The sequence below is a fragment of the Papio anubis genome, chromosome 6 (genome assembly GCF_008728515.1).
Source record: "Papio anubis isolate 15944 chromosome 6, Panubis1.0, whole genome shotgun sequence".
NCBI lineage: Eukaryota > Metazoa > Chordata > Mammalia > Primates > Cercopithecidae > Papio > Papio anubis.
The window spans coordinates 66,441,031-66,585,209 of NC_044981.1; the positions used below are offsets into that span (position 1 = coordinate 66,441,031).

The window sequence follows — 144,179 nt, forward strand, 5'->3', positions numbered from 1 at the left end:
TTTGTTGTTTCAAATCAAGGTTTCCCTATGGCCCCCAGCTGGAGTGCAGTGGCACGATCTCTGCTTACTGCAACCTCCGCTTCCCTGGCTCATGTGATTCTCTCACTTCAGCCTCCTGAGTAGCTGGGACTACAGGTGTGAGTCACCATGCTGGGCTATTTTTTGCATTTTTTTTGTAGAGCCAGGGTTTCTCTGTATGTTGCCCAGGCCGGTCTTGGACTCCTGGGCTCAAACGATTTGCCCTCCTCGGCCTCCCAAAGTGCTTATAGGAATTATAGGTGTGAGCGACCACACCCAGCCAAATGGGGGGAATTTGGACCCAGGGAGAAGATACACACATGTAGGGAGGACATCATGTGACAATGAAGGCAGAGACACAGGTGATGATTCTACAAGTCAAGAATGCCAAAGACTGCCAGCAAACCAGAAGCTAGGAGAGAGGCCTGGATCAGACATTTTCTTACAACTCTCAGAATGAACCAACCCTGCTGACCTTGATTTTGGACTTCTAACTTTCAGAACTGTGAGTCAACCTATTTCTATTGTTTAGGCCACCTGCTTATATTACTTTGTTATGGCGGCCTTAGCAAGCTAATAGAGGATTGTTCACAGCTAAACTTTTAATATCTTTCTATTATTAACAAAGATAAGACTATATGTTTTGGGTAAGCCAAATATGTTAAAATTTTCTGGGAAGTCCATTAAAAAATGGAAATATAACATATATATTCCACCAAAGTAGAGAATAAATGAAATAAAAAGATGAACCCCCATCAGAAATATGGCAGATTACACTGCTGGGGCAGGAAAAGTACGGGATAATCCAGGAACATCTTCAAACCAGAAAGCAAGGAAGCTCTTAGAAATTCTACTTGGGCTCATAAAGTAATTTGATTAAGCTGCTGTGGCCAAAGATGGGAAACTTCATGCATCAATAAGGATAACAACAGCAGTGGATTAAAATATATCAAATAAATATAAATCTAGAAGTTTGATTTGATACTAATTATTTATGATTTATAGAAATAAACTCATTGATACAGCCTTTGCAGGGTCTAGAAATTATCTCATTATTCTGAAAATAAATTTAAAAAGAAAGAAAAATAAGTTCTTTATTTCCTGAAAGTGTTCCTGAGGCTTCAGACTATACAAATAATTATTGTGGGAGTTTCTCTTTGTAGACCTATTCCAGGAAATAAATGTACAAGAAGTTGTCCAAATTGACCTATCATCACTTTTAAAAACTCCTGCTGAATGCTGGGTCTAGGTAATGATCACCAATGGCCCAGCTTCAGCAATTACCAATATACAGCCAATTATTCTTTATCTAGATCTTTACTTATTTCCTCCTAAACAATCCCATCCCTACCACCACCAGGTCACAGATTATTTTGAAATGCCCTTCTTTTAAGACAACCTCAACACCATCATTACATTTTTAAAAATTAAAAGTGAATCTTCAATAAAAAATATTCAATAAATGTTCCCATTTCCCCGACAACTTAATTCCTTTAACTTAAAAAAATTTCAAATAAGGCTTCTATTTCACAGTTACATTTCAAAATGGCTAAAGGAGAAGAATTTGAATGCTGCTAGCATAAAGAAAGGATAAATATTTAAGGTGACAGATATCCCGATTGCTCTGATTTGATTATATGAATATGTCAAATTATGACATGTAAGCAGAAAATTGTACAACTATTATGTATAAATAAAAAAATAGATAAAAGAATAGTCAAAGGGGCCCCATGTAATTCAAGTCCAATTATTTTATTTTTTAAAAGACTCAATCAATAATAAATAGGCTGAAAAGATGAAAGAAGGTAAAAATTCAGGGAAATGAAAAATAAGATAGAAATATTCAGATTTAATAATAGTAAAAACCCAGTTTTAAAATTTATGTGGAAGAAAAATAAGCCCACGATTATTAAGGCAATTCAAAAACAAAGGGAGGAGAAAGAAAAAGGAAGTAATCTACCAATACAGAAACTATGAAAAAGAGAGAAATCAGATGTTATATATGTCCTGGTAGAAGTGCAAAATACCACATATAAGACAACCTTGCCAAAAAAAAAAAAGTTGAGCCTTAATTTGATCAAGGTTATTTTAGTTTATAAAACAAAAATAAGGAAGTATGGAATTGGTATAGGGACAGACAAAACAGTGGAACAGGATAAATGAAGAAAGGTACTCATATATGTTAATATATGATGAAGATGCCATTGTAGATAAAGTAATGATGAATTATTCCATAAAAGATGAGCTATTTAGGAAATTATCAACTTTTGAAAAATAAAATCAGATTTCAGATCCCTATTCCATATCATATACAAAAATAAACTTCAAATAGATTAAAAATGTATAATCTAACATATGTGATATTATGTTATAATGTAGTTAACATAATGTAACATAACACCTATATATCTATATATCTATGTATTTAATGAATTCTGGGTAGAAAAGGATTTCTTTCTTTTTCTTTTTTTTTGAAATGGAGTTTCACTCTTGCTGCCCAGGCTGGAGTGCAATGGCACGATCTTGGTTCACTGCAACCTCCGCCTCCTGGGTTCAAGTGATTCTCCCCCTCAGCCTCCTGAGTAGCTAGGATTACAGGCGCCCACCACCACATCCAGCTAATTTTTTGTATTTTTAGTAGAGACAGGGTTTCACTATGTTGGCCAGGCTGTGAACTACTAACCTCAGGTGATCTGCCCACCTGAGCCTCCCAAAGTCCTGGGATTACAGGCGTGAGGCACCGCGCCTGGCCCAGAAAAGGATTTCTTAGATAAGACTTAAAAGACACAAATCCAAAAGGAGAAAGATTAATTAGATTTGACATTAGTATCTTTTATCAAAGGGAAAAGAGATTATATTTACAACACATATTAATGATAACTGAATCAATAAAGTTGATCTCAATCTATATAAAAAGGTGAATTGCATATAAGTAAAATTGTCAAAGGAGATGAACGAGAAACTCACAGAAGGCAAATCTAAATGGCCAGTAAACATAAAATGAAAACTTCAAAAATAATTAGGGAAATTCAAAATAAAAAAATAAGATATCATTCACACATATCTTATCAGGGAAAAGAGAAGAGGGCTGCAATTCCAAGTGCTGGTGAGAAAGCTGAGCAATACTGATCAACAAATCTGCTTCCAAGTGTATACCTAGAACGGAAACTCTATCACATATACAAGAGGCATGTACAGAACATGTATAGCATCATTGTTTGTAAGAACAAAGTATTGGAAATATATGTCCATGTTAGGCAAAACTGATAAAGAGAAATTGTGTATAATCACAACAGACTACTATGTAGCAATGAAAATTAATACAAGGGTCAACATGGATGAATCTCATAAACATAATGTTAAGGAAAGAAACAAAATCATGGAAAAAATATACATCATTGATAACAGTTATATCAAGTTTAAATATTTCCACAAATATATTAACTAAATTGCTAAATAAAAAATTTAGCCAAAAATTATTAAACATAAAATTCAGAGTAGTAGTTATTGGTTGGGGAGAAGTGGGCATGTTCATAACAGACCATAAGTAGTTTGGTAATATTTTGTTTCTTATTCTGGGTGGTGGGTATATGGGTATCTATTATACTCTAAACTTTTATATGTATTAAGTATTCTATGATTAATAAAAATATTAAGAAGCATGGGTAGAAAAACACGAATATAGTCACTGAGTTTCTTAAAAGTGCTGGGCACTATGCTAGACACTGGAAAAGAATATAATGCTGAAGGAGAAAGACATAGTTCTTAGCTTTACAGACCTTGAAATCTATTCTCCTTTTGGAGTTTTCTTTGTCAAAATATTGACTTTCCCTTGTGTATGGAACTCCATTTATATGCCATCAAAATAAGTAGGTTAACGGGGAATTCAGGAAATTTTGATTAAAACATTATCGTTCAAGGACTTTTTTTCTACTTTTGATTTATGCAGAATTTTGTTTATTATTGGCCACATTGCTTTGAAAAAATACTTTTTTTAATAAAAGTGTGTCCATAAGAAAAACACTAACTTTTTTTAGTTAGCATTTTTCTCCTCACATTGATACATTGTGAGGCTTCTCTGACTTGTTTTATATGTATAAGAATTGATATCTTCTTATAGCAATAATTTTTTTTACTGTAAATTTGGTTACTACTTCAGATAATGTGCTACTTTAGTGTAGCATAACTTTTTTCCCAAACTACTTTCAAGGATTAAGTCTTACTAAATATAACTTTCCAAAAAATCTTTTAATAATTATCCTGGGGCATCTGTGATTTAAAAAGACCCCCATATGTTATTATTAAATTCACTCCTATGCAGAAGCAACTTGAAATTGAGATGACAGTTTTGCTATTATATGCATTTGGCCAGAACATACTATAATAACTATATTCTCTGCTGCCCTGTCACTAAAAAAATTTTCAAGATTTTCTACACCAAATAATCTCTAATTACATACACATTTAAGAAGGTACTAAATCAAATGCCTTACAATCATAAAAAAAAGATGAATTTAGTTTTCCATTATCCTGCCAGTGACTGGAATCTGACTTTTGCCCTAAGACTTGATCTCACAAAGACATATTCCCTTCCTACTTCCAGGACTTCCGTGGCTTTTATTAGACCGCCCCATCAACACAGAGAGAAGACAGCAATTTGATACATGTAATTCAAAAGAATTTCTTCAAGACTTTTTTGAAGTAATATCAGAAAGTTTCCTTGATTTCTGCCTTAAAAGAAAATTGGATCTTAAAGTTAACTCTACAGAAACACATCCTTTGGAGTATCACAAATAAAACAGGTTTTCTGCCTGGGGACAGTTGTCTATTGCTCTAGCAGATTGCACTTACTATACTATGGAAAATGAAACACTGCTATATTTATCTGTCTGAAAAAATTGCCTCAAGAAGGATGTCTACTATCTCCACTATTATTTCATGTTGAATTGGGAGTGTTGGACATTGTATTCAGATTAGACAAAAGAAATAGGGGCACAAGAATGGGGAAAAATAAAGGAATAAAACTATGTCTATTTGCTACTGATGAGATAATATTCTTGGGAAATCTGAGATAATCTATAAAAAAATGAACATATACATAAATTTGGTGAGGATACAATTTTATCATATGAAAATCAATAATCTCATATATACAAACAATAACCAGTTAGAAGATGTAATTGAAGAAAAACCCCATTTACAACAACAAAAATATGAAATAGGAATAAACTTAAAAAGAAATGTGAAAAATCTATAAGGGAAACTTTAAATACACCTGAAAAGAGATAAAAGCAGATTTTAATTAAAAGAAATTCTTTTGTGTGTGTGTGTGTGTGTGTGTGTGTGTGTGTGTTTCAGATGATGTCTCACTCTGTCACCCAGGATGGAAGGCAGTGGCAAGATCATGGCTCACTGCAGCCTCAACCTTCTGGGCTCAAACAGTCCTCTTGCCTGAGCCTCCAGTGTAGTTGGGACTACAGGCACGTGTGACCACAGGCACGTGCAAACCCACCTGGCTAATTTTTAAATTTTTTTTTTTTTGGAGAGAAGGGGTCTCACTTTGTTGCCCAGGCTGGTCTCGAACTCCTGGGCTCAGGCAATCCTCCTACCTTCTCCAAAACTCCTGAGATTACAGGCGCCAGCCAATGTTTCTGGCTGAAATTCTTTATTCTTACATAGAATGACTCAATATAAAAAAGTTAATTCTCCCCAAGTGAATATATAAACTAAATGTGATCTAACAAAAATCCAACAAGTTTTATTTCTAGAGCTATATAAGTTGATTCTAAGGTTCGTATTACAAAATGAACAAAAAAGTAGCTAGGAAAATTTATTCTGAAACAGAATAATAATTAGTTTTACCAATTACCAAAGTTATACAAACTTCTGTACTTAAAATAGAGGGTACGGGTGCATACAGAGACACATTAGTTAAAAAAAAAAGTATTATAACAATTTCAGAAAGAGAAACAAGCACATATAAAATTTAATATATGATAAAGATGGTGTCTCAAATCACTGAGCAAACACAGGCTTTTTTTTTTTTTGAGATGGAGTCTCGCTCTGTCGCCCAGACTGGAGTGCAGTGGCACAGTCTCCTCTCACTGCAAGCTCTGCAGTGGCACAGTCTCCTCTCACTGCAAGCTCTGCCTCCGGATTCACCCCATTCTCCTGCCTCAGCCTCCCAAGTAGCTGGGACTACAGGCGCCTGCCACCACTCCCGGATAATTTTTTGTATTTTTAGTAGAGACGGGGTTTCACCGTGTTAGCCAGGGTGGTCTTGATCTCCTGACCTCGTGATCCGCCCGCCTCGGCCTCCCAAAGTGCTGGGATTACAGGCGTAAGCCACCGTGCCCGGCCCTTTTTTTGGTTTTTATTTTACTTTAAGTTCTGGGATACATGTGCAGAACATGCAGGTTTGTTACATAGGTATACATGGGTCATAGCTGTTTGCTGCACCTATCAACCCATCATCTAGGTTTTAAGCCCTGTATGCATTAGGTGTTTGTCTTAATACACTCCTTCCCCTTGCCCCCGACCCTCCGACAGGCCCTGGCGTGTGATGTTTCCCTCCCTGTGTCCATGTGTTCTCATTGATCAAAAACACAGGCTTTTTAATAAATTATGTTAGAACAACTGGAAAATCACCCTTACTTCACATCATACACCAGAATAAACTCTAAATGGGGCAGACATCTAATGTCAAATATGAAACTATATGCTATGGTTTGAATATGTCACTTCCAAAACTCAGGTGTTACCAGTGTGATAGTATTAAGTGAGGCCTTTAAGAGAATATTAGGCCCTGAGGGCGTTTCTTTTCACAATGGAATTAAGGCTTTATAAAAGAGGCTTCGCACAGCATTTGGCTTACTTGCCCTTTCATATCTTCCACCATGTGAGGACACAGTGCATCTCCCCTTTGGAGGATGCACCAACACGGTGCCATCATGAAAGGAGAGACAGGGCCTCTTATCAGACACCAAGCCTGCTGGGACCTTGATCTTGGACTCTCAGCCTCCAGAACTGTAAGAAATAAATTTGTTCTTTATAAATTACCCAGTCTCAGGTATTTTGTTCTAGCAGCACACACTGACCAAGATACCACACAAGGACAGGAAGAGAACTGAAGTTTTTTAGTAAGCTGTGGATGACTCAAGTTCCAGATATAATAAAAGACTGATATGGTCAAGTACATTAAAAAAAAAAAAAAACTTCTGAATAACTTAAAACACTATAAACAATGTCAAATGACAAATGGTAGATGGGGAGAACATACTGGCTATGTTTGTCTGTCTCAAAATTTTCCCTAAGAAGGATGTGCACCATCTCCACTATCATTCCATGTTGCATTTATCATAGATAAACACAGAACTTGTAGCTCTAATATATAACAATTTCTTAAATAGATTTTTCAAAACGGCCAACAACCTAACACAAAATGAGCAAAGGACACAATCAGTTCACAGAAAAAAGGCCCTCAAATATATAAAAAGTTTTACAACTTCTCTCATAATAAGAGAAATACAAATTGAAAATTCAATAAGATACCATTTCTTGCCTATTAGAATTAAAAAATTCAAAAGCTCGTAACATATTTTGTATACAGGGCTATGAAAAACAAGTTCCCAAATATTGTGGCTGGGAATGCGAAATGCTACAATCTCTATGGAGGGAAGGTGGCTTTATCTAACGAAATTACACATGCATTTATCCTTGGCACAGCAGCAATTCCCACTTGTGGGAATTAACCTGAAGATACACTTGCTCAAATGTGAGAGAAAAAACTGACAACATATGCACAAGGTTATTCACTGAAACATTATTTGTAACAACAAAGTATTGGCAACAATCCAAATGTTCAACCACAGGGAACTGGTAGAATAAATTATGGTGAATTCACACATGGAATACTAGTCACTATACAAATAAAAAATATTGAGAAAGAGCTCAATTGATATGAAGTGATTTCCAGGATACACAATAATTTGGAAAAAAATCACCTCAGTATATATAGTATACTACCTTTTGTGTAAGAAAGGGAAATGATATATATGAATTAGATAGGTAGAAAGCTATATAAATAACAGACAGGCACATGTGTATGTGTACACGTGTGTGTGTGTGTGTGCATTATAAAATAGCAATAAGGGAAGGATAAACCAAAAATGAATATAAGTTTTTACCATAGAAAGAAAGTGGGTGGGAACAGGGTGGAAGTGATAGCATTGGCAGTGAGACTCCTTGGTATGTCCTTTTTAAATGGTTTTTACTTTTGAAAGCTGTAAATGCTTTGCACTTCAGAAACAAAATTAAATTAAAATAATGCAACAAGATAATCCTGTAATTGGATATAAATGCAAACAAATGAGCCTACTTGCATAGAAAATTAATAACAAGCACACAGAAAAATAAGTTTATTTAAGTATAATTTGAACATCGTACCCTGACTGTGTATCATTAATGTTTTTTTCTAAGTGTGAGAAAAACTGCAAAGAAATCTTGAATTTTATTAAGAGTTTTTTTTTTTTTCCCCCCCCCGAGACAGAGTCTTGCTCTGTCATCCAGGCTGCAGTGCTGTGGTGCGATCTCAGCTCACTCCAATCTCTACCTCCCCAGTTTGAGCAATTCTCCTGCCTCAGCCTCCAGAGTAGCTGGGATTACAGATGCCCGCTACCATGTCCAGCTAACTTTTGTATTTTTAGTAGAAACGGGATTTCACCATGTTAGCCAGGCTGGTCTCGAACTCCTGACCTCATGATCTGCCCACCTTGGCCTCCCAAAGTGCTGGGATTACAGGAATGAGCCACCACACCCGACCAGGTTTTGTTGTTGATAAGGCTATTGATGTAGTCATACTGGACCTATTTTGTATGTACAGTAGAAAAGAGAAATTAGGAAATATATTTGCGTTGTTAGGAACCAATGTTTTCACTGCAAGAGATAAGAATTCCTAATTTGAAATGGAAGAAGCTATTGGATTTGAATTATAGCTATCAGTGTGAACTTCAGACATATATGTATTTCCAAATATGTTCCCCACTAAAAAAGAAAAAAAAAAAAAATCAGAGCTTTTTCAGAAATGGCTGGTTCCAGGAAGGGATCAGGAAAGTACAATGTAAGGCTTGGACATCTTTTTCCAGAAGCATGGGGACATATCAAAAAGACTCAAGAGCTGTCTGAATGGAATCCCATTTGCCATGTTTGGGATAATTTGGCATCAAAAAGAATAATATATGTAATGGTTTACAACCTGGTAAATAAAAGAACCGACAAGTCCAAAAATGATACTCACTGCAAAAGCAGATGGATATGAAAAGTACTTCTTCACAAAAGAATGCCAGTTAGTGAATATAGAAATAATAGAATTAGAAATTCCCCTGTTCCAAACACCACCATAATCATTTATTCAAACAAAAATTCTCAACGGACAGTAAAACCATTGAGTGAGAAATTGTTGGGGCAGAAGATATTCACATGGTCCCCTCAAAGTATTATCCCACAGATGACATTAACTTCAAAGTGTAAAAGATTCCTTTACAATGTTGAGATCTTGGAGACACCACCATAAATGAGTGATCAGTGTTAGCATTATCAATAATGGGACAAACGGACATCCTATACCTCTGAATGAGAAGCAGTGGGAAGTATACTTACGTAGTATTGCCAAAAATGGTGAACGTGAATGTAATCGTGATGAAACAATCCAACTGAAATTTGGGGCACTAAATATGACAACTGGCCTGAATTGGTTAAAAAGGAAAGTCAATGTCAAGAAAGGCAAACAAATACCTAGAGCGATATCTTTTAAGAGATGAAGGAAACGTGAACATTACTGCAAGGAGTGACTCTTTATTACATGCTGGAAAAATAAAACAGGAATAAGAGACTTTAGAATAACTGAAGACATTTGAATATAGATTTTAATTTGACGGCATTAGGGCATCAATGTGAACTTCCTTGTGTGTAATAATCTCATGGTATTGTGGTTAGAGAGAGATTGTGGGTAGGAAGAAAAATGTATTTGTTTTTAGGTGACACACACTAAAGTACCCAGTGCAGAAGTATTATGATGTCTGCAACTTATTTTCAAATAGTTCTGTAGGAAAAAACAAAACAAAACATAGAAAGTAAAAGGGAAATGACGAACAGGCAAAATGCTAACAACTGGTGAATCTAGGTGGAGAGTATATAGATATTAACTGTATTATGCTTTAAACATTTTTTTGTTCGTTCGACTTCTTAAAAATAAAAAGTTGAGGTAAAACAAACCATACTGCAAAAAATATTTTTTGTTCTTGAGGCAGTTTCTACTCTATTGAGCATCTTAAGACAATTGCACATCTTTTACATTCAAGTACTTTATAGCAATTTTCCCTTACAGATTGCAATCAGATTGATCAAACAACAGGAGTAGAAATGTTTATAAACTCAGTAATACCCTCTTCACGTTTAACATGTGATTCTAACTAAGGAGGGAAAACGGTGTGGTAGAATTTCCCTAAAATCACAGAGGCTTAGTGTCATGCTTCCTAAATACAAAGATTAACATTGTCAAGAAGACTGTGGAAAAGATAATTTTAAAAAAGAGATGACTCTTAGTTTGGAAAAATACTTTGAATGGATCAAACTCTTTTCAGTGTGCCTTAAAACAAAATACCTGTATTTCAAGACTGTTTTCTTGTAGAGCAGCCATTGATTTAAGTATCCTTGTCTCGTTGACTCACATTATTTCTTATCCATTAGGTGAATTAAAGATGACCAGGTCAGTAGTTTGCACTTCAGAAAATCATGAGCTGCTCCATGGCAGTTTATGGTCTCTGGATAGCTTGTGTGTCTTGTCTCCCCTCCCCTCCCCTGCCCTCCCCTCCCCTCCCCTTTCCTTCTTTCTTTTTGATGGAGTCGCCCTGGCTGGAGCGCAGTAGTGCGAACACGGCTCACTGAAACCTTCGCTTCCCGGGTTCAAGTGATTCTCCTGCCTCAGCTACCGAGGAGCTGGGACTGCAGGCGTGCGCCACCACGCCTGGCTAATTTTTGTATTTTTGGTAGAGACAGGGTTTCACCGTGTTGGCCAGGCTGTTCTCAAACTCCTGACCTCAAGTGATCTGCCTGCCTGAGCCTCCCAAAGTGTTGAGATTACAGTTGTGAGCCACCGCGCCCAGTCACCTAGCCTTATTTCTTTAGACGTTTTCCTTAAATGTGCTCATTACTTCTCCAAATGGCAAACATGTGACTTGGAGTATCAAAACCTATCTAAGTCTATGTAATTTGTGACCAGAGACACATTTCTATGTGGGGAAGAGAAACGAGCCATCCTTTTGTCATTAGTGACCTCCAGCCTGGCCAGTAAAACTACCAGAACACAGACTCACCCTTCAAAACTTTTTCCTATGCTTATCTTCTGAGAATCAATTTGGTTACCTTCCTTGTGAGAAATGAGACAAAATGCAAAGCATCATTATCTTAGAGCAATTATTTTTACTCTGTTAAACTCAGAGCTTCCATTTTTGTGAATAACATACAGTCTCAAAGCATGGTAGGTGATGAGAAGAAAGTCTTCAGTTCTCCCATTTAATTTTGTTCAGCATGTTGCCTAACTCCAAATTAGAATGTCTGTCCAGGCTAGCAGAGCTGTATGGTCACCAAGGGGACTCAGGTTTTTGGGAGTCTGACGTTTATTTATTTATTTGTTTGTTTTCATAACCAGTTTCAAGAAAAATAATACAAAAGTTATAAAAAGAAAGTCAGATACAAATATGTTTATTTAGAATGAGAAAGAAATAACATCTAACTTTTAAAAGCTAACAAATACCACAAATAGAAGAATCCTGAAAAATTATATATACTTATATATAATGTTTATATGTGTATATATACATATATGTATGTATATATACATATGTACTATATATACACATATATAATATGTAATACACATGTATATATATAATTACTCAACTCCCTAATACATCTTTTCATTTGTAAATGAAATTCTCATGCTGTAATCTATCAATCAACTTTTCATGATATTTTTTTGTAATATTTTTTATAAAAACAGTAGCGAGGTAATTTAGTCTTTCCTCAGCATGTCTGATTGAAATTTATAGAATGCAATTACTTAGAAATTTTCTGCCTTTATAACTTGTTTTGGGTAATGTCCCAATATTTTAGGAATTGTTGCCAAATTTGGAAAAATCTCTAACAAGTTTCTTTCATATACAAATTATAAGATTTTAGGCCATTATTGAATACATTTTTTGGTGAGAGAGAACTTTTGTTTTGATTGAGCATCAATAAAAGCCTAACTCTCACAATTTTAGACATCTGATTATTGGAAGATTAAATTATGCTTCCAGATATTTCAAGCCTCATTCCTCATTTCTCTTTCACTGCTCACATGTTCTGAAAATAGGAATTGTAGACACCTTTGTGTAATATGTGAGATGAACAGTCATAGGAGATGGTGGGAGTTTTTCTGGAAGCAAACTATGCAGTCTAACTATACATATAGTTATAGCAATCTAACTATACATGGAGTTGGCTGTGAACCATGTATGTATGTTACACTGGACCCAGCACTTCTCCATGGCTGCTCTGGGACCTTCTGCCAAGAGGAGGAATATGATGCAGGAGAAGTCGTGGTAGATGATGACAATATTCTTACCCAATTGCAGTAAGAATATCTTACTTTACCAAATTTTACAAAAGCATATGAACATGTGAACACTTTACTAGGAATTAATTTTCTTCATTCATTTCAGAGTAAACCCATTTCTGGCCATGATTGCAACAGGAGAGTTGTCCTCGTCCAAGTCTTTATTATTTGCAGAGGAGCCAAAAAATACAGGGCCCATGCTTTGTGGCCCTCTCCGTTCATCCACACCATGAACATCTGTGTAGGAGTAAGAGGAAGCTATATATTTTACTCCTCTGTTGGTGCATGTTCCTTTGAGTTTGCCCACATGGATATGTAGGAATGAATGAAATTAGCAAGCTTTTTTTGGGGTGCAGTGATAGTCAGTATATAGCCCAATGGAACACTGTGAAATTTTTAATTATATGATCACTGGGATGCCTCACAACTGTACAGAAAAATATTTCAAATAACATTTTCAAATGTAATAAGTTTAAAATTCAACCAAATACTGAATGTTAGGTGAAAGGGATGAATTATGACCTGAAAGGAAAGTGGGAAGGATATATACATATCCATAAAGGCAAAAAGATATTAGCGTAACATTACAAAATCCAACCGGAATATTTGAAAAAAAAAATTAAGGGTAAATACCACTCTGCATTTTCCCTTCTCCTGGGGAAGAAGTTATTTATGTAGAGTAGAAAATATGATGGGATATTTCCTTTTCAAAGGTGGTGGCAGGTGGCTGCCTGTTGGAGTGTGAAAAACAAGTAGAATCATTTGGATGCAATTCTGAAAATATTAATCAAGTGACAAAAATACAAGCAGGGAATAATTTTCCCTACCTCTTGGGATTTTTTTGTGGAGAAACTTAGGAAGCTATTGGAATAATGGAAGGTGATAAACTATGTCTCTAAGAAATAATAACTACCAACATACAACGAGATGAATTATTTGATAATATAGACTGTGAAAAGTTGCGTATCTTTCAAAACATATTCAATATACATGTCTTCTTTAGCAGTTAGTTACTGTGTATTTAAAATGTACATATGTCTTCAGAAGCTCACTGTATGCCATATTCCAATATATATTTATATTATTGCCCAAAGAAACTGACAAGGACTAATTTTTTAGTTGACATTAGTTGAGTCTAACAACCCTTTTTGATTTTGTGTGCAGAGGGGTGTGTGTGTGTGTCTGTACGTGTGTGTAAATGTGTATGTGTCTGAGCTTTCATACCAATAGATTGAGAATCGAAAAGCTTACATTTTATTTCTACTTCTGTCACCAACTAGTTCTTTAATTTTAGAAAAATTCCTTAAATTAAGCCTTAGTTTTGTCATCTATATAGTGAAGACTGGGGCATACAATATCTAAGATTTCTTTACACTCGAACGTTCTATGAGTCTATGTATGTCTGATCGAATACTAGTATTCCTTTATTCAGGAAATTGATGAAACAAAAACTAGGCTATTGAAAATGAAAATATGATTAAGTTTACTGATTCCATAACTAAAGTAACAAGGTGATGAGTATTAATGGCCCTAAGATTACTTGAGGCTTCCATCTAATGCTGTCATCTCTCCATCAGCCATAATTTTCTGCCTTTTTTCTCTCCTCAGTCTCAGCAGATGATCTTACCTCCTACTACATCTAGAAAATAGAAGCCATCAGACTCCATCTTCTCACCACTGAGGCTACAAAAGATATCTGCACATGCAACCCTTTCCCTTTTTTTCTTCTTCCCTTTTGTTATGATGTATAAAGTGTCCCTTATCCAATAAAGAGCTAATCATTCTGCTTGGGGTTGTAGCCCCTTCCCTCTTATTTCAAGGACTTCAGTGCTCCCTCCTCCTAGAAATAGCCTCCTCCCTCAGCTTCCCTGAAGCCACACCCTGCTGAATTTTTACCTACCAAATTATCCCTGCTCTCTCTTCTTAATTTGTTTCCAGGATACCCTCTCTGTCTCAGCTCTATCATTGTTGGAGGCCATCTGTGCTTGGCCCAAGGTCCTCTTCTGCCTTTTCTCAGTCCTCACTTCTAGGTGCTCTCATACATTCTCACAGCTTTATATCCTTTTTATTTGCTGACAAATGCCAAATATATATGTTCAGCGTGACTGCGTATGGAAATAACTGCATATATGCGAATGACTACATGACTATTACTTGTATGTTTCTCAAATATTCAAATTTAGGCTATTTAAAGCCAAATTCTCAATCCCGTCTTTAACTACTTTCAACTTGGAAATAAAACACTCAATTCTCTCTCTGTCTATGGCCTCTGTGCTCATGATAGCTCAGGTGAGCAACTACGATCTTGATTCCTCTTGTGCCTACCATCAACATTCAAGCCTGGAGTACTGTTGTTTCTCCCTCCAAATTATATCATGAACCTGGCCACTTATCTTCATTTCAAATGCAAGCTTCCTAGTCCACACCACTGTATTTTCTCACATGGGCTTTTGTAATAGTTTCATGGCCTCCTCACTGCTTCCACTTTTGTTTATTTATATCCCCTGCCCTCCCAGCATTGAGAGTATACAATAATGATGCTATTATTAGAAAAGTGATATAAAGACAATAATTATTCAGGGAATACAGAAAAGTAAGAATAACAATGTCAAAGTTCTGCTGAAACCCCACCACTTGGAAATGTGAGCTAAATATTGTTGTAAAAATCTGTTTATACGTTTCTTAGATAGGTGGATAGATGGCAGACATTGTTTTATAAAAAGAGATACTATTTAATATTATTATATTTTACTAATAGCCACTCCTTTAAAATGTGTGCATATATATATGTGTGTGTGTGTATACATGCATGTATAGTTATGACATTTGCAATTTTGTCAAAATAAGGGAAATTTTATAAAGAACAAACAGCATTAAAGGGCTTGCTATAAAAAGCAACAATCCCTCCCCGCTTTCTCTTCCTTATCTTTGCAAGATTTGTTTTCACTTTTGTATTGGCAAGCCTGAAAAAAATTACGTTTTATCATATAGCCACAGTTAGATTGTCTATGTTTTGACTTTGTTTAGACATTAGAAGTTGACAAATCAGCAGGCATTGCTTACATTATCACAACTATGTGAATGTGGTTCATTGCTGAGTCAAGCAGTGATGACATAACATATAGTTTTTGTGTACAGTGCTCCTTTCCCTCAAATTTCTACTTGCCTTTTTTTTCTTTAGCCCATCTTTAGGTTTATTGTAACTGTTTAAAGGATACTATCAAGTCTATGAAATACCACTCTGCCCCGGCATGCACCTTTTTTTAAATGTACACTTATTTTCAGACCCTACTTTACGACTGATTCTGCTGCACAGCAGTCAGCTTGGATCTTCCCTTTCTTCTTGTCCCAGGTTAGACTTGCTGTTTCCTACATCCCATGCCTTTTCCATTTTTAATTACTTTTTTCAGTGTTTCTTTCTGACCCATAAGTAACCTCATAATAAAGGATGCAGGGGAGATACATTCTCCGAGTCTTTAGATATTGGAAAATACTTTTATTCTATCATCATACTTGAATGATTTGGCTGGGTAAAGATATTTAAGTTCAAAGTCAATTTTCACCAGACTTTTGAAGTTGATGCTCCTTGCATGCCTTCAGTGTTGCTGTCTTTTCTCTCTGAAACTTTTAGAATATTCTCTCTAACCTTGCTATTTGCAAATCTCTCAATATTATGTTTAGGAATTTTTTTAAAATTTCACTTACTGTGCTGGACAGTTCCTGGAGCCTCAAGAAAGCTAATGCGTGCTATCATCTTTGCACAGCCATGTGCCACGCAACAGTCAGTCAACAGTGGAGAGTATATATGACAGTGGTGCTTTAAGATTAGAATGAAGCTGAAAATTCCTATGGCCTAGTGACATCATGGCCATCATAATGTAGTGCAACACATTATTCACGTTTGTGATGATGCAGGTATAAACAGATCCCAACACCGAAAGATTTTCATTAATGGAGAAGTTGCTCATGACGCATTATCTACTTACAGGCAAATCTATGATGAAAAAGGAAACAAACCAAACAAACAACTATGGACATATTTCTGAAAAGAGTGACACCTGCTCAAGAAGAACCTCAGGTAAGTTTTCAGGAGTTGTTCCAGAAGAAGACACTGTTATCACAGGAAATAACATCTCCATGTGTTTTTGTTTTGGTTTGAGACAAGGTTTTGCTCTGTCACCCAGGTGTGCAGAGGCAGGATGAGGTCTCACTGTAGCCTTGACTTCCCAGGCTCAAGCGATCCTCCCACTTCAGCCCCTTAAGTAGCTGGGACTACAGGTGGATGCCACCATGCCCAGCTAATTCTTTTGATGTTTTTTAAAATTTTTAGCAGAGATGAGGTCTCACTATGTTGCCTGGGCTGGTCTCCAGCCCCTGATATCAAGTGATCCTTCCCCCTCAGCTTCCCAAAGTGCTGAGATTACAGCCATGTGTATATACCACTGCACCTGGTATAGCTCCATGCATTTTGTTGCCCCTGAAGACCTTCCAGTGGGACAAAATGTGAAGATAGAAGTCAGTGAAACTGATGATCTTGACCCTGTGTAGGCCTAGGCCTAATGGGTATGTGCATGCCTTCGTTTTTAACAAAAACACTTAAAAAAATTAAAAAGCTTATAGCATGAAGATATAAAGAAAGAAAATATTTTTGTACTACTATACTATATTATACTAACTATACTATTTGTTCTACTTTGTGCTAGTATTTTTGTACAATGCATTTGTGTTTTAAGCTGGATGCTATTTCAAAAGACTCAACAGGCTGGGCATGGTGGCTCACGTCTGTAACCCCAACACTTTGGGAGGCCGAGTTGGGCAGATCACGAGGTCAGGAGATCGAGACCATCCTGGATAACAAGGTGAAACTCCGTCTCTACAAAAAAAAAAATTAGCCGGGCGTGGTGGCAGGAGCCTGTAGTCCCAGCTACTCAGGGGGCTGAGGCAGGAAAATAGCGTGAACCTGGGAGGTGGAGCTTGCAGTGAGCTGAGATGGCGCCACTGCACTCCAGCTTGGGCAATAGAGCAAGACTCCTCTCAAAAAAAAAAAAAAAAAAAGGACTCAACAATTTAAAAGTTTATAAATTAAAAATTGTATTAGCTTGTAAAGTAAAAAAGTTACGGTAAACTAAGTTTAATTTATTACTGAAGAAAACAATTAAAATAAATTTACTGGAGCCTAATTCTACAGTGTTTATAAAGTCTATGACAGTGTGCAGTAATATCCTAGGACTTCTCATTGACTCACCACTCACTCATTGGCTCACCTGGAGCAACTTTCAGTCCTGCAAGCTCCATTCATACTAAGTGTCCTATACAGGAGTACCATTACAAAAAAACAAAAAAACTTTTATACTGTATTTTTACTGTCCCTTTTCTATGTTTAGATAGGTTTAGATATGCAAATATTTGCCATTATGTTACAATTGCCTATAGTATTTGGTACATTAACATGCTGTACAGGTTTGTAGCTTAGAAGCTAGGCTGTATGATATTGCCTAGGTGTGTATTAGGTTATACCATCAGGTTTGTATGTAAGTACACTAAGTACACTGTTTTATTCCCACAGTAATGAGATCAATCTAAGGATGCATTTCTCAGAATGTATCCCTGTCAATAAGCAATGCATGACTATATTCTCTCACATTTAAGAATATCTATTTGTGGTATTTATACTTGAGTGGAATCTTAGTGGAATACAATACTTTTGGATCACATTTCTTTTCCTTAGAATTTGATAGACATTGCTTTATCATCCTGTAACCTAGAATGTTACTCCAGAGAGGACTGAATCCAGTCTGCTTTACTCCCAAATATAAGAGACATACTATTTGTCTCTGGCTGGCTAAAGAATTTTTTCTTATTCTTCAATTCAGTAACAACAGAATATGACTTAGGAAAAATAGTGTTGAATATGTTTGTCTTGGAATATGATATGTACTTTTGAGTTGCAGAGTGTCTTAGTCTTGCATTTCAGGATTATTTTTCTAAATTTTCTATTGGAATACTTTTTCTGACTCATTTACTGGTTTTTCAATTCAGAGATACCTATTATCTTTATATAATGGTATATTTGTCTCTACTCCTTAGCTATTATCTTCTCTCTATTTCTACCAATCTGTTAATCTTTTTCTGTTGATTTTACTTTGCTTATCTCAAGCCTTTTCTTTGTAGAGCAATTTATTTTTAAGGAATTTATTTTTCAGCCATGTCCATTCAATTTCTTTCTGCATGTAATTTGTTTATAAGTTCTGTAATGGTGTTATTTTAGTTTCGATTTGTTTCCTTATATTTTCAATTTCCATTTTTACATCATTCTGTATTGTTATCATCTTACATTTGAGCTTGTATTTTATTCATTTCATGTACTTAATAAGATTTTCTATAGCATGAATATTTCTCTGTGTTCTTTAGGCCTTTGTTGCTATAGAGTTTCTTTCATTCTTAGTTTTTGTTCTGCTTACCTAGTTCTCATGTCATTCTTTTTTCATCTTGTTCATATTTTCAGTGAGCTCTGCATCTAAATTGTTTTTTGTTCTGATATAGATTGAGTGAATTCCCCTTAGGTCCCTTCCCATATTAACTGAATGTGAGGGTATTTCTCTACAAGATGTAGCCTGAGAGCTTGTAATTGATTTCTACTCACTTCTAAGTAGCCTGAGGATTTAGGTGTGTATGTTTTGAAAGCTAGGCAGGAGTAGGGAGAGAGCTAAGCTGGGGTTAGGTACAACCAAGTATTTCAAATACTGTATATTCTTCTAGCTTTTTCTATTTGACCTGCTTTTTCTTTTTTATTTTTGACCTTTTTTTTTTCTTACTGAAGTGTTTAACATATCCTACTATAGTTCCAGATTTGTCAGTTTTTGTAATTCTGTCAGTTTTCTCTGTCTAGTGCAATGTTATGTTTAAGTGCATACAAGTTAAAGACTATTTTTTTGGCTTAGGGATTGTTTTCTATTATTTTATAATGCATCTGATATGGTTTGACTGTGTCCTCATCCAAATCTCACCTTGAATTGTAGTTCCCATAATCCCCACATGTCGTGAGAGGGACCTGGTGGGAGGTAATTGAATCATGGGGCAGTTTCCCCCATGCTGCTGTTCTCATGATAGTGAGTGAGTTCTCAAGAGAGCTGATGGTTTTATAAGGGGCTTTTCCTTGTTTGCTGGGCACTTTCTTCTGCTGCCGCCATGTGAAGAAGGATGTTTTTGCTTCCCCTTCCACCATAATTGTAAGTTTCCTGAGACTCCCCCAGCCATGCAAAACTATGAGTCACTTAGATTTCTTTTCTTTATAAATTACCCAATCTTGGGTATGTCTTTATTAGTAGCACAAGAATGGACTAACACATCATCTTACTATAAAAATCTCTTAGTTTTTCAAAACTTTATGCTCAAAATTTTCTTTTGGTTTGGTGTTAGGTGTGTCTTTTATAACCAGGATGCAGCAGAATTTATGTTATTATTATCCTATCTCTGCCTTTTAATAGGTGAATTTTATCCACATTGATGCTGATATGTTACACTTTTGGGCTTATTTGTACCATTTCCTTTTGTGCTATGTACTTACCTTCCATTTTCTTTGCTTTTCTTGCTGTGCTCTGTTGGATTGACAAAGGATTCTGCATTTTTTTCCTTCCCTTTTTTCAACTCCTCTACTTTCTCCTTCTCTTCCTCCAAATCATTCTGTTCTTCCTCCTTTGATTCCTCTGGTGGTTTGAAAATTATCAAGACTTCCATTTCTATATTGGTAACCCTAAGATTATGCCTTATTTTTCTATTTCATGTATAGCAAACATATACAGATGAGCATACTTATATGCAAAAATGTTGATTTTAATAAATTTTCACAAAGTAAATACATCTGTGTGACTATAACCCATATTAAGACGGAGAACATTGCTAATACTGTGAATCGCCCTCAGTCTCTCCCTTCTCTTCTCAAGGTTAACCACATCTGTCTTCTTTACCATAGATTAGCTTTGCCTGTTTTGAACTTTTTATAAATGGGATAATATGATATGAACTTTGCATCTGGCCACTATTGCTCATTCTTATGTTATTAGACTTGTCTATGTTATTGATTATATTGATGATTAATTTACTTTTATTATTATGAAGTATCTCATTGAATGAATACACCACAATTTATTTATTCATTCTATTCTTGCTGGACATTTGGATTGTTTCTAGTGTTTGGGGATTACAAATAATGCCGTTTTAAACATTCTGTAATTTCATTTCATTCTTTGTACCTGCCTTTCACTGACATTTCATTTACAACTCTGTTGGGTATATACCTAGGAGTGAAATACTGGCATTACTGGGTTGTAGGCTATGCATATGTTTAGCTTTAGTAGTTATTGCCAAATAGTTTTCTGAAGCGGTTGTACCAATTTATATTCCCATGTGTAGCGCATAAAAGCTCCAATTGCTGCATATCCTTAATATATGGTTCTACCTCTTTCTCTACATTTTACCTATTCTGATGAGTGTGTAGTTGCATGCACACAACTTTTAATTTATTGATTACTAATGATTTTGAGCACTTTATATGCCTATCACCCATTTATGTATTCTCTTTCATGTATTACCTGTTCAATATCCAAGTTTATTCCAATTTTTTAATGGATTGTCTGTCTTTTATATTGCTTCACAGAAATATTTAATATGTTTTGGATAATAATCTTTTGTCGGTAAAAATATTGAAAGTATCTTCTCCAGTTGGTAGTCTTCTCTTCCACTATTTGTGTTAGTCCGTTCTCATGCTGCTATGAAGAAATACATGAGACTGGGCAATTTATAAAGAAAAGAGGTTTAATTGACTCACAGTTCTGCATGGCTGGGGAGGATTCAGGAAACTTACAATCATGGCAGAAGGCACCTCTTCACAGGGTGGCAGGAGAGAGAATGAGTGCGAGCAGGGGAAATGCCAGACACCTATAAAAACATCGGATCTCATGAGAACTTTCACTATCACAAGAACAGCATGGAGGAAACCACCCCCATGATCCAGTGACTTCCCACCGTGTCCCTCCCATGATACATGGGGATTATGGGAACTACAATTCAAGATGAGATTTGGGTGGGGACATAGCCAAACCATATGACTATTTTACTGGAGCTTTTGATGAACAGATGTTCTTAATTTTAATTATGTCCCATTAATCAATATTTTTCTTTAAAAAAATTTGCCCCTCTTAAGGTCATGAAGATATTCTCTCTTATCTTCTTGATGTTTAATTGTTACTTTTCAGGTAGGCATATACTCCCAACCCTGAATTGATTTTTGTGTGTCATGTGAGGTAGGATATCAAAATGTGTTTTTTCCCCATATACATAACCAATTGACCCAAAATAATTATTAAAAATGCCATTCTTTTTTCATTTGCATTATGCTTTATCATGAAACAAATGGTCACAAATGTTTCTGTTCTTTTCCATATTTCTATTTGTCTATTTTTATGCTAATGCAAAACCGTCTTAAATATCATCACTTTGCAATACATCTTGATAACTCTTAGAGGGATTTTGTCCTTCTTCAAAATTGTCTTCTCTGGTCTTGGTCTTTTACATTTCCATATATAGATATATTCAATTTGTTAATTTCCAATAAAAATATTTTTAAGCTTTTAACATACAAAGCTGTGAATTATAAATTAATTATAACTATAATTTAGAAAATATCTGAAATTATATAGTATTTTTATCCTACTCAGAAACCCAAGAACCTAAATAAGAATAAATTATAGATTGAGAATCTATTTTCCAGCACCTTGTTTGCATTGCTAAGTTATTTGAATATAATATTCTAAATTTCCAGTTCCCTCTCATTACATTGAATTTATTTCTCTATTGTTTCATGGCATCTATTGCTGCTAATGAGAAACCCACTTGATTTATTGTTTAATTACTGTTCTTGTTGGTAACCTGTTTTTCTCCTTGTAGCTGATAAAAACATCTCCTAATTCTTGATGTATTCCAGTTTTACTTTGGTAAGTCTGGGTATGAATATATTTTTGTAAATCTTTCTTGGTTTTTATAGTTCATTTTCAATTTGAGGACATATTTTTATTCAATTTTGGAAAACTCACAGCTCTTTTCTCTCCAAATATTACTTTCTTGTGATTCTCTCTACTTTTTCCTTCCTTAAAGAAAAACAGGCAGTCCTACTTGTCTTCAGACTATCCTATATAGTTTTAGGCGACCATATAACTTATTGCCTAATAAATTATATTTATATAATTATATTTATATAACCAGAGCCCCACCTAGCCTCTGTTTTCAAACCTGGCTCCGGTCTGCTAATTTCCATGGAGCACCTTCACTTCTCCTTCCCTGATTCTCAGGGAAGATGCATTTGGAAGTTAAAAGAAGTGCCACTAATAATTATATCAGGACAACAGATGTAAATTAGAACTCTCCCAGGCATATTACAGTGTATGATCTCTCTGCTTAGCATTCTTTCATATTTTATTCTCTACGCTGTCTTCTGGGTAAATCCCTCAGTAATATTTTTCAATTTATTATTTTTCTTTTGTTGCCTCTGTTCCAAAGTTTATCCTATCTTTGAATTTTTTATTGCAGTGAATAGATTTTTAACTTCCAACATGTCTAATCATTTTGCTTTTTAATTTACTTGGCTTGTTTCATATCTGTCTGCTTTTCACATGTTTTGTTTTTTTAAAAAAATTGCATAGTTTTTTCCATTTTTCCCCTTAAGCATTCAAAGCATATTTATTCTTAAGTTTTGGCTACATCAGTTCAATAAAATTTCACCTTCAATGAAATTATGTTCCAATTGTTGATTTTGGGCAGGATTACTTTCACAGCATTAGAATTCTCCAGCTTTGAAATTCTGTTTTGCAGCATCATGTTGAATGAAATTGCCCCCCTTCTTTCTCTTTCTTCACATTTCTCTGTCTGGCGGTTTTGCATTTCCTTCTCCCAAATTCCTGAACCCTACCTCCAAACCTAGTGCTGTATGACATTGCAGAACACCTGCCCTTGGTCTCAGCAGGCATATGACATCAGGTCCCAGGCCAGGTGCGTTTAGCACCCTTCCTCAAGTGCAATGTGTGTTAGTTCTCTTGTTTTTGAAGTTCTCTGCAAAGTCATAGCCCCAGGGAATGGTTGGCTGCAGATTTTTAACCTCCTTTTACCAGAAGGAGCCTTATCTAGCCTCTGTTTTCAAATCTGGATCCAGTATGCTAATTTCCATGGAACACCTTCAATTCTCCTTCCCTGGTTCTCAGCTGTCACTGCCTACTTCAGGACAAGAGCCCAGCATGGCTGTGGCCTCAGCTATGCTCAGTTCTGCATTTCTTTTCTATTTCTGGTGCACAGGAATGCTTAATAGGATTTGAACTCAGACATGTGTTTCAGGTGTTTTCTTTTATATTTTTACATGCTTTTTGCTGTGTTGTGTTGTGTTAATGCATTAAAGCATGAACTAACTGCTCTAATTTGACCAGAGTGCATAAAATGAAGAGCTGAATTGTATTTATCATAAACTAAAACAGGTGATTGTAAAATATCCCAATTTACTAAATTTGGAAGCCTTTTAGAGACAGATTTTCCTTGTACATGTCTCTAAATTACTTTCATAAATGTGCAATAGTGGTAGCACTAATGGAAAAAACAGAACCTTTTGTTCACAGGATCATTTAAAATTTGTTTGTGTGCTACTTGGGAGACTGAGGCAGGAAAATTGCTTGAACCCAGGAGGCAGAGGTTGCGGTGAACTGAGATCGTGCCACTGCTCTCCAGCCTGGGTGACAGAGTGAGACTCCATCTCAAAAGAAAAAAAAAAAGAATAAAAAAAAAAAGAATAAAAATAAAATAAAAATGTTTGTGTGAATCTGTAATTATTTCTATTTTCTCAATTACATTATTTGGAAATCTATGAGCTGAAACACTTTTTGGTGCAATAGGACATTATGACTTGGTTATTTTGAAATTAGACATATTTTACCCAGCTAAAAGAGACAAACTATTAAATTTTCCAACTAAAAATAATTACATAATCTGAAAGGAAAATAATTGAAGAGATAAGAGAGAAAGGAAGAAAATGAAAGGAAGGAAGGAAAGAAAGACAGGAAGGAAGGAAGGAAAAGAAAGAAAAAAAAGAAAGAAGCAAAAAAGAAGGAAAGACAGGTATATTCATTCCAGTGCTTTGAACAGTGCATGGCCCTTAGGAAATATTTGTGGAGAAAAATGAATGGATAAATACCTGAGCCTCACTCCATTTCTGGTTAGCACCCTTGTTGTAGAGGTAATGAGGTAGGGAGCATACTATGGATGTATCCGGGGTGAGGTAAGCATCAGGACTCACAGGGTAATGGATCAGGCAAGTGTGAAAGTGAAGGATAGAGTTAGCATAATTGTGAGGGTGTTTGTTATTTTATAACCTGATTGTAAAAACAGTGAGTTTTAAATTTTGACATTTTATGTGGTTGTAAGTTTTCTGAGCTCAGCCATGAATAAATGTCAGCCTTCCCATTTGGAACCTATTACTGAGCTATACTGATCACTCAGAGATGGGAAGAGACAGGCCAGTAGTGTGAGGTTATACATGAACATCCTGCACACTGTGAAGCTGACATATGTGGAGTAAAGAAATGCACAAGTCACTCTCCTTATGCAGTCCTGGATTGTGGAGCCTAAAGAGAAGGTTTATTCAAGCCTATATTGGAATAGGTGGTTCAGTGTTCCCAGAACACATAGCTTTAGCAATCCGTATTCCATCCACATTTCTGGAGAAATGGAATTTTTAGGGAAAGGAAATAAGGTTGAGCATTAAAGAATCAGTCAAACAGAATGACTCTGGTTGCAAACAATACAGTGCAAAGAAGCTAGGCCAAGAGCAAACCCATGAGCATTAAAGAATTTGTTTGAGAAAGACAGGGAGGGGAATTCCATCACAGCTCCTAATATCTGTTGACTTTATTGCCTTCATATTAGCATTAAAATGGGTCATATTTGCTTCTTTAATTTCTAGCCACCGAAAAAATTTTGCCAGGGAAATAGAGTATTCTTCTTTGTGATTTATGTTTCTCAATAGGAAGAAAGCAAATTTACATTTGTTTAACCCCTCCTGCATGAGATTTTCCCGACATTGTCTCATTTGATCCTCATATTAATATTTTGAGATACACTTTATCTCTTTTTAAATATAAAGAAACTATAGAGCTGAGGTAAACAATTTGGCCAGGCTGTCAGCTTTGAGTGAGAGAGCTGAGACTGAAATTCAGAGAGGCTGTATAGCATAATGGGTAAGAGGGTAGACTGTTGACCCCAGGTCCCAGTTTATTCAGTTAATTCTGTGTGACTTTTGTCAAGTTGCTTAACCTATTTCAGTTAAGCAGTGCCTCAGTTAACTCAGTTTTAAATTGGGAATAATAATCATACCTTCTCTAAAGATTATTGTAAGTAAAACATTTACCAAGTTGTTTGACACATGGGCATTTTCATTCGTTATTAATGGGAATATAAAATTGTGTCCCCTCTTTAGAATGGAATTTGGTAATTGTTACAAAACCTAAAATATGCATCTCCTTTGACTTAGCAATTCAAATTTAGAATTTTTTCCTCAGGGGCATTAAGATGGCGGATATGAGGCAAGACTAGCTTGCAGCTCCCACTCAGATGAACAGAGCAGTATGGAGACTCACATCGTGAACTTCTGCTCCAAGAACTACCTCAGGAACATACCAGGAAAGTCAAGAGAATCCACAGACCCTTTGAAGGAACTGGATCACCCCTGCAGGCTCCCTGAGATGCCAAAAAACTGTGCGTCTGCTTGCTTTCTCAATGGGGAGGCTCATGGTCTAGGGCAAGTTCTCAGCCCTGGTCACCAGCTGCCTGGAAATAGACTCCGTGCTGTTGCTGGGGGGCACAGTGGGAGTGAGACCAGCCATTAGGACTGTGGGTTGTGTGGGAGTGGGGTGAGGCTTTTGACTGCCGGCTTTTCCCCACTTCCCTGGTGACCTGTATGACTCAGCAGAGGCAGCCATAATACCCCCGGAAATATGACTCCACTGGACAGGGAACCACACCCCATCCCCCACCACAGCCACAGCAAACCCCACCCAAGGAGAGGCTGAGCCCAGACACGCGTATCCTTGCCCCCACCTGGTGATTTTTCTCTACTTGCCCTGGTAGCCAAAGACAAAGGCTATAATTTCTTGGGAGCCTTGTGCCTCTGCCCACTGCCTGAGAAACCTGAATACTTAACCAGGTGTCTGTAGGGCAAGTTTGCATCCTCTTTGTAGGACTTCAGCTGATGCACTGTTGAAAGCTCCACCTCCTGGCTGGAGGCCAACAAACGCAAAACCAGGGCACTAAACAAAAACACAACCAAAAACTCATAGGGCCCACTTCACTCCCCTGCTGCCTCCACCAGAGCAGGTGCTGGTATCCATGGCCACAAGACATGAAGACGGATCATATCACAGGACTCTGTGCAGACACTCACCACTACCAGCCCAGAACCTGGTAGCTCCACTGGGTGGCTAGACCCAGAAGAGCAAAAACAATCACTACAGTTCAATTCTCAGGAAGCCCCATTCCTTCCTCTAGGAGAACACCACATCAAGAGAGTACCCAAGAAAAATAGACCATATATGATAGACTACAAAAAAGTCCCAGTAAATTTAAGAAAATCAAAATTATATCAAGTGCTTTCTCAGACCACAGTGGAATAAAACTGGAAATCAACTCCAGAAGAACACCTCACAACCATGCAGATACATGGAAATTAAATAACCTGCTCCTGAATGATTGTTGGGTTAACAAGGAAATCAAGATGCAAATTTAAAAATTCCTTGAACTGAACAATAATAGTGACACAATCTATGAAAACCTCTGAGATAACAGCAAAAGCCATGCTAAGAGGAAAGTTCATAGCATTAAATGCCTATATCAAAACGTCGGAAAGAGCACAAATAGAGGTGCTCCTTTTGTGACCTCAATCTAAGGTCATACCTCACAAAACTAGAGAAACAAGAACAATCCAAACCCAAACCCAGCAGAAGAAAAGAAATAAAGAAGACCAGAGGAGAACTAAATGAAATTGAAACCAAAAATAATATAATAGATCAATGAAACAAAGCTGTTTCTTTGAAAGGATAAGTAAAATTGATAGACCATTAGCAAGATTTACCAAGAAAAGGAGAGAGAAGATCCAAATAAGCTCAATTAGAAATGAAACAGGAGATACTACAACTGATGCCACAGAAATAAAAGAATTATTAAAGGATACTGTTAACATCTTTATGTGCATAAACTAAGAACTTAGAAGAGATGGATAAATTTCTAGAACTATACAACCCTCCTAGATTAAACCAGGAAGATATCTAATCTCTGAAGAGACCAGTAACAATTAGTGAGATTGAAATGGTAACAAAAAATTGCCACACAAAGTCCAAAACTAGACAGATTCACAGCTGAATTATATCAGCTACTCAAAGAAGAATTGGTACCAATCCTATTGAAACTATCCCAAAAGATAGAGAATGAGGGAATTGTCCCTAAATCATTCTGTGAAGCCAGTATTTCCCCAATACCAAAACCAAGAAATGACATAACGAAAAAAGAAAACTACAGACCAATATCCCTGATTAACATAGGTGCAAAAATCCTCAGCAAAATTCTAGCTAACCAAATCTAACAGCATATCAAAAGGATAATCCACCATGATCAGTTGGGTTTCATACCAGGGATGCAGGGATGATTTAACATACATAAGCGATAAATGTGATACACCATATGAGCAGAATTAAAAACAAAAATCACATGATTATCTCAATAGATGCAGAAAAGGCATTTGATGAAATCCAGCATTCCTTTATGATAAAGTCCTCAGCAAAATCAGCATAGAAGAGACATACCTTAACGTAATAAAAGCCAGCTATGACAAGCCCACAGCCGTCATTATACTGATCAGGGAAAAGTTAAAAACATTGCCCCTGAGAACTGGAACAAGACAAGGAGGCCCACTTTCGTCACTTCTATTTGCCATAGTATGGTAAGTCCTAGCTAGAGCAATCAGAGAAGAGAAAGAAATGAAAGGCATCCAAATCAGTAAAGAGAAATCAGTAAAGAGAAAGTCAAACAATTGCTGTTTGCTGATGATAGAGTTATATGTCTAGAAAACCCTAAAGACTCATCCAAAAAGCTCCTAGAGCTGGTTAATGAATTCAGTAAAGTTTCAGGATGCAAAATTAATGTACACAAGGTAGTAGTCATACACCAGTACTATACACCAACAACGACCAAACTGAGAATCAAATCAAGATTTCACAATAGCTGGAAAAAAAAAAAACCACTTAAGAATATACCTAACCAAGGACATGAAGACCTCTGCAAGAAAAACTACAAAATACTGCCGAAAGAAATCATGGGTGACACAAACAAATGGAAACACATCCCATGCTCATAGATGGGTAGAATCAATATTGTGAAAATGGCCATACTACCAAAAGCAATCTACAAATTCAAGTCAATTCCCATCAAATTACCACCATCATTCTTCACAGAACTAGAAAAAAAAAAACCCTAAAATTTATATGGAACCAAAAAAGTGCCCTCATAGCCAAAGCAAAACTAAGCAGTAACAACAACAACAACAACAACAACAACAACAACAAAAATCTGGAGGCACCACATTATCCAACTTCAGACTATACTATCAGGTCATGGTAAACAAAACAGCATGGTATTGGTATAAAAATAGACAAATGGAACAGAATACAGAATCCAGAAGTAAAGCCAAATACTTAAACAGCGAACTGATTTTTGGCAAAGCAAACAGAAACACACAGTGGGAAGGGATGCTCTGTTCAACAAATGATCCTGGGATAATTGGCAAGCCGCATGTAGAAGAATGAAACTGGATCCTCATTTGTCACCCTATACAAAAATCAATTCAAGATGGATCAAAGACTTAAATCTAAGACCTGAAACCATAAAGATTCCAGAAGATAACACTGAAAAAACCTTTTCAGACATTGGCTTAGGGAAAGACTTCATGACCAAGAACCCAAAAGCAAATGTAACAAAAACAAACATAAAGAGATGGGCCTTCATTAAACTAAAAAGCTTCTGCACAGCAAAAGAAACAATCAGCAGAGTAAACAGACAACCCACAGAGTAGGAGAAAATCTTGGCAATCTATACATCTGACAAAAGACTAATATCCATAATCTACAAAGAACTCAAACAAATGAGCAAGAAAAAAACAAACAACCCCATCAAAAAGTGGGCTAAAGACATGAATAGACAATTCTCAAAAGAAGATATACAAATGGCCAATAAGTATATGAAAAATTGCTCAGCATTACTAATTACCTGTGAAATGCAAATCAAAACCACAATGCGATACCACCTTACTCTTGCAAGAATGGCTGTAATCAAAAAATCAAAAAAAAAAAAAAAAAAAAAAAGATGTTGGTCGGGATGTGGTGAAAAGGGAACACTTTTACACTGTTGGTGGGAATGTAAACTAGTACAACCACTATGGAAAACAGTGTGGCTATTCCTTAAAGAACTAAAAGCAGAAGTACCTTTTGATCCAGCAATCCCATTCCTGGGTATATACCCAGAGGAAAATAAGTCATTATACAAGAAAGATACTTGCACACACATGTTTAGAGCAGCAAAATTTACAACTACAAAAATATGGAACCAGCCCAAATGCCCATCAATCAAGTGGATAAAGAAAATGTGGTGTGTATGTATATACCATAGAATACTACTCAGCCATTAAAAGAAACAAAATAATGGTATTCACAGCAACCTGGATGGAATTGGAAACTATTATTCTAAGGGAAGTAACTCAAGAATGGAAAACCAAATGTTGTATGTTCTTGCTGATATGTGGCAGTTAATCTATGATGATGCAAAGGCATAAGAATGATACATTGGACTTTGGGGACTCAGGGCAAAGGATGGGGGCATGGTGAGGGATAAAAGACTACATATTGGGTACAGTGTACACTACTTGGGTGATGGGTGCACCAAAATCTCAGAAATCTCCAACCAAACACCACCTGTCCCCCCAAAACCTATTGAAATTAAAAAATAATAATAAAAAAGGAATTATTCCTTCAGATATGCTCATGCATGGGCATAAAAATACTTACATAGAATGTTCATTTTAGCACTGCTAATAACAGCAAATAGTGGGAACACAAACAGAAGCATCAACGGGAAGATCTTAATCAAACTAAGATCTATAAAATATGGTGTATGACCTCCAAGATACTTTGCTAAATGAGAGGAAAGGTGACATGGGATATATATGTACTATTCTGCTATTAGGATTTAAATTGTGTTGGGTGGGCTGTGGGAGGGTGCATGTGTGTAATACAAGTATCATTGCTTGTGTGTACATTAAGTATGTCTTGAATTATACACAAGGAACTGTTTACCATTGGCAGCTTTCAGAGAAGGAGGTTAGAGATTTTGAGACTGAAGTCAGAAGGAGAATTATTTTTCATTGTATATTTGTTTTCACTTAATTTTTCTGCAAACAGAATTTTTCATACAAAAGAAACTAATTTTTAAACATAGTACAATATTGGATTATTAAACTAAAGAGGCTCGTTAGCTGCTCATATGCAGAACGATTGAGGTATCCCTCAATCTTGCCTGGTAGATAGGACCCTTTTAGTGTAGTCTAGGGGCTTGTGAGAATGGAGCTGCCCAGGGCATGGTGGCTTGCAGTCACTTTGGAGATCCAGAGGACGCTATGAGTATGGAAGGTAGACTTGGACTCACTATACTTGTTGTTAACACGATTCGAATTTAAAACAACACCTGAAATCCATGTCTGTATTTCTTTCATATTTTATGACTGTCTTCTCTAAACCCCACTATTTATTCAGTACCATCTCTAGTTTGCATTTGAGCTAAAATGTTGCTTAGACTTGTTAATTTTAAAACCAGCTTTTTGGTTTCTAAAATTCATGACATTTTCTTAATTCTTGTACAGAATACCTGCACTCCAGGTAATTTGCCTAAAGTACATAGTCTTACAGACACTGTTTAAATGGTGCATGTTGAAGGCCTGGCAGAGAAGTTAGTTGGGAAAGATTATCTTGTGTCATGGGTCTATTCAATACTCCAGATACTCCTAATGTCATCTCAAAGAGGGTTCCCTGACACCGCATCTACACAAGGAAACCACCCTCCAGCCCCTTTAACTCTTGATAGCAGTGTTAATATTCTTCATAGCTCTTATCATAATTTGGGTAATTTTATTTCTATATCTTTTTTACTTTACGTTCTGACTCCTTTACCAGAATGTAAGCTCCATGAGGGCAGGGATCACGGATATTTTGTTCATAAACATGTCTCAGTACCCAGCATAAGTGCTTATTAAATATTGAAATGGGAGTAGTGTTCCTTTATCCCTCTTGCTGGGCGTGTGACAGGGGTGTGGCTCGTTTCTTTGGTGCTCCCCTGCTCAAACCACTGGGGGAAGCATGCAGACGGGCAGGTCATGGGGAGCGTTTCTGGGCTCCGACCCCACGGCAGCATCTAGGGTTGAGTGTTTCCAACTCGCGAAGCCCCAGTGGGTGTGTGTTGCAGTGCGCTCTTTCTGTTTTGCCATCTACAGTTGGCTTGTGTTAATCAGCAAAACTAGATCCTCTGCCTTATCGCAAGGACAGAGGGCCTTCTGTATCCCTGGTTCTTGCCCTCGAGTACCGGAAAAATCGGATCACATGTGGGCTTGGAGGATTGGTGCAAAGTTTTATTGAGTGGTGGAGGCTGCTGTCAGCGAGGTGGAATGAGGAGCCAGCAGGAGGAAGGGTTGGAAAGGTGGTCTTCCCCTGGAGTCGGGCCACCCAGCGGCCGGACTCTGCTCCAATCACTCCGACTGAATTCCGCGTTGTCCCGCCATCGATGGTCTGCCGATGACTGCTGGTGAGTGTGTGTGTGCTTTTCTGCTCTTCTTAAAGTCCAGCCATTTGTGTCTGTGCCTGCTACGGTTTCTCGGGTATTTATGGGCACAGAATTGGGGGTGTGGCAGGCCAAAAGGCAACTTTATGGGCAACGAAACAGAAATGCTTGTCTTCACGTAGGTCCATGGGCACAGGCTGGAGGAAGCCCTCACCAGGGACCTCGCCTTTCTCTACTTAGCACTTCCCTACCCTCCTCCTGTATCAATATGAGCCAATGTCCTTGGATCAAGTCAGACTACACATTTAGACAATGACTTTTTTTGTCATTGCTTTTGTAGTTACGTTTTTTCAATTGTTAGCCATGAGTCTTTATCTTAGGTTGCTTTCAAAATTAGCCATGCATATTTAATTTATCTATTTGCTGTGAAACAAATTTTGAGGTCATTATTGGTTAAATCTTATTCCTTCTATTGTCACCCAGGAGCTGTTTCTCACCAGGAGAATTTATTCTGACAAATATTTTGTGGGTACCCTAGTTTCAGGTAATGATATTTAATGAATGTTTTATGATGTATAAGGTTTCCCTCTTCATCAGGGCTGGTCAGAAGCTCTAGGACACCTGCTCACACACAGCCACTCTGCTGATGTTTGTGGTTGGCGTATGCTGCCCCTTCCTCTTTTGGTTCTGTTTTCTTAATCTTATAATAAAGATCTCTTTTTTTCAATAATTCACCTCAAATACTTTTTAAGATATGATACAAATACATTACATTATGAAAATAAATTATATATTTTTCTCTTTGTGTTAATTTTCCATTCCATTGGGTCTCTACAGCTAAGGTTTGAGTCCATGACATTTTTGGGTTTTGGCTCATTATGATCACCATCTGGTCTCTCTCTGCCCTTAATCTTTTCCCTATTTTCTCCTGTTCCCTCCCACCAAAATGCTGTCACCAAACACATCTTTCTTTCCCACTGAACTACTGTCGCTGCCACCTCCTGTATCATGCACTGTCCCAGAAGATATTACGCTAAGCCATAAGCAGTTTCTTCTTCAGCCTGTGCCTCTTTTGCTGTTTCTTCTTTGTCCTGTTTATAGCATCTTCCTGGCTTCATCTTCTCTTTCTTACTTTACAATACCTCTAATGCTCCTGTAACACAAACTATCACCAATATAAAATCTCATGTCATCTGTTTCCCCTTTAATAATCCTTGAAATGAATTCACTTATAAAAATCCTTTTAAGCCTCAGCAATTATATTCATCTATCACTACCCAGAGCTCCTGCATATCTAAATATTATAATTACAGTGCATTATTTTATTAATTGTATTAGTGAAAAGTTCTGTAGAACTGTAAATCATTAGACATAGTCCCTTAACCACTTCTTCCTCAACCAAAAATATGATTAAATAATTTTATATATATATGTACTTTCTCCAAATTCCTTTCAGAATGACATAATGTAATAAATTTAACAGGAGACAAAATCAGGCTGGCAAGAGGCAGTTGGAAAACTGGAAAAACAACATCAGTTTGGCAACTGATTACCTACTTTGTTGTTGAATAGAGGATGATAAGTAAAGAATCCAGTCTGAGAAGAACTAATGTTCCCTCAAATGTGCAGGTATCAAAATGAATTATAATTGGGAATAGCTTCCAAATTTATTACTCAGTACAGAACATAGCACGTATTAAATTGAACTGAAGAATAAAACTAAAGGAGATATCATAGGAAAATAAAGTGGCGTATTGTAAAATTAAAAGACCCTGTTTTTCATATAAATTGTTTAGCTGAAGCTGTATGACTAAGAGTGTGAAAGAAAACTGAAAAGTCTGTGTACCTTAGAAATGTTTGTATTCACTGACATGTTTCAACCTCGTAATAAATCAGCTAGGGAACCTTTTACATAAAGAGATGTCACTATAAATTAGGTTTTACATTTTTATCTTAAGTAGTATCATCATAAAATATTCAATCAAGACACTAAAACTGTCAAAGTAGGTGGGTAATTTGAGACCTGGTGTTAAAAAAAATATAATTCTTTCACGTTGGGACTTTTTTTTCTTGTATATAAATTTTGATATGCGAAAATACCAGAACTGTCATGGTAACGATCAATAGATAATTTGCTCATAAAATTATAATTATCACAAATGTTAGCAATCATGAATGCTAAGTAAGTACTTTGATTAGAAACTAACAAGAGCAGACTAAATTTAAAGAAAACAACACACCAAAATGTTTGGCCCTATTTTATTCTGCCACGAAAGGAAAATAATTCTTATGCAGCTGTTTTGTTTTTTTTTTTCCAGTTTTTCTTAGGTTATCTATTTTTCCACCTATTTCCTAATTGTAAAACAAATTTTAACAATTACAATGATGATAATATATTAGACTTCACATATAAGATTGAATATGATCTTTTCCATACCCATATTAGGCAAGGAGACCAGGAAACACATAAGGAAACTGAAGCCTACACAGGTCACTGGGCGTCACTTCTGTCATGGCTTCTCACACTTCAGCAGACAGCAAGAGCTCATCTTCTTGGCTATTTCCGAAGAATACCACCTTGCTTACCTCTTCCTTGCAGAAGGAGCATGTTCTCATTTTCACTGGCTCTTTGACTCACAGGCTGCACCAGTTAACTGTTGCCCCCCTCAGGATGTTTTTCCCTAGTGACTGGTTTAGCTATGCATTTCTGACTTTGACCTCTGACTTTACTGTTTGCTGTCTGCCTCCATCCAACCATTAAGGTCCTGAGAGCTACTTCCTGCCACCTCCCCCAACCCCTCAAGCCCATTTGAGCAAGGCTAGCTCTGTCTAGCCTCCCACCAAGAGAGGGAGAGCCCAGCCCAGGAGCAATAAAGCCCCCATAATAATTCAAATGAAAGCACTTTTGGAAAACGTCATTCCAATGTTTTTGAATATGACAACCATCACAAATTCTTGACTATTATCAGTCATTACTAGGCTGGCGACCTCGATCAAAAAAACACAATTATTATGTAGGCAGATCTGTGAATTTCTCTTACTTTTTAAAGCTGAAGTAATAAATTCCCCAGGTATAGACTTCAAACAACATCTGTTGACTTAATTAGAGGGGAAATGCTCCAAGGATGAATTCTTTTCCTACTCTGTTGCCTTTTCAACAGATGATACATCTGAAACAATAGGCTGGAAGCAGGTGTGTGATGGTCTGAGTCTTAGCTTGCATTTGGCAAAACTCTGACTATCTAGTGAAGCCATTAGAGATGTTGTCAGTGAGATTGATGATGTTATGCATTTTGAAATTGTCCTTGACAAATTATGTAAGATGTACAATTCTTCTCCAGAGACATATCATGAATTGTAGCAAAATGTAACACATAATACATCCTTTCTCAGGGGTGAGGATTTTATTAGCTCAATAAGGCACACCCAGATTGAGTTGAAACAGGTCTCTGAAATAATTCTACTATAATGTGTCATTGTAAGAGTTTAGGAGTGAGAAGAGCTGCTTGAATGAGCTGAGAGGGGGATATTTAAACAACATCATAAACCTCTCTTATCGTTCGATTCCTCCTTCCATATTGGATGGGGACCTGGTATGATGGAGGAGGTGGGTTTTGCAGAGACAGACCCCAAAGATGTGAGAAGACCATGGATAATAAACCTGAATTCAGTGTGCCAGCCAGTCAAATGTGTTACCCTGAGCTTCTTAAACTAAATGCATTTGCCCTGTGCATAGGAAGAAACATCTGCATAGATGGATTGGGGCAAGTTCATCACCCCCAATAATTGATAATTTAAAATATTATCTTATATTAAAACAGGGGTATTATGAGATACAATTTAAAATTCACAAGATTTTTAAAAAGAAGAATAAGAATGTAAAGAAATCTATGTTTGCATTGGTTAGCCACCCTCCAGTTATGGGTACACATCTACCTGTCCCTGACTTAAAGATACTCATATGGACATGCTTATTTTGGATCAGAAAGTGGGTATCTAAGGATGAGGTCAGGATGGACACGCAGAAGTACCATTTCAGGAAGCTTGAAGCAACTCCAGAGACCAAGGCTGAAATCCACACAAGGCTGAATAGATACACTAGGTCCCTTCATCATTCCCTCCCTGCTTCTCTTCTTTTCATAGAACTAAAGCACAGAATCATTGAGTTTCAAGATTCAGAGAGTTTTTTTTTTAGAACCATCAAGTCTAATCTTATTATATAAAAGTTTCACAAGAGTCTTAAGAAGTGGTTTTCAAGTGTCTTTTGGCATACTTTCAATGACAGGAAACACACCATTTCCTAAGACAGCTCTTTCTACCTTTCAAGAATGTGAATTGTTAAGGAAATGTGAGCTTGGTATGAGCACTGGTTTCTGAAGTCAAATTGTAAGAAGGAAAATTGGCCTTAGAAATCCACTTATCCTGACTTCTTATTCAGTGCTCTTTTCATGAACCTGTGGTAGATATTCTTGCTTCTAAAGTGGTCTAAAGAAAACTGGGTTGGCAGAATTCTGGAAGGGAAGTCCTAATTCAAGCCAGGGGAAAAAATAGCAAATGACATCACAGGAAGTTATGAAATCTAATTCAGTGGAGAAATGTGCAGAGCTACTGACCACCTCCTAAGACTGGGACAGGAAATTCTTACTTCACTTGTGGGTTGCAGGGCTTGTTTACTGAAGAATATTTCCTCCTTTGCTATTTCCCTTTGGACCAGCTTGCAGATGACCCAAAGATACTGCATTGCCTTGGCCTGGGGGAAATAAAAATCTATTGTCCTATTAAATAAAATTAAAGGTTGTACAAAAAATATCATAATGATTCTAGAATTATTCTCAATTCTAGAGAGTCAACTACATGTCACTTTCAAAATAATCCTAGGGCATTATTTCAAAGTGATAAAAACATTTCACTTTTAATTAAGCAATTGATTCTTCTCCCTTGTCAAGTGCAGAACTTATGTAAAGATTTTATTGGTACTCTATACATTCTTTTCACAATATCTACCACTTTAGTATATCATCACCACTCCCATTTAATGCCCTATTAACTGAAATCTTGGAAAGGATATAGTGTGTATGAAAGCCAAACTTATTTGGGGATCCATAGCTTGACATTCGGTTCCTGCTCATCAGCCCCTAAAGTGAAGTTTTATAGTGGATGTGCTTCATTTCAACAGAGTGCATGAAGTTCTCAGTCAAAACCCTTCTTATCAGAGAGACCTAGAAGGAAAATAATCCTACTCATGCAACAGCAGAGGAAAGAAACCCTAGTGTTCTACACCTTCTTTTTAAAACATGGCTGGACGACCAAGGATAAAGAGAAATGTGAGAAATGTCAGCAGCATTCAAAAGAATAAGCAAGGTAAAATACAGAAAAACTGACCTGAGAAACCAGAAATAATTATCTGAGCCACAAACTGTTCAAAGTTTACATATAAAAAGTTCAATCATTACAACACCCTTATGAGGTAGGTACTGTGTTACTTCATTTTACCGATGAAGAAACTAAGGCACAGGCTCTCCTGCCCCCATGCTAGCATCCCAGGCTTAGCCTCATAGTGCAGGAAACCATCTGTAGGGTCTGTAGTTTCCCCATCTCCTCCAGCCAAATCCCCGGTCATCTTGGCTTGAGTGGTTCCAAAGACTCCCCCAGGAAACATGGCTGCCCTCCTGACTGTCTTGGCACAGACTGTTGGTTGTTTTCATCCTTTAGGTAGAATTTAACCTTTTCAGCTTCAAACTGGAACCAGAGAGCTATTCAAACTAAGAAAGCAAAGTTCATATGTACAGCAGTAAAAATTAAAAATCAAGTTATTAACATAGATCATCTCTACAACAACAACAACAAAACTTCACAATCTGGCAGTGTGCTGAAAGAACTGGAAAAATTGATTACCAGCAGGAAAATAGAGCAAAAACCCAATAACAGCTGGTCAAAATATATAACAATGTAAAGTGACTTTAGCATCAGTTGAAAGGTGTGATGCCCCCACCTGATTTTGTTGCAAAGCTCAGAGAAATGAACATAAGCAATTAAAAATACAGTAAATATTTTTAAGAAAGAGCAGAGGTTGATTACATGAAAAGCTTAATAAAGACAAGAAAACAGCCAATAATTTGTTGAATCCTGTATCAAGGAAAATTGACATATGGGCTTTGGGTCACTAGAAACATGGAGAACTTTAAGAGGAATGTTAAGCAAAGTTCCTGCAGACAGAATACAGCAAGGTAGTCTTCTAGGAGAAATGGTAGATTTTGCAAAATTCCTTCAGAAAACAGAAGGATGTCAAGGGTGCTGGATGATTGTGATCGCCAGAACTTTGTAAACATGAGAAGCAAACATAAAAAGAAGAGAAGATATATAGGGGAAGTTTTGCAACACCATCCTGGAAGAGTGCAGGATAAAGTGCAACAACATGAAAAATACATTAAAAATGTCTGACTCTAGAAGAAAGGGAAACATTCTATTCAAAATTGGAAAACTAAAAGACAGCAAACAGGGAGAACACTTTCAAGTTAAAGGGAAAGATGAAGGATAAGCCAGTCCTTCTTGATAATAAACAAGAACATAATTACAAGCAAAAAGAGGAGCAAAAAAACCAAATTGGTGATTGAAGCTTAGAAAAAACAGAAAAGTATTTAAGTGTCAATCAAATATGCTTATATTTAAAGGAAGCTAAAAGAGGAAGAAGAGAAAGAGAAAAAGTAGCAGAAAAACCATCAATGTCAATGTAAACTAAAATTACTACCTGAAAATAATACCCAGCAGAAGTAAAAACAGGAAGAATTTTTGAGGCTTGAAAAGGAGATAAACGAAAAGGAAAAAAAAAAAAAAAAAAAAAAAAAAAGGAAATCTGCAGCTGATGAAATTTCCAGGTTTCAAGAAAGAGATTGACATAAACTTGAATTGAAATTATAGATGGACAGGCAAAGGAAGGTGAAAAGACAGAATAACAAAAAGACTGTCACAATTAAAAGATTGAAAACAGTTAATATGAGATCTCTGTAGGCTTTCTAAGTTTAGCAAAGGTTGGAAAGAATTAGACCGAAAATATTAGACCAACAAGTTCTGGGCCTATTCTACACGCCCCACACAGAGAGGGCTATTGCTACCTGGAGACGAGTAAAGAGAAAGATATGAGATGATGAAATTGGTATTTACGTGATGAGAATGTTAACATATTCAATTATTCTGGCAGATATAGTGACTAATTGTGTTCTTTAAACATCACTAACTTAGTCAGATTGATTATTAATTGTGCTGTAATGTGAATTGACAGTTCCATGCTGGCATCATCATCAGTATTTCCTGTTTACACTGAAGAGGTATTTAATGTATGTGTTGGTTTATTACTAATATAAAAGTTATTTAAATAAGTTTATGTACATACATTAGTTCATTTAAATGCACAGAACATTTGAAAGTATTTTGTTTCTGTCATGGCATAGAAAAACAAATTGTGACAATCATAGAGTGACAATTTTTAAACCAAAAATTTTACAACTTTTAGAAAGTAGAGGTAAGCTAGCTTGAGAAATAAAAATGTAAAGGTTTTTTTTTTTTTTTTAGTTACAAATCAGTATCTTTTCTAAGTTTAACAAATTGGAAGTTTTAAATTTTTGTGTAATAGTTACCTTATATATCTGTTTGAAACAAACAAACAAAAAACAGAATAAAAACAAAAAAGAAAAGAAACTGTAGGGGAGAAAAATAAGTTTTCCTTCTACCCATCTTAGGTTTATTGGTTGGGCCCCTGTAACAAAAGACAGATTAACAAGAGAAGAGCATATACACTTATTTGATATAAGTTTTATGTAACACAGGAGCCTTCATTAGGAAATGAAGACCTGAAGAAAGGGTTCAAATGTGAAATGGGAGTGTTTTTTACAGTAGGTTTGAAGAAGTGTGGACAGTTGTGCAGAAATACCATAAGGCAGAGTATGAGGTAAGTGTCGTAAACTGGGGGAAACTTGGCAAGGCCTGTTTGTTCAGATACCACTGTGTTCATCTTTGAAGATAGGATGTTCCTTTCCCCCGGGTATAGGGACGGTACCTCTCACATGAGAGTTTTAGGACCTGCTTCAGGAGAAGGTCAGAAAATTCCTTCCAGGTTAGAGAGACCTTTCTGCTGCTCCTGCCATTTTCCTAATCATTACGCCAAGATGTCATCTTTCGGAGTATTGTGTCCTGAACTCCATCAAAACTAAGGCACAGACAAGTTCCCTAAGGTCATAAAGCCACAGCAGAGCTGAGAATCAAATCCAGCCTGTCTGGCTTTAGAGTCCATCCTTTTAATCACTATGCAGGCTGCCTCCTAATAGAAGAAAACTTTTAAAATCTAACTAATGTTCTCATGGATATTTCAGAAAGTATCATGACCTTAAATCAAGAATAGGATGCTAAAGAAAGGAATAAACAGAGATCAAGAAAGAGCTCTTGGAGCTTAAAAATGGGAATGAGCAAAATAAAACAATTGAAGTTCCAGAGGACAATTTTCCAGATCTGCCAAAATAGTAGTTGCATGAGATTCAGTTTATGAACCACCCCAGATCCGCAGTGACTGAATCTAGCAGTGACAGCTGCTGTTCCCATGGTGATGAAGTCAGGTCACTGCTTCTGCTGCTGCTGCTGAAAGGGGCCTGCTGTGGCAGCTGCCTTTTGTCCCTCATGTCACCTAAGGACACGACCTGACAGCATCTTTCCTCCTGCCCCGGCAGGATCTTTTGCTTTCTACCCTGGGGACTCATTGTTGCTGAGGACTCTCTTGACACCAATAACTATGCAACCTGCAAGTGTGTAGGAATTATTCCATGGTGCAATCTTTGCCCAGAAGGAGATGGGACTGGGCAAATCACACTTTCTTCTTTTTAGAAGGACTGTGTGGAGAAGCATATCTTTAAACTTCCTTTCTGAAGCTGCCCTGTCCACCCAGTAGTCGTCAGCTTTTCATAAAGCTGTGGCCTCGGTATTTTTCTCGCTCTTTCAGTGACTCACTCTGATTTTCTCTCATTCCTGCTTCTTGGTCATTAAACTTCTCAATAATAATTTTTTATCTCAGGTGCTGCTTGCTAGGACACCTAGCCTAAGACAACAGTCTTCAGATGAGAAGGATCCACCAGGTACCTGGAAAATGAATGAAAAGATCATTCCATAGACAAAGAAGCATGAAGTTTCAAAGCACCAATAAAGAAAAGATGATAAGCGTTTCAACACTGAAAAATAATATATTAATGACAAAGGAATAAGAATCAGTCTGGAATCAGCAACCGTGAAGGCTAGAAGACAGGGGAGCAGGACCTTCAACGTTTATAATCAGCTAAACTCACAGCCAAAGGTGAAAGCAAAACAAAACAGAACGAATTCAGACATGCGGAGCATGAGATCATTTGTCCCATACATATCCTTTTCTAAGAAATTACCTGAGTGTACTCCAGGAAAACAAGGGCATGTCCAATAGGGATTTCAACCTAAAAGGGAACTTCCTGGATAACAGATATGCAGAAGACTAAAGACAAAGCCTATCAGATTGGCCAAGAAAATAGAGGGCTGTGGAGAAAGGGAACTTCATGGAATACTATGACATAGAGTCTGAAAATATGAAGATTATCAGGGCAAATGATGCAAGAACTAGAGAAAAGCGACTACAGATTTCAGGAAAAAATATGTAAGAAAGTCATTATTTAAAAATGATGAAATGATAATGGTGCATAACTTTAAATAATTGGGGAGTATAAAAGAAGGTAATCCATTTGATCTTGATGCTTGGAATTGTCCAACAGTGGCCTAGGAGTCATGAAATAAGATAAGGAAGTGTAGTTCCAGTCCATTATTTGGCTCAACAATAAACGGTGCTTACAACATAATAGCAATATAAACACTGCTTATATTTAATAGTAAAAGTGATGCTCTTTGTTGGTTTCTGTCTTTTACCATGAATTTCTACATTAAGCAAAAGAGATTTGGTTATAGTAGAAGGGTAAAAGTAACTGCAAAGCCCAAGTTACAGTGTCAGGTTCGAATCAGCCTAGTTGTGCTGACTCTGATTGGGGTGGGGGTCGAGGGGTTCTTCACAATGACTCAATGGCCAATTAAATGTTTTTGGATTATGACAAGATTTTCACACACCAACAATCATGCAAATATGATCAACACACACAGGCACTCATAAGACAGACAGGAATGAACCATGATGAGCAGCTGACTGATGAACCAGGCAGGTTCAGATTTCCCTGGATATGCAACCAACAGGGATGGGGCGGGGTTAGGGGTGGGCTGGTTTGCTGCTTTTCTGGCCAAGCTTCCAGAGGTCACTGCAAATGGAAAGAAGCCCTCAGAGTTCTCGTGGGCAGAGCTTCTGCAGATGTCTTATCCGTAGTCAGTTTCTTTGCTGTTTTTATGACCCTCTGCCGGAGTGTGATGGTCATTACCTCAGCCACCTCTTGGCTTCACTTTTTTGTAGGGTCTCTGGGTGCCTGGCCACAGCAGGTACTATCTTATCACCTCAGTCCACCATACCCATGCTTATCACTTTGAGGGGTCAGCAATTTCACAAGTGAGCTGAGTTTCTTGTCATAAGTGACTCCATTTTGGACATTTAGGATCACAAAATATTATGTATCACAAGTGTAGCTGACATAAGATAGGAGATGGAAGGGCAAGGAAGACAAGACTGTTCACTGCTTTCTGCCAGTCAAGACACAGGATGAGGAGTTAAATACTTTTGAAAGTTGATGGGAAAAAACCTAGAGATTTGGTTTTTATTATTTAAAGTTACAAGGATAACTGACAGAAAAATGATATAAATTATAAATACTAGAAGCGGAAGAGGGAAAGAAGGGAATGAGTGGTGTTTTGTGAGCTACACTCTCACATTTCAAAGTCAGCGGACATTGTCTAATGTGAAACATCTTGAAATGGAAGCATAAGCATACTACCTAGAGCTCTGGAGGTAACAGAATGAAGGACAGCAATGGCCAAAAGAGGGCACTTCCGGTATGTGGGGCTATGTAGGAGTAAGGAAGAGGGCACAGAATTTTTCTCATAAACTTTCTGAATATTTTGATTTGTTACATGACCATGTTTCATTTTTATAGACATAAATACAAAATTATTTAACAAGCTATCAGCATATATTGATAGATGGCAAGTTAAGCCACAAGGATGGACTGAAATCCTTTGAGATACAGTGCAGTGAAGAGGGATACCTAGGATAGCCTCCCAAGGCATTTCAAAATGGAAAGAAAGATGAGGCAGTAAAATCACGGAAAAGGTACAAAAAGGAAGGTTGGAGTAAAACGGGAAAGTGTGACAAGGAAACCAGAAGAGGATGTCCTTAGCATCTCCAAGGCTGCAGGAGGGAGGGAGAGGTTGAAGACCAGAGGAGGTGAGCGGGCTGGCTCCAGACACCATCAGAGGTGTTCCCCGCAGAGGACACAGCCGCATCTGCAGCAGGCAGAAGGAGTGGCAGTGCTGTAGTTACAGTTAGATGTGCGGCCACCAGGAATTTAGAAGTTCCTGCCTGAAAGCTCTTTCTTTCTATTAAGGAAGAAGCCTGTGTCTGCAGAAAGAGAACAAATAAGTGGACTAGGACTTTGTTTGTTGTGTAATATTTTTGCAGCATTCAGCAGGGCAGAGGCAAGGCGGGCAGAGGCAAGGCAGGCAGAGAGCTGGATTCATCCAAGATTGGGTTTTTGCGAGGTGCATGCAAAAGTTGAATAGGTATTTCTAGGAGTACAAGAAGGGGAAGGCAGAGATGGGCCACTTAGCAAAAGGCTAATTCGTCAAAGGCTACTTCTGTATATAGTGAAAATAATTTCCATTATGTAATAAACAAACTTTTTTAAAAAAATGCAAAGCAGCCAAGAGGATTGTGTGGTAGAGTTCAAACAAGTACCACACAGATAATGTTTATATTCGAGATTTATGAACTGAATGCCCCCTGCTAAATCTGAGGCAATTGAGAGTTCCAGGATGTAGGGATGATTTCCTCCCCAAACTCAGTCACAGTGGACAGTAGAGAAGCATCCTAGAGAAATCAGCTCAGACATCAAACACTTGGTGAAAGCACCTCATGTTTAGATGCCACTGAGGACTGAGAAACATGTGATTACAAACTGCCATGACATGATTCCATGGTGATGGGAAGGGTGCATGAGCATGTGGATTATTCTGGAATAAAAAGCTTGAGATCCCTGGAGTCAGCCAGTTGGACAATGTGCCTCCCTAGCCTCAGCTTTGCTCGGTGGCTCAGGTTTCTCCTAGAGGCACAGTGGAACCTTGATGCTGGCGCTGGCTCAGGAAGAGAGCCCTGCCAGGTGATGGCCAAATGTGGTCCCAAGTCACTACCATTTTGCAATGACTCCAAGAGCTGTTTCTGACTCAGGTCCCTTAAGAAGGTCTGGCAGTCAGTAGTCTGTGGCGTGAAAAGAAAGAACTACCCATACTGGGTATATTGGGGGATACAGGGCACTTCCAAAGGAGATTGTGATGTGTAGTGACCATACACCACACTACTGCCAAACACCCCATAAAATAGACTTGACCGAAATCTATTTACTGTTAGAGACTAGGTCTGTCCTCTTCTCTTTGTTTGCTGTTGTTGCCTGCAAGCTCAGGAACAGCATTTAATGATACGCTGACACATGCTTTTTGTGCTAGAAGCTGAGAGAGAGAAAGTGGGGACTCTGAGCGACTTGGGCTGACAGAATCCCAGTGGATAGCGTGTGACAGCTTCAGCTTTGCTTCTCAGCTACTAGGATAATTGCTTTGTTATGTACTCTGCCCTTGCTCTTTTGCAAGCCCAACAACAAAAGGTTCCTTTGTTTGTTTTTTGGTGATTTGAACATTTGTCTAGTATTCGTATGTGCCACGCACTGTGCTAGATACCAGAGAGGAAAATTTTAATAAAGACAAGGGCCTTAGTCATGAAAGCTCAGGGTCTACTCACTTTGTTTCTAAACTGGTGAAGCACTTTATCTGCATCTCCCTTGAGATTTTTATCTTCCTTCACGTTGACCTATAGTTATTTATTTACATATCATCTTTTATCTTAGGCTTTTGGCCAGAATTTGCAAAATGGCTGTGGTGAATGCATTTGATATGTAGATGTGTTTTTTGTTCTCCCTCAGAACTTAAAAAAAACTAGAATTAGTTACCGCTTATAAAATTTAGAAGTCTATAGATAAAAATGATTCTGGCTTCTCTTAAAATATTAGAAGATCTGCAACGCACATTTGGAGCTAAGTAGAGGTTGGCCCTTTCTAACCGAGCATGAACTTTCTGGTATACCCCAGTTCCCACCTAATGGCTTTGCCCATCTATGATGCCTTTTTTTTTTTTTTTTTTTTTTTGCCTCTGGAAATATTGAGACTGGTTAATTGAATATGATTGTAGATTAAGTGTGAATTAATAAGGAATTAGACTACTCCAAGTGGTGACTGGGAATAAATGAGAAGGAAGGGACACACAGAGAGAGTATAAAGCAAGAATTTTCAAGATTTAGTGACAAATCTCAGGCATGGCTCGACTGGAACAGTAGTTATGACCCTAAGTGGTCAGGGGAGTGATGGTGTTGATAGCAAGCATGATTGGCAGAGAGTACAGATGTCCTTTACCAGATGGCGCATACATCCCCAGCTGCCTTGAGAGTTAACTGATAATGGCTCACAGTTGCCCCCTTTATGGTACCCTCTGGGGAGACAGCCATCCACAATCAATAATTAGTGGACGTAGATATAAGAGGCAATTCTTCTTGCGTCAAGGTGGGATCAATTCAGTGGCACGATTTATGCTCCAGAGCTGCCCATGGGATCAGGCTGAAGCTGGACTCCAGCTGGGACTACAGCCTAATTTAGCTTCTTCCCCTGCCCTATCCTGCGTACGCTTCCTCCTTTCACCTGAGAGCCCTCTCTCAATAAATCATGCACACCAGGGTCTCAATAAATTAAGCACTTCTTGGGAATGCAGACTTAGTGTTTATAACAGAATGAGGTGGTTTAAAACTTGGGAAATAGCTAATGGTAGGAAGAGGAGATCTGGGAACTTCTTCCTGTAGGATTCCTTTTATATACATGATTTTATCTCTAGCTTGACAGCACAGGGCCTGGCATACACAAAATGTGCAGCACATTTTATTTCATTTGTCAAGCAAATTTGATTTGGAGTCCATTGAGTTTGAGGAGACAGGACATCCAGTATGAGATACGGAACATGGGCACAGGAAAGTGGTTGTGGCTGGAAATTTAGATCTTTTAGAGAGAAGGAAGCAATTGAAGAAAGAGGTAGTAATTAGTGTCAAGTGCAAATAAAATCTTGATTCTTTTCAGTGTAAAAGCAGCCAACATTTGTCTTTACCTCAATTAGGTACATAATTCCAATTACGCTGTATCAATGAGTTACGATCCTTTAGTAATGTTTAGGCAAAATTCCAATTAATGAGTTTTGCTCACTGCTAGTAAGTAGGTCTAGTGGAAAAGAAGATTAGCATTAGATTGGGAAAGTATTTATGGATTTTGTTTGTCTTCTGTCTTTCTATTGCCAAAAGATTGAGTGAGCCACTTGAGAATCTCTTAAAACAAAGAACTGTGCAGAATATATAAAACAATGAAATATTTATTGTATTTAAAAGATTTAAGTCTATCTCTTTTCACTGAATTAATTATATTTTCTAAAAAGATATATATTGAAAAAAAATAGTCACAAGCATTCAGGTGTCCCAAAGATAACATTATTTATGTTTTCAAATACAAGGCTTCCATTATTCCCAGAAAAGTGGTTTTGACTGTTTTAAACCTTGGTTGTCTAATTTCATCCCATAAACGGTAATTATAGCTCTTTATAACATGCTAAATAATTCCTCCTCCTACTGGATGTTTATACCTTTCAAATATTTATAGGCTATCATCATTCCTTAGTCATCTCTTCACAGAGTTGCACATATTTTATTCCTATAATGTTTTTTCATACATCAATTTCCTCAATACTGAACTGCTTTTCTTATTTTTCCATTCAATTTGTCTCCGTCTTTTGATATAGTGCTAATCAAAGCAAATGAGATATTTCAGGCACAATTTATCCTAAGGTTGGTTGAGAGCATTAAAATTTTCTGATCAGGATTAAAATTCCTCATTTATATGTAGCTCAGAATAGTGCTGACTTTATTGGTATTTCTGTCATTTAGCTTCGAAAATTCATAACTAATTTCCCATGTAATGGTATTCAAAAATATCTATGCCATTACTGTTTCTTCACTGATCAAGGATTATGTAGGAATTAAATGAGTTCAGAATATATTTCTGTAATTTGTTTCTTATATGCAATATTGAATCACATTTCCAGCTTCCTTATATCTATAAACAAAATTCTTATTTCCTAGTATCCGTTCAAATCAGTAATATCTGGAAACTTAAAAAATATTATTTTCACTCTAGATTGTTCAAAGAGATATTAAATTCTTTCTTGCAACTTCATTTTTAGTGTTTCAACGTAATTATTTTTTTTCCACTTTTCAGTTGACTGGGCTATGTTATTATTTTGACAATTTGTTAGGGCAATTCCTTTTGCTTATTATGTCTTGAGCATCCCACTGATATCATTCATACATATATCCATATATATTCATATTCATATATAAATACCCTAAGTGTAACAGTTGTATAAAAATAATATAAACATTCAATGTTTTCTTCTTCAACCTTATTCCTCAACAACTGTATCCTGTATTTATATATTGCAAGTTTTAAAATATCTTCACATCCCTTCTTAATTTAAAAGCCTACTGGGGTCCCTAATGCCATCAAGAATAGTAACAGATCTGGGCTCTGAAGGTCCCACTGAATCTGATTCCACTATATCTTTCTGGTCTCCACTATTTTCACTCCACCCCATGAACTCTCTACCCAACTACATGCACCAACTGGGAAGCCTTTTGAAGAATCCCACAGAATTAATTGTTCCCTCCTCCCAGTTCTTATTGCCTTAATTTGCACCTCTATGATAGCTCTTGTTTCCCTGAAAGATTTTCTGCTCTTTGTACATATTGCTTGTCTCACACACATCATTATGTGAATGTGTATTTCCTCTGCCCAGTGCCTCCCAAGAGTAATATTTGATAAACAACTGTTGAATAGTGGCAACTCCAGATTTTACTTAGAATTTGGGGTGACGGTCCAGTTGGAAACTGGGAGACTTGTCCTGAAGCTGCATGGGCAGAACAAATGCACTGCCTTTACTCAGGGTGCTTATTTGAGGGTAGTTTTGGGTGACTTGAGAGAAGTCATCAGTGGAACTGCCCTTTGGTGTTGGAAACAATCAAGTGAGGAAAGAAGTGGAAGAACAGGTTCAGAACAGTGAAATAATGCACAAAAAAATGAATGATGGAAATTAGAATCTCGGACTCTTATTTTCTTCATGGTATTGTTCCCATTATTTTTTATTTCATTTTGCTCTGGGTCTTTCTCTTGCTCTTGACTCCTATTGACATCAGACAGAGGAGAGGGCATTTTTCTACTCTCATGCAATCTGTTTGAGAGACAGTGTCACTTTTTCCTATCTTGGCCCCATAATCAACCAATGTTCAGTCAGAAAAAAACAAAAGCCACTCTAGGTATTTTGAACAGAAGGGATTTCATACAAGGAACTGGTTTCAAAAGTGTTGGAAGGCCTGAAGGAGCAAAAGACCAAAGGTGTGCAACACAGAGCCAGTGACTACAGAAAGTCGCTACCAGCCCTGGCTTGGCTGGAGGAACCCAGGGGCAGGGAAGATCCGGCGGCGGGAGTAGGGGTTGCGGGGCGGCTCCCAGCAGACATGGCTGGAGGCCTGAAACCACGTTGCTACCAGCCTGACTGTCACTGTGCTGCAGCTGCCAAAAACCATAGAGGGTGCAGCCTGCTGGCTTTACTGCTGCTTTGCTGCTGCTGGAACTGTGGACAGTCCTGGAACCACAGAAGGCTACTATTGCTGTCAGAAGCAGTTAGAATTACATATAAATAAACAAAATAAATATTTTCTTTTCTTTAATTTTTCCAATCTCCTGCCAGTGCTTCTTTTTAGAATAACCCATCCAAAAATTATTCGGCTGAGAAATTTGGGAAATTTAATTTTCTGTAATGAAAGGGAAGAAAGGAAACCGAAAGAAAAACTGGCAAATAAGCATCACACACACTTATCCCACAAAATATTTGGCATAATTCCAGTACTCTATTTTCTTCTCCAATAACAAAATAATCATAGCAGGTTAAGTTTTCATATCAGTATACCTTAACATTTACAACCTGGTAAAAACAGTTTTAACATATTCAAACTTTCCAGGTGTTTCTTTAGATAAGCACTATCTACAATGCATTCTATATAATACATCCTGACGAAATGGTTAAAGGTCAGATGAACTTGGGAAACTCTGTACTTTATACCTGTCTCTTGGAATTTCACACTTCTTATTAGCACAGTAAAGGCTCTGAGAAATCCATTAGTCTCAAATCATATTTGACATTCTTTGACTTTGTAATCTATATACTTTAGTGAACAAAACAGTCGTAGTCCCTGATACCTGGAATTTCTGGGGGAGAGGCAGAGAATAAAGTAAGCAGAGAAATGTGTGTATGTGTGTTATGTGTATAATTTACATATGTGTTATGGATGAAACAAATAGGGTGCAGTGATGGAAAATACACTATCACAAAGGGGAATGAACTCATCAGACAGCATGGTGAGGACAGACGCTTGGAGAAAGTGACAGGCTGAGATCTTAAGAATCAGATGGAATCAGTCACACACAGTATTCTAACATTGGGTTACTCAGTAGAAAACTGTTCCTGGACCCTAATGAGATCTGTATAGAAATTGAGAAGAAGCATTTGTAACATTTATAGCAATTTGATAAGACTAACTTTATGTCTGTTAAATCTAAAAATAAAACATTTAAAATTTTTTTTCTAATAGTTGATTTTTTACATATAATTCTCTGATAGACTGGGAGGAAAAAGATTTGATCCTTCCCCACAGAGAGTTTGAGAAACTCTGTTCTAGTAGAAGTAAAATGCAGTTGCAAAAGCCCTAAAGAAGGAAACAGACTGCTGAGTTTAGGAACTGACTGTAGGCTCATGACTGGGAGCATAGCTGTGTGCAGACTTTTGAGGACAAAAATATAAAGGGACTGGATTTTATTCTGTACAATGGGGAGTCACTGAAGAATTTTCAAAAATTTAAACTGACATGTGATATAATATAGATGTTCAAAACAATCATTCTAACTACTTGATGAAGAATGAGTTGAAATAAAGTATGTAAAATAATTGATCAGTTCAGAAGCCTTCAGAAGTTTGGTGGGAGATGATGCTGGCTTAGACTATGACGGTGATGGGTTAACTGGGGGAGAATTGGAAGAGAGCTGGCACACACCTCCCTTGTGGGTTGGAGGCAAATGAGGAGAGGGAAGTGGCAAGGGGATCAGGAAGATGCCCAGGTTTCCCAGAGGAGAAGTTAAGGCTGGATATATATCTTCAAGGATGATCAGCATTTAGTTTTCATAGCCATGGGGACTAGATAATATTGAAGATACAGTAAAAGGGAAAATGTTGAGGGCCCAGGACTGAACCCTGAAGAGTATCTTTGGCCTTCTACAGCCCTAAGTAGGAGTCTAGCTTGAAGATAACTGATTACCTAAAGGACATGTTGTAATTCCTACATGTTCAGATTTGTGCCTAGATATCTCTAATATAAAATCCCATTCAATACGTTTACTGAGTGTCTATACAATTTAAGAGACCATGGAAGGTGTTGTAAAAGATAACATCCAAACAAGCAAACTTTAAGAGCTTGATATCTGGAAATACATACAAAAATCTAAGATATGTACAAAAGTGCAAGTCAAATCTGACAGATGCTATAAGAGAATTATAAAGCAAAATGGGAAACTATGGAAGTCAAATTGGAAGACTTCATGGAGAAGGTTAACATTGAGTTGGTCTTGAAAGAGGTGCGTGAATCTTAATAAAAAAGAGATCACATGTATATATACATATGTGCATGTGTGTATAAATAAATAATATATATATTTGCCCCATGCAGCACACATGCATATTTATGTCTACATCTACATTGGTCTGTGTATATATATTTATGAGTTCAGAGTTCCAATCCAATTCTAGTTCAGCAACACAGTCTTATTCGTTTTCTAATGTACAACTGGCTCTCACAGTTTAAAATAAAATTGCTTTTTCATTCAATGTTAGTTAGTATACACAAGTAGTTTCAGAATTGGTAACTCATACGCCTGTGAGAAACTCATTTATTAACTAGCATATAGCAACTAGGTATAATAGGGTTTTTTTTAGTTTTAATGGAATCCAATCAAAATACTGACTTCTAAAAGTTACTTAGGTTAGTTCTGTTCGCTGCCTGTGTCAGTGTGGTAATGTCACTCATAGGTTAGACTAGTAACATTTGATAGTTTGTATTCCATTTTGGGATATCTCCACATCTTAGTATATTTTCATTTAGTTTATATAGAGTAAAATCCACTCACTGAGTTGTATAATTCCTCACGTTTTGACAAATGCTTAGGACCATGTATCCACTTCCACAGTCATGACACAAAGCAGTTCTCTCACCCCAAAAGTTCCCCAGTGCTGCTCCTTTGTAGACAACCACTACCCACACCTGCAATCTTCGGCAACCACTCATCCGTATTCTGTCACAATTTTCGTCCTTTCCAGGAAGGTATATACACGGAATAATATGGGTCTGTCCACTTTCATTTGGCAAAATATATTTGAGATTAATCGATATGATTGCAAGCATCAATAGTTCATTTCTTTTTACTGCAGAGTAGCATTCCATTGTGTGGCCGTATCATGTTTGTTTATCTGTTCACTGGTTGAAATACATCTGGGCCACACGGTTTGGGGTGATTATGAATAAGGCTATGATAAACACTCATGTACAGGCTTTTGTGTGAACATAAGTTTTCAATTCTCTTGGATGAATACGTAGGAGACTTTGAATTTTTTTCCCTCTTTGTGTTTCAGTTTGCGTGATTGCTATAAACTGACGCTCAAGTTCATTGATTCTTTGTTACATCTTCTGATGTGCCCATTGAAGGCATTCTTCACTTCTGTTGCTGTGATTTTCACTTTGTGCATTGCACTTTGATTGATCCTTATAGTTTCCATTTCTCCTGAAATCACCCGTCTGATCTGGCATGTTGTTCTCCTTTTTCACTGGAGCTATATCATATTACTCATAGTTATTTTCAATTTCCTGTCAGATAGTTCCAACATCTCTGTCATATCTTGGGTCTGGTTCTGTTGACTGCTTTATTTTTGACAATGTGTTGTTGTTTTCTTTATCACCTTTTTGTATGACTTGTAATTTTTTTGTTGAAAGCCAGACACCTTGTTAAGGACCGCAGAGATGAGGAAAATAGATTTTATGCCTGAAAATGCATACACCTGTCTGTCCTTCTGCTAGGATTCTAGAGTGTGAGTCTGAGTTAGGAGTTGGGCTGAGTTTAATTCTCTTCCTCCGCTGCAGTGGTTACCCTTAGGGCACCACAAGCATGAAATTCCTTTGGTGACACTTTGTGGTTCAGTTGGGAGCTGGTTTGCCTGTAGTTTTTTTCAATTCTGCTCCGCCTTCAGCTTTAGATCTTCCCTTTGCACTGTACCTCAGAAACGGTCTGTGCCCACACTCTTGGGCCTCTTCCAGTAACATCCCACTGTGACTTTCTCTGCGTGAGCCTGTGGTGATGGGAGGCTCTCATCCTTAAGCCCCTATCTTAGGCAGCACTGTGTATGGAGGTGTGGTCTTCTCAGTACTCCTCTCTCTCAGCTACTTAGTTTAGGGCCTACTGAAAGATGTTCTGGTGCCTCGCGGGATGGGGTGATAGCAGCTCACTCCACAGATTGTCAGGACTCTTCCGGTTTTGGCTCTGAAATTCCCATGTCAGTCCTGGACAAACTGAAACTAGGGTAGGAGTGTTTTCTGTTCCTCGACTTGTTGGGTTTCTGAGTCTCTGGGGTGGCTGACTGCCCGGCTCTTGGGGAGGCGTTTTGCGGAGGATGGAGGGAGAGGGTCACGGTGGGGTTTAACAAGCACCGGCCGGGGCTGTGCTGCAGGTGCTGCCGGAGGGGCGCGAGGAGGTTGGCTCTCCTGTACTGGCTTCCCAGGGTTCACATCTCCTCCAGCCCACATGCAGCCTCTACCAATTCATTAACTATTCTGGCTGGGTTCTTTCTACGAGTGTCTGACTGTGTCTGCCCCAGATACCGCTGCATACCATTTCATACTAGGAAAATGGCAAAAAATAACCTGAAACAACAACAACAAAACCAACTGACAATATCAAGTGCTAACAATGATGAAGAGTAAATGCAACTGTCATATATTGCCAGTGGAAATCCAAAATGGTACAGACATTCTGGAGCAGTTTGGCAGTTTTTTTAAATTTTATTTTTGATATTTATTTATTTATTTAGTTTAAAGACAGGGTCTCACTGTCTCACTGCCCAAGCTGGAGTGCAGTGGTGTAATCATAACTCACTGCAGCCTCAAACTCCTGAGATCCTCCTGACTCAGCCTCCTGAGTAGCTGGAATTACAGGAGTGAGCTGCTGTGCCTGGCAGATTCTCATAAAGTTAAACATACACTTGCCGTATTACCCAGCAATCCCATTTAGCCTAGAGAAATAAAAATATATGTTCACTGATGAAAACCTAGATACAAATGATTACAGCATCTTCATTCACAGTCACCAAGATTTGGAAACTATCCCAATGTCAATAGGTGAATAAATAAGCAAGATTTAGTCCATACAGTATTCTACTGCTCAGGAATAAAAAGGAACTAATGATTGATATACAAATAACATGAATGGATTTTGAAGGCAGTATACTGACTGAAAGAAGAAAGTCATAAAATGTTATATACTGCAAGACTCCATGTAAATGACACTCTGGAAAAAGTAAAGCTATGAGGGGAACAGATCAGCGGCTTACAGGGGTTAGCAGTGGGAGCAGTGATGATTAAAAAGAAATAGTATTAGGGTAATTTTGGTGATGCTGGAACTGTTCTGTATCCTGATTGTATCAGTGGTTCCATGAATCTATACATGTGCTAAAACACATAGAATTGTATACCAATACATTATTTTTATGGTATTTCAACTAAAAAATTTTTTGAACAGGGTTTAAAATGACAAAAACTTGACTTGAGTGGCAAAAAACTTTCCTATTATGACTTAGGTTACTTAGAATGTTTTGCTATTAAAAACAACCATTAAACATTAACTAATGTTAATGAACGTATTTAATAAAAATTATAGCAGTTAAAAGTGTTATAGTTCCCTTTTTAACGGAGGTTTTCTTTGAAAATATATTGATATTAAGGTAAGGGATGCAAAACTCAATATAATTCAATAAACATTTTTTGAGTATCTACAGAAGTGTAACAAATGATCTTTGTAACATTTATGAGTTAAAGATAGTTATGAGACAGAAGTAACCATTACATAGTACTAGGTAATAAAAGAGATACTAATTACCATAGTAGTTATAATAGCTATTAGTTAATAGGGCAAGTATAAGTATAATGACCATCAAATAGTTAGTATAAAATTTTCTGTTAATCATTCAATGAAAACATAGATTGTAAAGAGAATCTGTACCTACCTGAGGATATACCATTATGTAGAAACGCCAGGTGGCAGGGCTAGCAGAGGAATTTCTGTGGACCTGCTTATCCAAGATTTCCTAACACAGAGACATGTACAGAATTGAAAATAACAAGACATCAACTTACAAGATACGCTTGTGCCCCAAACTTTTAAAATATTGGGACTTTCCATAAGAATCCAACATGTCCAAAAAAAAAAAAAAAAGAATCCAACATGTACTTTGCATCTCTAATACACTTTACTCTCTGTAAACACCCAATATATATTTATTAAATTAATAGACTGCAATAAGAATAAATCTAAGTAAATTTCCTTTAAAAATCCAATTTGTAAAGGAAAGAGAGGGCCAAATGTGCAGAGATCCAGAATGTCAATATGGTGGCTGACATTTTAAATGCAAAAGAAACTTCCACAACATTTCTAGATTGCATGTAAAAGAGAAATGGAAATGATACTTCTTGAGGATAGTTCACTGAAAACCTGCCCACTCTTATCTGAACATCCGACGAATACAAGCCAATTATGAGTATACTCATCAACCCATGGCAGCTATGAGTTGAAAATATAGTGGGGTGTGTGTGTATGTGCATGTGTATGTATTGTGTGTGTGCAGTTGAGTTTTTTGTTAGTTACACACGTTAAAACTCAAATGTTTGACTCAGAGATGTAGAGAGCTTGAAAGAACCTCACTTCATTATTGTGTGTGATAATCCACTGCCAGACAGACTGCAAGTTTATCATTTTCCTTAAACTCATCAGAAAACTGAGGTTGCAGGACAACCCACTAGCCCAAAATCTAAGGAATGAGAAGTGTCTGCAGGGAGAGATAAGACGGCTTGCTGAACTAGGGCAGACACAGTCAGACACTGGTAGAAAGAACCCAGCCAGAATAGTTAATGAATTGGTAGAGGCTGCATGTGGGCTGGGAGGAGATGTAGAACCCTTGGGAGTTTCAGGTACAGGAGAGTTTACACCCTTTCCAAGCTCTTCTCCAGAAACCCCACCAGGCACACTGAGAAAGCAGAATAGCAGCCTCTGCTGAAAGGAGCAAGAACCCCCCACCAGGACCTTCTCCTTCATCTCTTCTGTGGAACAAAAGCCTTCACCTAAGAGGAGGGTAGTCAGCGCTGCCACCCTTAGGACTCTGGGGAAAACCCATTGCAGCTGAGGAACAGAAAACACTCTACTCCTAGTTTCAGTTTGTCCAGGACTGACATGGGACTTTCAGAGCTAAAACTGGAAGAGTCTCTGACAATCTGGGAGGAGTTGGTCACCCCATCCTGGGTGAGGCACTAGAATATCTTCAGGGCCCTAAACTACAGCTGAGAGAGAGAGAGGAGTACTGAGAACACCACACCTCTTGTTAAGATGGGAGCTTGGCTTTGCTGGTCTGTCTTTATCTCTCATTCAAGTTTATGAAGGCCTGTTTTCAGTAGGCTGGTCTTCTCATGGACATCTTGTATTAGGCAAAGAGTTCTTAGGTGTGAAAACAACACATCATCCATACAATTTTTGAAAAGTCATAAATTTATTTTTTATCAATTTTAAAACTTTTGCTCTGAAAATGATACTATTGACAGAATGAAAAGACACGTTATAGGTTGGGAGAAAAATTGATAGCAAATCATGTATTCCCCCAAAAAAAGACTTGTATATAGAATACATCAAGAACTCTCAACCTTGAACAATAAGGAAACAATGCAATTTTCAAAATGAACAAAAGATGTGAAGCAACATTTTTAGCAGGGGAAATATACAGATGGACAAATAGATAACGATATGAAAAGATGTTCCATTATTATTAGCCATTTACGGAAACGCAAATTGTAATTAGAATACTCATTGTTTGTTCATTCATCTATTTATTAGAAAGAATTTAAGAAGTATCTAATATATACCACTTCTTATAAAAGGTTCTAAGAAAGAAAAATATCAGTGCCATTGCAATTTGCTAATTTTTATTAGAGATAGTAGTTGAGGTAACAATGGGGTGTCTTTAAGAACTGGGAAATATGGTTTTCCTCTGAGAACTAAAATTTGATTCAGCATTAAATGAATTCAGGTTAAAAAGAGAAGTTACCATGGCAAGAGTAGCTGCAAGGCTTCCAAGGCAGCCTGTGCCCTGATCACGATATTCACATACAAGAAGAAGACTGAAAATCAGACTGCCAATCATCAAAAATCAAAATACTTAGAGGGGGTTGATAAATAGTCATGACTTTCAAACCCCCAGAACTCCTTCCCTCTCCCAGACACTCTGGAACTCCCCACAATCCAGCAGTTGACAGAACGGGGAGCCTCCAGCAGTGCCGCCTCCTGCTGGCATTCTGCTTGACTGGAGACCGTGACGTATGGGTTGTTATACAGTTAGAATATCCTCCCTGAGTCATCCACTCAAGAAGTTTAATCATTTATGTATCCTCAGAAAAGGCAGCATCTAAGAGGCACAGTGTGCCTAATAGAACATTTTCTGGATTAGAGGGTACACTGCTATGCCCCCCATCATACACAAAAGGAGGCTGCAGAGTTTGGGACCTTAAGATCTTTCAACATTTAAATCCCATAGCATCCCCTGTTCTGATTTCAGGCTCACCAAGCTGGGTGGGCAGACACTGGCATGCCCTAGGCTTACCAGTTACAGTTGCCATTGTGAATTAAGATTGGTATTCTGGTTTTACAGGCTAGTCTCTTGAGAGCTCAGCCCAAGAATAGGTTAGTATGAGTGAGCATCCTCAAGTCTGAAGGCAGCCTCTCTACCCTGCTCAATTCCTCGTGGGGAATGCCACCCAGTTAGAGATGGGATGAGCCAGCCAGTCTCTCCAGTGACCCCTCTCTGCTTGTACAGCTTATCCTTGGGAATGTCTACTATCATCAGTAGTTACTGAATGTTAGTTTTCTGCATTAATACATCATGTCATTGTGTTTAAGCAGCGATGAAGCTTGTAACAGTTGTTTCTATCTTCTTTAAGCCTCATTTTAACATCAAGAAGCAATCCCTTACCTGCAGGGCTGGGAGTAGGGTGAAGTGAGTAAGATGGTTAGGGTGCAAAATTTAAGGAGGCATTCACTCTCAGGGTCCTACCAGTGCCCTGATCCTATTTTAGGTGAGCGTTGTGTCACCTGTATCTCCAGCTTCAGTAAAGAAGGGAAATAAGTCACTGGTGATGAAATCAACTGACCTTATGGAAGGTGAGCAGAAGAACCAAGTTCTTGACCTTTCTCTTTTCTCCTTTTTGTCACTAACATTCTTGAAAAGACAATATGTTCTACACCAGCAGCCTCTTCCTCCTCTTCCTATTTGAAATTTTTTATCTATTTTCACCATTTTACAGAAATTGCTTTCACTAAGGTCACAATATGCAAAATTTGATGGCCTCATTTTAGCTTTTTTCTAAATGGTATCTCCTCAGCTTTTGACATTGACCTTGGGAAAAGGTTTGTGTCTCATTCACCCTATTTTTATCAGCTTGCATCACAGATCACAGCGATTGGCTCCTAGAAAGCACTAAATATGTTTTTATTGAAAACATAAATAACTTCTTTTATTGACAAAGGAAAGAAAACCATTCCCCTTTTGTTGTGTTCTTACAGCATTTTGTTCATGGGATCTTGTACTGTCATTCATATTTACTCATCTGTGTTCCCAAGGATTGAGAGCAACAACTGTGTGTTGTAGTTCTTTGTATCCCAGCCTAACAAAGGGCCTGACATATAACAGGTGTTCGATAAAAGTTTGTGGAATAAATAAAATTGGCGACTAACGACACAATGATGATATTCTAGTTATTCCAATGATTTGTAATAAATCATTTCAAAATATAGTGGCTGATATGCTCGGGCTGTGTCCCCACCCAAATCTCATCTTGAATTGTAGCTCCCACAATTCCCACATGTTTTGTGAGGGATCTGGTGGGAGATAATTGAATCAGGGAGTGGTTTCCCCATACTGTTCTCATGGTAGTGAATAAGTCTCACGAGATCTGATGGTTTTATAAGGCGTTTCCCCTTTCACTTAGCTCTCATTGTCTCTTGTCGGCTGCCATGTAAGATGTGCCTTTTGCCTTCCACCATGATTGTGAAGCCTCACCAGCCACATAGAACTTTGAGTCCACTAAACCTCTTTTTCTTTATAAATTACTCAGTCTCGGGTATGTCTTTATCAGCAGCATGAAAATGGACTAATATAGTGGGTTAAAACAATAATCACTTATTTTCTCTCACTTTATCTGTTGGTCAGGAATCTAGGAAGAGCTAGGCTGGATAACTCACACTGCTTAAGAGACGGAAGGGAAGGGCCATAGATGTGGTTGCAGTCAGATGTCAGTTAGAGCTGCAGGAATCTGAAGGCTGACTGGGGCTGGAGGATCCCCTTCCAAAGTGACTTACTCTCACTGTCAGCAAGTTAGTGCTGTCTGTTGGCAGGGGAGCCCTGTCCCTCTCCTTGTGGGCCTCTCCATAGGCCTGCTTGAGTCTCCTCATGATATGGCAACTGGCTTCCCCCAGAGTAAGTAATCCCAAGGTGGAAGCTGTGATGTCTTTTATGACCTAGCCTTAGAAGTCACATGCCATTACATCTACCACATTTTACTGGTCACACAGGACCCGCAGGGGGCTGAATATCAGGAAGTGAAGATCATTAGGGCTGACTTGGAAACTGGGTACAACAGATGATTGGCCGTGAAAGAAAAGTTTTGAATTAAGGCAAATCTATTCTCCAGGCATACTTTTAAAGGTAATTGTAAGCTATGAAGCCTGGAAGAAACAATTGTTGCTTGATAGGCTGCCCCCTGTCTTTGAAGAGATGGGCATCTGGATTAATTGTATTTCTCCCTGACACCTACAGCCATACCTCAGTTCTCTCCTGATGAAGTTGTTGATAGTCTGTAAGGAATGTCTTTACCCATCCCCAATACAGCACACCCATCTCATAGAAGGCCAGACCAGAGTCTGGGGTTGGTTTAGGCTTAAGCAGCCTGGACGTTTCTTTGGGCAGGAACAAGATTTGGTTCATCTGGTACACTGAGGCTGCAATTAGGTTTTAGGATAAAGTGCCAAATGCATCTACCTGTATCCCTTTGGCATGTTCCAAGGGCCAGTGACAGCAGGACTTCTGGTTTTGATGTATGCTCAAAATCATCTGCACTCAGAGGAGCCTGGAGGAAACCCATGCCTGCCACCTGCCCCTGGGGTCCTTTTATAAGATAAAGAGAAGGCAGAAACTCCAAGGAAGGCTGGAGGAAACCCATTAAGAATCACATATTCCTTGGCCACAGATTTAATGACAAGTGCCCTTCTGAGCCATGGGAGAGTCCAGTGTGTTTACTCATCCATTTTTTATTCTGTTACTTGTAATGCTTCAGAACAGATAAATGTCAAGGATTGAGAATAAAAATTAAATAAAATAGCAATGCATACTCAATGTAATAATTGGGAAAAATGATTATGGAATACATAACTATTTTTATTCAGGAAAAATAAGCAATAATTTTGGAGGGTAGGGGCAAAATTCTTTTCTTTTTTGAAGTCAAATATTTCTATATCTCATAGTATTGATACTATTTTTTAAATCAAAATATGGCCTAAATGCTGCTGAATTATCCAAATAACTCTAAACATTATATTTGAAGGTGTCATTATTTTTAAAATTTAAATATGGCTCTATTTTCGTCTACAGGCTGAATTTATGCAAATGATGACTTACCAAATTCTTATCTTAATTTCAACTTAGCTCCACTGATATGTTATTATGCACTAATTCAACCCTCATAAATTCTATGGACCTTTTACCTTTGCTAACTGTAGTGCGATTGGTAAACAAAAGTCCTTAAGCTTTGAAAATACTCAGTATCAGTTATGAGTCTAGAGTTGGCCTTTGAATTGTAAACTATTTCTTAGGAATAAATTAGTTCTGTAAAAATGTTAAACATTCTCTTTTAGCAAACCATATTACATGAATTCTAGAATGTACAATTTTTTACATTTAAATATATCTGAAATAACATGCATCTGAGAATAAATGATTCTTAGGTTCCATGAAATGCAGTACATTATTGCTTTGGCGTATTAGCCAATGCTCCAGTGGCCTGGAAAAGGCTACAAAGGTGCCTGACATATGCAACCAGGTCAGTCATCTACTTCCTATCTGTTACTTTACCAAGAAATAATAAAACCAACAAAAAGAACTACCAGAAAAAAATGGAAACAGCGTTGCTTTTGATGAAAGAGGCTAAAGATTGGTTTTTGAAAAACGAACCAATATCCAAAAACCTGAAATCAAACACCTCGGCTTGCTTTGTCCCTTACACACCTCGCACACCTGCTCTCTGGCCACTCTGGCCATAGGGGCCAATCTTGTTCTTGCCTGGGGCCTTTGTCCATGTCAATATCTTTGCCAGGAATGCTCTTCTCTCTGCTCTTTGTCAGGCTAATTTCTCTTCTGTCCTTCATTTCTTCCCCTATATGTCACCTCCCCAGAGAAATTCCCTGACTCCCAGAGTAAAGTCAAAACCCCACGATCTCGCTTTGCCTGCATTGTACTTACAACTTGTAATTATTAGTATTTTTGAATTTGTTAATTGCTGTTTTCCTTAATATATTCTAAACACCCTAGGTCAGGAGCTCTCCCTAGGGCAAGCTGGCTTCCCATGATGGATGTTGATGAAAGAAATTAAGTGAGAATAACAAAAATGAATGAACGAACAAATAAACAAACAATCCCAGCAGTACACACATAACATATCCTGCTACTTTTTGATAAATTTGATGTATAAGATTTGGAAGACCACACGGGTTCCGAAGAGTCTTGGCAGCAGTTTAGGTGCCAGTGAGGGAGTTCAATTCATTTGTTACCAATATTTGATAGTAAAATATTTGACACTTTATATCTATAATAAAAAATGCAGGCCGGGCACAGCGTCTCACACCTGTAATCCCAGCACTTTGGGAGGCCGCAGTGTGCGGATCACATGAGGTCAGGGGTTCGAGACCAGCCTGGCCAACATGGAGAAACCCTGTCTCTGCTAAAAATACAAAAATTAGCCAGGCATGGTGGTGCATGCCTGCAGTCTCAAATACGTGGGAGGCTGAGGCAGGAGAATCACTTGAACCCAGGAGGCGGAGGTTGCAGTGAGCTGAGATTGAGCCATTGTACTCCAGCCTGGGCGACAGAGTGAGACTCCATCTCAAAAGAAAAAAAACAAAACAAAACAAAAAACTGCAGAAATCTCTTTGCTACTCCAAGTTCAATTTAGTTGAAATTAGACATATGTGTGTTTATTTCTGTATCTCATTTAAAACAACTTTGAAAGCTTTGGTTTTGGTATACAGGAATTGCTTTAATTGCTGGTCATTTCTTTGAGAAGACTAAGAAGAAAGAATTTTAAGGAAGAGGTAATGGAGAGCAGAGATATTTTTGCAACAAGCCTTACAAAGATAAAAGAAACATGCAGAAAAACATTGAATTGCACAATTGCATTGTCCAAAAAGAAAGAAAGATTTTGGTAAGAGGGGCGATGGCAATGTTAGTGGTTGACGAGGATACAGGAGAAGATATCTCAGAATCATACAAAAGGTATAGAACATTTGTAGGGAGGAAGGAGAAAAACAATATTTTGTTTTCATAAATTATGACCTATTATAAATTCCTGCCTTAAGGAAGGAAGATCCTGGGAAATTTCCAGCAAGTCTTGTCTGGTCAGGAACTCTATGTGAGGTTGTACACGCTATATCCTGTATGAAAATGTTCAGTTAAGGTGGTGGGAGGGAACTCCAGTCCAGGTCCTGCTCACTAAGCCCTGGAGGAAGGGTGTCTTATTCTCAAGAACACAAAGTTCCCACGGGTGCCAGCAGAGGTCCTTGGCTATGGTCAATGGAAAACAATATTACAGCATGTTATTACTAATTTCAAATGTTTCTTTACAGAGCCATCTTTATTATTTTTAATTTTAAAAATAACACCATTTTTTTTCCTCCATAGATTTCAGGTTCCTGGGAGGTATTGAGGAGTTAACTCCTGAGGTTGGGGAAAACGACCCTTGATCTGCCCTTTCCTTTTATTTGAGAGACTCTCAAATTATGTAATAATAAACCTTTGTTAATGTCCTTAAAACAGGATTGACTGGCCGGGCGCGGTGGCTCAAGCCTGTAATCCCAGCACTTTGGGAGGCCGAGACGGGCGGATCACAAGGTCAGGAGATCGAGACCATCCTGGCTAACCCGGTGAAACCCCGTCTCTACTAAAAAATACAAAAAACTAGCCGGGCGAGGTGGCGGGCGCCTGTAGTCCCAGCTACTCTGGAGGCTGAGGCAGGAGAATGGCGTGAACCCGGGAGGCGGAGCTTGCAGTGAGCTGAGATCCGGCCACTGCACTCCAGCCTGGGCGACAGAGCGAGACTCCGTCTCAAAAAAAAAAAAAAACAAAAAAAACAGGATTGACTATAAAAGACAATTCAAGATATGCCAGATACATTTGGGTTTCATCCAAAAAAGTTTAGTTCCTGAAGCACCAGTTCCTTTGTCCTTTGTAAGATGGCCTCACCCTTAAAGGATTTCATAACAAAGTTGAAAACCGAGTTATACTGAAGCATGGCTATAGTATCTGCTTAATTTAGAGCAGATTCTATTTACAGGGAGTCAGAAACTATATTATAGACCATCGTGATAATAGTTTCTCCTTGTTCCATACATGTTTATATTACTGTTGAATTATATGTTTTGAAAGACATATTGGATGAATCATCATTATAGCTAACATATATTGATAAATTAATAGATGCCTGGCACTGAGCTAAGTGATGGTTTTTATATGAAGCAAAGGTACGCTTCTTTACTGTTGATGCAGGAATGTTAAATACTCTGAAAGGTAGGGATAATTAAAAAAAGTTGAGGTATTCGAGAAGCATAATTCCTGTGCATAGAACCTTGGGATGACAGACCTTCAGAATTAATTTTTTAAAATAATACATAGATTGGGCACAATGTGGTCATGCTTATTGCTCTAGACTTAAAATTGATTAAATATTATATAAGGTTGGTGTTATGCTTCATGTAAAATTATGTTCTTTAGAAAATATATTGCACAATCTGGCATATCATCTGTGGTCCTATAAAAACTGATACATTTTTCAAAAGGTGGTGTAAAAGGGAAGGATTTAATTGCAGCTGTTACTTAAATGTTTATATGCACAAACACAGATAGGGTTACACAGATACTTCTCACCATTCCATCACCTACTGATGTATAATAAACTACTACAAAATTTAGTGACCTAAAGCAACAGCCATTTTATTGCATTTCATTCCTCTGTGGGTCAGAAATCTGAGCAGGGCTTTGCTGGGTAGTCCCTTTATTCCAAGTAGGGTCGACGGAGGTCACTGAAAGGGATTCAGATGGTGGATGGGTTGGTCTGGAGGATTCAATTAAAACAAAACAAAACAAAACAGTGGAATCCAACAGGGAATACTGGAAGGTAGGGCTCAACTGGTACCATGACCAGAGGATGACCAGAGGCCACACACAAGTGGCCTTTCTAGTATGGCAGTCTCAAGCTAGCTGAACTTTTTACATGGCAGCATGGGGCTAGCAGAGAGAATATTCCAAGAGACCCCAGTGGAAAATGCACGGTTCCTTATGGCTCAACTTAGAAAATCCTAGACTATCACTTCTTCCATATTCTATAGTTAAGCAAGCCACTGAGGCCAGCTCCTTCAAGAGTAAGGAACAAGACTACTTCTCAATGGGAAGAGAGCAAAGAACATGTGGCCAACTTTAATCTACATACACCTAGACCAACCGATGGAGTGCCTGGGACTCAACAACTATTCTTAGACTTTCTACATCAACAATCTTGGAACACTTAAGGCTGGATGGACAATATTTACTTCTGCAATGTGTTCTGGTCTTCTACCAATGGAAAATCAAATTCCCAGCTTTGAGCAGTTGGATTCCTGTGGTATGTGGCTGCCCCACATCTTCTTCTGCTAAGCCATTATAACCAAAAAGTCTTTTTTTTTGGCGGGGGGTTGGGGGGATGGAGTCTCATTCTGTCACCCAGGCTGGAGTGCAGTGGCCCGATCTCAGCTCACTGCAACCTCCACCTCCCAGGTTGAAGCGATTCTCGGGCGTCAGCCTCCCAAGTAGCTGGGATTACAGGCGCCCGCCACAAAGCCAGGCTAATTTTTGTATTTTTTTGTGGAGATGGGGTTTCATCAGATGTTGGCCAGGCTGGTCTTGAACTTCTGACCTCAGGTGATCTGCCTGCCTCGGCCTCCCAAAGTGCTGGGATTACAGGCGTGAGCCACTGCACCCGGCCCCAAAAGTCGTTTTGTGCATCCCGTGTCTATTTCTTATTAGCTTCAGGGCTTTTCCTAGTCATAGGATCACACAAGGTCAGAGCTGGAAGGGATCCCAGAGATCTGGTCTCATTTTACAGACGAGGAAGTTTAGGTTCATGTGACCTACTTAAAGTCAGAAACTGATTAGTGACAGAGCCACAGCCTCGATGTCTTGTTGCAATGCATGAAGAGCTTAGGTAATCCTGATTTATCCATGGAATAGGCAGACAGTTTACCTGATTCTTCCCTTAGAAACAGTCCATCTAACATGATTTGGCTTCCTACTTCTTCATGAAACATTTAAAAAGAAACTATTCATTCCAAGTTCAACAGTTTAATCTTCAAATATCTAGCTCGTTTTTCTCGGTCCATATTTAACAAATGTTTACTGAGCACCCACCAAGCTGACAGCACTATAAATACAGACACACTTTGAGACGCGGGCTGCCTGCAAAGTCTTCCCTTCTAGTTAGAAAGTCAGAATACACATTTTACAACAGTCACTTTCCTCTGGGTCACGTATTTGATAATGCTACCTTATCTTGAAGTACCTCTACAGGCTGGGTGCGGTGGCTCACGCCTGTAATCCCAGCTACTCGGGAAGCTGAGGCAGGAAAATCGCTTGAAACCAGGAGGCGGAGGTTGCAGTGAGCCGAAATCGCGCCTCTGCACTCCAGCCTGGGCAACAGAGGGAGACTCTATCTCAAAAAGGAAGAAAGAAGAAGAAAAAAGTACTTCTATAACACAGTTCTCCCTCCTTGTTTCATTTGCAGAAGAGACCAAAGGGCCAAGGCTTCTTCCCTTAGAAACAGCCATATGTTCTACGATTCCGAGATTTTTGCCTATCCAGGACACCAATTTGGAGTGGGTGTAAGGTTACCCACAAATCAATGTGATCGTCCAGTTGTTACTGTTCCTTTTGTGTCACGAGACGTTCGCTCATTAGATGAGGTGACTGATAGCTCTGACTTTTTTAAGACCACACGCACTCTAGGTGGCTGCCCTAAGTACAGTCGTGGCAGCTGGGATTTCCTGTTTATATGGTGCCCAGCACCATCAGCTTTTGTCTTCTGCTGCAGCTAAAGTGTCTTCCTCCTGGACCAGGGAGAGGGGGAGGGGGTGCGGACAGGACCCGCCTGCTGACGGTGACACCTCCTCGACATCACGTCCACGCCAGTCCTCAGCTCCTGGAGCTGCGCGGGATCCCTCTTCCCGCTCAGCTGGGAGATGCCCCGGGAGGGCGTCCCCCGGCTCCCGGCTGCGAGGGTAGCAGCCGACCCCGATCCACTCCGGGGACAGCCGGGGGCCGCGTGAAGGCAGGTGTTCCGGGGAGAAACGAGGAAGTAAGGCGCGGTCAGGGGCCGGCGGCGCTCGGCTGGGGGCCGCAGTTGGCTCCCCCGGGGACTCTGGGCAGGCGGCCTCTCCCGCTTGTGGGGAGGAGAAGGAGCCGGATGGGCGGGTTCAGGCGCGCGCGGCGGCGGTCCCGGGGCCGCCAGCTCCTCCCCGCGAGGGTGCCTGTCCGCCGCTCGCCGCGCTGAGGCAGTGCGGGGCGGGCGCGCCTAGGCTGCCGCCCAGCGCCCTCACCGCGGCCATGCCCGGGCCGTAGAGCGCCTGCCGCAGCCCGCGCCCCGCAGCCCCGCAGCCTCGCGCCCGCCGCCGCCTCTTCAATGGGCAACCTGCTTGGCGGGGTCAGCTTCCGCGAGCCCACCACCGTGGAGGACTGCGACTCCACCTGGCAGACCGACTCGGAGCCCGAGCCCGAGGAGCCAGGGCCGGGCGGCAGCAGCGAGGGCCCGGGGCAGGAGCCCGAGCAGCCCGCGCAGCCCCCGGAGCGAGCCGGCGGGCGGCCCCGCTCCAGCCCCGCGCCGGACGAGGACGCCGAGGCGGCGGGCGCCGAGCAGGTACGCGGCCCAGCGGTGGCTTCGGGTCGGGCCAGGGCGCCCCGGCGCCCCAGAGGGGCAAGTGCCAAACCGCCCTCGCGCTGGGAGGGCAGGGGCGCCAGGTGGCTGCTCGCCCCTGCGACCCGACCCCTCCGCGCCGCGGCTGACCCGTCTCCCAGTGGAGCCCGGGGGCCTGCAGGAGCCCAAAGCGACGAACCCTCCCACTGCCGGCCTGGGGCCTGGCCGAGGGCATGGCTCAAGGCAGAACCCAACTTGAATGGGTGTTTTCTTTGCCTCTGCAGCGCAGCTGGGTTATGCGAAGGTGGGGTGGGAGGAACCTGTCTAAAAATAGAGGTTTGTGACAACCCCTCTAGTCCGTGTTATTGGCAACAACAACAACAAAAAAATTACTCAGAATAAGGTGGGGCTACAAGTGCAGGCAGCCAGCGCTCTCCCCTACAGTGGGGTCTAAACCGTCAGAAGTGTAGGCCCCCATCTGAAGTTCATACGTCACTGTTCTGCCCAACTCAGGCCTTTCAACCTAGGATTCAGGGTATTCTTCACGAATCTTATTTCACCAGAAGACTTGTTGATCCAACTGTGTTTGAACCGTTTGACTAATACAGCTTGGAGGAGAGGTTAGGCAAGAGATACGTAACCCTCTTAACCTCTGATGCACTGAAAATAATCAGGAACTTTAAAAAGGAGGAAATATGTAGTCGGCTCCCTGAAAAAGTGTGCATCCTAGAGGTGGTTCAGGTTTGAGCTCCGCATTAGGCCCTTCTCTTTATCAGCTAGGGGCGATGGAGATTGGGAAAACGGAGCCCAAAGTCCAATGTGACCACAGGGTTTTGGGGGAATCATAACCTAAATATTACAGCTAACACTGCCTCAACCATCTTGATGATCAACTCTATTTAGGTGAGGAGGAAATCATAAAGTCTTAGTGCAGGCTCTGTGCTAAACGTGTTATTTAAGTGACCTACAATTTTGGGGTGGGGGTTTGCTGTGTGGTCTCCATTTTAGAGAATACTGAGGCTTAGAGAGAAAGGAAAACTTGCCCAAGATCATTGAAGGAGAGGATGATGCAAACCCAAGTCTGTCTATCACTGATATCAGCGCCTTGGACCTGTGGAATTCTGAATTTCCATCTGCCCCTGTGTCTGGTTTGCTGCTGTTTTGCATTGCTAATTCAATCTTATTAAATTATTAGATGCTGCATTCTCATGTTTTTCCCTTCCGTTTGTCTCCCAATTAAGTAACCTCCTACAGAAATTTGGAATATCAAAAAATACCAGCTAAGATTCAATCCAACTTACCAGGTCCATCTATATAAAACATTTTAATAATGTTCAGTCAGTTAGTCACAACCCCAGTAACTAGTAGACTACACCAGCCCTCCCTATTCCCTTTTAATGATTAATTTTTCTTGTTAGTATCACCATCTGACTTCCCCAAAAAATCTGCTTTTCAATTTTGCCTTTTGACTGACAACCCTGTTTGTTGTCTGTTTCTCAGAGCCAATCCACTTGCAGGTAATACTGGAGCTACTTTTAAAGCGTATCCCAGACTGACTCCTTCACACCACTTCCATTGCATCATCCTAGTCCCTCTGAATATTGGACAAATGATGGTGACATTAACCACGACAGGGAAGTCTAGGGAGAATGCAGCTGTGGAGGTTAAATCAAAGATTCTCTTGAGTTTCATATCCTATTAGACATCCAAGTGGAGTTGCTGGGTAGTTAATTATTTGTTGGGTAGTTAAATTACATCTATGAATGGAGACTTAGTCCAGGACTAGAGTCCTCAGCATCTGAGATCAATGATATTTAAAGGCATAGGAAGATAAGGGGTTATCAAGGAGTGATGACGAATGAGGACCCTAGGCACCCCTCCATTTAGAGGGTGTGAAGAGGAGGAGGAGCCAAAAAAGAAGGCTGACAAGGGGTGCCCAATGAGATAGAAAGTAAACTAAGAAAGTGTAGTATCCTGTAAGCCAAATACTGACAGTTTCAGGAAGGAGGGATGCTTTAATTGGCCCAGTGCTGTTGGGAAGTCACCTGAGGTGAACATTAAGAAATGGTTTGGCAAGATGGAGATTTATTGGTGAAGTTCACAAGAACTATTTTTTTGGAGTGGTGAGGACAAAAGCCTGATTGAGGTGGGTCAGGGGAAAATGGGGAAAGAAGAGAAGGAGACAGAAAGTATGGGCAATTCTTTGGTGGTGATCTACTATAAAAAAGGAGTAGATATATGGATCTGTAATTGATGGTAGGCTTGGGTCAAGGATGTTTTGTATATTTATTATTTTAATATTAAAGATACTGCAGCATGTTTGTTTGAGATCCAGAAGAGAGGGAAATTTTGATGATCCAGGAAAGAGGAACAATATTGAACAACAGAATCCTTGTCTGAGCAGGTGAAAGGGGTCTGGCTAGAGTCCAAAGGGAATAGGGGTTGGAAGAGCAGGAGCAGATGCTGACAGGACACAGTCATTCTTATGACAATCCTGAGAAATAGGTAGGGCATGAGTCATTATCTTTATTTCAGAGATGATAAAACTAAGATTCAGCTAAATGATTTGCTTAAGGCCTCACAAATACCAAGTAGCAGTGTTAAGATTCCTAGTCTTCTGACTCCAAGTCTTGGGCTACTGATACTACACCAAGGTTTCCATATATCCTTCATTTTTTAGTGTGACTGAGATTGATTCAGACCTGGACTTGAACCCAGAGCCTGGGATTCTTGTTCTTGCACTGTCACTGGACTCTGGATGGTGTGCAACTTGTCTAAGCTCCTGATACCTTGTTTCTAAGGTGGAAATACTAATTAACTGTCAGTCAGGTGTGTTTTAAGAATCAAATGAAATAATGCCTTTTGACTGTCAACCCTGTTTGTTGTCTATTCCACTATATATGTAAGTGCTTTGTAAATGGAGAGTGCTTTCTATACAAATGTAGGATGATGATTCATATGGTTGTAGCTCAGGCTAAATAGATTCAGAAACTTGCTAGGCAGAGCTATTTTGAAACTTGTGGCAAGGACCAGAATTGAAGCTTTTCCTTGATTATGTAACATGACAGAGTAACTAATGTTAAGCATCAGAAGATTTGGTGTTGAAGTAACTCGGTACTTGTAGTAATAGTGAGAATCACGCTTCTTCAAAAATGTGTGAAAATTACTTAGAGGATGCCAATCTGTCAACACAGATGGAGGACAGGGGTTGAGGAGAAAAGAATTTGGGGCAAAGCTTTTAATGACTCTTAAAGGTCTAAAGTTTTTCTTTTTCATCATTGTCATCAGCACTTTCTCCTACATTATAATAGTACATATAGGGAATGCAAATCGATTATATTAACCCACATCTTATACTTTAAAAATCAGTTCATGGTGATAGGAATTTTGCTTAGAGTTTAAATAGTATGAGTAAACTTCTACATATAAGTTATTTCATTTGGACATCATTCCATTTAAGAGCATTTTATTGCTTTGTGTGCATATATTTTAAATGTTTATATCACATTGTATTATTCAGTGAATAGATGATTATTCATGCCTTTGTGTACCTGTCATGGTGTTATAAAGGATGGAGTTTAGAAAGATAGTTTGTTTTAAAATCTTTTCTTTTCATAAATATTACTTGACTTCTAAATACAGCTAAATGTTGCAAATTTAATGAAAATTTTCTTTGCAGAATTGATTTAGTATCTTAACATATTCTTAGTATTATGTAAAATATTCTGAAGTAAGTTTTATCATAGAATCACTTGCATGATCATCTAGTAAATAAATGTATTGAAATCCTTTTTGAGTTCTATTTCTGATGGATATTGATCCATAACATTGGCCTCTTTCGGTTTTTGGTTAATAATAAAGTGTTTTTTTCAGTAATATATCTTAGGACAAATATTATTGGTTCAAATAAGAAAAACAGGATGCTAAGAAATATTGCTAGTAAGCGTTATTAAAGGAACATTTATAATATTTTCATTAATCTGAACAGATTGACAATTTTCAGGGTTTCTTTATGGCTCTTCCTTATAAGTTTGTTCTGGAAATTTCTTTGTGAAATTATCTTGTGTCAACATGTAAACAGAGTTTCACTTTTTATTTCAGGGTGGTGATTCCACTGAAGCAACTGCCAAACCAAAGAGAAGTTTTTATGCCGCGAGGGATTTGTACAAGTACCGACACCAGTACCCAGTAAGAGTATAGAATGTTATGTTCTCAAATGTAAACTATTTTCCTTCTGTTTTTAAATTTTTATGGTGCCACTGAGAAAACATGCATGAAGGGTCCTTGTACCTTTACTGTATTTCTATGTGCTGGAGATTGATTTATTTTTTCCTTTAGCAGAACTTCAAAGATATCCGATATCAAAATGACTTGAGCAATCTTCGTTTTTATAAGAATAAAATTCCATTCAAGCCAGATGGTGAGTAATGTACTACTTGATAAATTGCACTTTAAACAATCACATACTCTTGGTTATTCTTTGTTTATTTTGTGGTTTGTTTCATTGATTGGATTTACTTTGCTATGCAGTCTAATGTGTCCCCCACATCCTAGACCATAGGTTTGTGAGCATGCACTTGGTAAATTCTGGAGGAAGAGCTATGGATTAATGATATCTTCCTTATTTGCATCGCTATTATCTGAAAGATAGTAGGGACAATTTTTGTGAGAGGAAGAGAGAGGAGATGTATAGAACCACAGAATTTTAGGTTATTAAGGAACAGTAGAGAAGATCAAATACAGCTTTCTGATGTCAAAGATTAGGTCACTAGGACTTAAAGCTTAGGTCACTCAATTGCAGGTTCTAGAGTCCACTGTTCTTTCCATTGTACCATAGCTGAAAATTATTTAGCATGTGATTGAAAAGTGCTGTTTGTATTTAGAATTATCTTTCCTGTCAGTTTTCAGATTCAGGTATCAGGAATCTACAGCAATTCCTGTTTGGAGTTCCAACATTCTGGGAAGGGAACTGCAGATACAGTAGATCTCCATCCAACCCTGCCAAATACACTTGTGTCCTTCCCAACTCTGCAATTGCTCTCCTAGGATATTTTCCAAACCCATAGTGAGAAGATGCAGCTGCTATGGTAATATGACCACAACATTGCATATTTCATTGAGGCATCATGCTGTGGTTCATGGTGGTCATCCTAATTTTATCTAGGTCACCCTAGCAAAGCTGGCTTCTCTCCCAAGAGCCCTTTTCTGTGTGAGGTGGTCAGACTGCCCTGGCTTCTGCTATTTGCTCTCAGTGGAAACTGAGCCAGTTCCACAGCACTGTGAGTCATGGAATGAAGGTGATAGATTGCAAGGCTTTCAAGTGGCAGGACCTTGCATTCTTTGGTGAACTAACTCGAGGCAAGAGGTCTAAAGCCTGGATGGAGTTTGGGAGGAGGGAGTCCCAGTATTGTATACCGACAGACTTACCAGTGTGAGTTAATATTTGAGAACATTGTTGACGTGGCCAGATCTACTTGTCTTTAGCTTTCTGGTATCCCAAAAGTCTGCTGTGATGTAGAGGGAAACCTCTGGATAAAATTGCACAGTTATATTTACTAATGATAGAAATGTGCTGCTTTATTTACTAATGGAAAAATATTGGCTAAATTATTCATTTTGTTAGGACTTGGGGTAGAAAAATCTTTTGAAGAAATGCAATGATAGATTGTTAATTTGAGTCTGATTTGAATTTCATACAATTTTCCTAAAGGAATGCCTTCACGTATTAAAAATATTGAACATAAAGCTATGATAGTACTTAACTCTATTTTTTTCTACTAAGGAATTTATTTTGTAAATATTAATTTAAAAAGTAATTTCAAGCAATATATTGAATTTTTGTTCATCTTTATTACAAAGTTTATTTTGAAATCTTATGATTGGTGGGGGTCAGAAGTTTTAGCTAAAGTCACATAAAATGTTATCCTAGTTTATTATATAAATTATATTAACTCACTTTCCTCCCTAGTATACACACCCATGCACATATGCACACACACACACTACTTGCCAGTAAGCATAATCTTGCAATAGTATGTTTCACTTATCAGGCAGGAGGAGTGGTAATTGGAAAGGAAAACAAATGGAAAATTACAGAGGTAAATGGTTTCAACATGCCAATAAAGCCAACAATATGATTCAAAACAACTTTTTACCAAGCCTTCCGAGAGTGGGCCTCTACTGTAAACTGGTGATCTCTGGAGGAAACAAGAATGAGATGAGTTATGTTTGGAGAAATATTATATTGCTGTGGGTTTTTTTCCTACAAGACTGACTGAATGGCTAGTCAATTGTAAGGACCTTGACAGACATAGGAACCAGGAGGATTTTGTTTTTGTGAGTTCTTGTAGGGGAAAAATGGTTGGGGTAAAAAGCTTACTTGTTGGAACCAGAAAGATCTACGTTGCACTCCAAGATTTACTTTTTTTACTAGTGTGTAACTTTGAACAACTTGTCCAGTTTCTTCATTATTAAAACGAGGATCATAACACTGGGAGCGTTCTGTAAAGACTAAGCTAGATAATGTGCACTCTATGTAATATGGGCACAGCATTGGGTAAGCACTTACAACTTTTTCCTACATTTTTCTTTTCTCCCTTTCCTTCCCCTTTGTTTTCTCCTTCTCATTTCTTTTCTTCCCTTTCTACTCCCCTTTCTTTCTTTTTCCCTAGGATGCATTTCATTTTGAACCAATCTAGTATTTAAAGAACTATATAACTCCTAGGGCAGGGATTGGCAAACTTTTTCTGTACAGGGGTAAAGAGTTAATATTTTAGGCTCTGGGGGACAGTGGGTCTGTATTGCAACTACACAGCTCTGCTATTGTAGTACAAAAACCGCCATAGACAGTACATAAATGAATGTGCATGGCTATATTCCAATAAAAGTTTACTTACAAAACAGCTGGCAGGCCACAGTTTGCCCAGCTCTGCTTTAGAGTACATTGCCCAACAAAACCTTCTGCAATTTGAGGTGCTATTATTTTTTTTAAATTAGATTTATCACATAACTGAATATATGGGCATAGGGTATTCATCTTTTTAAAAGCATTATTCTTGTGTGCCATTATTAAATTTAAACAAGTTTTAATGTAAAACTCAAGTGTTTCGAGTCTTAAAATGCCTTCACAATGTTTTAAATGTCTGATTCATTTTTAAATATTCACTATTTAGGTGTTTACATTGAAGAAGTTCTAAATAAATGGAAAGGAGATTATGAAAAACTGGAGCACAACCACACTTACATTCAATGGTCAGTTATATACTATCTATCTTGAACCATGTCCTATTTAATCATGTATGTTTCCCAGACAATGTTCATAGAAAAATTTTATTTTTTTAAAAAATAGGCTTTTCCCCCTGAGAGAACAAGGCTTGAACTTCTATGCTAAAGAACTAACTACATATGAAATTGAGGTAATGCAAACTCATTTCATTTTATACAGGGTGGCCAAATAATATTGCTATTTGACTGTCCTTGTAGCTCCTGAATCATTTCAGTTGACTTTTTTCACTTTTTATATTAGGAATTCAAAAAAACAAAAGAAGCGATTAGAAGATTCCTCCTGGCTTATAAAATGATGCTAGAATTTTTTGGAATAAAACTGACTGATAAAACTGGAAATGTTGCTCGGGCTGTTAACTGGCAGGAAAGATTTCAGCACCTGAATGAGTAAGTAAAGGCCCTGTGATAAATCAGGGGCCAGCATAGTTATTTTCCCTTGGTCAGAGTTCTCTGTGAAACACAGAAACAACAGCAGATGAGATGGGCCCAGGAATTTGGATTGAAAAGCTAGTCTGAAATGCATTACATTCCTGTATCACATTCTAAAACAGAACAAAACAACAACAAAAAGGAACAAAATTCTAGGTAGAAACACAGTTATTCAGCTTCAGATCTGTTTCTCCCTGAAATCTTCCTATTGCCCACAGCCAAATGTTGCCTTTCCCCTCCTCCGTATGCCACATTTCTCGGAGTTTATTGTTACTGCTCGTGTACAATTCTGCGTATCCCTTCTTGTAGGCTGTAAGCTTCTTGGGGCATAATCTGTTTCTAAGCATGATGCCTTCTTAAATTCATGAATTAAGCCTATGATGGATAAAAATCATTTTATAAGAATGAGATGGGTCCATACTTTTTACTAAAACAGAGAGAAAATTACACTTGTCTTCACTATTAAGGTAAAAAACAAAAACTCATTTTTGGGTAATAAGTCCCAAAACTTATGAAGAACATTTTAACATAGTTTATTTGGAATTGTTTTGCTGTATTCATTTGGTTGGATGTTTATAACTTTTGTTAATACTCATAACCAAAGTGTATTTTTCTTAATATTTCTTCATATGCAAACTGTCTTTTTTCTTTTTTAATTATAGTTAAATTTTAACAAATTATAGTTACATTTAAACTAATCATAGTTGAATTATTTATGAATGCTGGCCTATACAGCCACCAGCTTTAAAGTACTTCTAAGCATATTATAATTAGCTAAACTGAGCAAGTACTAAGAGCAAAAAAATTAAAACTAACCTAAGCAATTTTCCTTTGGCCACAGCAGTCTGAGTTTTGTGCACCAGTTAACTATTTTTTGTGTGTTTTTATAGAACTTTCATCTTGCTTTGGTAAGATGGGTATAAATATTAATGTTAAGCCTTTTTTTTACTTTATTACTTATAATCAATGATATTAAAATGGTAGTTTGTACTAAAACACTAAAGATATGGACATAAAGCTTTATGTTCCTGACTAGAAGACCCATTAACTTATAACTGAAGTTAAATTTGACTTATATAGGGCACTTAAAGCATAAGTATATATACCTGTACCTAAGCAATGCAGGTGGCTAGCTCTGGACAAAGTTTCTAAACACTTATGTTACACTGTGAAAGAACTACATGCAAGCAGCCTATTGACATGAAAGACAGCAAAAGTAAAAGTAAATCTTTTGAAAGGATTTGATAATACCTCATTTTTCATGTACATAACGACTACCATTTTAGAGACTCACCTCAAACTTGTTATTTTTGGTTGGAATAGCAATCTTGCTTAGTCAATTTTTATTGAATGAATAAGTGATGAATAAAATATGGTCTTCAGCTTAAATCCTCCTTGGAGTTTTGTTGTCATATCCTCTGATTTATAGGTGGAAACAGAGTCTCTTTTTAAGGCTTTAATTAAACAATTTCCAGGGTTGAGGCAGGGGAAGGGAGCCTGAGCTAAGTCACTTCTCACTCCTGTGCCCCATCCTTTCTTTCTGCCACCTATTGTCAGCATAGAGCTTTTCAAGCTGTGAATTAACTGAGAATCTGCCAGAAAACATGCTGTTTCTTCTCTAGTTTAGTTGCAAAACATCTTTACTGACTAGATTTGAACAAATGATAGAGGATTCTATGAAAACGTCTATTCTATTTTCTTCTTCAATTGGGTCCTTTTCTGACTTATTGTTAAATGTCATAACTTATTTGTATTTTAATGTGTATAGCATCTTGAGTAGAGTAGGCAGGGAACTCAATATATTTATAGTAGCTAAGCAGAGGAAAATATTGAATCAAGGTGAAATGAAATAACATTGAGTGAACAACTGACCTTAAAAGAGGCAAAATATTTTCAAACATGAGAGTACAAATATATGGACCAACCACTAGACTGTGTTTTCAATTTTGTTTGTAATCAACTTGGATTACTGAGTCATATTTAGACTCTGGGGTGCCTTTTAACTTTTATTTTCTGTTTCCTAGTTCTCACCTTGTATGTCTTCTCTCTTTACCTCCCTAGTCTTTCTGCAATTTCAACACTATTTGCTACCCTTAACCTCTGTCTGGAACCTCAGCTTCTTTCTTTTGCCTATTGTGTAATCCTAAGATGGTTTATACACTATAAGGATTTTAGCCAGTCTCTTCTATACCATTTAGTCTTTCACTATGACATTTATTACAAGTCATACTGAAACACCCAATTGCTATATTTTGTAGTTTTGTTCTAGGATCCTCATCATTTTTTAACCCAAGTTTTTGTCCTTTTATACTTTTATATAAATATTTTTAATTGGAGAATATATAGATATAGTAAATGTGTACAGAAATTTTAACTTCAGCATTCATCTAGGATTGGCTATATAAAATTGAGCTGGTTGCAAATATAGTAAATTTTCTTTAGTCATAGAGTTCCTCTTTTTTAAAAAACAAATTCTTCCACCTTTCTATACATCTTTTTCTCACAGAGATATGAAGCAGAATTGCCCAAGGTTTTGTCACTAAGTATTTAGAGTATGCAAACTCCACAGGAATGTAACAACTAAGTTGCTCCTGCTGTTAGTGACACATTGTCTTAACTGTACCCAAATTTGTATTGTCTCAAGTGTGTTACTTCCTATTTAAAAATACAGATGTATAAAACTGAGACATCTGTGCTGCATTTTACCCTCTGGGCTTCAGAGTTGAATGTTAAGACAATAATTTTTTAGTAAACATCCAGAAAGATGAAGATGATCAACTGTTGGGCTGAGCTTTTCCAGTGTTTGGTTAGTCTGAAACATTAAGGTTTTTGTTTCGTGCAAAGAAATGTTCTCATTGAAACATAAGGCCATGGAACCATACCCTGCCATCCCTTAATTCATCAAGTAATTTGCTAATTATTTCAAAATAAAATCTTTAAGCATTTTTGGAAGCTAGGACAGGTATATATAATGTTTGCAGAAAGTTCCGTGTATGAGGTATAAAACAGGCTTTAGGAAGTTAGAAATAAGTGATGGTTATGGTTATGTGGCAATATTGGGTAAATAAATACCTGGGCTGTTGACAACACCTATGATTAATACATGTGGCTGATGATTCTTTTAGAATTTGACAAGGCATGTGTAATAAAGCAAAGATTGAGCTGAGTGAGTTTGGGGAGTTACATTATGAATTGTGACAAAATAGATTTGGCAAACATTCATCCAGTAATGGCATTAGTTTTGTGATAGAGAGGAAAGATGTTAGTGTAATCTGGGGGAAAATGTACCCTTGGAATCAAGGCCATTAGAAATAAGATTTAAAATCATCAGATAGGGAAAGAGGAGGAGAGACTGACCAGAGATTGAAGAAAATTAGGTTAAGTTGGGATAGGTACAAATATCGTGGTCCTTAATCTCATATCTTTAAATTATAATACTAATAGTTTTAAATAGTATCTAGTACTTACTGAGTTCTATGTACCGAGCATGTGTATCATCTCATTTGATTCTTACAACAGTCCAGTAAGTAGTGGGCACTTTTCCCCATTTTACAGATAAGGATATTGAGACATAGAGAAACATAGTTGCACTTAGCTGGTAAGTTACAGAGCCAGGGTGTGAACTCAGGTCTGACTCCAAAGCCCATGCTCTTAACTGTTAAACTGTGCTCTGCTAAATAAGTCAGTTTTGTATCCTTTGTCAGAACTGTTCTAGCAAAGCAGAGTGGTTTTTGCCACTGTCCTTACGAGTTGGCTTATGTGGTGGATTTTGCTGATCAGCTGGCACTATAAATTGCACCAGTCAGCTGTTAGCTAATGTGTTTATGTTTAGCAACGGTTACCTGTGATGAGTACAGTACATTGATGTTGGTGCAAATAAATGCTCTGTTAGCCGGGCGCGGTGGCTCAAGCCTGTAATCCCAGCACTTTGGGAGGCCGAGACGGGTGGATCACGAGGTCAGGAGATCGAGACCACCCTGGCTAACACGGTGAAACCCCGTCTCTACTAAAAAATACAAAAAACTAGCCGGGCGAGGTGGCGGGCGCCTGTAGTCCCAGCTACTCGGGAGGCTGAGACAGGAGAATGGCGGGAACCCGGGAGGCGGAGCTTGCAGTGAGCTGAGATCCGGCCACAGCACTCCAGCCTGGGCAACAGCGTGAGACTCCGTCTCAAAAAAAAAAAAAAAAAAGAAAATTCATCTTCAGTGTATTTTCAGTAATAAACAACAATTCAACAGTGGTAATACATTTAAATCTAGATATTTTTCTAATGTGAAGAACTCAACAGACAAGGGAAGTTTATTTTATAAATTTGACTTTCACATAGATTGACATTACATTGTGGCCTAAGGATTTAATACCCTCTGGATTATTCTTAATGGTATCAAATATAGCGTTAAAAAGTCATTACACGGCATATTTCCATGGCTTACATTTCCATAAAAAATATTTTCCCAATAGTTTTCATTCTCCTGCCTTCCTGCACCTGATTTCCCCCACTCATTTTGTTCAATCCTCTCTTCCAGGTCCCAGCACAACTATTTAAGAATCACTCGTATTCTTAAAAGCCTTGGTGAGCTTGGATATGAAAGTTTTAAATCTCCTCTTGTAAAATTTATTCTTCATGAAGCTCTTGTGGAGAATACTATTCCCAATATTAAGCAGAGTGCTCTAGAGTATTTTGTTTATACAATTAGAGACAGAAGAGAAAGGAGAAAGCTCCTGCGGTTCGCCCAGAAACACTACACGCCTTCAGAGAACTTTATCTGGGGACCGCCTCGAAAAGAACAGTCGGAGGGAAGCAAAGCCCAGAAAATGTCTTCCCCTCTCGCCTCCAGTCATAACAGTCAAACTTCTATGCACAAAAAAGCCAAGGACTCCAAAAATTCCTCCTCAGCTGTTCATTTAAATAGCAAAACAGCTGAAGAAAAAAAAGTGGCACCAAAAGAGCCTGTGGAAGAGACAGACAGGCCCAGCCCAGAGCTCAGCAATGAAGCTGCCAAGCCAAGAAATACAGAGAAGGACAGTAATGCTGAGAATGTGAATTCTCAATCCGAGAAAACAGGTACTAATCCCACAGAAAAAAAGGAGAGTGTATCTCCTGAAAATAATGAAGACGGTGAAAATCATAACCAAGACAGCGAAAATCCTGGAAATACAAATTGCCATGATGTTGTACTAGCACAGTGAATTATCAGAAAACCCATAGGCCAGTTTAGGTTAGAGAGGAAAAAACTACTGTATCATTTATCCTAAAGAACAGAGACGAGGTCAATTTCAAATTTTAGCCATCTGTTTGTGATTTCTGTCATAAGCATTTTGTTGTTTGTTTTTTTAATTTGGATGACAATGAAGTGGATAACTAATAAGGAGATTTAAGATAAGACCCCATAAATGAATGTATTCTGCAATGCTTTTAGGATGTGAATTTTCAAATTTTGTGTATAATAATTACTTTGAAAATATTTTCAGAGTATCTAGAAATTACCATGTAGTATTTGGTATGCAAAATACATTCTACATTCTTTTGAGACATTATAGTCTACATGAAGGAAATAAAGAGGATAATTTCATTGGATTGCTATACCTTTACCTGATTTATGGATTTATTTTACTTTATTTTATTTTATTTTGAGACGGAGTCTCGCTCTGTTGCCTAGGCTGGAGTGCAGTGGCATGATCTTGGCTCACTGCAACCTCTGCTTCCCGGGTTCAAACGATTCTCTTGCCTCAGCCTCCTAAGTAGCTGGGATTACAGGTATGTGGTACCACGCCCGGCTAATTTTTGTATTTTTAAGTAGAGATGGGGTTTCACCATGTTGGTCAGGCTGGTCTCGAACTCCTGACCTTGTGATCTGCCCGCCTCAGCCTCCCAAAGTGCTGGGATTACAGGCATGAGCCACCACGCCCGGCTGATTTTTTTTTTTAACTGTAAGTGTTTGATCTTTTCAAATGTATTCAGAAACTAATTTGGATTCTTTGATTCCAGTACCTCAACGTGTTTATTTGTAGATTCTGGTAAGTGAAATGGATGTCCTTGTGGAACTGTGACCTCCCCAGCTTATCTGTCAGTCCTGCTGTCCTCACCTCCTTGCCTCTTTCCATGCCCTTAAGCCACCATCTTTCTCAGCTAGCATGTGTGTTTCTAGTGTAGTTGGCCCTCCATATTCAGGGGTCCAGCGTCTGTGGATTCAACCAACCACAGATTGAAAATATTTGTTGGAAAAAATGGATGGTTACATCTCTACTAAATATGTGCAGTCCTTTTATTTGTTATTATTCCCTAAACAATACAGTATAACAACTATTGACATAGCATTTATATTGTATGTATTAGGTATTGTAAGTAATCTAGAGATGATTTAAAGTATTTTACATAAGGGACATGAGCATTTCTAGATTTTGGTAACTGCAGAGGGTCCTGGAACCAACCCCCTACGGATATCAAGGGACCACTGTGTACATCAGGATGATCTATATTGAAATCTACATGGAACAGAGTGGGACTTCTAATTGTATGACTTCAAGATTTTGCTTTGTTTAAATTAATAACACTGTTTTCAGTATTCAGTGCTTAAAAACACATGTTGATTGAAAAGTTCAAGATAAGAACTTTGCTCTCTGTGGCTGTTCCATATAAATTTGATGGTTGATTCTGAATGTAAATGACTGAAGAATTAAAAAATAAGAAATTATTCATTTTTAAAAGGCATGCCTCTTGCACTGTGAACAGGACAGTAGTCCCTTAAACCATGAATATGTCAGTGTTCTGTGGATTATGAAATTAGTAATGTTGTTTAGCCCAAATGTGTCTTTTTTAAAAAGTATAGTTTTGTGCATCTCTAAGTTATCAAACTTCAAAATTGAGAACAAATTTAAAAGTTCATATATGCAACTCTAGTAAGCACTTATTATGTTACATAGCACTGGTTAAGAACAGTTTTGTTTTCTATATTATTACTAATTATTATTATAAATCAAAAGACACTGTGATAAGAACTTCAAAGCATACATACAAATATGGTTAAAGCAATGAATAGATGAAACATTTATACTTTATTTCATTTAGGAATGAATTAACTTTTTTGTTAGGCTTTTAAGAAAAGTTCTATTCATTTTATTCCCCCAGGGAATTTGTAATATGTCCTACTTCATATCACATGTCATCTTCTGTTGCCTCTATTGATCTACATTTTCTGCAATGGATATCTTGAAAATAATCACACTTACAGTATGCCTCTAGAAATATGATTTTACTGCTTTGAAGTTTACATGAAACATACCAGTTGCTTAACTCTAATTTTTTATATGAATCTCAGTAGCACCTTTGTTGTACGTTCTATTCCAATAAGTATAGTATGGAACACTTTCTCATTTTTAGTTCCCATAATATGCCAGTTTTTGTTTTCCTAGTGTTCTGTGAGTATTAGGATTTGGCAGTCAGCTTTTGCATTTCAATTTCTATTTTACATGCAAGAAAAACATGGACACTCTTATGTGGTGCTTGTAGCTATGTTTCCATAGAGCTCAGTAAATAGTTCTACAGGGTTTAGAGGATGAGAAGCGATTGTCAAATTAGGCTGAATTGTAGAAACACAATTTAATTCAAAATAACTTACCAATTTTGTATATATGATAAAGTGTTCAGACCACTTTCTAAATGCATAATATTAAAATACTGTGACCAGATATTATGATATTAATAAAGTTACCAGATACTAAAATCAATGAATATAATCTGAATTACTTAGAAATTATAGTATATTAGAGCCCTTATGAGTAAAAACATTTCATTTAGCAATTTAATTTTTAGAATACTATTCCTACTTAGGGATTTTGATTAGATTGTACCATTAAATTTGAGAATATTTAGTCTCAAGGGGAAAACTTCCTGGCATCCATCTTAAATAGTGGCCTTTTCCCACTATGGTGTTTTTAAATGCATATTCACATATAGTACGTTTCTTACATTTAATCCCTAAATAACTTAGATAATCATTCAGTGGAGAACAAGTAAAAGGATATCATTCCTTTTGGAGAAAAACATTGAGTGTCTAGAATTTTTTCTATTAATGCTTTGTATATTAGTTTTTTAAATAAGATCTATAGATACGTATTTATGTGTGTCTTATATATGAAACAGTTCTCTGGGTTTGACTCCTATGTTTTGTATTTTTAAAAACTACGACATGCTTGCAGAAATTCATTGAGAAGCTGTTACAAAAAATGCAGTGAAGCATGACCAAATAGCTAAAAATATTACTGGATCTTTACAAATCTATAGTCTTTATTGTTGTTGTACTGTGGAGTACAAGGATACTAAATATTGGCTATTGATAAAATACTAACTTGCATTTCATGGCAAATAGATGTTATATCGCTTGATTAGTCTAGAACATTTCTAATATTTTGTGCTTTCATATATCAAAGGAGATTATGTGAAACTATTTTGAAATACTGTAAAGTGACATATAGTTATAAGATATATTTCTGTATAGTAGAGAAAGAGTTTATAACATGAGTTTATAATTGTACCATTATACATTTTCATGCTCGATCTCATGAGAAATTCAAAAGATTAATGATAGAGTTGAAAATATGTTTACTTTCTCTAAATCAAGTCTGGTTGTCAACTCAAAAATTATGTTGTATAGTTTTATTTTGAATTTAGGTTTTGGGACTACTTTTTTTCCAGCGTCAATGAGAAAATAAAATCTATAACTCAGGAGTTACTAGAGAAGTTCTAAGTATTTTTTTGCTAAGTATTAAAAATATAAACATATGAAAATGCCATAATGCCTGTCATAGTCATTGTTTCATATTTTGTCATATAAAATTACCTATCCTGCTTCTAGCTTTTATACTTTAATCTGAGTGAAAGTATGATGTGGTGGAAAGGAAAAACAGTACAGTGTTACATCTGAGTTAGTCTTTGAAAAATCAGAGTAGTAAATGAACCTCAACATTGAGTGGTCAAAAATTGGTTTAACCAAGTCAGGGGAGAATATTTGGTTAATTGTTTGAATATTACATTTTCAAGTTTATAATAGAGTTATGGCTGAGTATTCATCCATACTGAGTAATCAAGCATTTTTAAAACTATAATTGAGGCTCTTCTAAAGCTTTGTTTTCTAATCTAAGATATAAAGGATATTCTTGATCTTGCTTGATTGTAACTACATCTACACGTCTTTAATGTCTGTTTGGGGTGAGTGGCGATCCTCTGTTGTAGGAATGTTTTTGAAGATTTCTATTTTGTTTTCCACTTAGGAAATTCCCCTCTCTCATTTGGGGTATATGTGTTGAGTATAAGGTAGACTGTATTTAGACACGCTAGAATCATTAAATGTAGGTGAAGTTGTAGAGAAAAATGGCCTGGGTCAATGTAGGATCTAGAAAATTAGGAGTGTACATTTGCTGGCTTCTCTTTTAGTTTTGTACTGTTTATTACAGGAACAGATTTGTGTGGGTAATCTCTTGGGTGACAGTGAGTACTAGTTATCCAACCCACCCAGCAGATTGTGTTCAGGGACAGAATGTGTTTTTAGATATCCCTTATTATTGAAATTAATAATAATATAGCTATAAATACGACTGTCTGGAGGTATCCAGATGTGCCTTAACAAATGTAAATGGTATTCATTCAGAAGTTTACATTTTTACTCCATTATAAAATCTCATCATTGGGAACTTTCTAAACCATGAATATCAGTTCTTTTAATGAAATTTAGTTGGTGCTTTATCATTTTGGAGAAGTTGCTGTTTGGGATGATAGCATCGGTTCATAAAGAAGTGTCCTCATCATGATATTCAACAATGTGTTATATTTGACAAAAAGTGTTTAGAGTAAGAAAGACTAACTATACTGTCTGTTACATTTATTTATGCTTTTGGTAGTTTAGCTACATAGCCCAATTTTCATTTTAAACATTCCTTAGTTACTACAAGTAATATTTATGTTTTGCTTCTTCTTAGATGTAGACAGATGCAGAAATAGAATTATATTAGAGAAATTATTAAAAGTTTAATTCCAGTAGGCAGTTGGAGAAATCTGAAACTAATTTGAAAAACTTTTATGCTGTAGTCTCATTAGAATCATGTAAAAAGCACTGTTTTTGCATTTTTCCTAGATTACAGAGAGTGTTCTTTGTCATTTTTTTTTCTTATTCTGTTTTGAAGTTTATTGTTTCAGTTATTTGAGGGAAATAACCTCTTACTATGTTTATTTTCCTGAATTAAAGTTTTCATGTAGAGAATACAATGAAATGTTTTGTGTTATGACCCAAACTGGCTGGAAGTAGAGTTCAGAGAGGGAGAAGGGACAAGAATCAGTGTGGGTGTCTCAGGAAAGTGATGCCAGTGCTGGGCTCCACCCTTCTCCACTGGCATGATGGGTCCTCAGATTCTGCCCTGGATAACGAGGGTGTTGGGCACTGTGAGCTCTGACTTCTGGGGAGGATGGGCCATCATGGACTCCATACACAATTTTGGTGGATATCAGTTCTCATAAAATACCTGCTATAATTTATTTTGTAGTTATTTAGAAAATTGTGAGCAGTTGGGCACTAGTAAATTGTAGTTATATCTTAACGATCTTGGGAAACATTGAAATATGAGTTTTTTCCATCACCCTTATTTATTTAATTTAAAAAATGAGGGAAGTTGTTCATTCATAGGTGTATATTAATATAAAATCTTATAAAATGATTCAGAGAAAAGGCAGTAATGGTCACTTACTGTGCTAAAATACCTTTTTTTTCTAAAAATATTTAAGCTTTAGGGTTTGTCATAGTTTTACTTTTTAAATTATAGTTTGTGTAACAATTTACATTAACTAGAGAAATTAGATAGATAATAAGTTTTGGTACTAAGAAACATTTACGTTCTGCACTCATTAGTCAAATGAACATTTTTTTTCCAGTGCTAACAGATTTTGTTTCATGTGAAGAAAAATAAAACACAAATGAAATAAAAGTCTAGAAACAGCAACAGGAAACTCACTACAGAAATAAAGACATAACCCTTGATAAGTTTGTGTTAAGTGCCAGAATTATTGGAAGCAGGTGACGAATGATTAAGAAAAGCTTTATTGTGGGGACATGCTTTAAGAATCAGCTCTGGATTTGTGCCAAGGAGATCAGGTATTGGTGTGCAAACAGATCCCATTAATACTCTGATTTGAACCATGAATTCCACCTACTCTGCTTTGAAGCCCTTCAGTAGACTGATAGATGTAATTAAATGATCAGGTACCAAGTTTAATTCCTTTGCCTGTGTGTAGCAACAGTTGGTAATTTTACAAGTTAAATTGATGGACTGGCTGCAGATAAGAGAAAGACTAGTGGTAGGTGGTTTGTGAATGAAGTAACTCCCACACTGTCAAGAGTTGACAGCGTACTGTGTGGCATTATAATTGTGAGAAACAAATGAGAGCAAAATGTTAGGTCCTTTGACAAGCATTTTCCTCCTGTTTTTAAAAAGGGCTTTAAGTTGTTTCCTAAGTAAGGTAATCTTTCTTTTTTAGTATTATCTAAGAAGAAGGACGGCACATTATGTCATTTTGGAAACTATTATGTCCCTTGTGTTTTAAATATTTCAGGAAAATGGCTACGATTGTTACATAGACGTGTGTTTTACTTATAAGCTCTGATTCTCCAGTGGCCACTGGGCCTTCTCTGTGCTCTGTATTCAACTGCAGTATGAATTACAGAATGCTGTGCATGTTTGTTAGTACCAATACCATGTGTATGTGGTAGAAGTTGTAACCAGTTTCTGGATCTGTATGGTACTATAAAATACTTATTTTATAATTCTGTAACCGTATGGCAGTGTTATGCCAAAAATGTAAAAAGAGCAATAGTTTCTGTTGCTTACTGCTGTATTTTAAAATATTGTTTCTAAAATAATAGAGTTAGAGTTCCTTTTGAGTAATTATTTTTAATAACTATTGCCAAATATACATCCTGTAAAACTAATAAAAGCCACTACATCTTAGGTAACATTTTAGCATTGTGCTAGAGTACATTATGGTGATTTTGCACGATTAAAATATTTTTAAAGAACTACAAAAAGTGACTTGCTGTTTTCCTGTCATTAAACATGTATTTTTTATGATTAACATATAAGACTAACATTATTTTCTTTTATTCTAAAAAATAAATATTGTGAAGGGTGAATCATATGTATATATGAAGTTATTTTTATTGTCAGATTCTACAGAACAGATCACATATATAAATACTTGGATACTGATTGTTATCTCTTTGTGTAATGCAGTTTTAAAAATATTTTTCTTACAGATGAAGGAATATGAATAGCTAATGAAGGTGAAAGATGTTTTTCACTTAGGTGGGCTAATATTTAAGTAGTCAAGTTTTGATTAAGAAAAATTGAAATTGCAAGATGAAAGTGAAGAGGTTACTCTTAGACTCACAGGACAATGTAGACAAAAATGAGGAAAAGCATAACATTTGAGCTTGGCTGCATTCTATATAAGCAGGGAGAGAGGATGAAAGAACTAAGAATAAGTTGTAGTAAGAGAGTGAAGTTAGATTGTGCATAACTGAGAAACTGATAGCAAATAATAGCCTCAGTGGTGAATGAGCATGATTTTAACTTCAGCCTTTTGTATGAATGGTTTAGTAGAGAGAGAAGTGCACACATGCAGTCATTTTCATAAGGGAAGAATGAATACATTCTGGTAACAGAAAATACGATTTTCTTTTCCCCACAGATTGAACGTCTGAAGGTATTGAAAAAGTGAAAGAAAACGAAGGTTCTCAGGATAGTAATAAATGCAGGAGTGAGCCTGCACTTCTGCAAGAATGTAAATTTTAATACGGGAGAGATTCTGGGAAAAGATTCATAACATTTTCCTTATTTTAATCCTAAAGTGGATGCAAAACAGACAAGCTGGTATTTCCGGCATGAGGAGAAATCCCAGCCTGGATAAAAATGATGACAGGCAGTTTGGCTTGTTGTGGGTGATTTTAGGCTTTGGCAACTTGACTGAATGAGTTGTCAGACTAATATGGGGAACAAGTAAAGATTACCCTGCCCTTGGAATTATCTCCATGAATATGTAGGATTAATTGGAAGAGCATTTTAAAATAGGACACTAAAGAGACAGATTTGAGAGTGAGCATGGATTCAACTATTCAGGAAAACTGGGTTTATTAATTTTGCTACAGTAATTAACATTCTTCTGTTTTTACAACTATTGCGTATTCACTACCAAAGAATATACAAATATTTTCTCCTCAAATGGTATATATTTTTGTTATTATTGAAATATCTAGTTTTGTCTGCTCTCAGCTTTGGAGAAGAAAGAGGTTACAAGAAGAGTGAATAAACAAAGGATAAGTGGTAGACAAGGTGAACCAAATGAGATCTGACAACTCACCTTAGAACACTGAGGTTGTCTGACATCTTTAAATGAATGATTTAACTGTTGTGAGGAAGAGAAGTTCAAGAAAAAGCCCTGAAGGGAAAAAAAGTAAGGGCAGAGAGACATTTTGTTGAATGGGGAAAGGGCAGGCTTTGAAGCCAGATGGACTTTGGTACAAGTGGCAACATCATCAATTATAATTGACTGTGTGGTCTTGGGGAAGGAGTGTAAATTCTCAGGGTGTCTGGTCTCTTGTTGGTAAGAATACCTGCTTTGTGAGTTTCTTGGAAGGACTGGAGAGAGTGTAGGTGAAATGCCAGGAACATATTCCAGACACTCGTTAATAGTAGCTGCTGGGGCTCTAGAAAAACAAAACAAACAAACAAACAACAACAAGATGCTTAGTTATGACAGGTCTTGTGTAGCATTTATTTTAATGAAAATCAGTCTAATCAAATGGATGTTAACCAGGTTTATAGGTCGAAACAAATACTGTAAGTTTTACTTTTAATTTTAATATAGTTTTACTAAAAAAGCTAGCAGGTATGGAATTAATGATTTTATATTAGACACACTGATATTGACAGGACAGAAAATTTCCCTCACTGTGAATGTAATGAATGTACAACAGCCCTTTGTTGCTCCCTTAATAATTTTTTGAAATGGTTTCTTCTCATCCAAGGAAAGAGCTGGAGTGTGAGACAGACGTGAAGCCTTTCAATCAGATGACCTTAGTTTATTTTTAGTACACTATCAGTTTGATTCTTATTGAAAGCTGGAAACTTTAATTTCCAATCCTCCAAATAGATATGTAATTCATATCTTAGTGGGAGGCCACTTAAAGTTAACACTATTTAAAAATGTGTATGTAATTAATTCTATGAACATGGTGGCCTAATTGCCATTATTTTCTTACAACTGGAGTTAGAAGAATGAAGAATTTTGTGCTAAAGAAACATTCGTCTTTCAAAATTCAAAATTATAGATATTTTCGTACTGTGACATTAAAATGAGGCCACTGGAAGTCTTGGGTCATTGTCTTGTTCAGCTGTTTACCCCCTCAAAGCACCACCCCTGTACTATACAGAAGAAATGAAATTCTCATTGTTTTCAATAGAAATTGAACATTTTTATTTTCTTTGAAAAACAAAAATCTAGGCCGGGCATGGTGGCTCACGCCTGTAATCCCAGCACTTTGGTAGGCTGAGGCGGGTGGATCACCTGAGGTCAGGAGTTTGAGACAAGCCTGGTCAACATGGGGAAACTCCGTCTCTACTAAAAATACAAAAGTTAGCTGGGCATGGTGGCGTGCGCCTGTAATCCCAGCCACTCGGGAGGCGGAGGCAGGAAAATCGCTTGAGCCTGGGAGGCAGAGGTCGCAGTGAGCCAAGATCGTGCCATTGTACTCCAGCCTGGGTGACAGAGAGAGACTCCGTCTAAATATATATATATACACACACACACACACACACACACACACACACACACACATACATATGGCATTCAACTAATTTCTCCTCATTTTATCTGTTTCGATGTCCAGAAATGAGAAGGGAAATTATAGACTTGTATAGTTGGCAGTGAGTGTGGATCCTAATTTTGCAGATAATGAAGGTGAGGGATGGACAGGTGTCATAACTCTGCTCCTCTAAAAGCTGTAGATGCAAGAGTTTGAGGGAACCCAAGCTATGTGACTCTTTTCAGTGGCTTTGCTATGTGTGGTTCTTTTTAACTCAGTGAACACCTCTTAACAGAATGCATTCAAGAGCATCAGCCCAGACAGTGGGCTGACCTGTGCTGCGGTACTAACCTAAGACCAGAGTCCTCTTCATGAAAGAGGCTTACTCACCACTTAACGTGTTTGCTACCTGGCCAGTGCTTATGTTTGGTAGGTTCTGAAGTAGGTCCAAATGCTTCCATTTGGGAAACAAACCTTACTAGGTCTCTGAAAACTGGTCTTTGGATATAATCATCTCTGACAGCATGCCTTACTGTACATAGTAGCTCTTCCAGATCTCATCTCTGGGATAATGTGGAGCCTGCTGTACTGCTGTAACCCTGACATTTCTAATCTCATTGAATGACATAGCCTGTTCCCCAAACTGAGAGCCAGGGAGCTATTCCTGGCTTTTTATTCATCAATACATGTAATTTGATACAAATTCTGTCAATGCTATTCCTTGAATTTGTCTCCAATCCTCACTTCATCATCACCTCCAGTGCCTTCACAGATGTTTATCTATTGCAAGAAACTCCAAATTCTTCCCTCTGCCACCAGAAAGCATGCAGCCTTCACAAAATGCCATGGTGTTTCTTTGTATCTTAGGTGCCTAACAGGGTCCATAATAAACACTCAATAAACAGTCACTGAATTAAAAAAAAAATGTTCAGCAGTAATATCTTAAAACAAGTAATATCTTGAAATAAATATACAGCTGCTTATAAATATACGAGCAGATATATAAGTCTACAGGCAGCTACTTATGACCCCTTTTTGAGATAAGATTTCTTCAAGACAAATAGCCTCCAAAGTGAATTATTTGTGTGGTAGTACAGAGATTTATATGGAAAGGTTTCATAAGTATTTAATGTTTTGTTTTACAAAGTCAGATCATAGTTCCTTCCTGGTTTCTCGAGTCACTTAGCAACAAGGATCATTAATTAGTTTTAAACTGATTTAAAAGCAGGTTCAAATTCGAGGTTAAAAGAAAGGAAGGGAAGTACATGGTCCCACTTTTCCTGCTTGGCTTGCAATTTTAAATAATGAAGTAATTTTACAATCATATTTAGTGGATCAATGAAGTACCTGTTTCACTGCCTGACTGAGAGTTAGATGGATGGAAATAAACAAGTGTGAGCACGAAACGAAGTCTCTCTGTAAGAAAACCATCTGGAGCATCTGGCAGAGTAAAGACAATTCCCTTGGCAGCTCACAGCAAAGCTGATTCTTCCCCCCTCCGTTTTTACAATTTAGACAGAAATTCTGATTGACAGCAAAGGCTACTCTTCAAGGTATGGCTTTTCCCTTAATGTTTAATTTTCAGATTGTATTGTAACTTTGATTTCAGCTTTCCTTTTTTCTGCATGTTGACAACCAAATTGAAACTAAAAGCTCACTTATTTGAAGGTTTTCTTAAATAGAAACCCTAGGGATGTTCTAGTCGATGCAAGTAAATGATCGCTCAAATTCCGTTAACCTTCCTGAGCTTGAGTGTTTTGCAGGCTGGAAAACACTTGCACCTAAAAGACTTTGTGAAAGGGGTGGTTCCTCATTTTGTTTATCCTCTTTTAGCTTATGGTGATGAATTCAAATTATAAAAACTGTAATGAGGTCACAAGATCATTCACACCAAACTCAGATAGGTCAAGAAATGCAGCGTCTGTTCTTAGTAGTTTATCTGATCCTCAGAGCCTCACCCTGTGGACGGTTAGGGACATCTTCCCTTTGCCAGTGGGAACTACTATCACTTCATGTTTATATTTCTCCTTTTAGTTTAAACATCCAGACTATTAGAAATTCAAATCAGGGCCAATATAACAGCCTCTTTGGAATGACTCTATTTTTTTTTTGGTAAATTACTAGTCATCCAAATTTTACACCCACCTCTCTTTTTCCTGCCCAAGATGGCTTCTTGGGGGCATTGAGGAGGTTTCATCTGTGGCATAAGAGACCAGGTGAAAAGATGTATGTGGTGTTCTCTAGATGCTCTCAAATTGCAACTGTGGAGTGGCTGGGTTAGGCTGCTCCTCTGAACTGGTAACTGCCAAGATTCAAGTGGTCTCATCTGGCTGTTTGAGTTTAAACCTAGTGGTGCCCATGGTGGAGCCAATAGCCCAATAGCCTTCAGTCTTGAAGTTGTTACTAACAGCAGCCACATCATTTAGACTCCAAGCTTCTGGAAAGTCATGGGCAATGTGGGAGGCATTGTATGATGAAGAGAGATTTGGCCCTGTAATTTGAATTTTCTCTTTGAGATTTGGCCATGTGACTTTGGGAAAGGCAAGTGACACTCTATGATCTTCAGTTTCTTTGTCAAGTGGAAATAATAATACCTGGCAGAAGCCTGAAGATTATAAAATTGGAATGTTTATTCCTGACACAGACTGGATAATATATGACTGTTATTAATATTTCTTGAATATTTGTGGTTTGAGTGTTCTTTTAAAGCCCAAAATCAAAAAGAGAAGAGTAAGGAGGGAAAAAAGAAAGGAAGGAAAGAAAAGACACAGAGCCATATCTCTATTTAATATTTTAGATTGCTCTTTGACTTTTGTTTAGAGTTTTTTCCTGATTAAATAACACTGAATCTTTATCTAATTTGATTCATATGAGAAAAGACTGAGACCACAAATGGAAGAAACATTATATAAGTTAATGTTATTATTATATTTATAATATAATCATTCTAGGAATCTTGGGTAATCTACTTTTAAAATTAAGAACCATCTGTAAAATACCCATCATGGGATTTGGTGAGATAAACGATATCATATTTAATGGTTCAGAACGTTAGTTTCCTCTTTATCATCAATATTTCTGTGTGGAAAGAAAAACATCAGTTAGGTAGTTAGATTTCCCAAAAGTGTTTTCAAGAGAATTTTGTACATCTAGGAAAAATTTTGCTGATAAAACATTTTTTCTCTACTCTTAGTTTTTAGGCCTCCTACAAGCACTCTGTAATTGCACAAATGCAATTGCTGATTCAAACTAAAGCATGAGAATTATGCTAAACAAAATCCAGCCCTAGAAAAACATTTTCGTAGTGCCCATTAATGTGATAAATCTGATAATTTTTAAGTGGTAACTATATGTAGATTTGTAGAGTGGGTAATCCATAAAAGAGCTGGACCTAATTATCTTGGTAAGTAGCTTCATAGTTGACACCAGGGAGACTTGTTCATTTATAGTCTTCTCTGTATGCGTATGTATTGACATGTTTGCAAACTGGGGTTCAGTAAGGCTACATCTAGACAGATTTTTTTCTAGTATGTCAGGAAATTATCTTCTAATTGGTTATATATATATATGTGTATATGTGTGTGTGTGTGTATCTATATCTCCAATTGGATATATATCTATATCTCCAATTAGATATATATCATTCCAATTGAGAAGTACCCCTCCTCCATTACAACCCTTCCTCTACTACCACCAATTTGAAGAAATTGTTATTCTGGTAATTAAACTAATAAAACTGACAAATAATGAAAGAGATTACTTTCCTCAATAGTTAACTCCTAAGACAGGCTGTCTGAAATACTTCGGGAAATATATAACAACATATGTACAAGATGCGTACATTGAAAACTACAAAAGATTGTTAAGAGAAAATTTAAAAGTCGAATAAAAAGGAAAAATATCATATTCTTGAACTAGAAAATTCATATTGTTAAGAAATCAATTTTCCCCAAATTGATCTTTAGATTCAATGCAAGTCCTCCCAGAGGACTTCTCTGTAGGAACCCACAAGCTGATTCTAATAGATATGTGGAAATAAAAAGGACCTACAATTGTCAAAATAGTCCTTTAAAAGACAAATAAATTTGGAGGATTTCCATTTTCTGATTTCAAGCTTTACTTCAAAGCTACATAATCAAGACAGTTTGGTCTTGGTATAAAGATAGATCAGTGGAATAGAGTAAACAAAGAGTTCAGAAATATGTTCAATATATAGATGTGTGTATAGACTTACATTCAACATACTAACATATGTAAAGAATTCTCACAACTCAAAAACAAGACAAATGACAAGTTTAAAAAGGGAGTGAAGGATTGGAACATACCCTTCACAGAAATACATATGCAGTGGCCAAGAAAGACATGAACATATCATTAATCATCAGGGAAGTGCAAATTTCCCTGATGAGATATTACTACAAACCTGCTAGAATGGCTAAAATTTAAAAGACTAACAAAAATAAGTGTTGGAAAGGATGTGGAGCAACTGGAACTCTCATACACTGCTCCTGGGAATGTAAAATACTATAAATACTTTGAAAAACAGTTGTCAATTTCTTTTTTTTTTTTTTTTTTTGAGACGGAGTCTGGCTCTGTCGCCCAGGCTGGAGTACAGTGGCCGGATCTCAGCTCACTGCAAGCTCCGCCTCCCAGGTTCACGCCATTCTCCTGCCTCAGCCTCCCAAGTAGCTGGGACTACGGGCGCCCGCCACCTCGCCCGGCTATTTTTTTGTATTTTTTAGTAGAGACGGGGTTTCACTGGGTTAGCCAGGATGGTCTCGATCTCCTGACCTCATGATCCGCCCGTCTCGGCCTCCCCAAGTGCTGGGATTACAGGCTTGAGCCACCGCGCCCGGCCAGTTGTCAATTTCTTATAAAGGAAAACATATACTTCCATATGACTCAGTTTTAGATCATATGGAAGTATATGAAAATCTATGTCCAAGAGGAATGAACCCTATGTCCACAACAAGACAGGTACACTAATGTTCACAGCAGCTTTATTCATAATAGCTCCCAACTGAAAACACCCCTAATATACATTTACAGATGAATGGATAAGCAATTTGTAGAATATTCATGCAACATACCAGTAAAAAAGAATAAACTACTTTTATATGTAATAGCATTGGTGAAGCTCAAAAACCTTCTAAGAAAAAAAGCCAGACACAAAAGAATACCCGTTGTATGACAGCATTTACATGAAGTTTATAGAACAAACAAAACTAATCTATAGTGACAGATATCAGGTCAGCAGTTGCCTGAGAAGGGGCTGGAGTTTGATTGCAGAGTTATCAGAGAATGTGGTGGGGCCTGGGGAAAGAAGGAAAAGGCCAACAGCAGCATTCTATAGGTTAACTACGGGGATGATTATATGGGTGTATATGTCATCAAAGCTCATTGAACTATACACTTAAAATAGGTACATTTTATTGTATGCAAAATATAGTTCTATGACATGAAAAAAAGAAAAAAAAAAAAAAAAACCAGACTGTCTTCCTAGTTAAAAGTTTTCAAAGTAGCACCTAGAAGGCCCATCTAACTTGGCATAAATGTGAAAAGCCTAGAGAGGATAGTAATTTCTTCCCTATGACTCTATCTTCTTAATAAGAGGAACCTGCTCCTACATCCTTCCCAGAGTTTCATTTTCACAGCCTTTCATAGCTTACAAAATAGTTTAAAATCCTCATAAACATTAAATTAAGAAGGAAATGCATTTCTAGTCTGTTATTTTTCTGTCACATCAATTTCAAGTATTTATCTGTCATCTTAAGTATTGTATTTTCTGCTTCATCATTTTTTTGATTGTGGCATCTCTAAAATAAGCAACTGGATAATGCTCAACACAGGGAAAATAGTTCCTTAAATTTCTTCCTTACTGATAATCTCTTCCACATCTGTCTTGTTATCATGGCTTTCTAATGAGATTCTAAGTAGTCTCCCTATCCCCAATTCATTCACCATGTGAATATCACCATGTAAATAATCCTACTAAAGCTATTCCTTAATCAAATCATCCCCCTTCTCAGAAACCTTCAGTCACTTGGCTTACTAAAAAAAAAAAATTCATTAGTTTTCCAGGACTGGTTCCATTCTATCTTTCCTGATTTTCCACTGTTCCCCTGTGAATTGATACATATTCTAGCTGAAATTGGCCACCAGTCATTCCTCTTCTACCTCCACCTTTTCCTTCCTCTTTGCATTCCAGGTCTCATCCACCTTCCATAACAGTTTGCCCGCCTCTCCTCAACCATCACTCACAACAGGTGTGATTCCAGCCACCCATCAAAGTATTTTCTCTTTCTCTTGCAGTTACTCCTGCATTAGATTATAAACTGTTAAAGGGCCGGGCTTAGTTTCTGTCATCTTTATTTCTCCCACAGAGAGGCCTCGACACAATTTGAGTGAATTCATGGAATGAATCATGCAAGTCCATGTGGTTGAGAAGCAGAAGAGTGAGGACCAGAATCTCTAACTCTTCATTCCTCATTCTATTACTTTTTACACCATGGTGCAAAAATCTCCCATAGGACGTTGAATTGCCTTTGGAGAAGGATGGGGAGAACATGCTGCTCCAGACATTTAAAACTGAATCAAAGAAGGCAGTGAAACTTGCTGCAGGGAATCGTCCTAGCAGAAAGATCAGCTTAGATGCCTTTTTACTTCTAATCTCTTACGGTGGTAGAGCAAATGGACTATAAAGTCTCCTATAGAAATTGTTACTACTCATTGGATCCTTTTACGTACACTTTCTTTTTTCTTTTTAAATGGAGCCTGACTGGAGACTTACAGTTTATTTTGTGTGTGGTCAATTCTTTGTAAATGGGTTCAAACTTTGTGTGTCTGAAGAATATTTTTACAAAATAGAATTTTGGACAGCACATTTTTGAAGGCATTAGCTTCCAAATACATTTAACGTGGCACACTCAACCAGGCCACCCTTTGACACCACGACGTCGTTTGAGAAGAGCGGATACCATTTTAAACCAGCTTCCTTATGACACTGCGTGTTCCAAGAAAACACAATCTGTCTTTGGGTTGGCTTGGCACTTTCGATAGCTCTTATACTTGCCTCCTTCTTGTGCCAAATCATACCTCAATGTTCTCCCAAGACAATACTAGAAAGTATATTGATTTGGTTGCAGCAAAAGTACATTTCTGGTGTGGACAAAAACATAGCCACTTGCCTATGACATGACACTCAGGTGGATATATACTACTTTTAATGATGTCAGTTGAAGCAGATGGACAAAACACAAAACGTGGTGGAGGCTACTGACTGCCCTCCCTTTGTTCCATTGTAAAGATATAGCTGGACACATGGTTGTTCAGCCAGAGACTCATTTCCCAGCCTTCTTACAACTACGTGAAGACTTGTGACTATACCTTTGTGGTAGAGTGTGAGGGATGTGATATGTGCTGCGTCTGAGCTTGGGCCTAGTAATGCTGGCTGGGTGCTTTTTTCACAAGCTGGAACTTAAATCTGCCTCCAACCGTGCTCAGCATGGTCATATTTTAGAACATGGGTGGGCAAACTTTTTCTTCATGTAAAGGGCCAAATAGTAAATATTTTCAGCTTTGTAACCATTCAGTCTCTACTGTATGGTGTGTAAGCAGCCAAAGATGATATGTAAACAAATGGGCATGGCTTTATTCTGATAAAATGTTATGTGCAAACCCAGGTGGCAGGCTGGATTTGGTCCATGGCCTGTAGTGTTCTAATCCCTGCCTTGTGGTGAAGAAACTGTGGAAAGAAACTGGGTGCCTACATGGCTGCAAGGAACAGAGCTGCCCCAGACCAGACCGCTCTCCTCCGGACAGTTTATGAGAGAGAGGGGAGCCTTCTTTTCTTTATGCCACAGTACTTTGGGGCCTCTTCATGTGGCAGTTGGGCTTTTCCCCTACTCAGTACACATGAGCAGGCACTGTTGGCCGTTTTTAGATTCAGCTTCACATTTGAGAGCAGGAAGCTTTAGTCTGGAGCTCCAGCCATTTGAGATTGACTCTTCACTGAGTCTTATGTTTCCCCAGAAGGCTCTAAGTTATTCCATTCATTTCATTTAAGGAAGGTAGATTAGTTTTGTCAGTAGTCATCTGTCCATTTGGATTATTGTCTTACCCTTATTGAAACTGATGGAGGTATTCCAAGGGTCTATTTGACAACCCGAGCTGCCTAACGGGCATAGTATGCAGATATAATATATGAAGGTGGTAACATTTTTCTTTGGGGATTTTTTGTTCCTCCTTCATCCAAAGTCCTTTTATTCATCCTCAGATATCTCTACTTATGGCTTAGTCTTAGAGTATTGGTTTTTCTCAGCTATAAATTATAGCTCATAAAACTTAATATGTCATATTTGTTTTGTTTTGCTTTTTCTAATCATAAATTATATGACCTTTACAGAAAATTTAGAAAATATAGAAAAACTGAAAAGTTATACATGGTACAACTCACAATCACAATCAGAGGTAACAATTTTGGTGTATTTTCTATACAGTTTTGGCGTGTACTGGGACACAGTTAAAAAACCTCTTCAAAATTCAAAGGGATAAGATTCTATAATTAAAGCTAATGAAATTGGTGAAAATGATTATTCAGTTATTTCTGCCTGAAGGTTAGGGAGGGTTTGATGTAAGAGGGTAATATTCCAGTTTGATCTTAGAGTATAAAAAGCACTTTGAAGCAGAGAGAATAAGGAAAAATCATCCCATGGTAAAAGAAAAACATGGAGGCATTAAAGTGTACATTTATATGGAGAATTTAATAGTTGACTATGGTCTTGAGGAATTTATTAAAACTTGGTGCTCCAGTTTTCTTGTTTAAGCATTGGGAATGGTCATATTTGTCTTTTACCATTCTAGAAAATGGACTATGTGAAGATAAGCCACGTTCAAATATGAACTCTTGAGAGAAAAGGAACCTAAAGATCTATGGCATAATTGAATATCAGATTTTTTCATTCTTATTATTATGATTTTATTCACTCTAATAAGATAAAATAATTCTTCTTCCAGTCCTTTTTGTGAAAAGTTTACAAGAAAAAAAGGTGTCACATGTTTTAAGTAAATATTTGTTTTATTATCTGGACTTTTTTTTCACAAGGAAAAGCTATTCGAAAATCATCTTTATTTTAGGTTAAATGAGAATGATATTCATTTAATTTTTATTAAGTATTTTTGGATGTCTCTGACTGTGATATTTGTTCCTCTCAATGAGTTATAAAATTAATTTTCAATTTCAATCATTAATTTGGCTGTCACAAAAGTAAGCTATATAATGTTCAAGTACTAGTCTTTTAAGTGTCATTAAAACTAATCACTACTGTGTATTAAAAAAGCAAACATTTCAGTTGTAGATGCTTGCAAATAGTTCAGAGTAACTGTAAATAGAGCAGTAACATTTCAGATATTTCTGCTTTTCAGGTAAAAAAAAAAAAAAAAAAAAAAGAAAATAATCTGAAAAGCAGTGCCACGAGGAGACAATATTGAAAAGTAATCTGTTTTAGTACCCAAGTGAATACTTGGAAATGTCAGGCCCTTGCCCATTATAATCTTGAATTCCTCATGTTTTATATGATGAGCACTATAACCTCTTGTTAGGAACAATGTCAATAAAATTGTACAGGATTACATTCGAAGTTAAGAATGCATTCTAATGTTTACATGGACTAAATAAAAAACTATGTATGTAGACCTAAACAGAAGTCATTTTGTTGTCATTTGCATGTTAAATTTCATAGTTTCACTAAACAAAAATGGTTTATTTTTTAAAAGGAACTGTAATTCAGGTATGATAGGTGTAGCAAATCAACTCAAGCATATAAGAAACATCCCAGTTCTTATTGCCTTTAAATCAAATTAAACAGACCCTTACTCCCCCTCACCAGGCTGCCAGGAAACCAAATTTCAATTACTTTCGGGATCCCTGATCTTCCAGAATTGTATCAATATCCAGGAAGTCGAATGGTATGGGATCAAGACCAAGGTCTCTACTTGCTAGATCATTGTGACCCCAGCTGACAAATCACAGTTAAACTTCAACATCTGTGGTTCCTTACAGTGTCGTGGCTCTCTGCTCCATAGTAAGGGGGGTATTGGGCTTTTGCTAAAGCTGAGGTTGTCAACACTTGGGGTCTCTCCTCCCTAGGTGCACTATAGAGGCTTCCCTCTGATGTCTGGCTATATTTCTGTAGAGACACAGAGGTGTATTTTGTGCACTGTCCACAGGGCTAGATTGAGGGTATGAGGGGGCCTAGAGGCAGCCAGGCCCTGTGCCTTGGCATGGGCTGATCCATTTTCCTCTGGACAAAGGTACCATCTGCTGCTCATCAAGCTGTATGCCTGTTGGGCTACATCTGCCTAGAGGGGGGACCTTTTCAGTTGGCGCAGAGTCTTCTTATGTAGACTTACCTAGACTAGATGTGGCCAGCACCACCTTCTAGCACTGCCACAGAGTGCAGCCCAAGTTCCTGCTACTTGCAGAGTCCTCAGATCTCGTGCTTCCTTCCACAGCATGAGAAAGAAATTCCTTCTCTCAGCATTTCTGCTTCTTAAATACACTGTTCTCCCGTCCTCTTCCAGGACTCCCAGCAAAATCCCATTTGAGGATTTAGTATTTCACAAAACAGTGAAAAAGTACTTTGGGTTTGGGCTGTTTTGTTCTCTGCCTGGTCAAGATACCCATGGAAAGGGATTACCAGGGGAGATAGGTGAAGCTAAGAGTGCAGCATACACTGGTATTTCAAAAACCTCTGCTGCACAAGTACTAACGGGAGGAAGAATTCAGTTATAATGTTTACAATCTGCCTTTCTTTCTCTCTCTAGGGAGAAAGGGCTATTTTTTGGCCAGACCATCCTCTTAGACTTGAGGAATGCTGTCCAGGATGAGGAATGACGGGGAGACAGCCTGGGAGTCAACAGTTGGACATAAAGGATCAAAGAAAGGAATGGGGATAAAAGGAGGAGAGGAGTCCAAGCATGGAAAAGAGGAGAACAAGAGAAGGGAGTCCTGAGGAGGAAGGCGGCACCTGACACGACAGTGGGAAAAGCATCCTTAGGAAACCCTGCTGTGTATTGTGTGCTATAGCTCTCCCACCACCTCTTCCTCAAGAGACTTTGAGTGAAGCTCTATGTGACTTTCCCAGGCTTTTTTTTTTTTTTTTTTTTGCATGGGTAAGATTTGTATATTTCAGGTTGTGAAACTGTGCTGAGATTGTGCTCCAGGTGGCTCAGTGTAGTCTGCGTGCATCGTCCTTCTGCATCACCACCAGGGAGTGTGATAGAATTTGCAGACTTTGTGCCACAGAGAAAAAATAGGTTTAAGAATTTTGACTTAGGAGTAAGTCAAAGATGCCCTGATACATACTAGTTAGAATGGCAAACAATTTTTTAATAATGAAAAATATCAAGTTTTGTTTAGAACGTGGAAGAACAGTGGATGGAATGCTCATTCACTGATAGTGGGCTGTAAATTGTTACAGGTATAACTTTGGAAAATGATTTGTCAGTAGCTACTAAAGCAGAACATATGTATACCCTGTGTCCTGGCAATGAGCTCCGGCGTGGATGCTCAACTGCAGTGTGTACATATGTGCACCAAAAGACGTAAACTATTCATAACATCTTCAAGCTGCCCATCAATAGCAGAAGTCATAAATATGGTGTATTCAAAGATGGAATTCTACATAGTCATGATCATGAGCCATCTACAACTATACATGGCAATGAGGCCAATTTTCACAAACAGAATGTTAAGTGAAAGAAGTCAGATGCAAAAGAGTTTCTGCTCTGTGATTCTATATACATACGGAGTACAAATACAGGGAAAACACGCCAGCGAGGTTAGAGGTCGGGATGATGGTTACCTTTGGGGAGGGGTTGGTGACAGGAAGGGAGTACAAAGTGTATTTCTGCAATGTTGATAATCTTTTGTTTTCTTATCTGGATAACGGTTACATGGTTGTGTTCAGTTTGTGAGAATATAGCAAATTGTTTAGTTATTATGTGTGCACTTCTTGGTATGTATGTCACATTTCAATAAAAAGTAAAGCCTAAAAAATGAGTTAAAATTTTTGCCACACTTTACATACTAACTTTTTTGAAGGTCATAATTCTCTCATAAAAATACTGAACAAGACTATAATTGAATACTGAATCACTGCATACTTATCAAATCCTGATACAAAAAAAAAAGTATCATTAGTTGAGGAACTTGGGAAATGAAGTTAGTTTTCCTTAAAGATACTAACATCAGAGATTAACATTTGTGTTCTCCCACAGCAGTGCAAATATTAAAAGCAAAGATTCAATGAGATCGTGTTATAAATGACAAGTATATCCTGGCATACAGGGGCACATAAGTGGAGCTATCTTTAATTCTAAAAGCTATAACTAAGTGGTCCAAGGAGGGAGGCACACATTTATCAAGGCAATATGTCTGGCAGAGTCTGATTGCTGTTTCCCACCTGGGCCAGAGGGCTTGGACTGGATGCTGTTCTTCTGTGTCTTGGGGCCGCAGGGGTGGTTTGTTGAAATGACTTTGCTTTTAAGGAAAGCAGATGAGCAGCTAACGTTGGCTAACATTTATTGAATGTTTGCTTTGTGCCAAACACTGTACTAAGCAGAGCTGATCTGAGGGAGAGGAGAAGCCGGTTCAAATTACTAGAATCTAGTGGTCTGGAAGGAGGCCTTGGACATGTCGATATTGCATATCAATGCAAATCCTCAAGAGTTCTTTTTAGTTGGATGACCCTGTTGAAGGGGATTTTGAATTACTTTTCTTTGGTTTCCAATCTTTGAAGTAGGAAGTATTGTATTTTAAAGAGGATAAAACAAATTCACAAAAGGTCAAGTGATTCGCTCAATGTCACACAGCTAATAAGAGACCTAGCCAGGATGTGAACCCAGCTAGACTGACTCCAGAGGCTAAGACACTATTAGCAATTAAACTGTGCTGAGTAATGGTTGTTTATTTTTATGTCACCAAAGTCCAAACAGGACAGAGTAACATGAGGATGGACAAGCCACAGTGCAAATGCAGAAGGACCTAAATGTTGGAAATTAATCCAGACAGCAAATGACACCTAGATCAAGGAGTCTTGGCAATCTCTGGGAAATATTTTTCCCAGAAGGTTTCAAACATAATTCAAGTTTATTTAAAAGTCTAAATCAGTTTCTTACAAACCAAAAAGGGTTCTATCCTAATCAACTTGATACGTATTAATATTAAATGATCATTTTAAGTTATTCTATCTTACTCAAAGTTTTAAATCAGTATTCTGAGATAATATACTTCAGTTGCCATAGAATTGCATTGTGTCTTTGTTTTAGTAATATAAAAGTATTCTTTCCTCCATCAACCAACATTTAAAATACATTTCTTTCATATTAGTGGAATTTTATGTGCCTGCTAAATACCATGTGGAAATAATCAAGTCCCATTATGAATCCAAAGCCAATTCAGAACCAATTTCAAAGCAGTTTACCCACTTAGTATAAGCAGCTGTGCACTTTTACATTTACAGTTTAACATTTAAAATTCCTTTGTTTTAATTTTGAATCTACTTTTTTGATATAAGTTAATTACTTCGGCAGGATCTAGACCATGCTGGGGTTTGTATCATAGGGACTCACTGCTCACTGCGCCAGGTGGCCAGCTGTGTATGACATCAGAAGATGTCTGGGAGGAAGACTTAGTGTCTCCTGGAAGTTAACTAGTTTGCTTTCTTTGCTCCTAGGACTTTCACGGACTTTTTCAGATTACCCAGGCTTGGATTTGGGGATTATGTCAGTTACTAGGAGAATGAATGCAGGTTCTCCACTAACCTTATTCTCTTTCAGGGCCTTGGCCAGGAGTGTCTGGTTCCTTGGCCATGTTTTCTGAGATTGGCCCTTATGGCCACCTCCAACTCATTTTCTTCCCCAGTTCCTGACCCTGAGATCAGGTTAAGGGAATGCAGATCCCTGGCAAAGGAGACACTGATGAAGGCAAATCAGAAACCCTCTCTAAGGCATTAAGGGCCTTAGTGATGACTCTGAAAAGGTCTACAATCACCTGAGAAGTTGGGTATTTCTCAAAGAACAGATAGTAAAGATTTAAATGCAGGGTACCTCAGAGCAGATAAACTCCAACTCCCTCTTGAAAAAAGAACTCAATCACTTTATGTTGTTTTTGGAGCAACTAACTTGCCCACCTCACAGCAGGGAAAGGCTTGCTGGCCCTGGGCTCTGGCCTCTGGCCAGTCTTGCTAACTCACATGCCCTCTCTTCATGTTAAAATTGAAGAGCACTGTCATGGCTTCACAAAGCTCTTTACGGGCATTGTCAGCGTGAACTTGCTTTCATTTTCCATAGTCACCAGCTCGTGAGCCAGCTCCTCGACAGCAGCTCCTGACAATGTTGTCTGTGACTTCACACCTCTGGACACCTGCCCTAAGGACTGTCTATTCCAGCCAGCTGCCCCTCCATGTTATCTGTACATATTCTGTCTCCACTCCAGGAACACTTCACGTTATCCTGGTATTTTGGAAACTAGGTTTTATTGTGAAATCCAAGATGCTACTAAAGGACAACAGAGAAAGAATTTTCCAAGTACCTGGAATTAGGACAGATGACTTAAAAAAAACAACAACATTTTGGCCAGGTGCGGTGGCTCACGCCTATAATCCCAGCACTTTGGGAGGCCAAGGTGGGCGGATTGCCTGAGGTCAGGAGTTCGAGACCAGTCTGGCCAACATGGTGAAACCTCTCTATTAAAAATACAAAAAAATTAGCCGGGTGTGGTGGCATGTGCCTGCAATTCCAGCTACTCAGGAGGCTGAGGCAGGAGAATTGCTTGAATCCGGGAGGTGGAGGTTGCAGTGAGCCGAGATCGTGCCACTGCACTCCAGCTTGGGCAACAGAGCGGGACTCCAGATCAAAAACAAAAACCTATCATTTCCTGGTCAAAGAAAAAGTAGCTTATATTTTCTTCCATCATAAAAGCAATTCATGATCCCAGCACTGGGAAGTGCCAGGGAAATGAGACTATACTAAGCACTGCACATATTCACCTATTCAGCCTTGAGAGTAGTGTGGTAAACAGGATAGAAAATGTCTCTGCTCTAGTGGATCTTAATTCAAATTAGGTAAATAGGCATTAAATAACTAAATCAATAAGATAATTATAGATAGCAAGAAGTCATTTGAAGAAATATTACAACATTAAGGAATAGAGTGATGGGGCAGGGTCTGCTAAGGGACAGGTGGCTAGGTCTGCCTATGAAGGCAGGATTTAAAAACAAACCTGAATGCTGAGAAGGAGAAAGTCATGCAAAGACCTGAGAGAAGAGTATTCTAAGCAGGAGGAAGGGGAGATATGAAGATCCTGAAGGAGGAATGGACGGCATCTGTTTGAAGAACAGAAGGAAGGCCAGCATATGTGCTTGAGGGCAGTGCTATGAGCTGGGGATGAGGACTAGAGGAGGAGAGAGGACAGGCAGGCAAGAGCAAGGTCACGAGAGACTGTGGGCAATGGTAATTCTCTCCACTCAGTCTCAGTGCAGTGTAAAGCCTCTGGAGGTCTTAAGCAGGGAGTAACATGATGCAATTCATGCTATAAAAGATCACTTGGTTGCGGTGTGGAAAACGGATTATATAAGGAGAAGAGTGGAACAATTAGAAGTTATTTCTGTACCTTGGGCAGGAGATGATGGTAGCTTTGATGTCAGCATCGAAGGCAGAAGAGAGGAGAATGGATGCAGGATGCATTTTGGAGGGAGAGCTGATAGAAATTTGTGATGGATTAGATGTGGGTGATAAGAGAAAGCTATGGAAAGAATGAAATCAAGGATGAGCAAGTAGGTGACTAATGGTAATATTTACTGAGATGAGGAAGACTCCATTTCTCCCAGCAGCCCTTTAAGTTGGGTTCTGTTACCGCACCTATCCCATCCTATTTCTGTATCTATTTTATTCTGTATCTACATATCTAACCTATATCTATATTGTTCCTATATACATACTATAATGCAGAAAGGAAAACTAAACCTTAGAACTATAGGGTAACTTGGCCAAGGACACAAAATTAGAATGCAGTGAGCAGGGATTAGAGCCTGTTCTGCCTGAGTCCAGGATCTGTGTCATAATCACCACTTTGAGATTATCTTTTGCTTATTAGCCAGCAACTACCATTGTGAACCTTTTTATTTCCTTTCAGCCATAAGACATATTTTATATTTTTAAACATCTGTGATATATAGCATATAACTGCACTAGCTTTCTCCTCAGCTATGATAATATAACGGTATTGTTCAACACTTCATAATATTATCTTCCATGCAAACTATCATCCTGCAAATGTTTCTTTTCAAGAGAATAAGACTATGAGCATCAATGTATGGGGAAGAAACTGGTAAATGGCTTAAGAATATTTCCATAAGGGAGAAAAAGAAAAAAACATTGTTTCTTTGATTCAGTATTTCTCTAAAGTTTTCATCTGAGAATTTATATATGAAACATCTATGCTTTTAACATAAAGCATCTTGTTGCATATCATTATATTTGTTAGTAACTATTTTTAAAAGCATCTAGTTTTAGTCTTTAAAGTTATCTTCAAGCCTTCAATACCTTCTAAAAAGTATTTTCTGGTCATAGTGTTGAGTAGCTGAGTAGCTCACCTGTTTGTCAGTATTGAGCTTAGCGTGACAGTGCACACTCTGCCTCACTGCTTTATCCTGACTCCTGTGGTTTCAAGTAACAGATGCCCAATTCAGCCAGTTCAAGTGATGATAATAACACTATTAATATTATATTGGACTGGGTTACCTGGAAAGTAGAGATTGAATTGAACAGGGATTTTAAAATCTGAGTTTTATATGACAGGTGCAAAACCAGGGGAGCCAGAATGAGGAAGAAGGGAAACTACGCAAAGACGGATGGGAAATCACTGGGATGGGAAACATTACCACCTTGGCTCCTGCTTCCTGGGAGCTGTGTCCAGAATAGCCAGTCATTCAGCCGGTCTACCAGGAACTTCTCCAGATAAGTCATAGGGAGAAATTGTACCTTGCAGCAGTCCAGGGATGCAGGAAGGAGGGGAATATACCTGCCTGATTCCCTCTCATCCCTTTTCCATTGATCAGCGTTTGCTCCAACAGGGGTTCAACTCCATGTCACTTCTAGCTTGCATCACAAGGCAGCTTCGGTGGCTGCTCAGGGTGTTTTGCCCAGCTACCTTGGTTGGCCAAGGGTGAGAGCCCTGCATTCTCAGAAATGTGGGCTGTCTAGGAGGTGTGAAGTAGAGATAATTTGAAGAGATGCATGAGATTTGTTTCTGATATATCAGAATGGCATTGGGCTGAGCGCAGTGTGCTTGGATTATCTTACTGAAACCTCATTAAAACCCTATGAGGTATGAGGTACCTATTAGTAGCCTCAATTTACAGATAGGAAAATTTAAATAAGTGGCAGAGTGAGATTTTCACATAGGCAGTTGGACCCTAGAGCTCACAACTTAATCACTATATGTTCCTTTTGGAAAGCCCTGGAAGAGTACAAAGGAGATTATTAAATGAATGAAAATCCAGGGAAATATACAGTGGGCTCTTCTGAGAAAAAGGGTTGGGAATTGAACTGCCACTGGGAGCCAGGCCACCTAGAGGTTGCAGGGTCTTATGCTTCAGGCATATCTGCTTCTTTGTATGATTCTTGACCTTACCCTACGCATCAGCCTCCTCTGAACCTCCCTACCTTTGACTACTGCACAATGACAACCTTCCCGCACTTTCTGTGCCTTCTCTGACCCTGATTCTACTCATCATATCCTCTCAGACTCTACCCTTGTGCTATGCTGTGTCTGTGTCCTGATTTTCCACTTCCACATTTCTCAGGGAAGCATTGGCCCAATAGGGCAGTTAGGGTGTTTTGGTTGCAAACAATAGAAAATAAGTCTATTATATTCTATTACAAGTGAATTCATTAGAAACTCAGATTACCAGAACTTGTTTGGAATTTAGGGACCTAAAAATTTCCACTAAGTCTTAGGAGCAAGATCTGATGGATGCCCATATATGTTACCAGCCCTGGAATATTCTTTTTCCTTTCTGCCTTGGCATAACATGGCCTGAAGTTCAAGCCCTGGAAAAGTGGGTCTGATTGGCCAAGTACAAGTGATGCACCATACCTTAGCTATGACAGGGAACAACAGATAAATTAGTTGAAATTAGTGAATCCAGTGATGTCTGGATTCACTTTCCCAACAGGATTGAACATAATAGGGGAGCTAATTACCTAGAAGGCTAATAGGATGCTAGAAGGAAGTGGGTGATAAATGTTGTGTAGACAAAATATGGAAACTGTGTTCCATGCCTCTTCATCTTTTAGCTTACCACAGCACATAACTCATCATTTGCTGATGAGACTATAAGTGGGCTGTTCTATAAAGTTGTGGCCAGCCTTAATGCATTTCAAAGTAAAATAGAAATGACCTTCCAATTATCTGCTACTATGAATTATTTATGACACCACTTCCTTCTGTTTGCATATCCTACATCTGATCATGGAAAATGATTATCAGACAAAACTTTGGCATCTTATTTCTTTATTTACAAATACTTCTTCAGCATTGGTCTTTTATTTACTACTGTGGCAGGTGTTATGGGAGATAGAGGAACACTGGATAAGATGTGATCATTGTTTTCTAGGTGCTTGGAACTGAATATAGGAAACAATAGAAAATAGTATGGATAAAAGAATATAAAACAGTACATAATTAAAGACAAAAATTTCATCTATGTGTATGGTGGAAGTTGAGTATAACTTATGTTAATGTATGAGGAGCTAGGCGAAATGTGTAATTTAAATCTTGAAAAGATATAGTTGATCTGGGAAAGATAAATTTGTGGTGCGGTAGCTAGTTGATCTATGTCCAGACTATGTTCGTCTAAATTACAATTTTTGCTATTAACTTGTTCCAAAAAGTAGGACAGAGGTTTATTTAGAGTCTATGTCTCTTCTTCAGTGTGCTGCGTATAAATATTTTGTCCCAGGGTAATTCTCCTTAGCCATCGTCCTATGTAGCCTTGCAGGAAGGTGTTACAGTTCTGCTATTTCTAAATGTCACAGGCCCAGCCCACCTGTCTACTGCCATCTTTCTAATGCGAACGTCATGAAACGCCTCTGGGAGCATAAATAACTTTATTACTAAGCTGTAAAGTAGAGCAAGTTATTAATATTGTATGAATTGCATTCCATTCACTTTTTACCTCTAATGGGAAGAGATCTCACTATATTCTGCAAACTATATCCTTAAAACTGCTGAGTAGCATGTATTGAATGAACTGAATTAGGAAGTCCCATTGCTGCTGGAAATTTGGATTGCAAGCTTGTTTTAATAAGTTCAGGTTTACTTCTGAGTTCGTCATTTTCTTTAGGAATTCGATTCATTAAGCAGCCTAACTCTAACAGTAACTACAAGAAATTAGATTTTATTGTGAAGTATAAACAGGCCTGCAATTGATGATATAAGACTCTGAGCATCATCAAGAGGCTTGTGGACTGCTTTGCTGTGGGAGGTAATTGACACTGAAAGCTTTTGGAAACTGAAGTTTACAGCATTGGGCCCAAATCAATGATATTTTGTTTTATTTGAGGTATTTGAATAGGGCTTTAGGTGGCATGTTCTAATACCATGTGATGAAGCCCAAGTTTGGGCAAAGTATTAACCTCCTCTACAACAAGCAGAAGTTAGACAATTCTCACCAGATCGTTGAGGAACAGAGAAAGAAAGTATTCTAGAGATATCACAAACTGAGCTTCATTTGATGTGGGTTTATTTCTCTTGGGCCACTAATAATCACATGTTAAATTTTCTCATCCATATTTAAAGACTGAGAGTCCATCCTACCCTTTATTATAAGCTGATTAAAAACAAGACTCTTTAAAAAACTCAAGATACTGGGTTCTAGCCCTGGATTTTCTACCAGCTCACATGATTCTTAGCCTTTATGTGTCCAGTGACAAGAAACATGACTCGTAATCTCTGTTTGCACAATATTCTCTCAGGAACTTCCCAGGGAATGTGCAATTTCTGGCTCACAAGCAGGGAATAGGCTGATTCATTCTTCTGCTCAAGAATGCAAATGAGCATGTTACAGGAATAATTAAAATGTGACCTAATTTCTGAAAAAAAGTAATAATTTTCAAATGTTACTCTTTTATTAGTAGTAACAAACTGTTTGTGACATATTTTCAAGCCATGGTGACCTACCGAGTATCTGAACACCTGTGGGATCTGCCACATTTGCAGTCTGGCTGACCATGAATACACCAGTTAATTCCTCTGTGCTTCACATTCCTTATCTGTAGGCATCTTCCAGTTCTGAATTTCTACAAGTGCTGTCACCCAGCAATAACCAACCCACGTGGGGCTACTCTCTGTGTATTTATATCATGAGAACATAAGAAATTGCTTTGCTTGTTAAGTCTTACAGTTCCTTTAACACCAAATTCTGAATCTGACAATGGCACAGGAATATGATTTGGAATATGTAATTATTTTCACTGGCATTCAACTAAAGGTTTATGGCTACTCCCTTGAAAATATTCACATGTTCTTCAAGGTCCATGTTGGATCTGTGAACTATTAACACATAATGAATGCAATAATATTATGATATAAACATTAGTGTGATGTAAATACAAAATTTATATTTGCAATCCATTACAGCCCTTGGAGCACTAGCCTGTAAGTTCCAGGAGAACCTGGACTGTCTAATTTGTTCACTGTTCCATTCTCAGAGCCTGGCACAGAAGAGATGTCCAGTAATATTACATCCAGTAATATTGTTGAGTCAATTAAAAGATTCCTTAGTAATTCCTTAATATATAAAGTTGAGGTTTTAAAATTATTATTACCCAGACTTTTTTGTTTACACATGAAACACACCCAGCTTTAAAGAACTTAAATACAAAGGAAAAGATGCTGTTTGTGTGGTCAACTCTAGAACAAAAGGTGTGTGCCTGGTCTTGGGAGCAACTCTAAGGGGCCCAAATCAGCAGGCTTTCTGTCTCCATCTCTCATATCTCATTTACCCCAGAGTCCTCCACAGGGTGACTCATAACCACAGGCAGCACGTCAGTCACATTTCAGTTTCCCCATCAGAGAGGAGTTTCCTCCTTTCCTTTAGTTTCTATTGTTTTTACTCACTCTTAGCAGCAAAGGTTAGGAATCAGGGCAAAGTTCAGTAGAAGGCCTTTTATCAAGGATTTGCTAGTTCATGTTTAAACATGGATTAAAGAAGGTTAAAAAGAATATTTCTTAAACATTTTTATTATACCTTTAATTAATTTGCCAATCTTGTGATGTAAAGCCAGGACCTTTTTTAAAAATTATTAGTCTGACACTGTTGTTTGGAGCTCTAGCTTGTTCTTCTTGATAAAAACTGACCCATCCATGCATCACAACTTTTCAACTGTGACTTCTTTAAAATGGAGCAAAGATTTAATGATACTTGCCATATATCTGAGGGAAGAATCCATCTGGATGTTTAAAAATTTCCCTTCAATTATGTATAATGGTATTTCCCATAATTAATTTGTCAGGATATTTTTGTTTGTTTTGTGATTTCCTTTATCAAGTTTTCCCAAAGCTTTCAGAACACATTTCACAGATATAAAACTTTCATTTTTGCTGTGCTCATTTTATGTTTGTTTAATATTTAATGAGATTACTTGTTTATGATAACTAGTAAAACTGTTATAAAGATGTGAGAACAAATGCAATAGACTTTTGATTACTATGCAACTCAAAAGGGGCAACTGAAGTATGCAGACATTCTGAGAGATGCTGCCTAGCCACAGTGCTCAGTGGGTCCTGGATACCTGCTGGTCTTTTTAGTAGGTGAATGAAAAGATTCTGTTGTTCTGGTGATTCACATTTAACAAAGGTAACACTGAGTCTTCACAGTGTATGGGAGGGACAGATAGGCACACATATAGACACACAATGCATAATGGGATGGTTTGCAATAAAGATATGTACTATGAGAGCAAAGTAATTCCGCCCAAGAGTAGGATGTAAGTTGGAGCTGCTTCTTTAAGAACAGCAAAGAACAGAAAGAAGACAGCAAATACCAAAACAGGGATGTGTAAAAGAATATTACAGAGCTTGTCAGACAGCCAAATCATGAAATAACTCTCATTCACAATTGCTACAAAAAGAATAAAATACCTAGGAATACAGCTAACAAGGAAAGTGAAGGACCTCTTTAAGCAGAACTGCAAACCACTGATCAAGGAAATCACAGATGACACAAACAAATGGAAAAGCATTCCATGCTCATGAACAGGAAGTATCAATATCGTGAAAATGGCCATACTGCCCAAAGTAATGTGTAGATTCAATGCTGTTCCCATTAAACTACCATTGACATTCTTGACAGAATTAGAAAAAACTATTTTTAAATTCACATGGAACCATAAAAGAGCCAAATATCCAGGACAATCCTAAGCAAAAAGAACAAAGCGGAAGGGATCACACTACCCAACTTCAAACTATACTACCAGGCTACAGTAACCAAAACAGCATGGTACTGGTACAAAAACAGACATATAGACCAATGGAACAGAATAGAGAACTCAGAAACGAGACCAGATGCCTACAACCATATGATCTTTGACAAAGCTGACAAAAACAAGCAATGCGGAAATGATTCCCTTTTTAATAAATGGTGCAGGACAGATAACTGGCTAGTCATATGTAGAAAATTCAAACTGGACCCCTTCCTTCCATTTTAGACAAAAATTAACTCAAGATGGATTAAAGACTTAAATGTAAAACCCAAAACTATAAAAACCTAGAAGAAAATCTAGGTAATACCATTCAGGACATAGGCACAGGCAAAGATTTCATGATAAAAATGCCAAAAGCAATTGCAACAAAAGGAAAAATTGACAAAGGGGATCTAATTAAACTAAAGAGCTTCCACACAGCAAAAGAAACTATCAGAGTGAACAGACAACCTACAGAATGTGAGAAAATTTTTGCTATCTATCCATCTGAAAAAGGTCTAATATCTAGAGTCTACAAGGAACTTAAACAAATTTACAAGGAAAAAAAAACCATTAAAAACTTAACAAAGGACATGAACATACACTTCTCAAAAGAAAACATTCATGTGGCCAAAAAACAGATGAAAAAAAGCTCAACATCACTGATCGTTAGAGAAATATAAATCAAAACCACAATGAGATATCATCTCGTGCCAGTCAGAATGGCGCTTATTAAAACGTCAAGAAACAACAGATGCTGGTGAAGTTGCAGAGAAAAAGGAATGCTTTGACACTGCTGGTGGGAATTTAAATTAGTTCAACCATTGTGAAAATAGTGTGGTGATTCCTCAAAGATCTAGAGGCAGAAATATCATTTGACCCAGCAATCTCATTACTGGGTATATATCCAAGGAAATATAAATCATTCTATATTCTATAAATCATGCACGTGTATGTTCACTGCAGCACTATTCACAATATCAAAGACATGGAGTCAATCCAAATGTCCATCACTGATAGACTGGATAAAGAAAATGTGGTACATATACATCATAAATTACTAGGCAGCCATAAAAAGGAACGAGGTCATGTCCTTTGCAGGGGCATGGATGGAGCTGGAAGCTGTTATCCTTAGCAAACTAACACAGGAACAGAAAGCCAGACACTGCATGTTCTCGCTTATAAATAGGCGCTAAACAATAAGAACAATGAACACATGGTGGGGCACAACACGCATTGGTGCCTGTGTGGTGGGATGGGGGGCAGGAGAGCATTAAGAAGAATAGCTAAGGGATGCTGGGCTTAATACCTAGGTTGATCTGTGCAGCAAACCACCATGGCACACATTTACCTATGTAACAAGCCTGCACATCCTGCACATGCACCCTGGAACTTAAAAGTTGTAGAAAACAAATATTACAGAGCTTGTGACGACTTTCAGTTGGGGGTCCTAGATTATTAAAAACTGAGGAAATGTCAAAACAAATACATAAAAATTGTGTTATATTTTGAGTTGCTATATTTACAAATACAAACCACTAGCACACACACATAAAAATGCTGTTTACAAGAAATCATAGGATTTATCTAAAGAAGGTATCCAGGCAGTATGGGCCACCAATGTTGCATGTTTAAGACAGTGTGATGAATAGCTGAATGATGACATACCCTGTCAGTGTATTTATGTGACTATCTATATAATATCATTTGGAGATAATGCCAAAAGCATAACTTCGAAGTGGCAATAAATGCTAAACCATAGCAAAATGGTTGTTTGCCACACACACCTCCCTGCTCATGTTCACCTGGAGCAGGTGACTGCAAACTGAATGTGGTAGGCAATGGATAATATGTAGAGTAGATTTTAAAGAACTACCAGAACTAAGCAATAATGGGAGGTGAGACAAATCATGAAGAACCTTGCAGCTATGCTCAGAAATTTGGAATAAAGGCAAAAGAGATCTCAAGTGTTCCCTTCTCTGAAAAAAAGATAGTGACAATGACAAGCCAATACTTGCATTTTCCCATTCTTTATGTCACTTTCTTATAAGACTGTGATCTCCTAAAAATATTGAGTGGACTCAGAACTAAATACCAAATCATCGTGTACCCATCGAACAAGATGACAAAAACATTGAAAAATAGCCTTAGTTGAGTAAGTTGGGATGTGGAATGATCTGGCTTAAAGATGGAATTTTGGCTTATGTTGAATATGAAAAATGTTCAAGAAAATGTTCAGCACAGGAGGCTTGCACAAATTCTGATGTAGATAAAGCATCTTAGGATCCCACAGGTTCTGCTGTTCTTCTACAAGCTTCCACCATCATCACTCACTCTGACATAATCTACAAGGGATTTGGCTGGCGATGTCTCTCCCTCCTCTGGTGCCATATCTTTACCCTAGCAGGTATGGTTTCTGGTGATAGATGTCATAAACATGCACAGACAGTGTGAACATGAAAAGGTTGTGGTGTCTCAAAGAAAAAAATGGCAGGGAGAGTGATGCTAGCTGTCAACGAATCTGATGATCAAGCCTATTTTCTTATTTTTGTTAATAACTTCAGGATTTTTAAAGAAAAAAGGAGTACACATTTGGAAACATTATGAGGAAGAATAACCTTTAATTGAAGGAAGTGTATCTGACAGTAAGTTATGGATGAATTTTTAAGAGGAAGGAATACTACTATAATGAGTTCCATAAACTGGAAAAAATCATGAGGTAGTTGACAGGTTTTCAAGCATTAAAACTTTCCTTTTAGCCTTGAGTCATAGAGTTTGATTCTTTCAGGCTTGACCAGGCACTGACAGGGCTAACATGTTGACTCTCAACACAACTGACTGAATAGATTAAGAAAGATTTTAAGCTATAGCTGACATTTCTAGAAATCATGCAAATATAAAACTGTTTGAAATTTTGATTTTTCACTTATCTCGACTGATTTTATTTTTCACATGGAATTAAAAGATCTTATTTAAATGATAAAATGATGGAATTTTACAATTCCATTGTTGATCAATAATATAATAGAATTTTAAAATGCCAATTTGAAATAGTAGATAGGGTAGAGGTAGTGAAATGAGAAGGTTAAACTCAAGTCTTCGCAATAATGATTAGACTCAGACATCTGCAAGGGCCCTGAAATGGTGGGCTTTGTTTAAGAAATGCAGTTGTGAACTGCAGTTTAGGCGACCTGTCACCATTAGGACTTGCCTGTTTTGACCTTAGAATTTCTAGCCCTGCTAGAAATTCAGTTCTCAAAGGAAGAATCCATCTATTTTGTTTATTAGACTCATGAATGAATCCAAATCAGCATAACTGGCAATTGTATATCGTGGTATAGAAGTTTCTCCTTCAGTTGGAGGCAGTGGATCACACCTGTAATCCTAGCAATCTGGGAGACTGAGGAGGGTGGATTATTTTAGGCCAGGAGTTCGAGACCAGCCTGGGCAACATGGTGAAACCCTGTCTCTACCAAAAAAACCAAAAAAGTTTCTTCTTCATTTCTGCCTTTTGTAAGTTATTGTTTTGATTGAGATAATTAAACTATAATTGTATTAGGTGTTGCTACTGCCATTTACCCACACTGGTTTTACATATATTAATACATTTTTAGGTGAAGGTGGTAGCTCACCAAGGGCAGTATTTTTTATTATGACTCACAATAAGAAATGTATTGTATGTCAATTTAATATATATAAATATAAATTTATAATATCAACACATAATAAAAATTCTCTATTAAATAAGAATTTTATATAGAAAATATTTATATAAATATCTATATAATATTTATGTGGAAATTACATAATTATATATATGAAATGAAAGTCTCACAAAACAAGCCTTATTCTTACCACTAGTGATGCCCACTGACAGGACCCCATAGGGTGTGCAGCACTCCCAAATCAATGTCTCAGCACTATTCTAGCAGCCCAATCTCATACAATTCCACAAAAGAAATCCTGTGCCAGCCAGCAAGAGTAATTCCCTCACCAGGCCACCTCCTGGAACTAGGGTCCAGCCACAGGGCCCCAGGATGAGCCCACAGGCATGAGATTCAACTCTTTGGGGGCACCTGGTTGATCCTAGGTGAGGGTGAAGCGTTGTAGAGTGCAGCATTCCAAAAAGGAGGAATAGGAAATGGGACCTTGGGAATCTCTGACTAGCACTGCTGGCCCCAGCTAGTCCTACGCACTGTGAGGAAGCCACTGCAATGAGTGGTGGGAAGAGATGCTGAGAATACTGCCCTCTGATCTATTTTATTCTATGCTATTATATTTCACAATTTTAAATGTCTTGTGACCCTCTAGATTGACAATTTCCAATCACTGTATGCCTTTCTGTCTTTCCATTCAGCGTCCTGGGAGAGAGAATTTGATCAACCGAGTTTGAGTAAAGTGTCTGTGTCTACACTAATCAGCAGTGGACAAGAGGAAAGGAGAGTGGGATCCTGAGGTCTAGATATGGCCATTTTCAATCCCAAACCTCCTGCATGAAAGGGATGAATTTCAGCAGTGGGTATCCTGCAAGCCAAGCAGCCACCCTAGACGGCATTTACTAGACAGACAAATAGCCTGAGGATTTTGGGCCCCAGCCCTAAACTTCTCAAGGGCTCTAGTTCAAGGGATGTTGACAAGTAAGAAATATTATATGATTTTATGGGAGGAGAGTCCAAGAAATAAAAGGATGAGTGATTTACTCAGAGTCACGTGGGGAAGAGACAAGGCTAGATCCATGTCTCTTATTCCCAGTCCATGACGCCTTGTTACTTATTCAATGCAATGAACTCAGAAATCTATTGGCATTAAAACTGCTTCAAAAAAACCCCACATAATCCTAGTTTGTATGATGCTCTTCAGAAAGCTGTGTCACTGTTATGTATCTTATGTAGTATTATAAGGGCTTGTTTGATCATTTGCTCTGGTACTCATATAGGTCCAGCAGTCTGTAATTTCCTGTGACACTTCTTTTTCCTTTCTTATTAGATTGGAAAAGCATTTTCCTTCTTTCATCTTCAGAGGTTTTTTAATGTCTTTTATAATTCCTCAAAATGATTGAATAGTGGCTCTGCAGTGACAGCAGTAAAGCAATTTGCGATTCTCCAAAAAGATGCAGTGCAAGTAAAAATTATTACTCTGTGTTAACAAAGTAACATATGACACCTAATATATTTTACCCTGATCCTCATGTCCATAACTGACTTTTCCAGAATTATGACTATGAAAGTATATCTTTAAAATGTGAAACAGACATTGGTTAAACTGGAAAGAAAGATTTGCATACTTTTTTTTTTCTTTTAAAGAGTCAGTGGGGTCATAGCCACAGGCATTTGCAGAAGCATTAACTGCTACTGTGTGAGGACATTTGTGGCCCCAAGTTAAGCTTTCTATTTTTCTTTCTGGGTCTCTTTCAGAGCCCCGGTAAAAAGATTTTTTAGTAAATAGCCAAAAACCCAAGAAAAGGGCCCTCACTTGATCTGAATTTATGATGACCACATTACACTTGCTGACTACCCCATGATATCTCTGCAATGAACAGTAATGCTTTAAAAGTATCAGTGTGTGCGTATGTGTGTGTGTTTCAGAACAAATGTTTTAATTCAGGATTTAGGTGACGGCTCCTTTTAGAAAAAGAAGGTGCCAGTAGAAACTGAAATACAAGGAACTCAGCTAGTGGTCAGGAAGGAACTTAGCTGGAGGTGGTGACTGTTTCATCAGAAGTTAGTATCTGGTTGTCATTGTTATAGAGAAATCTCTGGTTTCTGCTTCAAAAGTCTGAACGCAGTTTTATTTTAACTCTCCTCTGACATCTATTCCTAGCACCTTATTCTCCACAGAAAGGGTTTCAAATGATTCAATATTTTCTAAACCTTAACTGGATTTAATTCTCCCCTTGGTGACTGAAATGACAGCAACCTAAGCACTATGCAACTGTTAACCTTCCCCCACCCAACAAAATCTCTTCCCTCAGTTTTTGAAGAAAGAACTTGAGCTGCTTCCTAAAATTACCACTCACGACTAGGAACTGAGACATTGAGAGTGTTGAGCAAGAGTTTTCTACCAAGGTAAGGACCAAACAAATTCAAAAAACATTCTAGGATGAAAGAAAATGAGTTCTCCATTTGTCCTTAAATCACTCTCTGCCCATGGAGTTACTCTCCCTTCCAAGGAACCTGCTGTCCCTTTGAAGGCCTCACTTATTTTAACCTAACGGTGGACTATAGGGCTGTTCTGTTATTCTGTTAGTTCTCTCTGTAGCTTTCTTTTTCACATTGAAATTGAGCATAGAACAAGATAAACCTGCATAGGGAGGAATTCAGAGTGCTCAGCTAAAGTTGGTAGTAGCAGAGCACAGATGTCTGTGGGTGTCCAGACAAATTATTGGTCCCAACTCACCAAAAATATTCCACTAGATTCAGGAGTAAAGTTATTACTTTCTGAGAAGAGTTTCCTGTAGGGAACAAGCCACGAGGGGCTGGTTTTTCACTGACAAGTATCAGATGGTCCCCCAGGGTCACGCAGGAACGTTTCCCTTAGGAAGCTATTATTTTCAGGATCAGCTATCAACAAACCATTCTCTGTATTTGGTCTAATTAAACTATGCACATTTTGGGGGTAGGTATAAAACAGAGATGCTGACATGCCAGCATTTATACTGCTGACACAAATGTTCTGAGTATAATTGATGTGAGCGGTGCTGACATAAACCTTCTCCTTGAGAACAGCTGCTAGAGGTGCTTTGTTTTTCCACTATCTTCCAGTGGATTAACTTTAAGCACTGTCTGGGCTAAGAGTTGAAGCATTTTCTACTGAGATTTAATTCCCTAATATGAAAAATTAACCTACTGATTTCTCAATTACTTACTTCTTTCATGTTAATAACTATTTAAATTAAAGCATGTTTTCTTTTAAAGTTCAGTATTAGATGAAGAATGCAGTACTGATTGTTTTTGTACTAGAGGCTTAGTTTGCAGAGCTCCTCAGATGACTAAAGTTCACTTAGTTTGGAGCGAAAAATGGAGGCATGACTATTATTGCATAAAATAAGTTATGTAACACAGATTTCATGTTAATGTGACTTGTGAACTACCCAGTTAACTGACAATTAGCTGCCACTGCTGATAATTTTGTAGATTAATGAGATAAAAGTTATAAATATTCTTCAAGGAGAATTGCACACATACTCAACACACACATATTTAAAGGGTTTGGGACATTCTAAAGTCACCTCTGAACCAGATCAATAACCTCCTTCATTGATTCCATTATGTGATCAAAGGTGGCATTTGCCACCTACATTTGGTGGTAGATTATCCCCAGTAAGTCTTTTAGAAGATGACATCTTCACCCACAGTGTCTTTCTTTAGTACTGATAATCGAGGATTTTGTGAATTAGCAGGATTTACTGGCTGTTGAGTGCATATCAGTTCAAGTCCTCCAAGAAGCTGATGCCAAGACAGGATTCGATACACAAGAAATTTATGGGGAGGAAACTCCTGTAAAGGATAATGGAGGAGGGAGCAGTAAGTGGCAGGTGAGCCTTCAGACCTGGAAGCATTAGAAGTCCCACATCAGTCAAGATGGCCTGATGGCCTGCCTCTGGCAACCCCACCTGCTCCATCTCTACCTGGAGAAGTCTGGAGGAAACATGGCCTGGGCATGAGTGCCATGGTGGACTTGAAGGAGCAGCAGTTGGAGCTATCAGTCAACTGTGCTCCCCATGCAGGGTCTCTTGAAAAGAGGTCCAACGAGTGGTTTCCATGGCTACCAGAGGAGAAAAGAGGGTCCTTGTAGGTACAAAAGTGCAAGTTCCTCTCTTCTTTTCTAACCCCACTTACATTTTGACAGCTGCTCCTCTTTGGCCATTATGGCTTGGCCAGCCAAAATGTCACATAGGGATGGGTAATATGATATCTTCTGCCTAAGTTTTTTTTTTTTCTTTCTCAATACAATACTTACAGGCATTTTAATTGTTCAATAAGGGGATGGGGTAAACAACCACAGAGATTGAATAAATCAGCTTTATGATACAACCTTTACCTTTTGCCCTGGGTCAATGAACATCATCATCATCATCAAAACAATAAGATATTAATATTTAAGTGTGGAGCCCATGATACTCATCAAGATGCCACAGAAGCCATGCTAATATTGAGCGCCTCTTCCAGCTTATGGTCTCAGTAGGATTAAGTCCTAAGATGGATGTCCAGTTTTCATTGCACTCCTGTTCCAACCAAGACCAAGAGGGCCATGGGACCCTTCTCTCATGTCCACTCCATGGGGCGAGAATGAACAAAAGATAATGGAGGATTCTTTTCATTAAACAGTGGAGCAGGAGATCTCCCCTGGGTTGTGTTCTCTGGGGGAGTGAGATGCAGTACAAGTGCACTGGGTGGGAGAACAAAGAGGTCTGAGAGAGTAAAGGGGCAGGGACAGGACGGGACATTAAAGAGAGCTACCCTGTGGTAGTAAAGTGAAATGCTCCCAGGACTTATGAAGTTTTAGATAATTTGTTCACTCATGCAACAAATAATTATGGGGCAGTTGGTATGTACCAGATAGAGTTCCAGGTGCTTGGGATGTATCATTGAACAAAACAAACATTCTTGCCTTCCTGTAGCTTATATTCTAGCAGGGAGATGCTACCATGTAAACAAGTAATAAACAAAATACATAAGTAAATTATGTCTAAATAAATACATTACATATAAACTACAGCTTTTCTTAAAATTGGTTTTCAGCAGGAATTCCCTCATCTGCGATTACTAGAAGCAGAAGTCTCTTTCCTCAGGTTTCTTAGCTCTTTAAAGCTTCTTTCACCTGGGATTCCTGTTTCTTCCCCTGGGAAAGAAACACTTCCTTTGCAGAAATCTATCTAGTATAGTTTCTAAAATGTCACTGACAGAGTGAGATGTATTATGTAATTAATATCTTTGATCTCTGCAAATCCTGCTTTTTAACTGGATTTTAACAAACTTCCTAAAACTGGTTCAGAAAATGTATTTAAAATATAATTGGCTAAAATCAAATTAATACACACAGGTCTTCAATTTGAAATTCAGTAGAATAAACCTACCTGGAGCTGGGCATGGCACTGGATAAAGAGAGCCATGAGCCTCACTGATTATGATCTAAAATCCAGACCTTCTCGGTAATAAATAGGGGATGAGACAATAAAAAGTACTCAACTGCAAGGAAGGCAGACATTTCTATTCTTCCTTTGCTACATTAAACAATACAGCCTGCAATCTACAGTGACAGGAGGAGAAAGCCAAGTAAGAAATAATGACTTCAAGTGTGTAGGGCTCACAATTAAACCCTGACCCCAGCCCTACAGCAGCTGAACATATGCAATTCCAACTGGATTTAACGGTAGTACCGCCTCCCGCACCCCACCCCTCTCTCTCAAGAACTCCTTAAGGTCTTCTGGGTTTATCTTATTAGGATAAAACCTCCAAAATTAGTTGATTCATAATGAGATTTAAATGATGTACTTTAAAAGAGAGGATAAATGAATCATTGAGCTATTTCTCCACCCCAACCCCAGGTTTATACAGAGATTCTATTTTTAATGTCTTAAATTAAAAAAGCAAAAATTATCTTAGTAGCTGTTCGCAGTTGAAACTTTAATGAAATTTGATTGAGCCAACATTCAATTAGAAGACAATGTAGGTCACAACTAGAAATGATTTATAGGATGTATAGCAAGATCCCTCAGCTTTGTTATGACTAATATTTTTAAGAGCAGGCTGCACTCACTCTCCTCACCCCCTCTTCCCACTGGCTCCATCTCCATTCTGCTGTCACTGTTCTAGTGAAGCTGCCCTCTCTGAGGTTACAGTGGCAATGTCTCCATCAGTCCTTCTCTGGCTCAGACTCAACATTCTTCACTTTTAGTCTCCTTTCTTGGTTCCCATGGCACTGTCTTTTCTTGGATCGCTTCATCTGCTCTCTCAACAGATTCCTTTCACTTCTTTCTCTTCTCTTCCTCATTTCTTAGAGACAAAACCCCAAATACAGTTATTGGTTCTCTCCCCTTCAATATTATCTACTTCACAGTTTCTACGATCATGCTGTAAGCCCTGAACTCAAAGTTTCAGTTCTAAATATACAACTATCTTCTAAAATCTACAAATTGATGTCCCCCTTCATGTCAAGTTCAAAAGTCTGAAATAGAAATTAACTTCCTTTCCCTTTCCCTCCTCTTCCTATGTTTACAATATCTTCTATGTTCTCTCAGTCTTATTGGCCAGAAAACGTGGTCAGAATCATCTTCAAGTTTTTCTTATCTTTCAGTCCCTACATTTAATTACACATCCAATCTACTATTCTATTTTAATAATTTTGAATTTCTAGTCCCAGTCCCACCTTGTATATCTAGGCTTATATGAGACTGTCTGGATTATTACAACAGCCTTTTGACTGAATTTCCTCTCTCTCCTTTTCTTTAAGAAATATTGTTCCATTTTATATTATGTGCCAACGTTGTGCTAGGAGCTTGGAGTATGAAAGGAATTAGACCACCTTTCTTTGAGGAGCTCACAGTGTAGTGGGAAAGACGGATGTGAATAATATTCACCTCTGTATACTATGATGAGCACTATACATACCAACACAGTCCTAGGTGGCAGAGAGTGTGGTGGTTAAGTCTCCCTATAGGAGGTAGACAGGGAGTCAACAAGGGCTTAAGTAGAGAAGGTGACTTTGGGGCTGGGTTTAGGGATGGATAGGATTTCACCTGAGGGGGACAGTAGTGGGGAAGGACATTCTGGTTCAAGAGGATGTTACATCCCATAGACATTAAGGAGCATGGTGTGTTTAGTAGTCTGGTGACCACTGAACACAGACCATAAGGTGGGCAGTGGGTGGACCTGAGGCTAGAAGGTGTATTGAGCCAGATCGTGACGTGCTTCCACTGAGGGACGTGGGTTTTGTTCTATAGATAGTTTACAACCATCAGTTTCACTTCCCGCATCTAACTAAATACCAAGTTCCAACTGGACTCAACATACTAATGCTCAAATCTAATCTATTTTCTCCAATTCCATTGACCTTGCCTTATTTCTGGCTCTATTTTTGGAGGTTCCTAGTTAAATTTCCCTTTATAAAAATGAGGACATCTCTACCTCATCCTAGCCATTAAATTAATGATATTTTCCCTTTCTTATAGAAAACAAATGGATTTGGTAATGTAAGGCAGTATCAGGGTCTGTCTACAAATTTCCTAGAAGACAATCTATACATAAAGTTATATATGTTGCATTTAATTTTCACTAAAATCCTGTGATAAACCTCCCTATCCAGAAATTTTGCTTGCTCATTTTAATCTGGCTACTAGAGAATGGAAAGGTATTTCCACATGGGTCCAGCCTTAAATGACAATATGAGTGGTCAATCATTTCTGCCACCCTTGCTGCCCCAAGGGAGGTAATAAAAGTAGTTAGAACACCTGTCACTGAACTTGGATGTGCATGGTGAGCAAAGCCCTCCACATCTTCCTATTCAGGAGGAGTTGCCACATCTCAGTGGCTCCTAGGCTGCTTAAGCTTTTGATGTACCCTACGTAGACAAAAGGGTACAAAAGCAAGGTGGCTAACATCTAACTGTTGCCTTGAGTAGAAAATAAAAGGAATTACAGAACAAACGTTTGGCTAATTTCAAAGTATCCCTTAGTGCTTGAAAACTTTGTCTTATTATTTTTTATACAGAATCAAAGTAGGCCTATCTTAGAAAAGGGAACATCCTTAATGTTGGAGAGGTTTTAAAATAGGCTCTCACTATATCCAACCCAGATTATTGTGCTGATAGACTGATGTTTTCCCCACTTCCTGCCTTTCTTCTCCAGTTATTTTACATTCTACTTTCTGATTTTGCTGTTCAAAATGCATATTGGCCACCTTTATATTTAAACACTCCAGTTTACTTCCTCTTGTTTCATAAAGCCCAAAATTGCTGGACATGGCCTACCTCCCTCTCCATCCTGATTGCCTATCTTTACCCAACAACAGCACATGAAATTTCTAGGAATAACCCCCCCAAAAATGTGGGAACTGTATGATTTGTGCCTCTATCAAATGCTCATTTTTCTCTCTCTTTTTCTTTGTTCATAAAGACAGGGTCTCACCCTCTTGCCCAGGCTGATCTCGAACGCCTCTTTATACAGTGTTTGTGGAGTGCATGGATTGATTTCTGAAGGTCCTCGAAGTTCCTGAAACTTACTCATTTTGAGTAAGGTATACACTATAGCATTGTTTAGGGGTATAAGCTCCATATATTTTATAAGATTTTCCAGTAGGTCTTTAAACTCTAAAAGGTTAAGAAACACCATAAATCTGTTGAGAGAGCTAGGACACAGATGACCAAATTTGATAGAACAATATACAAAGTAAGACTGGATGACAGTGTTGTAGAGTCTCATCGTCAAGTATGGAATCTCATTTATAAAATGTAAAAACTGAGGCCCAGGGAATTTTAATGATTTGCCTGAGTTCATTTACAAACTAAACTACACAATTTAGATTTAACTGTGCAATGTCTTTTCCATTGTTTGCTTTTTCATGTATTTATTGTTTTACTCAAAATTATTATAGAGTGGAAGATACTTGAAAGCAGCAACTATGCCTTGAAATGATGATTATGACGGTGATGGCAATGATGATAAAGATGATTTTAGAGGAAATTATGAATAAGAAACATGTCTAAGACTAAAAAAATACAATTACGTAGTGCTAATTCTTACATATTTAGAGTACTCAATTTACCTCTTAAAAATCCTGGATAATGAGAATTTATTGATTTAAGTCAACTGCATCCAATAAGTCAGGCAATTTTCAAATAATTGTGTGATTTTTAAAAATGAAATACTTTGAAATGTTGAATACACTAATTTGCAGATCTGAGAACATGTTTTTCATATGGTATCCAAGTGATTCATGAATTGCTTAAGGAAAGAAGTTGAAATTTACCTGAAATATCTGTTGTTAGGCTATGGGAAGCAGAGGAACTTGCTTTACATTTTTGTTTAATCTTCACTAGTAGCTCAAATCTCATTGTCGATTTTACTGATTCATAAAAGGTTATAGAAATGCTATTATTTTGTCAGAGAACTAAAGTGCCCTCTACTGTTTCTTCTTTGTCATTACAGCCAACTTTCTGTTAAGATACTTGATTTAATAGAAAAGTTGTCCTTACAGAAATAACCAGCAATAAATTCATTTCTGATAAAGATTCTAATTATAAAAAAGAAAATTATCATTAACTAAGCATTTTGAAGCATGTGCATGTTTTATAAATTGACCAGTAAATAAAATCCTACATATTTGCCTTAATCATATTTTTGTCACTTTTATCTTAATAATTCAAATTCCACTTTATAAAAAACATTTCTACTTTTTGGCATTTGTTTCAATTCATTTTATACAGCCTAAATTTTTACAGCCTAAACTATGTTTTACAGCCATTTTATACAGCCTAAACTATGTTGACTAGTATCTTTTTTTAAAAGATGACCAAAATAGATATATTTTTGATTTAAATATTCAGAAGCATAAGAAAATTAAGAAGGGCCAATCACTATGAAGCATAAGAAAATTAAGAAGGGCCAATCACTATTTTCTGAATATAACTAATGAAATTTATTACTGAGAAAAAAATTCTCTTAAGATGTCATGTTATTAACTTAAAAATAGAATCATCTTACAAATTTACATATTTGCTTGTTGTAAACTTCAATTTTGACTAATAATTATGCATGTCACTTCCTTTCACTAAAGTAATCCAAGTTAGCTCTGAGTCATTTCAACCACTATTACTAACAGCATCATTAAAAAAAAAATAAATGTCATTTCCTAGTCTTAAAATTTCAGTTATCTACATGTGTAGAGGCCTAGAATCTGTAGAGAACACTCTTTTACAAGTTCATAAATCCAATTATTTCATAAATGTTTCACCCTTTCTCACTCTCTTTTTCACAGGACCTTTTCATCATTGCCAAGGTTTTAAAAATTTCCTAGTTGTTGGTAGCTATTCAGTTCTTGTACAAAGACACAAATCTTGGCTGCTGGCCTTTTGGCATCTGCTAATTTTTTCATAGACCTCAATTGAACTTTCAGCCTGTTCACGGAACTTCAGAGGCTGACAATAGAAACAGCTCCTATTTGTCTTTTCACCCTTCACTTTTAATCCTTTCCATAAGTCACTTGAAAGTACAGTACTAGGTAGTTCAAGGATAGAGAGGAAGAAGATGAAAATCTATTTTCCCTCCATAATGCTTTCAGTCTCCCATTTTCTTTTCATCCAAAGAAAAGCAAATTAAGCAAATAAACATTAACATTGGTAATAATCTAATTCATGTAACTAAGATTGATGTTGGGTGAGCCTCAATCTTATAATGCAGTCATTTGAGCCTTTTCTGTTATGCCAGAATTAACTGTAGAAGGAGCCATAAAAGTTCATATAAAAAAGGGAAAACTGGCTTAGCACTGTGAAGCAGAAGCAAGAGGTGCATGCTAGAAAGTTGGGAGCTCACGTAAATAAACTATAGAACTCAGAATTTGCCATAACGTGCAGATCCTTCTTGGGGCTATAAATTAGGCAGTTAATGCCTTATCTGAACCTGGGAAGAATAATTTTCAGTTGCTTTTCCTCCTCCTCACTAACTCTTCCACAAGGGAAGAAGCGTAGCCTGTCTGCTTGGTGACTGCTTCTCTAAGCTGAGCCCATCTGGATCAGAGCTCAGACCCACCTCCAGGAGGATGTAAAGGCCATCGGCCTGGGATGGCAGCAATTCTGGGTGAGTGGCCTTGGATGGCAGCAATTCTGGGCAGCAATTCTCCTTCAGGTAAGTTTCCCCAGGGATTGGGACACAATATTGTGGCTGATAATTTAAACTATAATCTTCACTCAAATACTATTGGTAGTAAAAATGTTATGTTCATATCTGGAAGATGTTAGAGGGCCAATTTATTATAGTGCCATTTGTTTCTGATGTATTTTTCCCCATGTTCTGAGGACAGCTGCATTGTCAGCTATTGAACTTGTAGGGCCAATAAGCTTCAGCAAATTCACACTGTAAATCCTCTTGACCAATGGGTTTTTATCCATGCTATACTGAGTATATTCTGCAATGTAAGCTGTTTAATTTGCTGTTGCCTCTGTTTCTGACATTTATTTTGTGTTCTGGAAAACCTTTCAGATCTATAATGTCTGACAAAAACATAGGGGAGTAGAAATGTGGAATCAATTACAAATAAGGGAAGCTTACTATGATGGTATTAAGATCCAAGTTTTACATTGCCTTTAAAAAAAGTGTTCACAGGAACACAGGATAAAAATAAATGACAATTTGGGATTGGTGGAAGTTCTTTAATATCCTGAGGATCACTATAAACTTCATGGAAGACCAGGAAGACTGGCTGACAATCATATCAATAGTAGGTGGAAGAAAACTATGGCCAGCTTCCTAGGATTTGAAGGAAGAGGAACACAAATGTTGGATGCCACAGGTAGCCCATTTCCTCAGAAGTAAGCAACCCTGTCTGAGCCCTGGAATCAGACATTTCTCCTAGAAGCCTCAGTTCCTTTTAGTGAGGACCATGGTCTGGGTGTTAGGTTTGCTCATGGCTACTCTGGTCTTTGCTTCTTGGCTTTCTCAGTAAGGAGAGCAAGGCAATCTATGTACATATGCATAAACAAACAAATATACACATACGCATACACATGCACACCAATAAACAGGCATGTGTAAATATACACGTGCATGTATCTGTGCACATAAATATATGCATATTGGAGAAACTATGAGTTCATATCAAAACTGCAGTTCCAATCCACTCCCTAAGCATACATTCTTGCCTTCCCGCATTCCATATTTATATGTCCTTCCTTCCATAGTGAGAACTTCCAACCACATCAACACATTTATTCATTTGTACAACCCTTTGGTATACCTGAAGTAGGTCTGGAATTGCTTTGCCCATGTCATTACAGTAACAAATCTACCAAGATGATTTTGAGATTTGCTTGCAGTTCTTCCTCCCCTCCTACCCCAAGAATGAGGGGATATAGTTAGATACTGTATTTACAAGTTACTTTAGTTGTTCTTTCCTCCTTCCTTTACTTTCCTTTAGTATGGCTGTGGCATTCATTTGAAATATAAATAGGTTAATGTATTTTATTTTGCTTTCAGTTTTAGAACTTCCTTCTGGCCGGGCGCGGTGGCTTACACCTGTAATCCCAGCACTTTGGCAGGCCGAGGCAGGTGGATCACAAAGTCAGGAGATCAAGACCATCCTGGCTAACAGGTGAAACCCCGTCTCTACTAAAAATACAAAAAATTAGCCAGGCGTGGTGGCGGGCGCCTGTAGTCCCAGCTACTCGGGAGGCTGAGGCAGGAGAATTGCTTGAACCTGGGAGACAGAGGTTGCAGTGAGCCGAGATCATGCCACTGCACTCCAGCCTGGGCAACACAGCGAGACTCTGTCTCAAAAAAACAAAAACAAAAACAAAAATAAAAAAGGAACTTCCTTCTTATTCATATTGATTTTATTTTTGGAATATGTAGAATATTAACATGCTTTCAAAAGTCAAACTGTACAAAAAAGGTATAATAAGAGATGTGTCACTTCTTTCTGTATTCCTTCTATCCAATTTCCCCAAACTCCTAAAGGCAACTAACTTGTTTTCTGGTTTGTGCTTCCAGTGTTCCTTTCTGTAAAAACAGGCATTTATATGAATTTTTAAAAGTCCCTTCTTTTATACACAAAGTTAGCATACTATATATACATTGTTGCATTTTGTTTTTTTCCCTTAATTAAGTCTCCCAGAAATCATTCCCTAACAGTAAATAGTGTTCCTCCTTATTCTGTCTTATAGCTGTATAGTACTTCATTTTCTGTACGTACCATAGTTTATTCAACCAATCTTCTATGCTCGACAAAGATAAACAGTACTCTATGAATAACTTAATACATGTGTTTTCATAGTTTCATATTATTAAAGATATACATTTAAAATAAATTCATAGAGGGATTTCTGTGTTGAGATTTGGGCATACATAGTTGCTTACAGATGGTTAAATTCCCTTCCAGAGGAGTTGCACCTATGCATCAGCAATATGGCATTAGCTGTTTCTCCACTGTCTTGTCAACAGAATGTGTTATCAAGCTCTTGAATTTTTGCCAACTTTTTGGGTGAAAAATAGAATTTCAATGTAGTTTTAGTTTGCATTTTTATGTGATTAAAATTACACATATTTTCATGTGATCAAGGGCTATTTTTATATCTTTTTGTTTCTTTCCATAGTATTTCTATAGGTCTTTTATTCTTTTTTTTTTTTTTTTTTGAGAAAGTTCTCAAATAAAGGAGTTAACCCTTTATCTGATATATGTTGTGACTATTTTCTCCCAGTTTGTCAGCTGTCTTTGACTTAGTAGTATTTTTCAGGCCATGTAAAATTTTTATTATGTAGTCAAATCTAGTCTTTTATTGTGTATGGGACTGTAGTCATACTTAGAAAGCTTTTCCTTAAACACTGGATTCAGAGGAATTCACTCATGGGGTATTTTTTTCTTTTTGGTACTTGTATAGTTTTACTTTTTATATTTAGATCTCTGATCCATTTGGAGTTTATTCTTGGGTGTGATGAAAGAAATGGATCTACTTTTATCTTTTTCCAAACAGCTATCCACTAGTCCCCACACTGTATAGTAAACAGAGCATTTTTGTCCCAGTGATTTGAGATACCACTTTTGTCATAAATTTTTATATGTAGCCGGGTCTACTTCTGGAGGTTTTATTTTATTTCCTTTATCTGACAGTTTATTCTTGTGCCAGTACTTACCATTTAATGAAAGAGCTTTGTAACACATTTTTATGCCTGGGAGTAGTTCTGCCTTCCCCCCACTACCTCCTCCCAGGGGTCTTCTTATTTAGTAGTTTCCTTGCTATTTTGTGTTTATTTTTTATATTTGTATATTTAATAAAACTTTTAATATAAGGATGGCTTTCATTATATCATCATTAATAAATCATACTAAGCCTAAATTTTGAGAACCGCATTTATAAACAGAGGGGGTTGATAGCCATTTTATTCCTGACTGTGAAAAATAATTTATTTAATCTCCATACAAGCTGAGTACAGAAGCAAATTATTTCAGTTTAGTGCAGCCTTGAAAAAACATTGATTTTATTGTTATTCCTAATATTTCCCTATTCTTAATCTTCATCTTTCACCAACACCACCATTCCCTCACCCAGCACCAAGGAAGGAAGAAACATGCTACTATCATGTTCTGATAGTTACTGCTTCATAGACATGGAATCTGCAGTTGAAAACAAGGTTTTATCTTATCACTCTTTGTAACAATAGAACCCTCAAATGTATCTATTTATGGACCTAAAAATAACTTAACATAATTGTAGTCTACTGCTTCTGCCTTGGGATTGTTTCTACACTAAAGTGCCCCTACAGAAGGCCAGAGAAGACTGACCCAACCCTGATTCCATCATGGTAATCATGCTTTTGAAATTAGGGCAAGCAGGAAAACTAAGGCCAATTTGACCTGCGTCGATTCAAAAAATCTTATCTGTTAACTCCCAGTGGCCCAGGAAGGTTCATAAGGTTTTAAAATTCCAAATCCTATAGAAGTTATGTTTATCATAATAAATAATACATATTCATTTGTTTCTGGTGTAAAATTAGCATATTAAAATTTATCTTCCCTATAAGGTTTCATCAAAAATCGACCTTTTTTCCATTAATTCTGGAAAAAGGTTTTGTAATTTCAGGGATAACCAGCTGGAATAGTTGATCATTAGAATTGCATACTTCACTGACACAGTCCAAAGCTTTAAAAAATGCAGCTCAAAAGATGTATTATAACAACTTAGATTCTCAATCTGATATGGCTCTGAAACCAATGGACTGTTTCATGAAGGCTTAACTTCAATCAGAAAAGATAGCTCTACATGTTAGAGAACTTTTATTTTAGAAACTTTTGTGATTACTCTTAGTGTAGAAACTTTTTTAAAAAATATACTTTAAGTTCTGGGCTACATGTGCAGAACGTGCAGGTTTGTTACATAGTTATGTACGTGCCATGGTGGTTTGCTGCACCCATCAACCCGTCACCTACATTAGGTATTTCTCCTAATGCTATCCCTCTTCTAGCCTCCCAGACCCCAACAGGTCCCAGTGTGTGATGTTCCCCTCTTTGTGTCAATGTGTTCTCGTTGTTCAACTCCCACTTATAAGTGAGAACATGCAGTGTTTTGTTTTCTGTTCCTGTGTTAGTTTGCTGAGAATGATGGTTTCCAGCTTCATCCATGGCCCTGCAAAGGACATGAACTCATCCTTTTTGTGGCTGCATAGTATTCCATGTGCCACATTTTCTTTACCCAGTCTATCATTGATGGGAATTTGGGTTGGTTCCAGGTCTTTGCTATTGTGAATAGTCCTGCAATAAACATATGTGTGCATGTGTCTTTATAGTACAATGATTTATAATCCTTTGGGTATATATACCCAGTAATGGGATTGCTGGGTCAAATGGTATTTTTGGTTCCAGATCCTTGAGGAATTTCCACACTCTCTTCCACAATGGTTTAACTAATTTACACTCTTACCAACAGTGTAAAAGCGTTCCTATTTCTCCACATCCTCTCCAGCATCTGTTGTTTCCTGACTCTTTAATGATCACCATTCTAAGTGGCGTGAGATGGTATCTCATTGTGGTTTTGATTTGCATTTCTCTAATGACCAGTGATGATGAGCATTTTTTCACGTTTGTTGGCCACATAAATGTCTTCTTTTGAGAAGTGTCTGTTCATATCCTTTACCCACTTTTTGATCAGGTTTTTTCTTTTTCTTCTAAATTTGTTTAAGTTCCTTGTAGATCTGGATACTAGCCCTTTGTCAGATGGATAGACTGCAAAAATTTTCTCCCATTCTGTAGGTTGCCTGTTCATTCTGCTGATAGTTTCTTTTACTGTGCAGAAGCTATTTAGTTTAATTAGATCCAATTTGTCAATTTTGGCTTTTGTTGCCATTGCTTTTGGTGTTTTAGTCATGAAGTCTTTGCCCATGCCTATGTATTGAATGGTATTGCCTAGGTTTTCTTCTAGGGTTTTTATCGTTTTGGGTGTTACATTTAAGTCTTCAATCCATCTTGAGTTAATTTTTGTATAAGGTAAAAGGAAAGGATCCAGTTTCAGTTTTCTTGTTAGCCAGTTTTCCCAACACCATTTATTAAATAGGGAATCCTTTCCCCGTTGCTTGCTTGTGTCAGGTTTGTCAAAGATTAGATGGTTGTAGATACATGGTGCTATTTCTGAGGCCTCTGTTCTGTTCCATTGGTCTATATATCTGTTTTGGTACTAGTACTATGCTGTTTGGTTACTGTAGCCTTGTAGTATAGTTTGAAGTCAGGTAGCGTGATGCCTCCAGCTTTGTTCTTTTTCCTTAGGATTGTCTTGGCTATACAGAGTCTTTTTTGGTTCCATATGAAATTTAAAGTAGTTTTTTCTAATTCTGTGAAGAAAGTCAATGGTAGCTTGATGGGGATGGCATTCAATCTATAAATTACTTTGGGCAGTATGGCCATTTTCATGATACTGATTCTTCCTATCCATGTGCATGGAATGTTTCTCCATTTGTTTCTGTCCTCTCTTATTGCCTTGAGCAGTGGTTTGTAGTTCTCCTTGAAGAGGTCCTTCATATCCCTTGTAAGTTGGATTGCTAGGTATTTTATTCTCTTTGTAGCAATTGTGAATGGGAGTTCACTCATGATTTCGCTGTTTGTCTATTATTGGTGTATAGGAATGCTAGTGATTTTTGCACATTGATTTTGTATCTTGAGACTTTGCTGAAGTTGCTTATCAGCTTAAGGAGATTTTGGGCTGAGATGGCGGGGATTTCTAAATATACAATCATGTCATCTGCAAACAGAGACAATTTGACTTCCTGTCTTTCTATTTGAATACGCTTTATTTCTTTCTCTTGCCTGACTGCCATGGACAGAACTTCCAATACTATGTTGAATAGGAGTGGTGAGAGAGGGCATCCTTGTCTTGTGCCAGTTTTCAAAGGGAGTGCTTCCAGCTTTTGCCCACTCAGTATGATATTGGCTGTGGGTTTGTCATAAATAGCTCTTATTATTCTGAGATACCTTCCATCAATACCTAGTTTTTTAGAGTTGTTAGCATGAAGGGGTTTTGAATTTTATCGAAGGCCTTTTCTGCATCTATTGAGATAATCATGTGGTTTTTGTCATTGGTTCTGTTTATGTGGTGAATTATGTTTATTGACTTGCGTATGGTGAATGCATCCCTTGCATCCCAGGAATGGAGATGACTTGATTGTGGTGGATAGCCTTTTTAATGTGTTGCTGGATTCACTTTGCCAGTATTTTATTGAGGATTTCCACATCAATGTTCATCAGGGATACTGGCCTAAAATTTTCTTTTTTTGTTTTCTCTGCCAAGTTTTGGTATCAGGAAGATGCTGGCCTCATAAAATGAGTTAGGGAGATGTCCCTCTTTTTCTATTGTTTGGAATTGTTTCAGAAGGAATGGTACCAGCTCCTCTTTGTACCCCTGGTAAAATTCGGCTGTGAATCCGTCTTGTCCTGGGCTCTTTTTGGTTGGTAGGCTATTAATTACGGTGTCAATTTCAGAACTTGTTATTGGTCTATTCAGGATTTGACTTCTTCCTGGTTTAGTCTTGGGAGGATGTATGGGTCCAGGGATTTATCCATTTCTTCTAGATTTTCTAGTTTATTTGCATAGAGGTGTTTATAGTATTCTCTGATGGTAGTTTGTATTTCTGTGGGATCAGTGGTGATCATTTATCATTTTTTATCATTTATCATTTTTTATTGTGTCTATTTGATTCTTCTCTCTTTTCTTCTTTAATAGTCTGGCTAGCGGTCTATCTATTTTGTTAATCTTTTCAAAAACCAGCTCCTGGATTCATTAATGTTTTGAAGGTCATTTCGTGTCTCTATCTCCTTCAGTTCTGCTCTGATCTTAGTTATTTCCTGTCTTCTGCTAGATTTTGAATTTGTTTGCTCTTGCTTCTCTAGTTCTTTTAATTGTGATGTTAGGGTGTTGATTTTACATCTTTTCTGCTTTCTCCTGTGGGCATTTAGTGCTATAAATTTCCCTCTACACACTGCTTTAAATGTGTGCTAGAGACTCTGGTACATCATGTCTTTGTTCTCACTGGTTTCAAAGAACTTACTTTTTTCTGCCTTAATTTCGTTATGTACCCAGTAGTCATTCTTTGTTCAGTTTCCATGTAGTTGTGCGGTTTTGACTGAGTTTCTTAATCTGAGTTCTAATTTGATTGCACTGTGGTCTGAGAGGCTGTTTGTTATGATTTCTGTTCTTTTCCATTTGCTGAGAAGTGTTTTACTTCCAATTATGTTGTTGATTTTAGAATAAGTTCAATGTGGTGCTGAGAAGAATGTATATTCTGTTGATTTGGGGTGGAGAGTTCTGTAGATGTCTATTAGGTCCGCTTGGTCCAGAGCTGAGTTTGAGTCCTGAATATCTTTGTTAATTTTCTGTCTTGCTGATCTAATATTGACAGTGGGGGTGTTAAAGTTTCCCACTATTATTGTGTGGGAGTCTAAGTCTCTTTGTAGGTTTCGAAGAACTTGCTTTATGAATCTGGGTGCTTCTGTATTGGGTGCATATATATTTAGAAGAGTTAGCTCTTCTTGTTGCATTGATCCCTTTACCATTATGTAATGCCCTTCTTTGTCCTTTTTGATCTTTGTTGGTTTAAAGTCTGTTTTTAACAGAGACTAGGATTGCAACCCCTGCTTTTTTTTTTTTTTTTTCATTCCATTTGCTTGGTAGATATTCCTCCATCCCTTTATTTTGAGCCTAAGTGTGTCTTTGCACGTGAGTTGGGTTTCCTGAATACAGCACACCTATGGGTCCTGACTCTATCCAATTTGCCAGTCTGTGTCTTTTAATTGGGGCATTTAGCCCTTTTACATTTAAGGTTAATACTGTCATGTGTGGATCTGATCCTGTCATTATGAAGCTAGCTGGTTATTTTGCCCATTAGTTGATGCAGTTTCCTCACAGTGTCAATGGTCTTTACAATTTGGTATGTTTTTACAGTGGCTGGTACCATTGTTCCTTCCCATATTTAGTGCTTCCTTCAAGAGCTCTTGTAAGGCAGGCCTGGTGGTAACAAAATCTCTCAGCACTTGCTTGTCTGTAAAGGATTTCATTTCTTCTTTCCTATGAAGCTTAGTTTGGCTGGACATGAAATTCTGGGTTGAAAATTCTTTTAAGAATGTTGAATATTGGCCCCCACTCTCTTCTAGCCTGTAGGGTTTCTGCAGAGAGATCGGCTGTTGGTTTCATGGGCTTCCCTTTGGGGGTAACCTGACGTTTCTCTCTGGCTGCCCTTAACATTTTTTCCTTCATTTCAACCTTGGTGAATCTGACAATTATGTCTTGGGGTAGCTCTTCTCAAGTATCTTTGTGGTGTTTTCTGTATTTCCTAAATTTGAATGTTGGCCTGCTTTGCTAGGTTGGGGAAGTTCTCCTGGATAATATCTTGAAGAGTGTTTTCCAACTTGGTTCCATTCTCCCTGTCACTTTCAGGTACACCAATCAAATGTAGGTTTGGTCTTTTCACAACGTCCCATATTTCTTGGATGCTTTGTTCGTTCCTTTTCATTCTTTTTTCTGTAAACTTGTCTTTACACTTTATTTCATTAAGTGCATATTCAATCTCTAATACTTTTCTGGCACTTGATTAATTCAGCTATTGATACTTGTGTGTGCTTCACGAAGTTCTCATGCTGTGTTTTTCAGCTTCATCGGGTCATTTATGTTCGTCTCTAAACTGGTTATTCTAGTTAGCAATTCCTCTAACCTTTTTTCAAGGTTATTAGCTTCCTTGCATTGGGTTAGAACATGCTCCTGTAGCTCAGAGGAGTTTGTTATTACCCACCTTCTGAAGCCTACTTCTGTCAATTCATCAAACTCATTCTCTGTCTAGATTTTTCCCTTGCTAGCAAGGAGCTGTGATCCTTTGGAGGAGAAGAGGCATTCTGGTTTTTGGAATTTTCAGCCTTTTTGCACTGTTTTTTCCTCATCTTTGGATTTATATACCTTTGGTCTTTGATATTGGTGACCTTCAGACGGGGTTTTTGTGTGGACGTCCTTTTTGTTGATGTTGATGTTCTTCCTTTCTGTTTGTTAGTCTTCCTTCAAACAGTCAGGCTCCTCTGCTGCAGGTCTGCTGGAGTTTGCTGGAAGCCAACTCCAGACCCTGTTTGCCTGGATGTTATCAGCAGAGGCTGCAGAACAGCAAAGATTGCTGCCTGGTCCTTCCTCTGGAAGTTTTGTCCCCAAAGGGCACCCGCCAGATGCCAGCCAGAGCTCTTCTGTTGACCTCTGCTGGGAGGCATCTCCCAGTCAGGAGGCACAGGGGTCAGGGACCCACTTGAGGAGGCAGTCTGTCCTACTATGTTGGGAGATCTGCTGCTCTCTTCAGAGTCAGCAGGCAGAAACGTTTAAGTCTGCTGAAGCTGCACCCACAGCTGCCCCTTCCCCCAGGTGCTCTGTCCCAGAGAGATGTGAGTTTTATCTATAAGCCCTTGACTGGGGCTGCTGCCTTTCTTTCAGAGATGTCCTACCCAGAGACGAGGAATCTAGAGAGGCAGTCTGGCTACAGCAGCTTTGTTGAGCTACAGGGGGCTCCATCCAGTTTGAACTTCCTGGAGGCTTTGTATACACTGTGAGGGGAAAACTGCCTACTCAAGCTTCAGTAATGGTGGACACCCCTCCCCCGACCAAGCTTGAGCACCCCAGGTCGACTTCAGACTACTGAACTTCAAGCCAGTGGATCTTAGCTTGCAAGAATTTCAAGCCAGTGGATCTTAGCTTGCTGGGATCCGTAGGGGTGGGATCCGCTGAGCTAGACCACTTGGCTCCCTGGCTTCAGCCCCTTTTCCAGGGGAGTAAATGGTTCTGTCTTGCTGGTGTTCCAGGCACCACTGGGGTCTGAAAACAAAAACAAAACAAAACAAAAAAACTGCAGCTAGCTCAGTGTCTGCCCAAATGGCCACCCAGTTTTGTGCTTGAAACCCAGGGCCCTGCAGGGGTGTAGGCACCTGAGGGAATCTCTTGGTCTGCAGGTTGCGAAGACCGTGGGAAAAGTGTAGTATCTGAGCTGGAATGCACCATTTCTCATGGCACAGTCCCTCACAGCTTCCCTTGGCTACGAAAGGGAGTTCCCCAACCCCTTGCACTCCCTGGGTGAGGCAAAGCCCCACCTTGCTTCAGCTTGCCCTCCGTGGGCTGCACCCACTGTCTAACCAGTCAGGTACCTGAGGTACCTGAGATGAGCCAGGTACCTCAGTTGGAAATGCAGAAATCCCCCGCCTTCTGCATTGATATCACTGGGAACTGCAGATGAGAGCTGTTCCTATTCGGTCATCTTGCCCAGGTCTGGTGTTGAAACTGTTAAGCATTTTATTAGTTATCTGAATGTCTTCTTTTGTGAATTAGCATTTATTTTCCCATTTTTCTACTAAAGTCTAACTTAATGATGTATGCCTCAGATATTAAGACAATAAATCCTCTCTGTGTCTTAAGTTTGCAGATCTTTCCCCAAATTATGTGTTTTTATATTTTGTTTGGCATTTTTAGACAGGTAAGGTTTTAATTATCTTTATATTAGTCCATTTTCTTGTGGATGTTAAAATGTTGCTCTAATGCTTGGAAGGTTCTCCTCCATCTTCAGATGATATAAACATACACCTATTTGGCCTTTTGAAAATATTTAACTCTTTAATCTAGCTACAATTTACTTTGCAATATAATATAAAGATCTAACATTTTCCCCCAGTAGTTAACCAATTGTCCTAGTACTATTTATGAAATAATTTATTCTTTACCTATTGGTTTATAACTATCTACATCATATACATGATTTTATTTGTAGGTTCTCTTTTCCATTTCACTAATGTGTCTGTCTATACCCGAGTCAACACTGTATCATTTTAATTATTATAACTTTGAAGAACTTTTCAGTATCTGGGTATGGCTTGTCTCCTTCAATATAATTTTGTCAAAACCTTCTTGACTGTTTTCACCTATTGTTTTCTCACCTATTTTTTTAAAACTAAATTAACTTCGGTGGGATATGGTTTGGATGTGTCCCCACCCAAATCTCATCTTGAATTATAGCTCCCGTAATTCCCATGTGTTGTGGGAAGGATCCATTAGGAGATAATTTAATTATGGTGGCAGTTTCCCCCATACTGTTCTTGTGGTAGTGGGTAAGTCTCATGAGAGCTGATGGCTTTATCAGGGGTTTCCCCTTTCACTTGGCTCTTATTCCCTCTTGCCTGCCATCATGTAAGACGTGTCTTTCACCTTCCGCCATGATTATGAGGCCTCCCCAGCCACATGGAACTGTTAGTTCATTAAACCTTTTTTCTTTCCAGTCTCATGTATGTCTTTAATTAGCAGCATGAGAACAGACCAATACACAGTGTAATCAATTTTTGTCCAGAACGTTTCACATGCATTCATTTCATGTTTGTACCATGAGTTTGTGGTCTCAGCACAGTTGGTAGTTTTCTTCATGTTGGTCTTCATGTAATACTTGCATGTTCCTGTAGGTCAGAGGTTCAGTTGGCTTGGTTGGTTTTCTGCTCTGGTTTCACAAGGTTGAAATCAAGGTGTCATCAGGGTTGCAGCGTTTTCTGTCTCTTAACAATCCTTCATTCTTAGGTCCTGTATAGTTTCATTTGTTCTCCTTGTGGATCTTATGCTTATTTGAGGGATGTGAGGAGGATAATTGGAATCAGGCTACTGTTAAGTGTTTTTTGTTTGTTTGTTTTTTGTTTTTTTTTTTTTTGAGACGGGTTCTCTCTCATTCTCCACCCAGGCTGGAACGCAGTGGCGCAATCTCAGCTCACTGCAACCTCTGCCACCTAGGTTCAAATAAGTCTCCTGCCTCAGCTTCCCGAGTAGCTGGGATTACAGGTGCCTGCTACCATATCCAACTAATGTTTGTAGTTTTAGTAGAGGTGGGGTTTCATCATCTTGGCCAGGCTGTTCTTAAACTCCTGACCTTGTGATCCACCCACTTTGGCGTCCCAAAGTGCTGGGATTACAGGCGTGGGCCACCATGCCCGGCCCTGTTACTGTTCTTTAACTTTATTTAATTTTTTTAACAGCTTTATAAGTTATTATCACCTCTCAGTCCATTAATGAGAGAAACTGGGGCCCGTAGAAGCTAAGTGCTACTCAAGAATGAGGTAAGTGGGACACCTGCGATTTGCTGATACACATTTAACAAAATTTCAGGGTTGAAGAAACTGTAACATTTCCATTGCTCAGTGGCTACTGAAATTCCTGCTTCAATATTTCCAGTAATAAGGGACTCACTGCCTCCAAATGACCCTGCTTCATTTTTGGATTCTCCAAATATGGCTAAAAATTATGTTGCGTTGAGTTTTGCTCCTATGTATCTTCAAGGGTTGGAGCAAACAAAGTTTAAATATAAGCCTCTGTCCTTGCTCTAGTCCTTTATTACTGAAGACAGCAATGCACCATGGTTTTCAATAATACATTTTTAATTTAATTTTTTTAAGAGATGAGGTTTTGCCATGTTTTCCAGGCTGAAATGCAGTGGTCATTCACAGGCACGATCGTAGCACGCTGCAGCCTCAAAATCCTGGCCTCAAGTTTCCTCAGTATCTGTGATTGGCTGAATCATACATTTTCAAGTACCCTTCATCAAATGGCCACATTGTTTTAGACATGCCCTGCTTTACTTATACCTCTGTTGTGCAGTAATGAACACAGTGCTACTTGGAAAATGCCAACTTAAAATAAAGTAGGCAATTTGTTGTCCTACTTTGGTAATTATATCCTCTGTAGCGTGTTTTAGGGTGTGGTGTGTGTGTCTATGATCGCATACAGGTTGTGTTAGTTTTTTGGAACATCATGTCACTCCATGGGCCACATAGGTAGTGGTTAGGAAAATTCACAAGTCTTTTTCCACATGTGATGGTAAGTCACATGTCCCCAATGAAGTCCTTGTGCAATTAGCTGTCTGACTCCAGTAGCTGGACTTCCATATTTATACCAATTCAATTTCATTGTATCCAACCCTGCCCATCCTTTCAGGCTGCTGAGATTTCATATGGACCTTGATTCATCTACTGAACACTGTTTGCTTCTTTTAAAAAATAAATCCTAACTCCAACAATGTTTTTATTTTAATAAAAATTAAAATGTGATGTAGGACAGGATTGAAAGCAGAGTCCTGTTGCTTGCCACCCAAATCCTCCCTCTAAATTGATGATTCTTAAAGCAGTACTTTAAAAGCTATGTGACAAGCTACTGGTGGAATATAACCCATTTTCTTTTAGCCATTTAACAATTATTAATGCACACCTACCTGAAAATGTAGCCAAACATTTGAGGATCTTATAAAACTTAGGATTTTTATTTCAGATAAATGGGTCAAACAATCTTCTTTTTCAATACACTGTCTTCATTCTTTCCCTGCCTTTCTACCCCCTACCTTAGTCCATTTCTCAAATAATAAAACCCACATAGGTACCCTTTAATAGGTTCCATTGTTTCATTTGAGTATCACCAGTGTACATAATGTCACATGCTTTCTATTAGCTCTTTCTCAGCATGTATTGGCATTTTAATTTTACCTTAATGTTTTTTCTCTTCTCCTTAGGCAGGATAACAATCCATGTGCCAGTTGGCTGCCTGTATGTTCCCAAAAATAGACTGTGACCTAATCGCAAATATATTCACTGAACATGGGGGACTTATCACCTACAGTGGGGGCATAAAACGATTATTTGTAATTAAGATAGCAATGAGAATATTTCATAGGAATTTATCTCCTGTAAAATTATTCTACAGTAATATACATCCACATAAGCTCAATACAGTGAAAGACCACATTGTTCTAAATGGAAGGTCAATTTTTTTTAATGAAAGCTTGTCATATTTAGATTTATATCAAATCCCTGCTCCCAAAACAAACAGAACAACAAAAAGCTTGAAGGCTTACTGTAATTAAGTAGATATTAGACTAAATACAGGACCTGTTGGAAGAGCTACACTTTACACAGGAGTGTAAATTTCATCTAAGCTTTATTTGCTAGTTGTTATTACCAACAGAAAATGATGATGCTGTTCAGTTCACCAAGAAGGGCTTCATCCCTCTAAAATTCAAAAAAGTTTAATATGTCTTTAGATTTTAGAAAAAAATGATATAGCAAAACTAATCTGTATACTAATCTGTATATTAATTGCAGTGGTGGTTACAAGAATCTATACACGTAATAACATGGTGTAGAACTACACACATACATACACACACACACACACACACACATTGTACCAATGTCAGTTTCCTGGTCTTGCTACTGTGCTGTAGTGACCACTAGGGGAAACTGGGTGAAAGGTACATAAGATCTCTCCAAACAATTTTTGCAACTTCTTATAAATCTATAATTTCCAAATGAAAATAAAAACGTCCCAATCCTACATAATCTATTCACTGTATAGTTCATCCCACAAAAGTTAGCTTAGTATCATTTAACCAGTATTTGCCAAGGTTAAACATAACTTTATTGCCTTTAGTCATTTCTAGAATGAGGCAGGACTATAAACAAATAAACTAGTTTACAAGAGTTATTGAATGCTTAGGAATTTTGTGATTAAACAAAGTAACCTTACAAAGTTAAAGGAACCAAACAGTCCATTTTCAGCAAGTAAAAGAAAGAGAGAACCCCCAACTCTAAAAAATTAGGCCTGCTAATTAAGGGGTTAAAGTCTTCTTTTTGTTTTTTCCATATTACATGAACATGTATTGCCCCATAGGTCATTCCATAATCAAATAATAGAAAAGGTAAGGTTCTCAGAACCTTCTATTCATTTAGTTTCAGGAAGATACTCCTCAGGAAAGACTCAGAGTTGTATGTGGCTCTCTGTTATTCACTGTAATGACAGTCAAGGCTATCCAGCTAAACTGTTAAGCATACTCAGCTGGTAGATTGGGAAATCCCCACAATTCTAAATTTAAACATATGAACCTGGATAATTTGGTGGTGTGTACAGAAAGTGATTTTATATATATATATATATATATATATATATATGTATATGAAACTGACCCAATAGTCCCCTAGATAGTTTTTTTGGATAAACATGGAAATTGACCCATCTGGTTTTAAAATTTGAAACTTACATTTGTTTTCTCAGGAAACCACATTCAGGTCTCTCAAAAGAAAAAAAAAATTAAAGAACTGAAACTCACCAGATCACCACATCCAGACAATGAGATGGCAGACCCTTCATTCATGATTGCTTCCTTACACCTCCTCTCTAGTCCCTGTTTACTTACACATTGTTACATAGCAGGGAAGACCCTGCTATATAAATCCCTAGCTTTAGTTGGTTAGGGAGATGAATTTGGGACTGAGCTCTCATCTCCTTGGCTGCAGCACCAGATTAAAGACCTCTTCCTTGGCAGTACTCGTTTCAGTCACTGGGTTTCTGTGCAGAGAGCAGCAGGACCTAGACTCAACCCCTGGTGTGTCGGTAACATATATATATATGAATATATATGTATATATATGAGAATATATGTGTATATATATGAATATATATATGTATATAGGTGGATGATGGAATTACTTTACACAGTGTCTGAGTGAGTTACAACCTAAAAAAGGGTGAACTCTTGTAGCAGCTTACACCATGAAAACTAAGCACAGTGAGAAATCTGAGTTAACATTTAGGACATATTAGCATTCTTTAGCTAACATTATTGCTGACAGTTGGTTGCTAGAACTTGAATCTCGGAATTAAGCAAGCCAGGAAAATTTCTCCTAATCCTGCAGATCATCGTATTAAGCTGCAGACCAAACTTGTAGGCCAGAGAATGACAGAGATTTTTCTTCTACATTTTCTTAATCTTAGACTAACAATAGACATCAGACTGAATTTTTTAGGCACTTTCATTACTATCATAAAATTAAAAGGCAAGCAAAAGAATGAAATGTGGGTTCCTACAGGTCATGTGATACCAAAAGAGAGGAAATACATGAAAAAACCATGGATTGTTAAGTCAGAGAGCCCTGGATTCCAGATAAATACCTGACACCAATAAGCATAAGGGTGTGTGAAAGTTATTTAGGCAAATTAAGTTAGACAAGATTATGTTGTGGTTACAAATACTCTCCTTTCTCCAACTCTGTCTTGAATCTCAGAAGTTTATCAGTTAACCAGTGTGTCTGACACCAGTCAGCAGAGGGGCACTATCCAATCTAGTCACTCAAGGATCAAGGTGACAAAGGCTCTGTCTTGAAAAACCTTTCACCAACACAGAAGGAAGGGCACACAAGCTCTTAATACTTCCCTGGCTCTTCTATTCACATGTCATTGATGAAAATAAGTCACACAGTCACACCTAACCTCAGAAGATGTAGAGAAGTGCAATTGATAGAGGCAGGAGACAGCCAAATCTCCGATCTGCCCCACAAGTCTTTACATCAGATGCTTTGTGCAGATAAGGGAGCCAGCACAGGGGACTTGTCTGGGC

At 37.9% G+C, this 144,179-nt stretch overlaps 1 protein-coding gene and 2 long non-coding RNA genes across 8 annotated transcripts; 2 read left to right on the forward strand and 1 right to left on the reverse strand.

Moving 5' to 3' along the window:
- The first annotated feature begins 16,592 nt into the window (after positions 1-16,592).
- On the forward strand, positions 16,593-87,259 carry OGFRL1 (opioid growth factor receptor like 1). 5 transcript variants are annotated; one of them, XM_017957992.3, is made up of 7 exons: positions 16,593-16,751; positions 71,577-71,663; positions 71,814-71,895; positions 74,648-74,726; positions 74,824-74,890; positions 75,001-75,146; positions 79,715-84,549. In XM_017957992.3, the coding sequence occupies exons 1-7, from the start codon at positions 16,704-16,706 to the stop codon at positions 80,376-80,378; spliced, it is 1,173 nt and encodes a 390-aa protein (XP_017813481.1). In that variant the 5' UTR covers positions 16,593-16,703; the 3' UTR covers positions 80,379-84,549. The 5 variants fall into 5 exon arrangements, with proteins under 5 accessions (XP_017813481.1, XP_017813478.1, XP_017813479.1 ...); XM_017957989.3 differs by lacking the exon at positions 16,593-16,751 and adding an exon at positions 66,580-66,920; XM_017957990.3 differs by lacking the exon at positions 16,593-16,751 and adding an exon at positions 66,580-66,920 and having other exon boundaries at positions 71,817-71,895.
- Positions 32,337-39,198, forward strand: LOC108585482. Of its 2 annotated transcripts, none has more exons than XR_001901885.3 (4): positions 32,337-32,599; positions 33,059-33,119; positions 34,059-34,204; positions 37,752-39,198. It is a non-coding gene; the product is annotated as an uncharacterized LOC108585482 (long non-coding RNA). The 2 variants fall into 2 exon arrangements; XR_004184314.1 differs by lacking the exon at positions 37,752-39,198 and adding an exon at positions 35,022-35,143.
- LOC116275303 lies at positions 83,277-89,733 on the reverse strand. Its single transcript, XR_004184315.1, has 2 exons — positions 88,844-89,733; positions 83,277-88,668 (listed from the first exon to the last, which is right to left on the reverse strand). It is a non-coding gene; the product is annotated as an uncharacterized LOC116275303 (long non-coding RNA).
- Positions 89,734-144,179: the final 54,446 nt, after the last annotated feature.

Coding starts and splice junctions, on each gene's coding strand:
- OGFRL1 (XM_017957989.3), top strand. CDS start 66,618: ATGGTGCCCAGCACCATCAGCTTTTGTCTTCTGCTGCAGCTAAAGTGT. Junction 71,664..71,813: donor AGTACCGACACCAGTACCCA/GTAAGAGTATAG, acceptor TTTTTCCTTTAG/CAGAACTTCAAAGATATCCG. Junction 71,896..74,647: donor AATTCCATTCAAGCCAGATG/GTGAGTAATGTA, acceptor TTCACTATTTAG/GTGTTTACATTGAAGAAGTT.